Here is a 135,698-nt window from a genome sequence, read left to right as displayed (position 1 = left end):
TTTCTGTATTTTAAAATATAAGTTGCCAACAGAAAGAAAATATTGTTTACCTAATGATTTTTAAGTAATTTGTTACAGTAAAAAATTAAAACATGAAATCTTGTCATGTCATTCTTTCAACTAATAAGTGGAAATTTGAATCTCGTTAAAGATTTATCAGTCTCTACAAAGATCGCAACACTTACAAAGTTGGTTAAATTCAGGCTTCAAAAACTATCATGCAGAGGCAAAATTCACCAAATACTCTTGACAAAATTGAAAAAGACAGTTGCTGAGAAATTGGCAAAAGCAAGACTGTAGAACAATCTGTACTGATGTTAGGTACAAGCATTATTAAATGAAACTTAAGTCAGTTTACACATTCAATGTTTTGTTGAATGTTTTACCTCATGTTAAAGTTTGTAAGATTGTTATATTTTGGAACTGTCTCTTTTATTTAGGGTAAAATGGAGAAAAATGAAGGGAACCATGTGACCTGTCATGAATTCTGTCTGACAACGAGCTTTGGTGGCTTTTTTGTTAAAGGTTGATAGGGGAGACAGGTGGTTGGCTTATTGCGAAGAAGGTGTGAGATATTCATACCTGTAAACAATGACCAAATGAACAGGGCAGCTGTGCTAATGGTCTCCAACTCACAAGAAGGTGTGAGGAATGTCAGATTTTGTAAACCGTTCACTTTAAAATGTCTATTTAATGGCAGGATATAATGGAGTTGGGGGTATAGAGGATGGCTAATTAGTATTTCTACCTGGATTCAAGGCCCATGCCATTCAGGTTGCCATGGAGATGGGCTTTAAGGGAGGAAGAGCCTATAACAAACTGTTGTAGTATCGGGTTACAGAGTTTTTCTTAAAATATCAGGTGAATCTGCAAGAATCTGGGGGGAGAGAGAGCAGAAAGGTAGAGGCAATTAGTCCTGCACACAACCGAGAAAATGCTGGCCCTGTCGGTCACCACACAAAACACAGGTGGAAGCTCAGGCTCAGAGTTTTTTTATTCATTCATGGAATGTGGGCTTCACTGGCTAGGCCAGCACTTATTGCCCATCCCTAATTGCTCATGAGAAGGTGGTGGTCAGCTGCCGCCTTGAATTGCTGCAGTCCCAGTGGTGTAGGTACACCCACAGTGCTGTTAGGGAAGGAGTTCCAAGATTTTGACCCAGCGACAGTGAAGGAATGGTGAGATATTTCCAAGTCAGGATGGTTAGTGGTTTAGAGGGGATCTTCCAGGTGGTGGGGCTCCTATGTATCTGCTGCCCTTGCTCTTCCAGATGGTAGCGGTTGTGGGTTTGGAAAGTCCTGCCTAAGGAGCCTTGGTGAATTTCTGCAGTGTATCTTGTATATGGTACACACTGTTGCCAATGCTCATTGGTGATGGAGGGAGTGAATATTTGTGGAAGGGGAGCCAATCAAGCGGGCTGCTTTGACTTGGATGGTGTTAAGCTTCTTGAGTAGTGCTGAAGCTGCACTTATCCAGGCAAATGGAGAGCATTCCATCACACTCCTGACTTGTGCCTTACAGATAGTGGACAGGCTTGGGGTAGTATAAGTAGCCACAGTATTTATATGATTAGTCCAGTTCAGTTTCTAGTCAATGGTAACACCCAGGATGATGTTCATGGGGGATTCAATTATGGTAATACCATTGAATGTCATGGGGTGATGGTTAGATTCTCTCTTGTTGGAAATGGTCATTGCCTGGCACTTGTGTGGCAAGAATGTTACTTGCCACCTATTAGCCCAAGTTTGGATATTGTCCAGGTCCTGCTGCATTTGGACATGGACTTCTTCAGTATTTGAGGAGTCACACATGGTGCTGAACATTGCGCAATCATCAGCGAACATCCACACTTCTGACCTATGATGGAAGGAAGGTCATTGATGAAGCAGCTGAAGATGGTTGGCCTACAACACCACCCTGAGGAATTCCTGCAATGATGCCCTGGACCTGAGATGATTGACCTCCAACAACCACAACCATCTTCCTTAGTGTTAGGTATGACTCCAGCCAGCAGAGTTTTCCCCCTGATTCCCATTGACTCCAGTTTTGCTAGGGATCCTTGCTGCCACGTGGTGAAATGTTGCCTTGCTGTCAAGAGCAGTCACTCTCACCTCACCTCTTGAGTTCAGCTCTTTTGTCCATGTTTGAACCAAGGCTGTAATGAGGTCAGGAGCTGAGTGACCCTGGCGAAACCCAAACTGAGCATCAGTGAGCAGGTTATTGCTAAGCAAGTGCCGCTTGATAGCACTGTTGATTACTCCGTCCAACACTTTACTGATGATTGAGAGTAAATTGATGGGGCGGTAATTGGCCAGGTTAGATTGATTATACTTTTTGTGTACAAGACATACCTGGGCAATTTTCCACATTGCCAGGTAGATGTCAGTGTTGTAGCTGTACAGCTTGGCTAGGGGCATGGCAAGTTCTGGAGCACAAGTCTTCGGTACTATTGCCGGAATATTGTCAAGGCCCATAGCCTTTGCAGTATCCAGTGCCTTCAACCATTTATTGATATCATGTGGAGTGAATTCAATTGGCCGTGATGCTGGGGACCTTTGGAGGAGGCTGAGATGGATCATCCACTCAGCATCTCTGGCTGAAGATTGTTGCGAATGCCTTATCTTTTGCGATGTGCTGGGCTCCTCCAACATTGAGGATGGGAGTATTTGTGGAGCTGCCTCCTCCAGTGAGTTGTTTAATTGCCCGCCACCAGCCATGACTGGATGTGGCAGGATTGCAGAGCTTAGATCTTATCTGTTGGTTGTGGAATCGCTTAGCTCTGTCTATCACTTGCTGTTTGGCATGCAAGTAGTCCTATGTTTTAGTTTCACCATGTTGACAACTCATTTTTAGGTATGCCTGGTGGCTGCTCCTGGCATGCCCTCCTGCATTCTTCATTGAACCAGGGTTGATTCCTTGGTTTGATGGTAATGGTAGAGGGGGAGATATGCCGGGCCATGAGGTTATAGATTATCGTTGAGTACAATTCTGCTGCTGATGGCCCACAGCACCTCATGGATGCCCAGTCTTGAGTTGCTAGATCTGTTCGAAATCTATCCCATTTAGCACAGTGGTAGTGCCACACAGCACGATGGAGGGTATTCTCAATGGTGGAACTTTCGTTTCCGCAAGGACTGTGCGGTGGTCACTCCTACAGATACTGTCATGAACAGATGCATCTGCAGCAGGCAGGTTTGTGAGGATTTAAACAAGACTGGAAAATTCACCTGCTCTGGGATTAGAAGTTGCCCGGCTAGGAAACGAAAAGAAAGAAAGCAAGAATTACTTTGGACTGGTTTCTGGAGAATGAAGTGTCTACTTAACAGACAGTGTTAAGCATAACCATAATGTGGGATTTTTGTACTCGTGAACAGTTAAATGGGGGAAGTTCTTTTCTGCAGTTTAAAGTACAAGTTGCCTACAAAAATAGTGTTTAGTCAATGTTGATTTTAATTTGTTACTGTAAAAGGTCTTAAAACTTAAGCTTGATGTGATCCTTTCAGTCAGTAACTGAAAGTTCAATTTTCTTTTTAAAAGTTATTGGTCTCTATGCGGATTGTAATACTCCCTCCTTCCAAGCAGTACAGATTTTCATTTCATAAAAACAACCCTTTAACACTGATTTGACACAAGAAAGCCTCGCCTTCTCCTCATGTTTTCCCTGCAGAAGTGATTAAATTAAAAATGTGTTTGTAGAAATAGTCCAGCAAGACAAAGTGTCAACGTTATTTGTCATCACAGGCAAACAATGAAAAGTAAACTTGTTGGAGTCTTTAAAGTATGAGCATAATTCACCCTTTTTATAAGGATTAATGATTGTTGCTGAATAGCAGAGTGATGCTTTATATATTTGTGGCTTGGATACTTATGGTTAACTACACACAATACCCAGAAGATCCCTAAATCTTGTCCAAAGGTAAGCACAACAACCATGCACAGGTTAGAGCCAGTAAAATATTCCTCAAGCTCACCAAAATAGATTTCTGGCATCAACCTATTGTGAAAACCTGGTGAATGTCAGTATTGCTCAGATACACATAAACGTATGCAATAGGAGGCCGTTTGGCCCTTTGAGCCTGCTCTGCCATTCAATATGATCATGGCTGATCTGAATGTGTTTTCATTTCCACATTCCCATCTACCCCCAATAACCTTAGATTCTTGTTAGTGAAGGGAGTCGGTCTCCATCTGCCTTTAAAATATTCAATCACCTTGCTCCACTGCCTTCAGAGACAGAGAGTTCCAAAGTCGCACAACCATCAGAAAAAAATTCTCATCTCTGTCTTAAAAAGGCAACCCTCTTTAAAACAGTGTCCCCTAGTTCTGGACTCACCCTCCAGAGGAAACATCCTTTCCATGCCCACCTTGCCAGTACCTTTCAGGATCTTATATACTTCAATCACATCACCCCTCACTCTTCTAAACTCCAATGGAAACAAGCCCAGTCTGTCCAACCTTTCCTCACAAGACAACCCGCTCTTCCAGGTACCAATCTAGTAAAACTCTTCTGAACCGCCTCCAATACGTTTACATCCTTCCTTAAGTAAGGAGACCAAAACTGCACACACTATTGGAGATGTGGTCTCACCAATGCCCTGTCTAACTGAAGCATAACATCCTTACCTTTATGTTCAAATTCATTTCGTAATGAAGGATAACATTCCACGAGCTGCCTTAATTATTTGCTGTCCCTGCATACTAGCTTTTTGTGACTCATGCACTAGAACTCCTAGATCCCTCTGCACCTGGGAATTCTGCAGCCATTCCCCATTTATGCAATACTCAGCTTTTTTATTATTCCTGCCAAAGCGAACAACTTCACATTTTCCTACATTGTACTCCATCTCCCGGATTTTTGCCCACTTGGTCAACCTATCTATATCCGTCTGCAACCTCCTTATGTCCTCTTTACAACATACTTTCCTACCTATCTTCGTGTCATCTGCAAATTTAGCTACCATTCCTTCACTTTCCTCATCTAAGTCATTGATATAAATTGTAAAATGTCGCGGCCCCAACACATCATCATATCCTGCCAATCAGAAAAATACCCATTTATGCATACTCTGTTTTCTGCCAGCCAGCCAATCTTCTATCCATGCTAATATGTTAACCCCTACATCGTGAGCTTTTATTTTCTGCAATAATCTTTGATGTAGCACCTTATCAAATGCCTTCTAGAAATCCAAGTCTACAGGCTCCCTTTTATCCACAGTGCATGTTACTCCTTCAAAGAACTTAAGTTGGTTAAAGATGATTTCCCTTTCACAAAACCATGCTGACTCTCCCCAATTGAGTTTCCATTCTTTCCATTACAGTATTTTCACAAATGTCTTGTTTTTATTTGGAAATTACAGCACAATTGAAGATGACATGGAACTTGGAAAAATAGTAAGCAATGAGGAGGATGGTGAGACTTTGAGAGGTTTGTGGAATGGGTAGACGTGTAACATGCCATACAGTGCAGAAAAATATGATGTCAAACATTTTGATTGGAAGAATGAGGAGGGACAATACATACTAATCGGTACAATTTTAAAAGAGGAATAAGAAGAGAAAGACCTAGGGGTGTTTGTGCACAAATCTTTGAAGATGACGGGACAGGTTAACAAAACAGCTGATTGGCTAAAGAACCAGAAGCAACACAAGAAAAATCTTTTTTACACAATGAGTGATTAGGATTTGGAATGCACTGCCTTATAGGATTCGTTGGTATAGATTTAATTATAGCTTTCAAAAGGAAATTGGATAGATATTTAAAGGACCAAAGGTTACATGAATATTCCTTTAGTGTCTAATAATCTGTTCAAATACATCTCATAAACACAGTCATTGGTTATGTTAGGTCCTTCTGGCATGGAACAGAAACCTAACCCTGTATATATTTTAAAATGTTATCCTTCTTACTATTTCTTATTTTTAAACTGGACTTTTCTGTTGAACAAAGGCACTTAAGATGGTTGACCGTCTGTTTGGAAATCATCCCCCAGCAGTCTCTAGAACAAAAGAATTCTCTTCAGTTTTGGGAATGTCACACCTTGTTATGCCTAAGGAGCTTCTAACTGACTACCTGGGACTGTACAGACCAATTTCAAATGGAGCTACAAGAATGCCATTTGCATTCGATAAGCCAACCTTGCTAGTGAAGTCCGTGGGTCTGTTGAGACAATGGCTTCCCAATCACCAGACCCTCAACACAAATGGTATCCCTTTCAACCCATGATAGCTGAGACATTATCAGTCCTGAAAACAGCCAAATTCCAGACGGTGGGTAAACATCCTTTGTTGAAATCACTGAAGCAGGAAGGTGACATGACCCAAGACTCTGGCTTTTTGAGCAGCTTAATATTATCTTTCTGAGCTGTGCAGCCAGTCAGCTGTTTAACATCCAACTGACAGGTTACACAGAAGTAAGCTCTGTTCAGGTTGGACCACCAGCCCATCTAACCTGACTGTACTGGAAGATTTTGTATCATTGCCATCAGAACTGATGCCATTTCTGCATGCCACTTCATCTTGCAACATCAATTCCACCTGAAAAAGTGAATGTTTCAACACCAGTCTCTAGCCAGCCAACCATTAAATGCTTATGTGAAAGACTTCCTCATTGCACTCTGACTTTGGGACTCTGGAATTCACGTGAGTTCCAATGTTCATTTTCCTGTGGTCCTTGTACTGTAAATTTCCTTTCCTCTATCTCTCCCTTTCTTTTGTGAATGCAGAGTGGGAAGTTGCAAACACTCCATTTTGTGGATTTTTGAATGTGCAAAATAAACTAACCTTGAGTTAATCCTAACTCAAGTTTACTGTGGGTTTATTAGTAAAATTGGATTACACAAAAACCGAGGCATTTAAAAAATATGCCACTGCTTATTCTTCCAAACAAACTAATTCAAAGCACCTTCTGTTTATGGATAGGTGGTAAGAGAAAAACAGTGCTGTTTAAACTGATCCCCTACTGTCCTTAACAGATGGCAGTAAACATCCTGCCTGACTTCCATTCTGCCCACCCCAACACATGGACATTGAAGTCAATTTAAGTCCTTGCCTTTACCCTGCCTGAAATTGGATAATTCAGCCAAATTAGATTTGAACAATGGCACTTTATGATCTGCATATAACTGTTAAACAACGGGCTATACAGGCAATATCTTTAAGCACTGGACTGGCCAGTAATCCTTGAAACTAACTGTTTATGCCCCTAGAAGCAATGCCAATGGGCCTAACTTCCTCGGAGTGGCGATCAACATCGGATTGCCACTCCATGCTTGCTTACCTATGCCAAATTTCTTCCATGCCTGTCTTGCCCAACCTTCCAACTCAGGCCGGGCAAGATCCAGGAAGATCAGCTGCCTCCGAAGACCAGCACCATTGAATTGAAGGAGGACAAACCCCCTTTTTTAAGGCACAAGTTGCTGTAAAGCAGGTAAGTTTAAAGGTCCCATTGAAATTGACAGGCCAGGGAGAAGGTAAGTGAATAGGATTTGGCAGGTGGGGGTGTTCAGAGGCTGGGTGGGGATGTGGGGAGGGATTGGACATTGGGGGTGGTGTGGGCATTTTGGTCATCCGGAGTGGGTGCAGCGGGCTAGACATTCATGGGGGTGGGGGGGTGTTGGACATTTGGGAAGACTGGCGGGGTCAGACATCTGGAGCAGGTGGACCGGTCCAGACACTCAGTTGGTGGGGGGCTGGGTCAGACATTGGGGGAGCTGGGGGGGGGAGTTGGGGGGGGGAGTTGGGGGGTTCGGACATGGGGTGGTGGCGGGCTGGGGGTGTCGGATGGGGGGGCGAGGAGCTGGGGCGGTCGGACATGGCGGGGGCGAGGGGTTGGGGTGGTGTGGGATAGGGTGAGGTGGGCGGCGGGGGTTTGACATTGGGGAACTGGACATCGGATGGGATGGGGGTTGAGGGCTGTGGAGGTTGGACAGCGGGGGTGGGGGGGGGGTGCATGGTGGGTGTGGGGGAGGTCAGGTCACTAGGGAGGCTGGAATTTCAGTGGGTGTGGGTCAGACGGGTGGGGGAGTTGGGTCAGGGGCTAAGAGTCGGGCCCGTGGATGTGGGCAGTTGTTGGATGAGGAGTCCTGTGCAGGTGGGGGAATCCCATGGGGGGTTGCCGGGTGGGGAATCCCCTGGGGCGGGGGGGGGGATGCGCGGTTAGTCAGGGGTCAGGGAGTCCTGTGGGAGGAGTCCCATCGGAGGGGATCAGTCTGGGTCTTTACAATCATTACCCAGTAGGAAGAAGAGTTTAAAACTCTTCTAACTTTTTTGGGTAGCTTTTGGTGTTACCCCGGCGGAACCATCCAAAGTTTGCAACTTAAACCGCATTTTTGTATGGTTCCCAGCGCAGCGCAGTGCAATTACAGAGGAAGTGTGCACTTCTGGGCAAACCTTACGTGCAAGCCTTACCTAGGAACTTCCCAGCGGGATTTGCCAGCGCATCTTTGGGGCACCTACCAAATCCAACACTGGGGACTCGGAGATTAAGGCCTAATATCTCCAGGTCTGATGTTACCAATGGACTATTTTGGTCACCTAACTTTTCTGTTTTGTCAAATGTGCCTGTAATTGAAGTCATTACACTTCAAATAAAAACTGGAATGTGAAAATGGCAAAATTGGGCTTATTTTACCTGTTATCTCAGAGAAAACTAAGCCAACTTTCATTCTGTAGAATGGAAAATGAAATACTGTTGGGTGCTGGATTGTTTACTGTGGTTAGTCTGCTGCTGTTGACCAGTTTCACCACAACTATTTTCCATACACTTGTTTAAAAAGTCTCTGTACTAAGGGAATGGCAGTACATCCGTGATCTGGCAATGTAACCAAGTTCCCAGTCAGACAGCATAGGACTATTTTAAGCAATTATCTCTAAGATTTGCCAAAGAAATCTAATGCCCAATCAATTAACGGTACAGCATTTCCATTGGGGCATTATGCCACTTTCTTTAAATTTGAGAAACCAAGGTGATGGTTGAAAGCCCATTGTGACTGACACTGTGAAGCTTAAAGAGTCAGAGAGGATAAGGTGAATTACAAATTATTGTTTAGATGATGCCATTCTGGGTTTTAAAATCAAGAATGTTGGTGGAAGACTGAATGAAGATTTCCTGAATTTCGAAGATGAAGAATGAGACAGAGTAAGAGTGTTAGGTTCCTTCATTTCAATTAAACATGAACTGCAATTAAAGTTGCCCAAGCTATCCAGACTTTTAATAACAATGAAATGAAGTTGACCTCAACAGAGTGCCAGGAATACATCTGTAACATCATAGGTGTGTGAATGTGCTTATGGTCTTTCTGATACTTCCTACCTGATCAAGAAGGGAGAGAAATAGTTCTACACACACCACTGTACAGGGGCTTCAGTAAAGTGTGAATTACTTTCGTACTTAAAAAAAAAATCATTTGTGTGATGTATCACCAGTAAGGCCAGCGTTTATTGCTCATCCCTAACTTCTTTTGAGCAAGTGGTGGTGAGCTGTTAAACTGCTACAGTCCATTAGGTACACCCACAGCACTGTTAGCAAGGGAGTTCCAAGACCCAGGGACTACATTGTGTTATGACATGGCAAGCAATGTGTGCAAGGTGGACCAAATTCACAAAGGAAACTTGGCCACACTATCACAATGGTTTCGTAATTTGTATTTATTACAAGAAGATTTAACACTGAATTCAGAAGTACTGAGTCCACTAACACCTTTAGAGATTTTAAAAACTAAATTAAAACATTTATTAGCAAAAGATTTCAGGCACATACATAAGATTAGTTACGTAATATTATAACAAATCCCAAAATTCCTAATTGAACCGACTCCCAACTACACACCCCATTTAAGGCAACAGTCCAAAATAGATTTTTAATTTAAACTGCAAGTATAGTAATTGTAGCTACAGCCACTATGTTCCTTAAAGCTACAATTACTACAGCAACCCAGCACATTTACCACAGCATGCACTCACTCAACAGTGGACTTCAAAAGGATTTTCTCCAACTTTAGTTACTGGACACAAGATTTTTGCAAAAATAGCTGGAGGCTTCCTCAATGCTATTTCACACACACCTGTTAGATCTTATGTGACCCCTGATATAGCCTTTCATTCCTCTTTATATATGTTTCTCTCTCTTTAATCTGTAAATTCCATTGTTTCATATGTCTTTGGAACTTTACTTTTCCCATAATATAAAAATCTTTCATGTTGCCAATATGGTCAGTACCTTTTGGGAAAAATAAACATAATAACTTTGCCCTTTTTATCTTGTTAGTTGTAAACATCCTGCCATCCCTTTGAAATCCAAACAACTCCTTCACTTATCTAAAAATGTAAATTTCCTTCACACCTTACGTGCTAAGACGTCATCCATGTTTACTCATTGGCATTTCAAATGAAATTAATTTTTTTTTGAATTCAAATGAAAAAAAGGATTTTTACCCCTAACCTATTTTGATAATTTCAAGATTGCAGCCTGTCTGATTCTAACTAAATCACAGGCAGAACCATCTACACACACCTCATAAACCTACTTTACAATAAACCATAATAATGTTATGAAAATTATTATAGTTTTGTGACAATTGCCAATATAGTTCTAAGTCAGGATAGTGTGCAACTTGGAGAGGAACTGCAGGTGATGTTCCTATTTGTCTGCTGCCCCTGTCCTTCTAGGTGGTGGAGGTCATGGTTTGGAAGGAGCTGTTGAAGATGTCTTGGCAAGTTGCTGCAGTACATCTTATGCATATTGCACACTGCTGTCACTGTGCACAGGTGATGGAAGAAGTGCATGTTTAAGGTGGTGGACGGGATACTGATCAATGCGGGCTCCTTTGTCCTGGATGGGTTCGAGTGGCACTTATTCAGGGAAGTAGAAATGTGGTTTGGAGATGAGTTACTTGCTGCAGAATTCCCAGCCTCTGACCCACTCTTAGAGTCATAGAGGTGTACAGCACAGAAAAAGGCCCTTTGGCCCGTCGAGTCTGCGCTGGTCAAACAAGTACTAATTTTCGAGCACTAGGCCCATATCCTTGTATGCCATGGCATCGCAAGTGCACATCCAAATACTTCTTAAGTGTTATGAGGGTTTCTGCCTCTACCACCCATTCAAGCAGTGAGTTCCAGATTCCCACCGCCCTCTGAGTGAAAAAATTCTTCCTCACATCCCCTCTAAACCTCCTGCCCCTTACCTTAAATCTATGCTCCCTAGTTATTGATCCCTCCACCAAGGGGAAAAGTTCTTTCCTGTCTACCCTTTCTATGCCTCTCATAATTTTATACACCTCAATCATGTCCCCCCTGTAAATCTCCTCTGCTCCAGGGAAAATAACCCCAGTCTATCCAATCTCTCCTCATAACTAAAACTCTCCAGCCCAGGCAACATCCTGGTAAATCTCCTCTGCACTCGCTCTAGTGCAATCACATCCTTCTTATAATGTGGTTTACAGAACTGCACACAATACTCTAGCTGTGGCCTAACCAGCGTTTTATACAGTTCCAGCATAACCTCCCTGCTCTTATATTCTATGCCTCAGCTAATAAAGGCAAGTATCCTATATGCCTTCTTAACCACCATATCTACCTGTCCCGCTACCTTAAGGGGCCAGTGGACACACACACCAAGATCCCTCTGATCCTTGGTACTTCCCAGGGTCCTACCATTCATTGTGTATTCCAGTGCCTTGTTTGTCCTGCCCAAGTGCATCGCCTCACACTTATCCAGATTAAATTCCATTTGCCACTGATCAGCCCATTTGACCAGCCCGTCAATATCCTCCTGTAATCTAAGGCTATCCTCCTCATTATTTACCACCCCACCAATTTTCATGTCATCCACGAACTTACTGATCAACCCTCCTACATTCAAGTCTAAATCGTTTAGCAAGGGACCCAACACCGATCCCTGTGGAACCCCACTGGACACAGGCATCCAGCCACAAAAACACCCCTCAACCATCACCCTCTGCTTCTTGCCACTCAGCCAATTCTGGATTCAATTTGCCAAATTGCTTTGGATCCCATGGGCTCTTACCTTTGTTATCAGTCTTCAATGCGGAACCTTATCAAAAGCCTTGCTGAAGTCCAAGTAGACTACGTCAAATGCATTGCCCTCATCTACACACCTGGTCACCTCTTTGAAAAATTTAATTAAATTGGTCAGACATGACCCCCCCTTAACAAAACCACATTGACTGTCCTTGATTAATCCCTGCCTCTCCAAGTGTGGATTAATTCTGTCCCTCAGAATTGCTTCCAATAGTTTCCCCACCACTGAAGTTAGACTGACTGGCCTGTAGTTCCCTGGTTTATCCCTTCCTCCCTTCTTGAATAACGGTACCACATTGGCTGTCCTCCAGTCCCCTGGCACCTCTCTTGTAGCCGAAGTATTTGTTTGGCTGTTAAGTTGGCTAGTTAAGTTTCTGCTCAATAGTGACCTCAGGATGTTGATGAAAATCACAGACCTGAAACATTAGTTCTTTTTCTCTCTCCATAAATGCTGCCAGACCTGCAATTTCCAACATCTTCATGTTTTATTTCAGATTTCTAGCATCTGCGGTATTTTGCTTTTGATATTACTGGTCACAGGTAAGGCTAGGACATCCAGCTGGCATTCCACCAAAAAAGTGAATTAATGATAATCTGCTATATTGCCCATTCGCATATTTGTAGGATCTTGCTACAGAATCATAGAATCTAACAGTACGAGGCCATTTGGTTCATCGTGTCTGTACAGTCTCTTTAAAAGAGCTGTCTAATTTTAGTTCTACAACCCATAACCTTGAAATTAGTCCTCTCCAAGTACGTATCCAATTGCCTTTTTAAAGTTACTATGGAATCTGATTTCATCGCCCTTTCAGGTAATGCATTCCAGATCCCAACAAGCCATGATATGAATACATTTCTTTCTTCTCCTCGTTCTTTTGGCAATAACTAATGCTTTGTGCAACATCGATGGTATTTTTCCCTCTACAACATTTTGGGATATTTCTGATGTATGTGATGACTTTATAGGAAGGCCCTTTTCTACTGCTCCAGATTGTTCAGATGAGCAGCAAAAATCCCATTCCACTATTCAAAACAGGGAGCTCTACCAGCCAACATTCTTCTCTTAGCTAACACTATCAAATCGATTAGCCAGTTATAAACCGCGTTGCTGTTTGTGGGATCTTGCTGTACTCAAAAGTGCCTGTCACATTTGTTTATAGAACAGCATTCTTAAGTAATTCGTAAACTGAAGCACGAGATTACATAGACATATACCCTATAAACTTGAACACAAGATTTTAATGATTGAAATTTGAGGTGAGGAATTCAAACTTTTGCCACTTTAAAATGTCCTAAATAAGCCTGCTGCTAACATGAACTTTTTTTTATAAATTAGTTTCCCCCAGGAAATAAGCAAAGTAACATTTCATTATTCAATATTTTTCAGGAAAGTAAGATCCTCCCAATATTTGTGTTTACTCTACAGCCAGACATCTGCTCGTTAAGCCGCCTAGAAAAACTACGTTCCCCTCCATCCCAAAAGTTAAAAGTGGCAGGCTGAGTGAATGCTTATGGTGCAATCCATCGAGGCCTGCTACTGTACTGTGGTTTAGGCTCCTTGAAGTGATGAGGAAGGGCCTGGGCGTAGTTCAGTCTTCCACATACACCCACAAACCTCGGAGCTTGTCTCCTGCTCCCCGTTACCCGCTTTATCTACAGCCTCGAACCACACTTGCTGTCATGCTGGGCGTTGATTGATGGCTGGGGAAGCCATCCGTCTTCCAGATTCCGGCATCAATCAGGTTAAAGTCCCGCCTCCAGTCTCTCCCATCCAATCGCTCAGCCAGCAAGTTAGGTTTCCTCGTTTCACTTTGTGCGTATGTTTTCATCAAAAAGACGATTTTTTTTTTAAATGCCAAAACTTGACAGGCGCCGCAACGTTTCTCCCTCAAGTACAAGTTGATGTATGAATTGCCCAAATTTAAAACGTTTTTTTTGTCACCGTTCAACCGACGGTCGTAACCTTTCACCTCAAAAATCACAAACCCGCGCTTGAAGCGAGCCCCGAGCCGCTGATGGACAGCGGCTTCCATTCAATCACAGGGCCGAGCGGGTTCAAACTGGATGGCGGGCTCCGGCCAGCAGCCAATGGGAGCGCGGGCTGGGCGGGTATTTCCTGCTGGCAGCTCGGGGCTGCGCGGTGGCGGGAGCTGTCGAGCCGCCGGTGAGAAGCGGAGCTGCGGCCCAATCCCGCCATTTTTGAACTCTCCAGCTGAAGCCGGAGTGCGAGGCTCGCGCTTTCCTCTTCGTTTTGGCCGGGGGCTGCCGGAACCGTTGAGAGGCGGATAGTCCTTGACCGGCATCCACCTCCCCTCCCCGGAGCCGGCCGGCCGGCTGGCTGGACCATGGCGCCGCTGCTGGGCAGGAAGCCATTCCCGCTGGTGAAGCCGCTCACAGACCTGTCGGCAGAGGAGACCATCTATGTGATCGAGCACAGCGGCGAGGGATTCCGGAGCAACGAGTATCCTTAGAGCCGAGCCAGGGACTATAGGCGATCGGGGCCCGGCCTTGGGCGAGAGACAGCGTCTCCCTAGGGACAGGGCCTAGGTTTGGGGCAGGAGCCGGCAATTTTCCTGCTGCCTGGGGAGGAGATGCTGTGGGGAAAGAGAGAGGAGCATGAGCGCCCTGTTGTCAAACTGTGTCAGCGCTGTCCTGATCCGCTATCCTCCCGAGTGAATCCAGTCAATGTTTCCAACTCCACAAGTTAGTCATTGTCAGGAGGCCCGACCGTGCCAGCCTGGGCCTACTCTCAGACAGCTTTACAGTGCAATCTTGAAAGAGACTGAATAAAGGGGCCGCCCAGGAGCCAGCTTTCAACCAGCTCACAAACTCAATGTGTGGTTGGCATGATGAGGTTCCATGTTTAGCTCCTTTCACTACTGGACCTACTCAGCAGCTGTCAAAAGACTGGTCCAACGTTTCCCTGTGTATTTCTGATGCTGCTTGTTGCAGCATCAGCCTTTTTGTTTGGGGAGTGAATGGTTTAAGTAATATTTCTGCAATTTGTTGCCCAGATTGATTTTTTAATTACCCTGGATTTGTGTTAAATCAATTAGCTTCATACAGAAACGAAAATTGCAAGTGTTGGATATCTGGACTATAAGCTGAAAATGCTGGAAGTACACAGCAGGCCAGTCAGCATCTGGAACCAGAGGGGTCTGATAACGGATCCCCGTCTGAAGTGTTAACCGACCTATTCCCTTTTTTAAGATGCTATAGACCTGCTTTGTGCTTTGATTATTAGCCAGAGTTAAATGTTCCACTGTATCTTTCCAATATGGACACTACAGTCTTATGTGGAGCATTTAGGAACAATATTTTAATATTGCAACTTTTTCGTATTAAAGTGATTTGAAAATGAATTGGTACAAGAATGCCATGAAGCCGTTAGAAAGATGTAGGAGTTTCTTAAATAGTTGACAGACTTTTTCTTTGCTTTGCGTAGTGTCTTGTATTCTGAACTGGTGTTTTGTTTCTACTTGTGATATGTCTTAAACTACAGGAGTGCTATCTTTTCATTAATGTGACCTTTTATACTTGGCTTGCTGAAGGCACAGTTCAGGCATTTGATTCTAAATACTTTAAAAAGATGCATGAAGAATTTAAGGAGTGTAAGTAGGAAGTAAATTGAATCCCTCAAAGTAGTGTATATTTCAGTTGCAGCAAAAAGACTTCATAAATTTGTTTTTCATTCCTTAGCTCGTTGCTATACCTGTGCCTACCCAGTTTACCCCTCTAGTGGCTCAGGTCTACACATAGGTTTGAACCACATGTCATATGGAACATGTTAAGATTGCATATAAGTTTGGCACATTGGAATAAAGTAACTTCTGTGGTACTAGCAGGGCTATTTAAATGTGTTGGTAAAGATTTATAAGAGAGGAAAGAACTTTATATACAATAAAACTTGCACTTTTAGAGTTGTTACAGGAGTTTGTATAACCTATCCAATTTTAGTTTATTATCTTAGTTTGGAATTTGTGGACTTTAGAACGCACTCTACTTTGATCAATAGCATACTGCTTTCATTGAGGTCTGTAAGGAAAGTACTGCAGTGTTCCTAATATATCCTTCCAGTTCAGTCTTTTAACTTGGGTAAGGTTTTGAACTATGACCTGTCAGCTCCCTGGTCATCAAAATGCTTTGGGTGCAGCAATTCATGTTGGAGAGCCTTAAAAAAAAGTTTTTAAAAATTACTATAGTAAGGTTGTTTTATTTGGTCAGTGCTTGTTTAGAAATGGCACTAGTATATGTGTATTTGAATAAACTCCTTCAACTAGGAGTTGTGGGGTGGCAGGGACTGGAGTGCAGAGAAACTTGGTTGCTGTCTGTTCTTGTGGATGAATAATATTTTACTGGTGCTTTAACTAAAGAGCTTATGTCAAACCTGGAACAAGAGCTTTGTTTGATCAGACCTCATTGCCTGTCAGTAAATCTTTACTTGCAGCACAGTGAGTGGTGTTGGAGCGACTTGAAAAATTGAGAAAACTTCATTCATGTTTTTAAAAAAGGGGGTGGACTCACTAATTATGGTCATAGGATCCTCCTTGCCCCCTGACCTCCATTCAAGTTTGACACCACTGAGAAAGGAGTTATTGAAGTATTTACTTCTGGAGCGGAGTACAAACCAGCTGAGATTTATTGCACTAGATTCAAAATGCAATACATTGCAATTTGCTTGGGATTGTCTAAGTCTCAAGAATTAGTTCAAACTTTGAAAACATAGAGCACCTACTGAGGTCTTGTGGATAAACAAGATCGTCCTAGGTGCATTCCCAATTTGTGCTGAATTACTGAATTCAGCTTGGACAACAGTTGGTTGCGGCCAACCTTAGTGTCCCTGAGCTAGGAGGTGAGCCAGATTTCTCCAGTACTGATTGTGAACAAGTGATCTTCATTGGAAAAGTGTAGGTAAGCACAAGACTGCGATGATGTCCATAGTCTAATCGGCTGTGGATGCTGCTGCTGATGATTTGCATTATAACTGACAGATAATGTACGATGGAAGTTTCTCAGGGCAATGCAGAGATGGCCATGTCTCTTCAGTGCTGACAAAGTCCCAATGTAGGTTGCACTTATGTCTAGAGGTGATGTGAGTGAGCAGCTTTTGAATGGACATGTTCAATCCAGTCACCTGTGAACACAGTAAGAAGGGATTCCGTAGATTTTATACCTTACTCTAAATGTTGTTACAGAATTGTTGTTTTTTGTAATATAACTATCTCCACCAAGAAGTCACGCTGCACTTTTCTCTCTTGACTTGAATCCACTGTCATATTTTTGACAACTGGAAATTGGTGTCTGCTTGGAAATTCTGTTCATATTTTTAAAATAAATCCTACATTTATCTGTAAAACCCTTTCTGTAATAATAGTCTCCTTGAGGACTGGCCCCCAGTCTGGGCAACATGTCACAACACCTATTTAACGTATTAGTACCAGTAGGCTACAGTAAGAACAGTATTTAAACAAATACAGTAAAAAGAGTATCACCTTACTTTATTTTCCTCTAATCAAATTTCCTCCTCTCCCTATCTTTACTAAAGGTGGCATTCCCTATTGTGGAATGATTTGGGCATCATTTGCTCTCTGATACCTCACTGAAGTGGTCGTGGGGATAGTGCAGGGGCACCAGAACTCAGCCCAAACATTTTCATTGGGGTTGCTGGGTAATGATCAACAGGAAACTGACAATGATCTCAAAAGAATTGTATTTGAAACAATACTGTGAGATTCACATCTAGGGGGTAGTGCTCTTAATTTATCACTTCTGGTTGCCCCTGCCATTACCACTACCAGTTACCTACAGCTGAAATGTTCTTTTCATGCAATCCAAGTCTGGAATCTGTAAATGTACTGCTGGATATTTTTCGTTGTGCAAAATTTCATCTGTTTAAAATCATAGTGCCAACACACTTCAGTGATGAAATCTTTTGGTCCCCTTTAGATGCTAGATCATTGTTAACTTCTGTATGTGTTAATTGTAACTTTAATGATACCAGTATTCTGTCAAAGTGGTGTCAGTGCTTGAGTGTGTTTTTAATTAGAAGATGCTACAAGGTGGGTGAAAGTCACAACACTTTCACTAGACATATTTAGTAAATTGGTACCCATTAAGCTTTAAGAACAAAAACTATACCTAAACCATGGGTTATATAATTGATTCAGTACTTCAATTGCTGTGGCCAGAAACATCAATTACTAGTATTTCATCTATCAATTCTAAAGCTCCTAAAACTGAGAGAATGACAGTATTTAGGATCTTAGAAAGTTTACAGCACAGAAAGAGGCCACTTGGCCTATTGTGTCTGTGCCAGCCAAAAAACAAGCCACCCAGCCTAATCCCACTTTCCAGCATTTGCTCTGTAGCCCTGCAGGTTATAGCACTTGAGGTGCATATCCAGCCATGTGTTAAATGAGTTGAGGGTTTCTGCCTTACCACCCTTTCAAGCAGTGAATTCCAGACTCTCAAACCTCTGGGTGAAAAAACCTTTCCTCTAATGTTTCTACCAATCACTTTAAATCTAAACCTCTTAATCACTGACCTCTCTGCTAAAGTAAATAGGCCCTTCTCAACTACTCTATCCAGGCCCCTCACAATTTTATACATCTTAATTAAATCTCCCTTCAGCCTCCTCTGTTCCAAGGAGAACAACCCCAGCCTATCCAATCTTTCCTCACAGCTGCAATTTTCCAGCCCTGGCAATACCCCCCTAAATCTCTGCATGAAATTGACCTGTGTGTTTTTCATTGTGCATATTGCATTTTATTAAAACTCGAATGGCAGCTTTGCAGATTGCCATAATAACGATCATGAATTTTTTTGAAGTATTAACTTTCTAGATTTTCTCTCTACCTTTCCATTCTTGTCTCAAGGTGTTATTCTGTAGGTGGGAATGGCATTAACATGTTCCTGGAAATCTTGTGTGGTCTAGAGAAGCATAAAAATAACTATATTGTCGTCTTATGCTGCTAGGTTTGACTGTGTTGCCATTCTTGGGCTGCATTCATGGAATGACTACCATAATTGGGTGAGGTGCTGATGCTACAACTGTCATCCAGGGGTTTGAGGGATGGGGGCTGCACTTCGAACAACCACTTTTAGATATATGGTTTCAACTTGAATTTGTTCTGTACTGTTAAAATAAAGTCCAGTCTAAGCTCAGAACATTACCTCATTTTTGATTAGACATTTTTCAACAATTTCAGATCATAATCACTGCTTCTACCTTTTAGACAACAGGTGCTGGTAATGGTTCTGCCGTTGCCATTTACAGCTCTTCCAGATCCCATCTTTTATTTCTTTACCTTTGTCATTACTGCCAACGTGTCTTGTATGATCATTTCTTTTGTCATTTGATCACCCCTGACTATTACAGGTATTTCCCTGCCTCTGAATGTCATATCTCTAACCTTCAGTTCTGACTCAAGGCTTTTGATTGGGATGTTAACTCTGTTTCTCTCTACATATGCTGCCTAACTTGCTTGAGTGTTTTCTCTCTTTTAGATTTCCAGCATCAGCAGTATTCTGCTTTCGAGTGTGCCATGTTATCTCTGGCACACAACACTGCAGTTCCAAAGAAACTAATGGCATTTTGATTTGAAGTAGTGAAAATAGATGGCCCTGCTGTACCTTGGAGAAACTTGCAACTTTCACATGCTGTACCAAGCAGGTGCTTTACAGGAGTTTGGAAGACACTGAGCAGGAAGTGAGCTGAGTAACTTGGGTTGTTAGTTATAATAATGCTATTCAAAGACCTGGCAAAATGTAAAGAGGAGAGATAATTTATTTAGCTATACCAGCCAATGTTTGCAATTCCAGTTTATGTGCTCTGCAATAGCAATGATAACCAGGAATGTTAAAACTACAACTTGTGGGTCGAAACGGCATCCAGATCCTGGCAACCTGGCCTACAAAGTCAAGGGAACTACACCCTGTCTATCACGTTTCAATCTTATGGACTTGGCATTATTACCTCATTGGTAGGTAAATCCAAATTCAGTACCTTTAGATCTGCTATTAACGACCAATTGAGATAATTGCAGGTGAATGTGAATATTGATCTAAACATTATATGTGGCCTCAAAAGCTCCATGATGCACAGTTTAGGAGCCCTCAAGGAAGAATGCTTGAATGTTCCTCGCTAAGTATAATGGAGCTTGTGTACCGGGGTAATGAAAAATTGGGGTTATAAAGAATTTCCATAGGCATCTCAGTTTCTCAATCATTCAACTCCAATTACAAATGCAATATTGTGTGCTAATTATTAGAGATGGTGAGGACTTTGCATGGGACATAGCGGCAGCCCTGATAAGATACAACACACTAACTGTAGTCCATCAGTACACAGCACATACTAAAATAGTTTCATGTAAAAGTAATTCTGCAACATAAAAGATTTGATTTTATCGTTATTCTGGAGGATGCCAGCAGAAATTGCAACCACTGGGCTACAAGTAATCTAGTCGGGTAAAGCCAACTTTTCTTAATTGGAATTTATGGTCAGAGTACATGATCATTGTTATCAGAAATGTTGTGTTTGGCATTGGTGGGAATCCTCAGGAAATGTAGTTACTGGCTTCAGATCAGTATTTTCGGTCCCTGACATACTACTGACTAAGTTGCACAGACATCAGCGATAAAGGAGGTGTGTGTCTGTGCTTGCAAACTTTCACAAGCACCTCTGCCAGGCAGTGCAAAGGCATTCATATGACAAAATTGGGTAAGATCTGCTCTTAAACCTCTTTCTAGCCTTTTTACAAATAGAGACTGCAGGCCAATATACCCATGTACTGGTTCTTTGTAATAGTAGTTGGTAAACTCAACTTGACTTGTTCCTCTGCCCTGTGAAGGGAGTCAGTTATCTTCCAGTTCTGAGGCAGTGGTTACAGCCAAAATAATAACTCATCTTTGCTTTTAAATCTAATGGACCCTTTGTTCAAGTTTTCTGTCGTCCGTCCCCCCCCAATCCCCCAAGCACTTCAGCGTTTTTGTTTATTATTGCCACTGGAATATGTAGATGGCAGGTAAAAACAGGATCAAGCATTGCTATGTACTTCCACAGTTGAATTGCCTGCAAACATTCACTTTCTGGCCTCACTTGAATGGCTGCTTGGATGAAAAGCTAGAAGGTGCCTGGGGCACTGCACCCCACAGGAGTTGGTACCTTCAGAACAGCAGAAAAAATTGGGGGAGATTGAAGAAAAATATGAAAGAATTGAGTCAAAATTCTGGCAACGTTGGGTGAATTAGAATGGGGAAAATGGATTCAGTAGTTGGATATAGGGAATCGAAGGCCAAAGGTATGAAACAGTACACGTGGCGCAATAACTTTTTGCGTTTTAAATGGTTTTTGTGTAAAACCTAGATTTCTTTCTTCATTTTCCTGAGCTGATATTCAGAGAATATGAATCCCGATTGTCCAGATATGCAGAGCGAATCTGGACATGTAAAAGCACAGGCAGCAACCAACTCACTCACAAGGAGGCCTGGGAAGAGGAGCAAGAAGTAACAGAACTGTAAGTATATAGCATTGTTAATTACTAAGTACATTTAATAAGTTGGTAACAATTTGTTGCTGTGGTGAATTCCATAAAACTTTGCAAGCATTCAAGTGAAGGAGTATCTAACTGATGTAACACCCTTCTTCTAAGAACTGACTATATCCCACCAAATTAATGGCCACACTGTGGCCCATATTGATACAACATGCCAAACACGTGCACCAGTTTCAGCTTTATAATGTCTATTCAGGGGATAAATCCTATTAGTTGAATGATGGTAACATTAGGTTTCCAGACTCTACTAACATAGGGTTATGCGATATAGGCTTTTTAACTAAAAGGAAAATACTGCAGGTGTTGGAAATCTGAAATAAAGACAGAAATTGCTGGACAAACTCAACAGGTCTGGCAGCATCTGTGGAGAGAAAATCAGTTAACATTTCGAGTCCAATATGACTCTTCTTCGGATTCTTGTATTGAACTTGAAATGTTAACTCTTTCTCTCTCCACAGATTCTGCCAGACCTGCTGAGCCTTTCCAGCATTTTCTGTTTTTATTATAGGTTTTTTAACTCTGCTCCCATTGCAAGACATGTAGCGCCAGGCAGGATGCAGAGGTTCAAATGCATTTCATAATAGTTACAGAACGTTCAATGTCTATCAGTTGGGTAGCTGTGTTGAGATGGGGTTGGGTAAAAGGAGACTGATTCTGAGATGCAGTATTACTGACCTTACGTGAAAGAATATTGGTTCAGAACTAGTGTTAATTTGAGAGCTTTTACCCTGTGAGATGATATGCAAAAGTAATTGACACTTCACTATATTGGAGCTGCAGTAATATATATAAAACTGTTACTTCCTGCCTGACCAAGGAGAGAAAGAAACAGAATGTGAGCATATGCACACACCTGTGTGGCTAGAGATACATTCCTGGCACACCTTTGAGGTCAGTTTCATTTCCCTGTTACTTAAAGTCTGTGTACGTTGGATAACTTTAAGTACAGTTTAAGCTGTATTGCAAGAAAGGGACATTACACTGCTTCCTTCTCTTTCTCATTCTTAGTACCCAAAATGTAGGAATTCTTTTCCGTCTTTCACTGACAACCTTCATAACTTTAAGCCAAGACTTGGTATCACTTAATCACTGATTTCTAATTCACCTCACCCTCTTTGAGACTCTTTTCAAGCTCCATATATCCTGCACTTGTTGGCCTTCAACCATCACCTTGGTTTCTCAAATTTGAGAAAAGTGGCACAATGTCCTCAATAGAATTAATTGGTTGGATTCTAGATTTCAGCTGTTATAAATCTTAGAGATAACCACTTAAAATAGCTGTGTGCTATCCTACTGGGAACTTGGTTATGTTGCCAGATCTACTGATGTCGTCGTCTTTGTCGACTGTTAGTATAGGGACCTTTTAAACAAGTACTCCAGAGTGTGGAAAAATAGCTTGGATGAAATTGGTCAACAGCAGCAGACTAACCTCCGTAAAAGCTCCCATACCTTCATTTTCTATTCTAGAGGATGACAGTTGTCTCAGTTTTGTCTGGGATAACTGGCAATGGGTTGGGCAGAATAAACCCAGGATTTCCAATTTTCCTATCCCAGTTTTTATTTAAAGCCCAGTGACTTCAGTTACAGGCAAGTTCGGCCAAACAGAAAAGCTAGGCAACCAAACTAGTCCATTGGGAACTTCAAAACTGCATCTGTGCAAACTGGAGATGTTAATATTCCTTTGAGAGTTAGTTTTAACAATAATTTGCTGCTCCACTGGTTAAAACTATTACCTTTTTGGTCTGTTGTCTAATACTCAGCTTTATGCAGATCACAAAATGCCATCTTTGATTTCTAGTTTGGTTCAATTACCCAATTTCAGACAGGATTGAGGTTAAGATTCTATAATTGGCCTCAGTCCATGAAATGTATGGGTGTGGGGTAGAGGGGCCGAGATGAAAATCATCCAAGATCTGACTGTCACCCAGAAACTATTTTATGGTAAATATGTATTTGAACCGATTAGCTTCTGTCATACACCCATGGGGCAGTAGTTTGTTGGTCTCGGCTGTCAAATGGGAAGGGTGGCGTTTGGATAAGGTATTGGCGACCAGTAAAAGTGAAGCATCAGCATGATTTGTTCTGGTTGGTTTTGACTTTCGGAAGTGATTGAAAGCAGGCAGTGTGGATCAGCTCTCTGTTGTACACCCGGATCAATTTTCTCCACACTGAAATTAAAGGGATAGAAAATCTGGGAGCCAATTTGCCATGACCCATTTTCCACTCCTGTCTTCAGCAGAGGGGAAATTTATGGTTAATAGTTTATATGCTTTATATTGAGAGGTGGCAGGAGAGAATGCTGCTTAAAAACAGCAGTAGTTATGGAGATGTGTGGAGGCAGTCGGATCTTGGCTGATTTTCATCTCGTCCCCTCTACCCCACACCCATACGTTTCATGGACTGAGGCCAATTATAGAATCCTAACCTAAGCCAACATTTTAAGTTGGGAATTGTGTCTGTAGGAAATAATATGTCTACTATTATGCCATAAAAATGCCATTTATTAGTCAATGTTAATTTGAGATCAGATTTCATAGCATGGGGGGGTTGGGGGAATAAAGTTTTGTTGACAGCAGGCTTATTTAGCATGCTGGTATCAATGCTGTAAGCCAGTGCTCCTTAATGTGTCAATTCAGTACTTATGGAATATTTCTTAATTCATCACTTGAAATTGCTTTTGTTGTTGGCATGCAATTAGTAACGAGTACTTCACCTTATCAAGTAACTTAAAATATTTTCCTCAGACATAAAACCAGTTTGGAAGAATGACCTCTCTGATCCAGTTGTTTTGTAATTTGAGTGAACACATTGAGACGTTCCAACTGTCTAGCCTTTGGCCCTCCATTCACCAGAACATTTTGACAGCTACTGATGTACTCAACTACGCCCTAACCATTATTTTCTCTCACCCTTACCATTCTCACCTGCCCCTCCAGTACAGCCCTCATCTCCACTCACTTAAGTCCAAGGGATGCAGACTTGAAAGGATATGGTGCACAATTGGTTTAGTTGTCCACTAGCAGATCTGGCTGGACTACTTGAAATGCTCAGATCCTGATCTTATCTGCTGAAACTGCTCATTAATCATGGAATACAAAGATAACGCCAGCTTCTTTTCTGTACTGAAAGCTGTCTTCTTAAACCCTTTTCCCCTCTCCCTTCACCTTCACCTTGAACAACATGCAAGGAGCTCATGGATGTTTTTGTCACTAACATTGAGACAATCCAATCAGCTGCCTCTGCCATATCCTTCCCTTCCAGTAGCCAGCCTGGCCAAACTTACTTTAATGCTTGTCCTTGCTCTAGCCCTAAATTTGCATCTTTCTCTAGCTTCTGCCCTATCTCCCCATATGCCCTCTCTGAGCTCATGTTGTCTATGAGACCCATCCCCTGATCCCTTCAAGTGAGCGGAGATGAGGGCGGTACTGGAGGGGTGGGGGGGAATGGTCAGGGTGAGAGAAAGTATTCCCACTAAACTGTTGATCCTCCAACTCCCGGTCCTGATCTCTGTGTTAGGTGATACTGTAAATGATTCCCTCTCAGGCGTTGCCCTCTCTCGTTTAAACCTGCTGTTGTCACCCTTCTCAAAAAACAAAACTTTAATACAGTTGACTGCACCATCCTCCTCCAGCATCTCTCCATTCTTATCCAACTAGGTGGGACTGCTCTCACCTGCTTCCATTTTCATCCATCTAACTGTAGCCAGAGAATTGCTAGCAATGGCTTCTCTTCCTGCTCCTGTACTATTACCTCTGCTGACCCCCAGGGATCGGTCCTTGGCCTCCTCCTATTTCTCATCAACCTGCTGTCCCTTGGTGACATCATCTGAATGATGGCATTAGTTTTCAAATGTACGCTGATGACACACAGCTCTACCTCACCACCACCTATCTCAACTCATCCACTGTTGCTAAATTATCATACCAGCACTGGATGAACAGAAATTTCCTCCAATTAAATATTGGGAAGACTGAAGCCATTGGTTTCGGACCCCCTCCGTTCCCTTGCGACTAACTCCATCCCTCTCCCTGGCAACAATTTGAGATTGAGTCTGTTCGCAACCATAGTGTAACATTTGATTTCGAGATGAGCTTCTGACCTTGTGTTCGTGCCACCTGTAAGACCGCCTGTTTCCACCTCCGTAACATCATTTGACTTTGCCCCTTTCTCGGCTCATCTGCCGCTGAAACCTCACCATGCTTTTGTTACCTCTAGACTCCACTATTCCAACCCACTGCTGGCTGATCTCCTATGTTCTAGCCTTCATAAACTTTAAATCATCTGAAACTCTGCTGCCTGTGTCTTAACTTGCAGCAGGTCCCATTCTCTATCACGCCTGTGCTTGCTGACCTTCATTGGCTCCCGGTCAAGCAACATCTTGATTTTTAAATTTTGCATCCTTGTTTTCAAATTCCTCTATTGCCACACCCCTCCCTATCTCCGTAATCTCCTCCGAGATATCTGCACTCGTCTAATTCTGGCCTGTTGTGCCTCTCCAATCAGAATGATTCCACCAATGGTGACTGTGCCTTTGGTTGCCTAGGCCCCAAGCTCTGAAGTTCTCTCCCTTTGCCTCTCTGCCTCTTTACCTCACTTGCCTCCTTTAAGGCATTTCTTAAAACTTAGCTCTTTGACCAAGTTTTTGGTCATCTGACCTAATGCCTCCGAATTGTGGCTTGGTGTCATATTTTGTTTTGTAATACCCCTGTGCAGCACCTTAAGATGTTACGTTCCGTTAAAGCTGCCAAATAACCATAAGAGGCAGGAAGAATCAGCCAGGGTTCCTGCTTCTGATTACTGTTCACTCACTGATCACTGTTGGAAAAGTGATTGTGTGTATGTACGAGAGTGATGGATAAGGATCAGTTCGGGCTTTATGTGTCCCCCTTTACACCTAAATCCTAATTATAACACTGAGTGTTACTATCAAAATGATCGTATCTAGTGGCAGTTCATAAGGACTGGGGGACGTTTTTGATGCTGTCAAGTTGTGGAAGTGACTTAGAATTTGCACCCTTGGTCTCAGTAAAAGCAACGGAGTCAGCCTGTATTAAAATGTGGCTTGTACAGTTGATTTCATGGCATTTGGAGGTTTTATTACAGCTGATGGTATACTGTGGAATTCGGACGAAATGCACAAGGATGTGGTAACCACTTGGCAGCAGTGCTTTTGAACTAGGCAGGAAGAATCAGCCAGGGTTCCTGCTTCTGATTACTGTTCACTCACTAACCACTGTTGGAAAAGTGATTGTGTGTATGTACGAGCGTGATGGATAAGGATCAGATCAGGTTTTTTTTTAGGACGCCTTCCATGGTCAGATTTTTGACTGGAATTGTAAATGACGAGTAGTTAGTTGAGTGTGATGCCAGTTGATTGTCACAGGACTGCATCCTTTCAAGAAAGGAGGAGGGGGGCGGGCAATAGGTTGGTTACATTTTTTTAAAAAGGGTGCGAAAGCACTGTTTTCAAAAAGAGACTGTTGGTGTGAATCTGATTTGCAATTTCTACTTGTAGGTTACTGAGCACTGTACTTCTACAGTTTGGCACCATCTACTGGCTCAATGAAGTATCAACTGTGCAGTCATGGAGACTTCTTGCATAAAATAATGGAATGTTCATATAGAAAGGGAGAACACTTGACTCTGTCATGGTTGGAGTTTAGGGAAGAGAGATGTTCTTGTTCTCTAATGTGCCACTTTTCCTGTAGCAGCAAGGTTAGATGAGACTCGATTTGGGAAATCTTATTGTTGTGTTGTCGGGCATACATATGTAACTGGTCCTTGAGGATGTCGAGCAGACAAAAGCTGCAGTTGCCTGCTAAGTTTTCATTAGAAGCTCTTTCTCATCCCTATGTCCTCTTTCCATATGTTGAATTGAGTCTTTTCACTTTGTCCTACTCATCCCTAATTCCTCAAACTGGAATCCCTTATCACCCTTTTTTCTACCACTGACAGGCTTTTAAAACCAAAGCTTGGCACAATCTAATCACTACTTTCTTTGGCTAAGCTTCTTTGAATCCTGTCTAAATTGCTGTTACTTGTTAATTTATAACTATGTAGCATTTTTACCTTGTTCTGCTTTGTTGCTCTTTGCAGGCTAAAGGAGGAGTATCCAGTGTGGTTTGAAAAGCCTGTGTTAGAACTAGTCCATCACAATACATTGTCTCTGGACAAACTAGTTGACAAAACATGGATGGAGATCATGACCAAGTTTGCTATTGGAGAACATTGTGAATTCCAGGTCAGTCTTAGAAGAAGTTTTTATAAGCTTGAGAAATATTTCCATGATGGCCTAGTGTGTAACTATATTCCCTGATCTAAGCCATAAATTCCAAGTTTAATCCCTAGGCTTTGGTGCTTTTGCTGATATTCTAGATGGTCCCTGGGCAAGTGGAGGAAATTTGAAGCAGGATCTAAGGTCTTGATGACTGTCCAATGCCTCATTGAAAATGGCACTTCATGGACACCAGAGGTGGGCAGAATATTGCTTGGCATGCCAGCACCACTGAATAAACCTCCATGAAAAACAGCCATTTTGACATAGTGAAGCTGCACCTTGCCATGAGTCACTGCCTCCTATAGTATTTGAAGACAAATACTAGAATTCAGCAAATCAGACCTTGAAAACAATCTTTGGATCATAGGATAACTAATATTAATTATACTGCAATATATTAGTGAAGGAAATTAACTCAATGGCAGAGATGATTATTGCTCTTCCATTTCTGGAACATGGGTTCAAATGCCATTGGATCATCCTTTTCTAAAACAAATTGGTTATATTTGCATTTGATTGTCAGATGTTAATGTTAATAATTCTGCTGTCAACAGCAAAAAGGGATGTCTTCCTTTTATGACATGGATGTGTGTAAATATTGTAAATTTAAAAGTTAGCTCAAATTAATGAATAACTTCTTTCCTGCTAGGTTGGAGAGAACAAAATCCTTCAAGTGGTGGTAGTAAAAGTCCATCCTCTGGAACCAAAGGAAGAATTAACTTCTGAGAAGAAAACTGATGGATCCTGTGACTCGCCTTCCAGTGACAAGGAGAACTCCAGTCAGGTGGCACATGAGAGCCTTGGTATGGAAGTCTGCAGCAAAGTTGAGGAGAGCAAGAGAGACAGCAATACTAGTATGTGTTCAGTCACATCATGTATATATTTGAGTAGGAAAGCATACAGATGTGGTAGGGGGAGATTTGGTAGAATTTTTCCATTAACTTGGGAGCCCCAAGGATCTGTCCTGCCTCTGTCATTGTGTTTCTTTGTATAAATGATCTCCAGCACTTTTTACAAACCCTATCGTGTTTTATCGTTGATTCCATTTAACATACATGAATTTCCTTCAAGTTGCAAAGCCTGCTCACAACCTCCAGCCTTCTGCCAATGGCTTCATCGCTACACCTGAACCTTAATCGCTACACCTGAACCTTAATCGCTACACCTGAACCTTAATCGCTACACCTGAACCTTAATCGCTACACCTGAACCTTAATCGCTACACCTGAACCTCAATCGCTACACCTGAACCTCTCCCCCCAGTGGCTTTGAAAATCTTCTATCTTTGGAAAATTAAAAGAAAACAATTTCTCCACGTCTACTGCAAGTCTATTAACTGCTACCTGTTAACATTTGGTTGCCGCCTCTTCTTCAACCATCAACTACGTCCTTGTCCTCACCATCTCCCCTGATCTCAAATTGAACGCCCACATCTCTATTTTGAAGGCAGATGCAAAGAAATTTTTTTCATGCCGAGCCATTTATTTCCTCAACAACCCAGAAGCAAGCAGAGCATTGACATTTCTGAATTAATAGCTTTAAAAGTATGAAGATCAGTGGAATAAGTTGTATTTATTAAAACAAAAAATCCCATGTTTTATAAATAGTGTATGGAGTATTAAAGCAGAGGTAGTGCTGACCTGGTGCAAATTGTTAGTTTGTCCCTAGTTCAAAAATATTATTCCTAGTTTTGGTTGCTTTTAGGAAGGATGTCATGAGCGTGCAGAAGAGATTTGCTACAGTGATACTGGAGAAGAGGAGCCTTTTCTATGATAGAGAGTAGAGAAACTGGTACTTCTAATTCGAGCAAAGAACTTAATAGCGGTTCTCAAACTTATGGACTTTGAAGTAAATTGGGAAAAGTTTTTCCATTAACTAAGAATTCTGTAACCTGTGAGATAAAAAGGGTGAGCATGGGGGAATATTTTGCACAGATAGCTGTTGGGACGTGGGATACCTTACCAGGATACATGGTGGTGAAAATAATCCACAGTGGCTTTTAAAAAGGAAGTGGATAAATAATTTCAGAAGATAAAAGTGAAAGGGCAGGGGGCTAGAACTAAGTTGGATAGATCTTTCAGAGATCCAGCAGAAACGGAATTTGTCTCTGATACTGCAAAATACAAAGAAAGACAGAGAAAGTTGCAGAGAACATTGGGGGGTAGGGGTGGATGTGGGATCTGTAGGGCAAACGCTGAAGTATTCAGTTACTTTTTGTTAAATTGTTAATTTTGGGTGTTTTAGCATAGTAATCCCTCATCTGAAAACCTTGGCTATTTTAATAATGTTTTTCAATGTTATGGGCACATCACCTGAAAATAAAACCAGTTGGCCCAGGAAGATGGAAGATTTCCTGAATCTTCCAAAGTCTGTGCTAAATTTAAACTTCATTCTTTTCAGTCATCAACTAGATTTTGTGTTTCGCAACTAGGGCTGAAATATGAACCTTTTGATTTTTAAAGCTTGGTGCTTTGGGATTAGCCTCCAGTGGGAATGGTGCTGATTTATGCTTCTGCTTTATGACACATTTGCCGTACAAAATCATGGAGCTGTTCACTTGCAGGTGTAGGCAGCAGGCAGTAAGTTGATAAAAGGTACGTGCAGATAAAAATTGTCATTCTCATACCATTCCAGGCAGCATGGTAGAACCCTACAAATGGGACTATGTAATGCCTTTAAAGCTTTTGGACCAGCTTCCTGTTTTGTTCAGTTTGATTTGGCTTGTTGCATGTAGTAATGCAAGTGGCTGCATTATCACCAGAATCTTGTCTGCACTGAGACAATTGAACAGTCAGAGTTGCAAAATAAATAATGACAGCTATGTTATGCTTATCAGGTGACCGAGCTCGTCGATCTCCACGCAAGTTGCCTACAAGTCTCAAGAAGGAAGAGAAGAAATGGGTTCATCCGAAATTTCTGCCCTACAAATATGATGTGAAGCTGCAAGAAGAGGACAAAGTGAGGAAAAAAACTAACTTTTCAATTTAGCTTCTTAGATTGATCCAAGGTCTGTGATCAGTTAGAGTTTTTTCCATATTTAGTTTGACTAGTTTATACCCAACAGCGATTACAGGCAGATGAAATGACACCTATCAGCTAGGGAGTTTCCTTACCTGATGCATAGGGCATTACAGCTGTATGAGATAGGCTAGATGGACCAACTGGTCTTTTCCTGTCGTGATGTTTTCATTTGTTATTGAAGTCAGTTTATTTTGGATAACAGCAGCTTGTAGTCAGTATGTAGTGTCTCTTTGAAGGATATTGATGCCAGCATTATGACTATCCTGAGTGAATTACTGTGTATGTGCTAGTTTTATTTAATTTTTTTAGGAGGGATGGAATGAGGAAACGTGGGGCATTTTATGCTCATCAAGGTCTGAGGTACTAAAACCATGAATGGAATAATTTTCTGTTCACCTTTGCAGCAGCATTGAACATTCCCGAATCAATTATGGAGTTAGCTGCAAAGTAAAGTTCCCATTACTCTATTTCAAAAATGGATTTTAATTCTAGCCTCAGAAGAGCATCTCCTATTGCAGTAGTGCACAGTTTTTTGACTTCTAAACCAGCCCTTGTTCAGAGTGAGATTTTGCAGTTATAGGCAGCTTTGTGTTTAGGTCCATTCCTGCTAAGAACTCAATTGTCACTGCCTTATTTCATGTTCAACCTCTCAATTCTACTTTTTTTGGACAAAAAAGACTACGCAATGAAACAGTGAAGGGTAGGGTCAGGGGATAGTGTAAAGAAACAGGACAGTTTTCAAAATGTAGATGCATGTGGTATTGGCAACATGATGGAGATTGACAGAAAATTGGTCTGAGACTAGCAAGGTTCATAGGCCCCTCTGCACTGTGTGCACATGGTGTGGGATACTTCACAGGCTGATCTGTATGATAATGTGATTTGGGGCAGACCAAACTTAAAGTGCCATTACTTGATAAATTCAATCCTTTTAAAATTGTAACCTTTTGAACTTACATCGTTCCTTCTTTGCTTTTTCATCCATTCTCGATGGTATCTGCTTTATAGCCTTAATCCCTTCCATATCCCCTCCATGCTGGGTCTGACTTCTGATCTGTTGGAGCTATTTTCTTTGTTACTATTTGTGTAGCATTTTTGGTTGCTAGCTCTTGCCACCCTGTCCTTGAAAATCTGGTATTGTCTGATGGCTGGCACTTTCTTTACACCACTGGCTACATCCTAGGAGAATGTACTCATTAGCATTTTTCATGAACTTGAATCTTTGTGGCTGTAATTATCAATGAGCAAGCTAAATGTGAAATGCAGAATAACCATTTGGGGTGCTCACGGGATTGCTTGCCGTTTTAAAGCTAAATGGGCACCTCTCACTCAAAAAGGCTGTGTCAGAAGGTGAATTTACACAATGGTCAGCTGCCGCCCCCACCCCCACCCCCAGAACTTTTTCTAAGCAGCTAATCTTCATGTGAGTTAGAATTTGAAAGTGTAAGGTATCATGCTAACCATGATCGTGAAACCTAGACAGACTAGTTTTTTTTTGTGTGGGAGGTAATGGGTTGCTTTCAGGAGTTAGCCCATTGCTAACTGCTTCCTACACGCCACCCCTGTCCACCACTACCCGAATCTATCTAGAGCACACCGAGGTGTTGTGGCATTCGAAGTGCTGTATTGAGTGAGATCAAGTTTGGCCCAGGCTCAAGCTGAATTCCTCATCTGCATGGTCTAAGCTTGATTATTCCATTGCTCTTTTGACCAGCCTGCAATCTTTCATTGCCCATAGCTTGAACTCATCCAAAACTCTGCTGCCTGTATCCTAATTCGCACACAATCCTGTTCACCGATCAGCTTCGCGCTTGACATTGGCTCCATGTCTGTAAACGACTCTTATTTTAAGCTCTGAAGAAGAGTCATACAGACTCTAAACGTTAACTCTGTTTCTCTCTCCACAGATGCTGCCGGACCTGCTGAGTTTTTCCAGCATTTTCTGTTTTTATTTCTAGTATAATCACTCACCCTTGTTTTTAAATCTTTCCAGAACCTTGACCTTCCCCATTTCTCGAACTTCCTTCAGCTCTCTGAGATCTCTGCATCCCTCTAATTCTGCTGTCTTGTGCACTCCTGATTTGAATTGCTCCATCATTGATAGCCATGCTTCAACTGCCTGGGTCCTAAGTTCTGGAATCCCTTCGCTAAACTTCTTGACTTCCCTACTCCACTCTCTGCCTTTAAGACACTTCTCAAAACCTACAGCTTGTTTTTGATCGCCTGTCCTAATGTCTCTTTATATGCTGTATCGTCAAATTTGTTTGATACATTCCTGTGGTGTGCCTTGCGATGTTTTACTACATTAAAGGTACTATATAATTACAGGTTGTTGTTATACAATTCAACACACCAGGCTGATTTGATAAAGTAGCTTAATTTGTTCGGTTAGTTCAGCTTGCTGATTCCAGGATTGTTCTGATGCAAATCCTCTGTAAAATCTTCTACTCAGTGTGGTTTGTAGAATATGTAGACTTAAATTTAAAATTTCATTTTTACTAAAGGGGGCCCTTTTCTTGTTAACTTAGATAATTAGTAACGTACCGGTTGAAAGTCTCATCCGCTCGGAGCGGCCGCCAAACAAGGAAATCCTGCGCTATTTTATCAGGCACAACTCGATGCGAATGGGGATGGGAGAAAATGCACCCTGGGTGGTGGAAGATGCACTTGTACAGAAATATTCGCTGCCCAGTAAATTCAGTGACTTTCTGCTCTCTCCATACAAGGTAACTATATTGCATTTCTGAAAAGTAATTGGGTGAATTTTGTACTTGGACTAAAGAGTCTGTTACGAGAAGTGTTAGTTTTGTATGTTTCTAATTCGGATGTGACACAGCTAAATACATAGTAAATCTCTTTCTACTCTTTTTCCCAACAAAGTACCTTAGCTTCAGCTTCCTTGAAGGGCATTCATTGGAGCAATCATCAGCAACAGTATGATGTCTTTCCGCTTCACAATTCGCCCTTGTAGCTTTGAGTGAGATTTAGAGTCCAGTTAGTGGATGTTCAGTGCTGTGGGCTCTTGTATACCGGGAGACTCACTTTAGGTTGATCACTTTTACAGTCAGCAGAGAAGTGAGGTTTCATCTCCTTGATCTGAGCGGGACATGATTCCAGGTACTGCAGGTTACAAAAGGCCCATTGTTATGCAGTCCTATTTGGAGATCCCTAAATGTGTTCGCTCAGTAAATTTGTCCAGTGAGTGAGTCATACAAATGTGAAAGATATGTGGTACGATCCACACTTTGTGCTGTGTTTGCTGATTTCATCCTAGAGTCTTAAAAGATGTGGCTAGTGAGATAGCTGATGCATTGGCTTTAATTTTCCAAAACTCCCTACATTCGAGAAAGATCTCATTAGATTAGAAGATAGCAAATATAACTCCATTATTCAAAAAGGGAGGCAGACAGAAAGCGGGAAACTGCAGGCCAGCTAGCTTAACATAGGGAAAATGTTAGAAGCTATAGCAGGGCACTTGGATAAGCTCAAGGCAATCAGGCAGAGTCAACATGGTTTGGTGAAAGGGAAATCATGTTTAACCAACTTATTGGAGTTCTTTGAGGAAGTAACATGTGCTGTAGATTAAAGGGAACGGTGGATGTACTATACTTATATTTCCAGAAGGCATTTGATTAAGTACCACATCAAAGGTTATTGCGGAAAATAAAGGCTTTTGGTATAGGGGGTAACATATTGACATGGATAAAAGATTGGCTGGCTAACAGGAAGTAGAGAGTAGGCATAAATGGGTCTTTTTCAGATTGGCAAGATGTGACGAGGTGTGCCACAGTGATCAGTGCTGGGACCTTGACTGTTTGCAATGCATATAAATGACTTGGATGAAGGGATGGATGGGGTGATTGCCAAATTTACTGATGACACAAAGATAGGCAGGAAAATAACTTGTGAAGAGGGCAGGCAGTGACTAGTGGGGTACCGCAGGGATCGGTGCTGGGACCGCAGCTATTCACAATATATATTAATGATTTAGATGAGGGAACTAAATGTAATATCTCCAAATTTGCAGATGACACAAAGCTGGGTGGGAAGGTGAGCTGTGAGGAGGATGCAGAGATGTTTCAGTGTGATTTGGACAAGCTGAGTGAGTGGGCAAATGCATGGCAGATGCAGTATAATGTGGATAAATGTGAGGTTATCCACTTTGGTAGCAAAAACAGGAAGGCAAATTATTATCTGAATGGCTATAAATTGAGAGAGGAATGTGCAACGAGACCTGGGTGTCCTCGTACACCAGTCGCTGAAGGTAAGCATGCAGGTGCAGCAGGCGGTAAAGAAGGCAAATGGTACGTTGGCCTTCATAGTAAGAGTATTCATGTACAGGAGCAGCGATGTCAATTTGCTGCAATTATACAGGGCCTTGGTGAGACCACACCTGGAATATTGTGTGCAGTTTTGGTCGTCTTATCTAAGGAAGGATGTTCTTGCTATAGAGGGAGTGCAGTGAAGGTTTACCAAACTGATTCCTGGGATGGCGGGACTGACATATGAGGGGAGATTGAGTTGGTTAGGATTATATTCGCTGGAATTCAGAAGAATGAAGAGGGATCTCACAGAAACCTATAAAATTCTAACAGGACTAGACAGGGTAGATGCAGGAAGGATGTTCCCAATGGTGGGGGAATCCAAAACCAGAGGTCACAGCCTGAGGATACGGGGCAGACAATTTAGGATTGAGATGAGGAAAAATTTCTTCACCCAGAGAGTGGTGAGCCTGTGGAATTCGCTACCACAGAAAGTAGTTGAGGCCAAAACATTGTATGTTTTCAAGAAGGAGTTAGATATAACTCTTGGGGCGAAAGTGATCAAAGGATATGGGGAGAAAGCGGGAGCAGGCTATTGCGTCGGATGATCAGCCATGATCATAATAAATGGCGGAGCAGGCTCGAAGGGCCGAACGGCATACTCCTGCTCTTATTTTCTATGTTTCTATAAGGAGCTACAAAAAGATATAGATAGGTTAAGTAAGTGGGCAAACTTCTGGCAAATTGAGTATAATGTGGGAAAATGTGAAATTGTCCAGTTTGGCAGGAAGAACAAAAGAGAGGCGTATTATCTAAATGATGAGAGATTGCAGAACTCTGAGATTCAGAGGGACCTGAGTGTCTTAGTGCATGAATCACAAAAGGTAGGTATAGCAAGTAATTAGGAAAGCTAATAGAATGTTATCATTTATTGCGAGGGGAATTGAACACAAAGGTAGGGAGGTTATGCTTCAGTTATACAGAGCACTTGTGAGGCTTTTAAAGAAATGTAACTGCATTGGAAGCAATTCAGAGAAGGGTTTACCACACTAATATCTGGAATGGGCGGGTTGTCTTATGAGGAAAGCTTGAACAGGCTAGGCTTGTGTCCACTGGAGTTTAGAACAGTAAGAGGCAACTTGATTGAAATATATCAGATCCTGAGGGGACTTGACAGGGTAGATGTGGAGAGGATGTTTTCTCTTGTCAGAGAATCTAGAACTAGAGGTCACTCATTAAAAATAAGGGGTCGCCCATTTAAAACGGAGATGAGGCGAAATCTTTTCTCTGAGGGTCGTGAGTCTCTGTAACTCTCTTCCTGAAAAGCAGAAGCTTTTTAAGAATACTTTTAAGGCAGAGGTGGATAGATCCTTGATAAGCAAAGGGTGATAGGTTATCGGGGGTAGACAGGATGCAGATTTGAAGTTGCCATCAGATCAGCCATGATGTTATTAAATAGTGGGGCAGGCTCGAGGGGCCGAATGGCCTGCTCCTTGTTCGTATATTCAGTTGGAGTGCTATGGCTTGTCTTACTCCTGGGTTAGGCATGAGAAAATGAGCCAAGTGTTCCCCCTTCTGATTGCAACCAAGTGATATTCTTCTGAATAGGCAGATCTGGACATCAAATAAGGACACAATTGCTCTCTGCTTGAGGTGTGGAGCAGTGGAATTATGGTTTGTAAGCAGTTTCTTTCATTAGGCACATTCCAATCTGAATTCAGCTTCACAAAGAGGTTGGATTTTCCTTTGAGCAAGAGTAGGAAAAGTTGTGATACGCTGGCCTCAAAACATCAATCTTGATTCCACTGACCTTGCAAACTACCGCCCCATCTCCAACCTCCCTTCCTCTCCAAAGTTCTTGAATGTGTTGTCATTTCCCAAATCCATGCCCACATTTCCCAAAACTCTTGGAATCCTTCCAATTGGGTTTCTGCCCCTGCCATTGTATTGAAACAGCTATTATCAGTCAAAAATTACATCCTTTGTAAGAAAGATAAACTAGCCCTCCTAGTCCTTCTCGACCTGCCTACAGCCTTTGACACGGTTGACCACACCACCATCCACCAACAACCCTCCACTGTCGTCCAGCTGAGTGGGACTGCTCTCAACTGTTTCCATTCTTGTCTATTTAATTGTAGCCAGACTATCACCTCCCATGGCTTCTCTTCCTGCTCGTGCGCCATTATCTCTGGTGTCCCCCAAGGATCGATCCTTGGCCCTCTCCTATTTTTCATCTAGATGCTGCCCCTCAAAACATCATTCAAAGGCACAGCATTAGTTTGCATGTGTACGCGGTTGACACCCAGCTCTACCTCACCGTCTACTCTCTCAACTCTTTGACTGTTGTTAAATTATCAAACTGCTTATTAAATTAAATTGCTAGTTAAACATTAAAGCCATTGTTTTTGTTACCCGTTTCCAACCACGTACTCTATTGACTCCATCTCTTTCCCTACAACAGTCTTGAGACTAAACTAGCTTTTTGCTTGGTGTCATATTTGACCGAGATGAGCTTCGGACCACTTATTCACATCATCACTAAGTCCACCTATTTCTACCTCCGAAACTTTGCCGTCGTCTCAGCTCATTTGCTGAAACCCTCTGTGCATGCAAACCTCCATTGGCTCCTGGTCAAGCAATGTCTTGATTTTAAAATTTTCATTTTGTTGTTAAATCCCTCAATGATCCTGCTCATCTTTGTCTTATGAATATCCTCCAGTCCCACAACCCTTTGAGATATTTGTGATCATCTAATTCTGGCCTCTTGTGCATCCCTGATTTTAATTGCTCCACCGTTGGTTACTGTGCCTTCAGTTGCCTATGACTCAAGCTGTGACATTCCCTTCCTACATCTCTTCACCAGCCTACCTCGCTTTCTGCCTTCAAGACACCCCTTAAAACCTACCCATTTGACCAAGCTTTTGGCCATCTGACCTAATATCTCCTAATGTGGCTCAGTGTCATAATTTGTTTTGCAATGCATCTCTGAAGCTCCTTGGGACATTTTTTTATGTTAAAGGCACTATATAAAGATAAAACGCTGTTGCATTCACTGCATAAAATGATATTGTCAGTACGTTGGAGTGTTTCTGTGTATGCTATTAATTAGAGATCAGTGCTGAGTACTCATGCATGGAATGAAAACCAAACTGAATGGCATCCAAGCATCTATAAATGGCTTCACAGTGAAATTTGCATTAGATATGCATGTCGTGTCCTAATAGCTTTAAATTCCACACCTGGAATTCCTCTGTACAACTGCAAGTTTAAACTTATCAGTGATGCTTGGTCAACTGCCATGAAGTAGAAGGCAGCAAGTTTATGTTCAAAATGCCATAAATGACTTGAATATAATATGGCTTTCATGGATACAGTGTGTTAGAGGTGGTTGTAGAGATTTGGGGCAACCATGTTGAGTTTCCTAAACCTGAAATGTAATTATTACTTTGTTGTCAAATGTGCATGAAAATGTCTCGCTCAACATGTTTGGTGTTTGCTAGTACTCTTTAATCTGCCAATATATCCTCTTGAAGGTGATGGCATAGAGTTCCTTTTGCAATAGGTATCCACCAGTACCATTCCCAATTACCCACTCTTCATTTGTGTATCGACAGTTAATATTGACTGATTGTTTGATGGAAGAATTTTTGCATTAAACTTCATCCTGGCAGTGATGTATTTGCAGGTGAACTTTTCAGCAAAGGTCATTGGATAGCAATCAGGAACAGGAGCCCTTGGTCCCTGTTACTTAATATGGGGTACTGAGGACATATGCAATGCCGTACCTTCTGTGACTAAAATCAGCTCTTCATAGACTCTGAATCAAAGTGGAGAGCCTCTGGGCTGTACGATTTCCGTTAGGCGCTAGTTATGCTAGTTAAGCCATTTGTTTTTAATCACCAGGTGGAGGTGAGCGCAAGCGGGTGGGGAGAGGTTTTTTTTTCTATGCTTGGATTGAGGTATTGTAATTTTGCAATCACCGATCTCTCAGACTGATCCCAGCACAGCAGTAGTTGGGATGTTAATGTGAATTTCTTGATAATTAATGCAGCCTCCTAAATGGACTGAAGATGATGAGGTAAGCTGCTACGTCAGCTTGATCTGCATGAGTTATTGTGCTATTAGTGGTGGCTGTGTGTCTGTTCAGAGTATGGCTGTCACCTTTAACTGTTTACCTGTTTAATTTGCCGCTGTCCTCTCATAGATGCTTATCCTTGCCCCAACCCTTCAAGAGTTAATGATGTGTGCCAAGGATTATTTTTGAAGCCAGTGTTGCTTTTAAAGTCTATTGGAAAAATAATAAGGCCTTCTTTTTAACAAGCTAACCCACTGATGTCCCCACTCCAAGAAAATATGTGAGCTTAATGTATCTGTGTATTTAATTATTCTCTGTATTTTCCAATTTGATGTTTTTTTCAATGAACATAACTTTTTTCTGAACAGAAAAAAAAAGACTTTCTGGTATTCATGCTCTAAAATGTTTCAGATAGTTGAAGGATAGCTTATTACCAGAGGTGAAGTTGAAGGATAGCTTGTTACCAGAGGTGAAGTTTTCTCCAGCCTCAAGTAATAAGCAATACTAAAAGCTCTTTTCACAACTTTTCCACTTTTGTGATATAATTACAGAAATTAGCATAGAAAGGGAGGAGGTTCTAAGTGGTCTGGCAGGCTTAAAAGTAGATAAATCTCCAGGCCTGGATGAAATGTATCCCAGGCTGTTGAGTGAGACAAGGGAGGAGATAGCAGGGGCGCTGGCAATTATTTTCAATACCTCTCTGGCCACAGGAGAGGTGCCAGAGGACAGCCAATGTGGTACTGTTATTCAAGAAGGGAGGAAGGGATAAACCAGGGAACTACAGGCCAGCTAGTCTAACCTCAGTGGTGGGGAAACTATTGGAAGCAATTCTGAGGGACAGAATTAATCTACACTTGGAGAGGCAGGTATTAATCAAGGACAGTCAGCATGGTTTTGTTCAGGGGAGGTCATGTCTGACCAATTTGATTGAATTTTTCGAAGAGGTGACCAGGTGTGTAGATGAGGGCAATGCATTTGACATAGTCTACTTGGACTTCAGCAAGGCTTTTGATAAGGTCCCGCATGGGAGACTGATAATGAAGGTAAGAGCCCATGGGATCCAAGGCAATTTGGCAAATTGGATCCAGAATTGGCTGAGTGGCAGGAAGCAGAGGGTGATGGTCGAGGGGTATTGCGTGCAGTTCTGGAATCCGCATTATAGGAAGGATGTGATTGCACTAGAGAGTGCGTGCAGAGGAGATTTACCAGGATGTTGCCTGGGCTTTAGTTATGAGGAGAGATTGGATAGACTGGGGTTATTTTCCTTGGAGCAGAGGAGATTGAGGGGGTACATGATTGAGGTGTATAAAATTATGAGAGGCATAGATAGGGTAGACAGGAAGGAACTTTTCCCCTTGGTGGAGGGATCAATAACCAGGAGGCATAGATTTAAGGTGAGGGGCAGGAGGTTTAGTGGGGATGTGAGGAAGAATTTTTTCATTCAGAGGGCGGTGGGAATCTGGAACTCACTGCTTGAATGGGTGGTAGAGGCAGAATCCCTCATAACATTTAAGTATATGGATGTGCACTTGTGATGCCATGGCATACAAGGCTATGGGCCTAGTACTGGAAAATGGAATTAGGATAGTTAGGGACTTGTTTGACTGGTGCAGACTCGATGGACCGAAGGGCCTTTTTCTATGCTGTAGATCTCTATCATTAGCCATATATGGTCCATGCAAACCATCATTTGGTCCTGTTGAATATGCTTTGGTCTGGCTACATACACCAGGTGTTATCATTTTGGTTTTTGGTCCTTGTTCCCCCCTTCCCATTCACACACCATCCAAACTTGGACATAAACTGTCATTCCTTTGTCATCGTTGATTCAATACACTGGAATTTCTGACCTATGACCTTTGTGGGAGCACCATCAGCGCTGCAGTGGTTCAAGAAGGTCCATTACCTCTTCGGGGACCAGGAATGAGCCCTGAATGCAGCTTTGCCAATTCCCCTCTACTTAGATTGTATTAATGCTGTGTGTTTTGTTACAAATATGTCTCTGCTTTCTCTCTTAACAAATGTCAAGTTTCACTTTGGTTGTAAATTTTCCAACCAATTTAGCTCACAAATTAAATCCAAGCTGCAATTATGAAAAGGAAGGATCCTCACTAGCTGCCTTTGAGGATGTGTCTGCCATCATAAAGTCCTGGAGCTAAACAGGTTAAAAAGATCTCTAGCAGGAAGCATGTGATAAGACCAGCCTTCAAGCATGGAGATTGTGATGGGTGGTCACCTCATATACATATAAACTAGGAGCAGGAGTAGGCTGCTCATAAGAGCATGGCTGATCTGATTGTAACCTGAACCCCACATTCCTGCCTACCCCGATAACCTTTCACCCCCTTGTTAATCAAGAACATATCAAGCTCTGCCTTAAAAATATTCAAAGACTCTTCGTCCACCACATTTTGAGGAAGAGAGTTGTAAAGACTCACGACCCTCAGAAAAAAATTCTCCTCATCTCTGTCTTAAATGAGCGACCCCTTATTTTTAAACAGTGATCCCTAGATCTCGATTCTCCCACAAGAGAGGAAACATCCTCTCCACATCTACCCTGCCATGAACCTTCAGGACCTTAAAGGTTTCGATCAAGTCGCCACTTACTCTTCTAAACTCCTTTAAGACAGGCAGCACGCAAACTTCATGCTGCCTTCTCATCAACATGATTGCAGCATGCAGCCCAGTGCAAAACATGCTGCTGACTGGCTGCACACTCAACACACAACCCAGCAGTGAGTGTGGCTAGCATGATGCACAGCTAGCTTGGACCTCAAAGGCAGCTTGCCCCTCTTAAAGGGAACCTACATGCAGGCTATAGGAGCTGTTGGACCAATCTCAGGAAGACTTTGGTGGAAGGAAAAGGCCTGCAAATGGGACAAAAAAGCCAGAGAGAGGTTGCCTCAGGCTTTCAGATGCAAAGCTGAAAGCCTTAGTGATGGAGGCTGAAAGTCAGAAAGAGGCCATATTCCTACATGGGTTCAAAAGGCCTTTGAGGCAGACCCATGAAGGTAATGGAAGCTTTAACTTGTTTGGAAATATACACAAAGCTATATCCATTATAGTTGATTGTTCACTAACAAGTTTAGTTCAGTTTTGGTTTTTCTATTTTAATCCAAAGCACTTATGTTCTATAATCTGCAAAAAAAAAGGATTTGCATAGCTACAGATGGAGCTGGATGTTTTATTTTTCTCCAGAATTTTTATTCCTGCATTTCTGGCCTGGTCTTTTCCTTTCACGTTTATAAAAAACCTGTTGGAGGTATAATTTTGTCTGTAATAATTCAAGATTTTAAATTAGTTGAGGATGATTTTAGAAAATGACATAAACCAAAAGTATATGTGATTCTTGAAAATATAATAACTTGTTACTCTTCTAATTGAAGAGCATGAAGGGCATAACAGGGTAGATGTAGATAGGATGTTTCTGCTGGCCAGTGAGTCTAGAACCAGGGGACACAATCTCCAAATAAGGGGCAAGCCATTTAAGACTGAGATGAGGGCCCCTCAAAGGGTGGTAAATCTTTGGAATTCTCTACCCCAGAAGGCTGTGGAAACTTAATCACTGAGCATGTTCAAGACAGAAATTGATAGATATCTGGATGCTAATGGTGAATGGCAGAGCAGGCTCAATGGGCCGAATGGCCTGCTCCTGTGTTCCAAATAAAATTTTTATTTGTACCATTCAATTCTAACACACTCATACACATTGCTGCCTTTCCTCTTTGGTCTTGTTGCATATGCTTCAGCTTTATCACCGTTGTGTGCACTGTACCTTAGCAATTAGATGCTGCCAGACCTGCTGAGTTTTTCCAGGTATTTTTATTTTTGAATTAGATACGTGCTTTTGGAAGAGGTAGGGGCACTACTTATTTGCTAACTTAATTACTTTGTCAATCCTTTACCATTGTGTTAAGACCAGAGGAATGACACTTGGGGAAATACGTTGTTTTGTTTTAATCTCACCAACAGTTGAGTAGTGTACAGTTTACAAAGTGGCATTAACAGCCAGTTTTAGTATCAGTATTTTTCTATGTCTAGTATAATAGCAAAGAGATGTATTTATTTGCTTTGATGTTTATTAAGATGAGAAAAAAGTACATCCCCAGTGCTAAGTGATATAAATGGTTTAAAAATAAGGATTGGAAAATGTTCTTAGCCTAGGGTTGAAGGCAATGCTCCTTTTCTGTGTCTCACTGCTCCATTTTTTGCTAGGTCCCTGTGGCCTACACTTTCAAATACAATGCTGAAATAGAGAAGCACTGTAGTTTAGTTTGTAGTTTCAGAATATCTTGATTGTTCTCAATCAGGGTGATTCAGAACTCCGTTACAACTGTACAGGGCATTGGTGAGACTGCATCCAGAGTACTGTGTCAAGTTTTTGTCTCCTTATTTAAGAATTATATACTTGCATTGGAGGCAGTTCAGAAGAGGTTCACCAGGTTGATTCCTGGGATGAAGGCATTGTCTTATGAGGAAAGGTTAAGCAGGTTGGGCCTATATATTGGAGTTTAAAAGAATGAGAGATGATCTTGCTGAAATATCAGATTCCAAGGGGGCTTGACTGAGAAGGTATTTTCTCTTGTGATGGAATCTGGATCAAGGGGACACAGTTTCAAAATAAAGGATCTCCCATTTGAGATGAAGAGGAATTTCTTCTCAGAGGGTCGTTAATCTTTGGAATTCTCTACCTCATTGAGCAATGGAGGCTGCTTCATTGAATATATTCAAGGCTGAGTTAGACAGATTTTCGAGCTACAAGAGAGTCGAGGTTTATGTGGGGCAGGCAGGAAAGTGGAGTTAAGGGCACAATAAGATAAGCCATGATCTTAATGAATGGTGGAGCAGGGCTAAATGTCTTGCTCCTGTTTTTATGTTCTTTTTCATAGAGAAACACAACTGTTGAGTAAGTAATTAGTAGGACAGTTAATTTATCTTTAGTTATGCCCAGAAGTTTGCATTTTCGCTAACCTCTGGAGTTTTATGCAGGATTTTCTGTGGAATATTTCACCTTAAAAGGCCATTGGAATAGATGGCATAGAGAGACAATTGGACTCATTTCTGGAGGGAATGATGCATTGAGAAGGTGGATATAGGGGGAGTTAATCTATGAAAAGTGGGGGTGGGACTACTTGCATCTAATTGTCCTTGCCCTAAAAAGTTCTAATATTTGTTTGGCTCCATAGAATCATAGAATGGTGACAGCACAGAAGAAGGCTGCTTAGCCCATTGTGTCTGTGCTGGCCCTCTGCAAGAACAATTCATCTAGTGCCACTATCCCACCTTATCCCTGTAGCCCTACGTTTTTTTTTTACACTTCAGATCATGATCCAATTCTCTTTCAAAAGCCACAATCGAATCTGTCTCTATCACACTCTCAGGCAGTGCATTCTAAATCCTGCTCGCTTCATTGAAAAGTTTTTCCTCATGTTGCCATTGCTCCTTTTTCCAGTCACTTTGGTTCTCAATCCTTCTACCCCTCATGATTTTGAACATGTCTATCAAGTCTCCTCTCAACCCTCTCTTTAAGGAGAACAACCCCAGCTTCTCCAATCTACCCATATAACTGAAGTTCTTCATCTCTGGAACCATTCTCCCGAATCTTTTCTGCACCTCCCTAATACCTTCACACCCTCCCTGAAATGTAGTGCCCAGAATTGGACATAATACTCCAGTTGAGGTCAAACCGCCGTTTTATGCAGATTTAACATGATTTATTTTGTACTCTGTGTCTCTATTAATAATGTCTAGGATGCTGTATGCCTTATTAACCACTCTCAAACCATCTGCCACCTTCAATGATTTATGCACATATATGTCCATTGCTACCTTACTGACACACCTAGACTGGGGTGAATTAAAAGTCACATTGTGGAAGTACGAGGAGAAAATATATTAACAAATATTGAAGAAAAAGATTGCAAAACGATGGCTTGCTGTAGTTTTAGTTAAAATTTATTATGGACAATAACTGATCTGCTGTGGTGGTGCTTGCTAAGGAAAAATAAGTATTTTCTGTCTTTTATTAACTCTGTCTCCCGTTCTCTAACTGCACTCTGTTTGCTCCCATTCTTTGTTCTTTCTTTTTTGACTCCTTTCCTCCCTCTCTCTGTGTACCTTTCATATACTTATTAAATATATGTGTACTGTCTCATTCTTTCTGTATGTGTCTCCCCTTTTCTCCTCATTCCTTTCATGGTGATTTGGAGCTAAATTCAAGGCTCCTCCTATAGTCGCAGTACGTATCCTGTCTCTCCCTGGGTTGAAGTTCTATCCTCAGGCATTGCTGTAATCCTAAAGCTATTTAAAAAGAATTTGACCAACACAGAAGCACTTAGTGAACCTATGGGCAGGATTTCCCGTTCGGCGTGCAGGGGCGGGACCCACACGCTGACACGTAAAATGACGCAGGATGACATAGGGCGGAACTCCCGTCACCCAGCGTCATTTCAATTTTCAGGTCGGCCAGGGCGCAGCCGAATCAACTGTGCACCCACTGACCTGTCAACGGCCAATTGAGGCCATTTAAAAACTAATTGCAGTAGTTAAAGGATCTGCCTGTCCAAACTTAAGGTTGGCAGGCAGGCCGGGAGCCCTGGTGGGCTTCAGAGAAAGCATGAAACCTCATCCACGGGCGGGATGAGGTTGCATGTAGGTTTTTAAAAATTTAATAAAAGTTTAACTAATAGTGATGGACATGTCCCAACTCATGTGACAGTGTCACATGAAGGGACATGTCAGGGAAATTTTATTTTTCTATTTTTAACATTTTTGAATTTGGCGCCGATTTCCCTGAGGCAGCACTTAGCCTCAGGGAGATGAGTGCTCTCTTTCACGCACATGCGCGAAAGAGCACACTCTTGGCTTAGGGAATCACCCCTCGCCCGCACAGGGAGCGCATAGTGCTTCCTGGTGGATGTCACGCTGGGCGGGCCTTAATTGGCCTGCCCATGTAAAATGGTGGCACGCCCCCAATTGGTGGGAGGGGATTCTGCCCTATAGATCAGACACTCAATCCCATGACAAAATAAAAACAGAATTACCTGGAAAAACTCAGCAAGTCTGGCAGCATCGGCGGAGAAGAAATCAGTCAACGTTTCGAGCCCTCATGGCCCTTCAGCAGAACTGAAGCATAGTTTCAACAAGGGAGAAATATAAATTGGTTTAAGGTGGGTGGGGGGGAAGAGACACATTGAGGGTGTGGTGTGAGCAGATAATCAAAAGATGTCAGAGACAAAAGGGTCAAAGAGGTGTTGAAGGTGGTGGTCTTTGTCTGAGAAAAGTGCTAATTAAGAATGCAAGACAGGATATTCAAAGTACAGCTCTAGTGGGGGTGGGGTGGAAAGACTAAAGGTTTTAGTTTTAGATTTAAAAATAATGGAAATAGGTGGGGAAAGAAGAATCTATATAAATTATTGAAAAAAAAAGGCGGGTGGGGGGGGGAAAGAAACGGGGTGGGGATGGGGGGAGGGGGAGTTTAAGATCTAAAGTTGTTGAATTCAATATTCAGCCCAGAAGGCTGTAAAGTGCCTAGTCGGAAGATGAGGTGCTGTTCCTCCAGTTTGCGTTGGGCTTCACTGGAACAATGCAGCAAGCCAAGGACAGACATGTGGGCAAGAGAACAGGGTGGAGTGTTAAAATGGCAAGCGACAGGGAGGTTTGGGTCTTTCTTGCGGACAGACCGCAGGTGTTCCGCAAAACGGTCGCCCAGTTTGCGTTTGGTCTCTCCAATGTAGAGGAGACCGCATTGGGAGCAACGAATGCAGTAGACTAAGTTAGGGGAAATGCAAGTGAAATGCTGCTTCACTTGAAAGGAGTGTTTGGGCCCTTGGACGGTGAGGAGAGAGGAAGTGAAGGGGCAGGTGTTGCATCTTCTGCGTGGGCATGGGGAGGTGCCATAAGTGGGGGTTGAGGAGTAGGGGGTGATGGAGGAGTGGACCAGGGTGTCCCGGAGGGAACGATCCCTACGGAATGCCGTCAAGGGGGGTGAAGGGAAGATGTGTTTGGTGGTGGCATCATGCTGGAGTTGGCGGAAATGGCGGAGGATGATCCTTTGAATGCGGAGGCTGGTGGGGTGATAAGTGAGGACAAGGGGGACCCTATCATGTTTCTGGGAAGGAGGAGAAGGCGTGAGGGAGGATGCGCGGGATATGGGCCGGACACGGTTGAGGGCCCTGTCAACGACCGTGGATGGAAAACCTCGGTTAAGGAAGAAGGAGGACATGTCCGAGGAGCTGTTTTTGAAGGTAGCGTCATCAGAACAGATGCGACGGAGGCGAAGGAACTGAGAGAATGGGATGGAGTCTTTACAGGAAGCGGGGTGTGAGGAGCTGTAGTCGAGGTAGCTGTGGGAGTCGGTAGGCTTGTAATGGATATTGGTGGACAGTCTATCATCAGAAATTGAGACAGAGAGGTCAAGGAAGGGAAGAGAAGTGTCAGAGATGGACCATGTGAAGATGATGGAGGGGTGGAGATTGGAAGCAAAATTAATAAATTTTTCCAGGTCCCGACGAGAGCATGAAGCAGCACCGAAGTAATCATCGATGTACCGGAGAAAGAGTTGTGGGAGGGGGCCGGAGTAGGACTGGAACAAGGAATGTTCCACATAGCCCATAAAGAGACCATAGCCCATATGTGGAACATTCCTTGTTCCAGTCCTACTCCGGCCCCCTCCCACAACTCTTTCTCCGGTACATCGATGATTACTTCGGTGCTGCTTCATGCTCTCGTCGGGACCTGGAAAAATTTATTAATTTTGCTTCCAATCTCCACCCCTCCATCATCTTCACATGGTCCATCTCTGACACTTCTCTTCCCTTCCTTGACCTCTCTGTCTCAATTTCTGATGATAGACTGTCCACCAATATCCATTACAAGCCTACCGACTCCCACAGCTACCTCGACTACAGCTCCTCACACCCCGCTTCCTGTAAAGACTCCATCCCATTCTCTCAGTTCCTTCGCCTCCGTCGCATCTGTTCTGATGACGCTACCTTCAAAAACAGCTCCTCGGACATGTCCTCCTTCTTCCTTAACCGAGGTTTTCCATCCACGGTCGTTGACAGGGCCCTCAACCGTGTCCGGCCCATATCCCGCGCATCCTCCCTCACGCCTTCTCCTCCTTCCCAGAAACATGATAGGGTCCCCCTTGTCCTCACTTATCACCCCACCAGCCTCCGCATTCAAAGGATCATCCTCCGCCATTTCCGCCAACTCCAGCATGATGCCACCACCAAACACATCTTCCCTTCACCCCCCTTGACGGCATTCCGTAGGGATCGTTCCCTCCGGGACACCCTGGTCCACTCCTCCATCACCCCCTACTCCTCAACCCCCACTTATGGCACCTCCCCATGCCCACGCAGAAGATGCAACACCTGCCCCTTCACTTCCTCTCTCCTCACCGTCCAAGGGCCCAAACACTCCTTTCAAGTGAAGCAGCATTTCACTTGCATTTCCCCTAACTTAGTCTACTGCATTCGTTGCTCCCAATGCGGTCTCCTCTACATTGGAGAGACCAAACGCAAACTGGGCGACCGTTTTGCGGAACACCTGCGGTCTGTCCGCAAGAAAGACCCAAACCTCCCTGTCGCTTGCCATTTTAACACTCCACCCTGTTCTCTTGCCCACATGTCTGTCCTTGGCTTGCTGCATTGTTCCAGTGAAGCCCAACGCAAACTGGAGGAACAGCACCTCATCTTCCGACTAGGCACTTTACAGCCTTCTGGGCTGAATATTGAATTCAACAACTTTAGATCTTAAACTCCCCCTCCCCCCATCCCCACCCCGTTTCTTTCCCCCCCCCACCCGCCTTTTTTTTTCAATAATTTATATAGATTCTTCTTTCCCCACCTATTTCCATTATTTTTAAATCTAAAACTAAAACCTTTAGTCTTTCCACCCCACCCCCACTAGAGCTGTACTTTGAATATCCTGTCTTGCATTCTTAATTAGCACTTTTCTCAGACAAAGACCACCACCTTCAACACCTCTTTGACCCTTTTGTCTCTGACATCTTTTGATTATCTGCTCACACCACACCCTCAATGTGTCTCTTCCCCCCCACCCACCTTAAACCAATTTATATTTCTCCCTTGTTGAAACTATGCTTCAGTTCTGCTGAAGGGCCATGAGGGCTCGAAACGTTGACTGATTTCTTCTCCGCCGATGCTGCCAGACTTGCTGAGTTTTTCCAGGTAATTCTGTTTTTATTTTGTTTTGGATTTCCAGCATCCGCAGTAGCTTTTAGCTTTTTGTTTTTAACTCAATCCCATGACCTTTCCTTGGTGACATTTCCTGATCCATCCTCACACGAGTTGGCTGGTGTATTTTCTTGGGAGCTTGGGAGTCCACTTTGGAGGAGAAGAGCTACTAACTGTCAAAATCCCAGCTTTCACTCCAACTCCAGCATTGAAGATTCTGAGGAAATGGGATAAAAGCAGTATAACTTGTCATGCCTTATTTACTCACCGCAATGTATGTGGATGAGCCAGAAACTATGGAACTGGCTTAGAACAGTGTATGTGGAGAAGGCTCACCTGCTATGAGGCTATGGGAATGAATGGACCTAGACCTGTGTATTACTGAGGTCGATGAGCCACAGAGTGATTATTAATTTTGCTTCCAATCTCCACCCCTCCATCATCTTCACATGGTCCATCTCTGACACTTCTCTTCCCTTCCTTGACCTCTCTGTCTCAATTTCTGATGATAGACTGTCCACCAATATCCATTACAAGCCTACCGACTCCCACAGCTACCTCGACTACAGCTCCTCACGCCCCGCTTCTTGTAAAGACTCCATCCCATTCTCTCAGTTCCTTCGCCTCCGTCGCATCTGTTCTGATGACGCTACCTTCAAAAACAGCTCCTCTGACATGTCCTCCTTCTTCCTTAACCGAGGTTTTCCATCCACGGTCGTTGACAGGGCCCTCAACCGTGTCCGGCCCATATCCCGCGCATCCTCCCTCACGCTTTCTCCTCCTTCCCAGAAACATGATAGGGTCCCCCTTGTCCTCACTTATCACCCCACCAGCCTCCGCATTCAAAGGATCATCCTCCGCCATTTCCGCCAACTCCAGCATGATGCCACCACTAAACACATCTTCCCTTCACCCCCCCTGACGGCATTCCATAGGGATCGTTCCCTCCGGGACACCCTGGTCCACTCCTCCATCACCCCCTACTCCTCAACCCCCACTTATGGCACCTCCCCATGCCCACGCAGAAGATGCAACACCTGCCCCTTCACTTCCTCTCTCCTCACCGTCCAAGGGCCCAAACACTCCTTTCAAGTGAAGCAGCATTTCACTTGCATTTCCCCTAACTTAGTCTACTGCATTCGTTGCTCCCAATGCGGTCTCCTCTACATTGGAGAGACCAAACGCAAACTGGGCGACCGTTTTGCGGAACACCTGCGGTCTGTCCGCAAGAAAGACCCAAACCTCCCTGTCGCTTGCCATTTTAACACTCCACCCTGTTCTCTTGCCCACATGTCTGTCCTTGGCTTGCTGCATTGTTCCAGTGAAGCCCAACGCAAACTGGAGGAACAGCACCTCATCTTCCGACTAGGCACTTTACAGCCTTCCGGGCTGAATATTGAATTCAACAACTTTAGATCTTAAACTCCCCCTCCCCCCATCCCCACCCCGTTTCTTCCCCCCCCCCCCCCCCCCGCCTTTTTTTCAATAATTTATATAGATTCTTCTTTCCCTACCTATTTCCATTATTTTTAAATCTAAAACCAAAACCTTGTTAGCCTTTCCACCCCACCCCCACTAGAGCTGTACTTTGAATATCCTGTCCTCCATTCTTAATTAGCACTTTTCTCAGACAAAACACCTCTTTGACCCTTTTGTCTGTGACATCTTTTGATTATCTGCTCATCTCCACAATCACCACACCACACCCTCAATGTCTCTCTCTCTCCCCCCCCGCCCCCCCCACCCACCTTAAACCAATTTATATTTCTCCCTTCTTCTAACTATGCTTCAGTTCTGCCGAAGGGCCATGAAGGCTCGAAACGTTAACTGATTTCTTCTCCGCCGATGCTGCCAGACCTGCTGAGTTTTTCCAGGTAATTCTGTTTTTGTCACAGAGTGATTTGCTAGGCCGTGGGACGAGATAGTAGCCAACAGATACTCGATCTCACATTTCATTGGCCACTTGTAAGCACATGCCATTGTCGCCAATCTAAAGTGAATTCCTAAAATTTAGACTTGGATGGGATACTTTACCAATCTTTCAGTATGTCATGTTCTGAAACAACACGTTATCTAGGTAAGCTGTTGCTTTGAAAACTTTTCCATGAAAACTAGCATTCGTGTTCATGTGGTCTGATGTTGCACAAGAGTGTAATAATCATACAGCAGGAACAAGCTGATTCTCTCTGGTTTCTGTCATTGGCTGATTGAAACCTGAGCAGCTATTGCATAATTTTTTTGCCTATGACAGAAAGCAGTTTCTGTTTTGCAGTGTAGGCCGTCAGATGGTTAGATGGTTCCAAGATGTTTGCCTTATGTTTCATGATGGCGGACAAACTTGTTGGTGGAATCTCCCCCGCCTTCCGGTTTTCCATTTGCTGTATCAAACTCACTTTCTCATTGATTGACAACACTTTTAACTTCCCCACAAGTTTAGCCATATTCGCAGGCTTTGCACGTCCTTTCACAGGGAGACCTCAAAGTCAAATGATAGCTTGCCCAGTGCTCCATGATTTCATGTTCTTGTGTGGTCTAACTCTGCTCTGGTTGGCACAGTCATATGAGAAACTTGGGCAAGTTCGGCTAATCCAGAGTTACCAGCAAGGAATTTCGGCTTAACACGGGCATTGTTCCAATGGATTTGCTATTTTGCCGGTAGGATTGGTTGATGACTTCGATATAACTGGAATTTCGTGTCATTCGAGTTTGACTAATGGTGATTTCATTGTCTCTCATAAGGGTTAGGTAAGGGGGTTAGGTAAGCATGTTTAGTACTAGGTATTTAATATTGAATACTTTCAGTCTAAATTTTAAATGTAATATTTTCCCCAGCCTGTGGGGGTGCTCTTCCTTACAGATGTGAGGCAGATGGCTAGATCTTTGTTTCCAGCATCTAAATTTAGATTATGGATAGTACGTAAAAGATTTTTCTTTCCAGAGTTTGGCCCTAACTGGAGTGAATGCTAATAATACCCGAGTTTTCCGGATGTGTGTATGAAGCCTGTTCTTGCCCTGAGCGCACTTACCATTTTCTCATATCTGCTATCTGCATACTATAGAATTTGTAGTTTTAAAGTGTTAGACTTTATTATTTATGGAGAGCTTTGATTTTGAAATAATTTTCAGTACCGAATGGTCAAAATAGGAAGAAAAAACAAATTATAATATGCAGGATTGGCTGATCGTCTTTCGGTAATACTGATGTTAAGTTTGAAGGAAGAATCAAACTCTGAAGGCTAAGAAGACAGAAATGTAATGAATGCCACAAAGTTTTATTCTGTTTAGAAGCTCTTAATTGGACTGTGTCAGATAGGTTAATTAATGTTCATAGAGAAAGGTGACTGTGACCAGTGTGCAAATCACTAAACTGCTGGCCTGTAGTGCACCCAGTTGTATGGTCTCAGTTGGGATGATGTTGTGACTGCGCCCTTTGGCTGATGGACTAGAGAGCAGTGAAGTAATTAATTAATTAAGTTTTCTGCCCAGCAACCACTTTGGAAAAAGGCTATGGTGAGGAGCAAAACTACCCTATAAGGTGAAACTGAGATTTTCAATATCCCCCACCCAAGTTGGTACATGTATCTTCTCTGTATTCATATTTTTTGCTTTGTAGAGGAAGAAAATGTGAACAGTCCCAGGTCATATGTCGCAAATACCTTTAAGTCAGCTTTGCCACTTTGAATGATTGTTTGATGAAGGGTGAATGTTTGAATTTTTGTATGCAAAAATGTTGGTTCTGGAAATAACTGTTTCCTCTTCTTCCCCCACCCCCCTGCCAAATGCTTGGCTGACTAGGTGGTGTACCGTGAAAACATACTATTGACTGACCTCAGTTTGGCTGGCAGGAGGGTTGTTGTTATTGGCCTCTTTGCCTGGTGATTAGGGAGGGCAAAGTTTCCATGCAGCAATCTCCTGCTGGAGGTGGATGTGCAAGGACATCAGATGAGGAGGGTATTGGGCTCAGCTCTGATGTCCTTTATGCTTGCTTAGGTGAGCCACTGGAGATTGAATCCAGGAAGGATTGACACCTTCAAGAGGGAAGGAGAAGTGAAAATTGGAAGAAAAATAAAATTATATAACGTGATAGAATATGAGAGTTGGGGACTGCTATGTGCATTTATATTTTTAAAAGAGCCAAAATTTTATATATTGGGTTCTGATGCTCCTACACACCTTAAATAGCTTTGTATGGAAGCAATGACGTTATCAAACTGTGATGACATCATCATCATCTGATTGCGGCCTTGGCTCAATAATTCACTCCCACACGCTCATCCTCCAGCTGCTGGTCTGACAGCAAAATGTGTTTTTAATGTCACATTCATGGAGCCTCCTAGTTTTTCTACTGTAAACCAGTTCCTGACTGCCTTAAAGAGAGTGGAGGTAAGGATTTTAAACTGGAGATTCTAATGGAGGGTGGCAAAAATTGTATGAGATTGGAGTAAATGTGCTTAGCTAAGAGCAGTCAGGAGTTAATTATGGCTTGAGATTCTGCTGCTGAAGAGTGCGTGTTTCTGTACTTAAGTAAGGAGAATATTTGGCCTTGGCTTTGTAGTAGCAATAAAATGTGGCGTCTTCGGTCTGTGGGAGAGCTGTGCTTTGTAGTGGCGTATGTTCCTGGCTGCTTGTTTTTCATATAAATCCCAATGTCTGAATTTAGATCACTTGACATTTTTACCTTCTAGAAATGGGCCTAATAAGCAGGGAAAAATATTGTGGTTCTGGTTTTCTGTGCAGGGCAAATGTTCTGTTAGAGAGGGTAGTGTTTATATCGTCTTCAGTCATCTTTATCCTAACAGCACTTTATTTTGCTCATAGGTTGTCTTCAGTTTAAGAGAAAATTTAGGATTCTCAGTCTGTGTTTCCGCCTTCTATTTGGGAGGCCTTTTTAGCCAATCTTTTACTGCTTGTCCCTCTCCAATTTCTCACCCCAGATAACTATTCATGTGCAAGCTTAGGCATGAATTGTGGTCAACTACTTCATCATAAAGGGCATTGTAGTCAAACTTCAGATAACTCTCTTTTGTAACATTACTCAAGTGAGTTGAAGAGTACAATAGCTTGCATTATAAAGTGCCTCTAATGTAGAAATAGTCCTAAGCTCCTTTACAGAGGCTGGAGAAAAGTTAATTGGGAATATAAAACAGAAAAAATGGGTTCTGATTCATTTAGAGGAGAAATTGTAAGCAATGACGAAAACCTTGGCCAAAGGGATGAATTATAAGATGGTTTTTGAAGTTGATGAGAGAAATAAAAAGATGGAGGAGTTTTGAGAGGGAGAACACTTTAGAGAATGGGAGCAAGGCCACCAAAGTATCAAATTTTGGTAAGTGAGGAGGGATATTGCACCAAAGGCCAGAGTCAGAGTTGGGGATATAAGGCTGAAGGAGGTTGCACAGTTTGGGTAGGATGAAGCTATGGCGGCATTAAGTTGGAGTTTGTGGAGGGTGGAGGCCAGCAAGCATGATACTTGAGAATTAAGGACATGTCAGAAGCTTAGATAAATGTGTCACCTGGTATAGGAGCAGAGATGGACAGTATTGCAGAGATGGAACTAATTGCCTTAGTGCTAAATAGAATGTGGAGTTTGAAGCTCAACTCTGCACCAAAAAAGATGCAAGATTTTGGATGATCTGTCCAGTCTGTTAGAGTGTCTCAGTGAGGGATGGTTTTGATATTCCTGCAAATCAGTTGGAAAGTGTTTTGACTCAGCCATGATTTGTTGTTGCACAGTGGTCAGATGGAGATGGCCAAAAGAACTTTTGAAATCTGATCATAACTGTGGGTGGTTTCGATGAGCAGGTGTTGAGAAAGAGGGCACTGACAACAGATTCTTGGGGAACTCTAAAGATATGAGTGTGAATAATGAAATTGCGCAAGGGCAATCCCATGGGACTGGACAATTGAGAAGTACTGGAGGAGGATGGTTTGGTGAACTGCATCAAATGCTGCAGAAAGGTTTTTTTAAAAAATGTGGAAAGCACATTGTAGCATAGCCATAGACTATGTAATTTGTGACCTGCAATGAGGACACAGGTTATCTAACTTCTGCCCAATTTACAGACATTGCTTAGAACAAAAAAATGTTGGATTATTTCATGTTACCACTCTGCTGTTGGATAGCTTTATTTAAATTTGAAACTTTAAACTTTGGAATTGTATGGATTTGAAAAGGGGAGAAATTCAGCTCATATTGTGCACAATGACATCTTAAGAACTGTTACAGGAAAAAACAATCTCTGCTTCCATCATCTTTGTTGAAGAACTGTTCGCAGCTTATTTGAAAACTCATTTTGGTTTTGAAATCCACGCCAGGATGCATGTGGTATGATTAAATGTCATGCCCAGCAATGTCTGCATCCAGTGCATACTAATTCATTTAAATGTACACTGATCTACTTGTAATTGCTTCTTTTTGGATCTTCAACCTCTGATTGCTGATCATAAGTTTACTCATGCACATGTCCTCTGACAATGGAGACTAATAAGTTTACACATCAGAAGCAAGTAATTCTGTGTTTGTGGATCATGTCTGATATTGCTAATGGAACTTTGTTAATCTCTGAATATAAATATTCCTTTGGATAAAAAAACTGGCTTTTAAAAATGGCTTTTAATCAGTGTTATAAAAGAAGAACGCTCCTCCTGGTTTAAATTCAGTGCATGTTGAGGGAGGCTCAAAAAGGCAGGCAGTAAACAGTTAAAGCATTATAAAAGTTTTAAAAATGCTATTTAAAAATAGAAAGGAAACTAAAAAGTTAAATAGAATGGAATTGGACTGGACAGAGCTATTGCACAAATTTTATTAGGAAACAGTCAAGTTCGAGCATAACGTTTTCATAGATCAATTTTACTTACCTGGCTTTTTATCACACCATTCTCTCACCAGGACTATGGCTAATTTTAGTAAGGCTAACCTTTAGTAAAGCTAGGTGTACCTTTTAAATTCAAATGACTTGAATCTGTGCATAAAAGCTGAAAATGCCCAGGAGCTAAGTTCCCTGCCTTCTAATAGTTAAATTATCTGTTCCCATCTCTAGACAGTTCAGTCTCCATAGTGACTGCATAGTTGATGCCAACATTCTTGTTTACTGTGCAGTCGTCTTAAATTCCCTTGTTAATAGATTTATTAACAAAAAAATAATAATTAAGGGTACTTAGCTATTTCAATTGCACAAGTAATTTGATTTAAAAGACTTCAACAATTGTGCTATGAATCTGTAAAAATAATACCCCATAAGCACCTGACAAGTATGTAAGCCCTATTGATTTTGGTTGTGAGGCAATAATAGTAACAACAATTTGCATTTTTGTAGTGTCTTATAATGCAGAAAGAAATGTTTTGAGTGTTTCAGAGATGCAAGGGGAAAAATGGCACTGAGCCAAAGAAGGAGATATTAAAATTAATGATTGACTAAAATTTGGTCAAAGAGGTAGTTTTTAAAGAAGGAGCCTGAAGGCCTTAAAGGAAGAGAGAGCAGTCATGGGGCGTGCGGAGGGAAGAAGTATCTGCTGTTAGTTGGGTGAGAGTGAAGGAGGATGCATACATTAGAGGTTCCATCCAGAACAAAGAATTCAGAAGAAAGGAATGTAGACATGAAAGTAGTTACCATTAGAAAATGAAGGATTCCATTTTTAAATTTGAGGCTCTGGGGACTAGGAGACAAATTAGGCCAGTGAGGACATGTATTCAGTCAGTGAGAGTTAATGCAGAATAGGATGTGAGCAGAAGATTTTTGAAGGAGTTGAAGTTTAGGAAACTTCATTCATCAAAGAGGATGCTGACGTTGGAACAGTTTGTTTCAGCCACATGCAACCTCTATAGTGGAGGGAATCAGTGGCAAATATATGTTGGGCAGAGATGATGACTTTGGTTTTCTTCAGAGTTTAACTGAAGGCAATTGTGGCTTATCCAGAACTGGATGTTGGGTTAATATTCTGATTACATTGACGATGGAATGGTCGATCTAGATGGTGAAGTGGTAGAGTTGGGGTGTGGCCAACGCACATGTGGAAACTGACCTCACTGAACTGGGCGATGTTGTCAAGGGGCCCTTGGTTCAGGAAGAGGCAAGTGGGGAAAGCATTTATTGACACTCCAATTTAAGAATAGATGGGTAAGAATGTGACAAAGTGATAGCAAACCCACTGAGTTGCACAGCAGAGGCATTGGAGGATGATGGTGTGGTCAAAGGCTGCAGAGAGGTAAAGGAAGGACAGCACTATGGTCATAGCTACAAAGGATGTCAATTGTAACTTTGAATAGTGTTGCTTTTGGAGGGAGAGATTCAGACAGTTGTGGGAAAGATGGGCATGGACTTGGTGAGGACTTTGGAGAGGAAAGCAAGTTTCAAGATTGTTATGAATATCTAATTTATGATTCATATGTTTTAGGTATACAACTTTTAGTTTGGAGGTTGAATTTTTTAAGCACAATATAAATGAAAACCACTTGGCTTGAGAAGCTGTTGAATAAACCTAGAATAATTGCAATTTAAAGTGTGGTCTTTATTTAATACGGTCAGAGTTAGAAGTGGTAAACACTAAATAGTGGCTGACCTCTCTAAGTTTCTTGGTGGAAAGAAGATGTCTACTGTTTTATCAAGGGGTTTAAATTATTTATACGGTTTCCCAGAACAAAAGGGAAGTTTGGGAAATTGAGATACTAGTTTAAATCTGTATGTGGGACATCCCAGATGTGTCACATTGCCATGGGGATAAATTGCAGGGAGGGTTTTTTTTGGTTTTGGGTTTTACCTGTGTAATTTCTCACACAAACAGAGCAGCCTTGAGACAAGTAGAGAAAATCTGCCTGGAGCCGTAGACTGGTAGCAGTGGGCTATCAGACTAAGCGTGTTTTCTGATTTGAAGTCACTAAGTAAGAAGGCAATGAGGCCCATGCTTGAGCTGGGAGTCCACAATTTTGCGGTGTTGAAGGAGAGTTGGAGGGTCATTTAATTGGATGTTAGTGGAAGGACCCCAAGACATTACATACCTTGGAGAATAGCCGGAACAGTGAGGAGACTTGAGGTGAATTCCTGAGAGCTCTAGCACACCTTGGTTTGGTCCCTGGAGAAGTGAAGGAAACCTCAGGATCCTGTAAATTATAGGGGACGTATTGGGTGGAAATAAAAGTGGAACGAGGTGTGTCCTGTTGAGAGTTTTGGATTTAAATTATGTGTTTACGAAATATAGTGTTAAGTTAGTAGTACTTGCTTTGTTTAACTCTTGTACAGTAAAAGTTGTTTAAAACAGGCTTGTCCAACTTGCGGGCTGTATTGCGGTCCCTGAGGCGCCTCTACTAGGCCCCTGAAGCTTGTTGGACATTCAACTGACTTACATTTGAAAAATGCTGTAAAGCTGCTCAGCAAATCACAGGCTGGTTCCTCCCCTCATTAGCTGCTGATAGGCTCACAAGCGGGAGCGGGGCGCAAGGAAGCAAGTGGAGACAGAGAGAGAGTATGAGGGGGAGAGAGGGGGTGTGAGGGGAACCGTGCGCGTAAGTCTGGCTCCCGCCCAGCCTCAGCGTTCTCATTCACACACCAACATGCATGCACATCCACCCTCTCAGTGGGTACAGGTGAGTTGGTGAGCTCACACACACACACACTCTCACCCTCATACTCCTCTTTCTTTATTACTCATTTTTTATTATAGTTCATTGCTTTGATGTTTTTTTTGTTCGATTTCATAACTTTTTTAAAATTCATGTTTAATATTGTGCCAAACTTTACCTTTCTGAAATTTGCTCATTGGCCCCTCGAGTGTGAAAAAATTTGAAATGTGCCCCCCCCCCCCACTCATCCAAGCAAAAAGGTTGAACAAGCCTGATTTAAAATGTGGAATCTTATGATGTAATGCTTTCAGTTAATAATTAGTAGTTCGAATTTCTTCTTTTAAAGTTACTGGTCTCCACCAAGATCATAAGATCAGGCGATAATGTGCCAAGGTGGTCAGGGGAGGGCATTTAAGGGTTTTGTTTGACCAGGGCATTGATGTCTCTATTTTGAAAAGGAGGTGGACATTATCAGGAGAGGAAGCCATTTCCAGAGTGGACTAGCATGAGAACCAGGAAGTGAAGTTTGGGTGGTCAGCAGCTTAGTGGCACTGGGGTCAAAGGATCAGTGTGGTCTTGTGAAGAAGAATGTTTGAGATGGACGGAATGAGGAGAGAAGGGAGAGAAACTAGGGTGCTGGGGGTGGTGACGAGTCTGGGAGAAGTTTTGCCTAGTTGGGAAGTCAGGAGCAAGGAATGGATTCTATCTTTGTAACAAAGAAGCCTATGAGCTTCTCTCAGTTATTGTTTGATAGTGAGTGCAGGGTGCAGGAGAGTGATTTGAAGGAGACAATTGATAGTAGGGAGAAATATGACCCTGGAGTAGTCTTGCAGAAGAGAGTGAGACTCCAGGTCACTTGACGTGGTTCAGCCATATCTGTTGATGGATGACTTACACCAATTGAGGACCAGTTGTACTTGAGTCTGCAGACCTTTTGACTTAACCAAGCAAAGATGAGGGTCATACCAAGGGCAATAACCAAGATGGAATAGAGTAAAGATTATCATGCACTCTTGCCTTTCGGAACTATCCTGGAACAAATAGGGCATTGAAGTGTTTGTTGCAAGTTTGTAATAGACATAATTTGAAGCACTTTTTAGTTGTAACTAGCTGGTGACTTGTTCCTGCAGTGTATTTTGTAAAATTGGTACCAGTTTTGGCCTGTGATAAATACTAATATATTTTTGTATACATTTGTTTCAGTACATGATTCATAATCCTGTTGTGAACTTGGGAAAAAGGAAAAGTACAGTCTCACCAGAGGGTAAACACTCAAAAAAAGCAAAAGGAGATGGAGACCCAAGCAAAGAGAAAAATAAAAAACGGAAATATGGAAGCAAAGAGAAGATTCCTCGGAGCCCACCTTTGAGTCCAACATTATGGGGTCATGTGCATGTGAAAAAGACCATGAATGGGACTGGAATGGCATACAGTCCCAAAAGGTCTCCAGAACAAGAATTGGAAGAAGTAATGAAGATTGTAACACCAACCAAACTAAATACCAACTTCCACATTCCCAAAAAGGGCTCCACTGCTTCTCGGAACCTAAAAAAGCTGCAAGCTAAGGATAAAAGTAACAAAAAAGAGAAATCCAAAAACAAGGCTAAGTTGCTGAATGGGCAGAAGTCTTCAGGGAACAGCAAATCTCCAAAAAAGAGTCTGAAAACTCCAAAGATGAAGATGAAACAAATGACGCTTTTTGAGATGGCAAAATCGAGCACGTCCAAGACAGGAAAAACTCCGAAGAGTGTTGGAGGCGCATCAAGGTCTGTGACCAAACCTCAGAAATACTTGCCACCTTTAGCTTTACAATTCCTTCGATATTACAAAGACAACAAAGGGAAGGAAGAGAAAAAGGGTGCAGTATCTGCATTCATCACCCGGGTGGCCAAAGTGCTTTCTGCTGAAGAACGTGCTCGTCTACCAGAGGAAGTTGGTGATCTTGTGCAGAAACGTTACGAGATACTGGAGCATAAGAGGAAATGGGCATTGATGACACTGGAAGAAAGAGCGGATTATCACAAGAAGAAGCGTGAAGAGCTAAAGGAGAAACTGAAAGAAAAGGCCAAAGAGCGACGAGAGAAGGAGATGCAATTAAAACTGGAAAAACAAAAGCGATTTGAAGATCAGACTCTTGCAGGAAAGAGCTTGCCCGCACTAAAGCTGGTTGACACACCTGAAGGGCTCCCCAATACACTTTTTGGTGATGTTGCTATGGTAGTTGAGTTTCTCAGTTGTTATGCTGGTCTGCTAATGCCAGATGACCAGTATCCAATCACGGCTGTCTCCTTGATGGAAGCATTGACTTCTGAAAAGGGGGGTTTCCTCTATCTGAACAGAGTTCTGTTAATCCTTCTTCAAACTTTGCTCCAAGATGAAATTGCAGAAGACTATAGAGAATTGGGAATGAAGCTTTCAGAAATCCCTCTCACCTTGCACTCTGCTTCAGAGCTGGTTCGGCTCTGCATGCGAAAATCGGACGTACAGAATGAAAGCGAGACGTCAGAAACCAATGATGACAGCAAAGATTCTGTGGGGTTTGAAGATAATGAAGTTGCAGATGAATTCCTGGATAAGTTGGAAACTGCAGAGTTCTTTGAACTGACCCCAGAAGAGAAAGTGAAGATTCTGTCAGCACTCTGCCATCGGATTCTGATGACCTATTCAGTCCAGGATCACATGGAGGACTCACAGCATAAATCTGCAGAGCTGTGGAAAGAGAGGTTGGCCATGCAAAAAGAGGAGAATGACCGGAAAAAGGCAGAAAAACTGAAGAAAAAAGAAATGGAGGCAAAAAAGAAAGAGCCAGAAAACAACAAAATGAGCGATAAGAAAAAGCCAGAGAAGAAGAAAGAATTTGATAAAAAGCTAGAAGTGGACAAAGGTGGAAATGACTTACTTACAGATGTGAACGGCAGTGAAGACCTCATTAGTGCAATTAAAAGTAGACGTTTGATGGCATTGCAGGCAAAAAAGGAGAAAGAAGAGCGGGAAAAGCAGGAAAAAGAGAGGATGGAGAAAGAGGTGGAGGTAGAGAAGATTCGCAAGCACAAAGCAGCAGCCGAGAAGGCTTTCCAGGAGGGAATTGCAAAAGCTAAACTTGTCCTACATCGATCACCGTTGGGCACAGACCGCAACCACAACAGGTATGTGTGGTTTCCCCTTTCCAAAAAAAATGTGTTTTGCCTCTTCCATTTGGCCTCTCTTGGGATCTTGCCCAATCTTTGGATGAAGGGTTTTTGGGTCTCCAAATGTTATGTTAGCTGCAAGGAGGGACATAGTAGAAGCCCTTTCTGTTCAGCCTGACTCTGAACTTTTTGCTGAGTTAGTGAGCAATCGCAAACACAAGTTCATACTCCTACTATATGTTTCTCAATTCTCAGCAAAACGTTAACTCTGGGCATGGGTTGAACAGTTGGGCAGCCAAGCATCTGGCCCACAGCATGAGAGAAAGTTTATTTCTTTGGCCTCGAACATCCTAGAGTCTCCTGCCCAAACCTGGCAGGATGCTGTACCTGGCCAACAGGTGGGAACACAAATCCAAGTGGCGAGAGGCTGTAAATGGGGAATTAAAGGAACGGCCATCGGGTAAATTGTTGGTGAGCTAGGGAGGAAGCCTAACACAGAACAGCAGCACGCCTAGAAACAGAAATAAAAATTTTTGTATTTCTTCTGTTCCAGGATCCAGTTGGTGCCATATTGGTCTGAGAGTAGTCACAACACCATCTCTGATCACGCCCGTGGTTAAAATTACAGACCGGTCCTGATGGACTTTTCAAAGCCTTCAGCTCTAATAGAAAATGTACTGTACAGGAGGAGAGCTCCTTGTAGCTGTTTTTCACATTGGGAACTAGAGTACCCATTGTGGAAAGTAACTAGGTTTTTTCATTAGCTGGGTGAAGTTGAAAGATAAAGGACTGTTCTGGTTTCATTCTTTGATTGTATAGCCAAATTATGTTGTACAGTGGCTGCTGGGATGTTCCTTAATGTCCTGTGCTCTTTTTTTAAAAAGCCATTGTTAATTATTTCAGGCTGATATTTGCTGTAATGGAAACATGTCAAAACAAAATGTTGGATATGGAGTCCTGTAGGGACTTGCCTCTATCTGAACAAGCTCGTGATTTATCTCTTCTGCAGGTTTTGGCTGTTTTCTGATCTGGTGCCTGGTTTGTATGTAGAGAAAGGTTGGGTGCATGACAGCATTGATTACAGCTTTACCCTTCCTGAAGAGTACTGTGAAGAAGACCAGGACTCCAAAAGTAAGACTACAATCCTTTATTTGTTTAAGTTTTGTGTAAAATTAGCTAACTCTGTATTCATTCAGCAGGCATAGAAATTATTGAGAAAAACAATGCAGAAGGACAATGCCCACGACCCCGTGTTTTCTGCATTACAACAGTGACTTTGAGGTGTCTGGTGTCATGAAAGCCTCTTCTTGCGTCTTGCAGGAAGTGCAAGTCTTTCTAAGCCTTTATTTACTGCAGTCAATAGTCAAGAAGCTCTTGCCTTAAAGTGACTATGATTATCAGTTATCCTCATGGCCTAAGTATTATACTCAGTGATACAGACCAAAGGACTTGATGTTCATACTAAAATTAGCCTCAGCAGCCAGATGAGAGAGAAAGTGTAGGTATGGGCATCAGATGAGCACAGGATCATGCTTCTGCAGATGGAGTTTACACAGCAAGAAACTTGAGATATTGGCATTTACAATTCTGTGAACACTACTGTTCTTCACCTGGGGACCAGTATCACTGGCTTGGCACTGCTCCAACATTTATTTCCGAGTCTGCCTTGAATTCCACATGGCTCGGCCAACTTCTGTAAGAAAATAAATAAATTCTGGTCTCTCTCCTCTGCCTCATGATAACTTTTTGCTTTGGTTTCAATGACTTCTAAAGAGATTTTTAAACTCTTAATTCTAAAGGTTGATTTTTATTATTCATGCCTGGTCCTCCAAAATAATCTGCGATCTGTAATCAGTTGGTAGGATCCACCTGTGCTCGTGACTGCAGGAAAATGGTACATTTGGCACCTATGGGATATGAGTGATGTACTTTACATGAGGGAATCACATTTCTTTCAAACCTGTGAACCTCTCTATAAGAGAAGTGCGAGGCATATTTCCCTGTGAATGAGGACACTATGGCTAGGTGTTTTTGTTGCTTCTGGATAGTATCTCCTCACCATCATTGCTAAATAGATGAAACCTGGAAAGTCTGCTTTGCTGAAATTTCTAGATTTAGCCTCTGTCAGCACGTCAGCACAAAGATCATTTGTGAAACATACTGCTAAGGCACTGACACTTTTTTAAAACAAAACTGTTAATTCTATATGTGTAGAAAGAACCTGCCTCATGTTTGCATTATTGTCTTTTAAAAGTCAAAGATTTCCTGCTCTTTACAGAAAAAAAACAAGCTACCAGTTCTAATGGAAAAAATTAAGGAACTCTGTTTTAAATGACTAGATTCTACAGACTCAGTTAGAAGAGCTTCAGTTCACTCACCATTCTCTCACCACCATTGATTGTAAGACTTACTGATGCCAGTATCCACAGGTGGTAGACCAGGGGGCTGGGCTGAACAAGATTTGAGTGTTATTGCATTGAGCATTAGAACACTAGTTTATAGCATGATGGGACAGGCGGAATACAGGATCTGTTGAACTTCTAATTTCAACAGCACAACTAGAGAGCAATGCATGCTAAGGAGCTTATTACTGCCAGGCAGAATGAGGGATAAAAAGTGTTTTCTGGGGCATTTACACACTTCATGGCATCAGGTTGTGTGCAGGAGATCCCCACCCTTGGGAGATCAAGGAGACATGGAAATAGGGCAAGTTGGTGTGTGTGTCCCTGTGGAGTGGTAACATTCCAGGATACTGATGCGATGGGTTTGACTTCTAGGAGCTGAATTCAAACCCAGCACATACTTGTTGGAATCAAAAATCTGCTTTGTCATTTATGTAATCTCAGTCTAATTCTTAGTTTGGTACTGATTGGTAAACTAGTGCTGGGAGGCCAAGGGATGGCTGATGTGTGAAATGGAAAACATCATATGGATGTGATTGGGAGAGTGGAAAGAGCTTTTTTCTGCATCAAACATGCAGCTGAAATGGAAACTTCTGTTCTCCAATGCTGATTTCCTCATGCTGAGTAGCAAAAGCACAAAATAAAGATTTTGCTTTAAAAGAAATAGTTCAACTCTAACAAAACTCCCTTGTGGGGAAAGCCAAGATTGAATCAGTTTATGATAGGCAATGATTTATATCTTGTGTTTGCTTGTCTAATTCTGCTTGGGTTATTTTATCAAAAATGCTGATATTTTGGGACTTGATGTGTCTTGATTAGAACTGATTATGTTAGATAAATATCACTTGAAACTTAATGAAGATGTTTATCTTTTAGGTAATGATGACGACAGCATTGCTGAGAGCAGCTTAAATGACAGTGGCCACCAGGGGTCCTCCCATACTGCAGAAATTTGCATTGAAACCACCGTACCTAAACAAGGACAAAACCTATGGTATCTTCTGCTTTTTACATCTCACTGTATTTACTCCTAACTATTTAGATGCTCAGTAATGTTAGGGCTTCGTAACAGTGAATAGTTTCAGAAACTGCTCAAAATCTGGAAGTTTTAAATCTAAATACTGTCTAGTTTTTCGAAAGACTGGTGTGGTATCACTACATCAGCAATGCTCTTGTGACAAGTGGGAGTGAGTATGCTGACAAGCTGAACATTGCTGGGGCAACAGTTGGCTTGGATACTGAGTGGGACCAAGAACTGCCTTGAATGTGCCATTCTTCCATGGTCAAGTGACATACTGCACTTACTATCTCACCCCTTTTAGCTAGGTACTAGAGGAATGATACCCTAAATCACCATCTTAGGAGCGGAGGAAATTTCTGCCAAAAAAAGCCTTGGTAATTTTGTCGCTCTACTAAATTTGAGCCATATTTCAGAACTGCTTCTGGAGTTTGAAGCTTGGAGTCGTGTTTCAGCATCCCATTTAGAGAAAATGTCTTAAGACATGCTTGTGATGAAGAAAAGCTAAAGGATATTTTTAGACCTTTACACCAGAGGTGGGCTGTTTTTCTAGAAAGAGTGAAGGATGTCCATGAAACTATTTTAAATAAATTTAGCCCCACATTTGAGTTTAGAATGTCTCCATTACCGTTTTATAATTTTTTATTCATCCGCAGAATGTGGGCTTCGCTCACTGGGCTGGCATTTATTGCCCATCCCTAGTTGCCCTTAAGAAGTTGGTAATGAGCTGCCTTCTTGAACCGCTGCAGTCCATGTGGTGTAGGTACACCCACAGTGCTGTTAGGGAGGGAGTTCCAGGACTTTGACCCAGCGACAGTGAAGGAACAGCAATATATTTCCAAGTTAGGATAGTGAGTGACTTAAGGGGAACTTCTAGGTGGTAGTGCTCCCATCTATCTGCTGCACTTGTCCTTCTAGATGGTAGTGGTCGCAGCTTTGGAAAGTGCTGTCGAAGGAGCCTTGGTGAATTCCTGCTGTGCATCTTGTAGATGGTACATACTGCTGCTACTGTGCGTCGGTGGTGGATGGAGTGAATGTTTTTGGATGTGGTGCCAATCAATTGGGCTGCTTTGTCCTGGACGGTGTCAAGCTTCTTGAGTGTTGTGGGAGCTGCACTCATCCAGGCAAGCGGGGAGTATTCCATCACAGTCCTGACTTGTGCCTTGTAGATGGTGGACAGGCTTTGGAGAGTCAGGAGGTGAGTTACTCATCACAGGATTCCTAGCCTCTGACCTGCTCTTGTAGCCACAGTATTTATATGCCTAGTCCAGTTCAATTTCTGGTCAATGGTAACCCCCAGGATGATATTGGGGGATTCAGTGATGGTAATGCCAATGAGCATCAAGGGGTGATGGTTAGATTCTCTCTTGTTGGAAATTGTCATTACTTGACACTTGTGTGGCACGTGTGTTACTTGCCACTTGTCAGTCCAAGCCTGAATGTTGTCCAGGTCTTGCTGCATATGGACATGGACTGCTTCAGTATCTGAGAGTCTCAAATGGTGCTGAACATTGTACAATCATCAACGAGCATCCCCACTTGTGACCTTATGATGGAAGGAAGCAGCTGAAGATGGTTGGGCCAAGGACACTACCCTGAGGAACTCCTGTAGTGATGTCCTGGAGATGAGATGACTGACCTCCAACAGCCACACCCATCTTCCTTTGTGCTAGATATGATTCCAACCAGTGGAGTATTTTCCCCCTGATTCCCATTGACTCCAGTTTTGCTTGAAGGACCCCTTGATGCTACACTTGGTCAAATGCTGCCCAGATGTCAAGGGCAGTCACTCTCACCTCACCTCGGGTGTTCGGCTCTTTTGTCTATGTTCGAACCAAGGCTGTAATGAGGTCTGGAGCTGAATGGCCCTGGCAGAACCCAAACTGGGCGTCAGTGAGCAGATTATTGCTAAGCAAGTGCTGCTTGATAGCACTGTTGATGACCCCTTCCATTACTTTACTGATCATGATCGAGAGTAGATTGATGGGGCGGTAATTGGCCGGGTTGGATTTGACCTTTTTGTGTACAAGACGTACCTGGGCAATTTTCCACATAGCTGGGTAGATGCTAGTGTTGTAGCTGTATAACACCTTACAGACTGTTCCTCAATTGAGATGTATATGTAGGCAGTATGCCACCACTGACCTTTTATTTTCCCTTCCCTGCTCCCCAATCCTTTGACTTGACCGTACCATTTCATGGGGCAGTACTGTAAACTGCTGTGATATCAGATTGCTTGAAATACTTCTCTAAATCAAAACCTTTATTTTGCTGTAGTATTCTAACTACTTTTGGTAGTTTTGGTATGGTTTTTATGGTCATGTCAACAATATGCTAAGAATTTTGAGTATTTCATTATTTTCTGTTCAGGCATTTACTCGCCATATCTAATGTGTAAATGCTTTCTTCTTCTGGAAATATTGGTTGGTAGTGTTATTGATTTTATCCACAGGTTTGTTTGTGACACCCAGAAAGAGCTGGATGAGCTCCTGAACTGTCTTCATCCGCAAGGTGCCAGAGAGAGTGCACTCAAAGAACGCCTTCAGAAAAAGTAAGTCCTCAAAGTTCCATAAAACTAGTTAGTTAAAGGGTAGGCAGAATTCCCTCAAGGGCATAATCAAACTGTATACTTTGCCATTTATGCACCTTCTTCAAACTGAACTGGCATTGCTGACTCACCTGGTTGAGATTTTAAATGGTATTGCTTGCTGACATCTTCCTTTAATGTCATGTGCAGAGGAAAGATAAAGCCCAAACTGGAATATAATAATCTTTTTCATGGCGATACTCCTAGCATCACTGTTTTCCTTACAGCCTCTCTGGAATTTCTGAATATCGGAAGTACCTGTTGTGTCCCTGATTGTAGCTATTGAAAGTTTTTTCATACATATCTTCTACTGATGACACATACCTGATACTAACTTCTGATTCCATGACGTCAAGCACCTTTAAGTACGCCACCAATGTAGCTGTTCTTCAGTTGGAAGCAGTAGTCTATTTGACCAAGGAAAGACATTCATACCAGCTAGGTGCATTCATCTCTTGTCCATTTGTGTTTTACAGTGGGACTGAGTGGGTGGGAAGGGGAATTCTAGTTCATTTTTGCACCCAGGTTTCTTTAATCTAGAGCAGCCACAGCCAATTTTACTATTCAAGCTGACATCGGCTAACTGGACACAGACTTGGAATCACATCTTGGGCCTTCCTGTTCAGTGTATTACACTCTCTTTACCAACCGAGAATGGGGGCAGTTGACTACGTTCCATTAACCAGCAATTTTAAGCTTAAACTACTATGGTATTGTATTACTGTAACTTCTGAATGTAGGACTGTGATTAAATACATACCTTGAGTGGATTTACAGTGTTTTGTCCATGTAAAGTATGTGCTACTATTTGTTCTCAAGAGATCTTGTTTCCATAATTGGCTACCTCAGGCTATTATTGAAATGCTGAAGTAAGATCAGTATTTAAAGCAAAGCTTGACCTTGATGTAATGTTATTTAAAAATATTTGCTGGCCATGCAAGGTAACTCAATATTTCAGGTGTGTTAACTTAGTGAACAGAATCTTTAAGGATGTAGAGTTAAATGTAGTGTACAGTTTATAATTTTAAAAAATCTCTGTATTCATTGTTTGTTGCAAGGGCCAATTATGTTTTGTTCTTTCCCTCCATTAGACTGGTATGTGCCTGGCAACCACCATACTCAGTTTTCCTTAAGTTAACCCTGGTTTAAACATTTGAGTTCAGTAGGATTTAGTTTGCTGGGAGATGAATACTATTTTTTAGTTTTCCATACAAATGATTTAACCCATTTGGAAAGAGGAGCTACTGGGTGACAAACTTTTACTTTCTCAGACTGTACTAAAGTTAGCCTTCCCTGAAGCTCTGGTCTTAGCACAACAACCAGGTCCAAGTACAATTATTTGCAAAGTCAGTATTAGGAAAAGACATTGAATTACTGAAAATATTGTTGTGTTTAAGAACACTGGCATCATTTTGCATCTAACTGCTAAAGGATTTACAAATTAGATCATTAACTGATGGCTAGTTTTAAGTATATTGCCCTGAGTAAGTCTGAGCCATATGAGTCCAAGCTTCAATCCTTAGTCAGTGCTGAGTCAGCCAATTATTTGGGGAATTAACGTTGAAGCCCTGGGGTGTGGAGTGGAAAAATTAGTTGGTTCCTGCACCTGGTAGCTATTCAACACTCACTGGAGGAAGCTTATGCATTGAAGTCAAATGAATATAGGAATAGGATCAGCTGTGTTCAATAGCCACTGATGAGATGTGACTTTTGAGTGTGATGGACGATTGGGTTTAAATTGCTCAATCAAGTCATGATATTGTTGTTTATAAATTCAATTAATTGTTTATAATTGGAGTGGCGGGAGAGCTTAAGTATTCTGTGTTGTTTGACAGTTGCCCCTTTTTATTGTTGAGGACACTAACTGGTGTTGGGAATGTGGTTTCACAAGGCCAGGTGCTTGGTATTACTTTGGACACATGGCCACTCTTGAGCCTACTTATTGAGTATTATTGGTTATTTGGTTATTTTGCAGTGTGGGGGAATGGAGGTAGGGTCATCAGAGCTGAACCCAATCCTGTTCTTGTCTACATGCACACACTTGCCAGAACAAGTCAGTATTCCAAATTGGGGAGGAACTCCAACTTTTAATTTAATTTCTTCCGATTCATAGTAAAAGGAGTTCTGAGAACACTCCAATCCCCCTATAATTTGCCCTGACTACAATCCATTACCCTAGAAAATAAGCTAATGTTTCATATTTAAACTATAAAGTAAAATTGTTCTGTGCATGTAAACATCAACTGTATGTGCTGATTTTGAGTTTAGACTGTGAAACTTTGTCATCTTAATATATGTTGACTCCTTTCTCTTGATCTAGGAATTATTATGGTTTATTGACTGGGAAATATAGTCTTTGTTGCATAATTGGCTAAATAAATGTTACAATTTTTAAAATAGCAACTTCGATTTATAGGTATCAAGATATCCTTCATTCACTCCACTTGGCACGGAAACCAAACCTTGGCCTCAAGTCATGTGATGGCCATCAGGAGCTCCTCAACTACTTGCGAACTGACCTGATTGAAGTGGCAACGCGACTGCAAAAGGGAGGGCTGGGGTACATGGACAAATGTGATGAGTTTGAAGAGAGAGTGAGTAACCATGCAGATATGCCACTGCCCTTTGTAAAGAGGTGCATATATGGCCACCAGTTGTATTATACAGGAGATGTTAGCACAATGTTTCTGTGTTAACAGTCGGTCAGGGTCCATGAATTGGTTCCCAGCAAATCAGAGCTAATAAAATCAGTGTTTCCTTTTCTAGTTTGTCAGAATGGAGGTTTGGCTTAAGCCCATTTGTTTTTTTCTTCATTCCACTAAATGGGGACAGCAAAACTCATGAGTCACAGCCCAGCAAAGCACACTTGTTCCAAACCACTGTTCAGATAAATTTGAATGTGCACTTTTCTTTAAGAACATGTCATCAGGCTTTAGAAGGGCAACTTGTATTTATTTTAAAAAATGCCTTTCTCAACTGAGGTTATAAATTCTTGTTCAACCTCTTGACAGAAATACGTTTTTATCCATCGTCCTCCAAGTATGATGTCAAGAACAAGACTTAGTTAACTAGAAAGAGTGAGGAAGTAAGGGACAGAATTGTAAAAGTTAATGCAGAAGCCAAAGAGAAAATATTAGCAGGCAAAATTAAAATGAGCTCTAAAACATTTCATAAAGTTAAGCAGTTAGCTGGGAAAAGATTTGGGCCTATTTAAAACCTAAAGGAAAATCTTCATGTAGAGACAAAGGGCATTGCTAAAGGAAATTATGGACAGGACAGTAATAGCTAAAGAAGACTTACTAAAAAATATTAGCATTACTGAAAGTTGGTAAGTCACCTAGTCCAGATGGAATGCATCCTAGGTTGCTGAAAGGAGCAAAGATAAAATAGAAGAGGCATTGTTCACAATCTTTATAGAGTAAAGAGAAAAAAGTTATTCCCTCTGGTCAGTTGCCAATAACTAGAAATCATAGATTTAAAATCATTGGCAAAAAATCTAAAGGGAAAGGTGAGGAGAATTTTTTTCACTTAATTTGTTGGGATCTGGAACGCTTTACTTATAAAGGTGATGGAATCTGTTTCCATCAGTCATCTTAAAAGGAAGATGGATAGGTCCTTGAGGCTGAAGAACTTGCATGGTTAAGGATAAAATGTGGGGATGTGGAACTAAGCATGACTGCTCTTTTAGAGAGCCAGCACAGGAACAATAGACCAAATGGCCTCCTACTATGTTGTAAGTTTCAATGACACATTCTGGAATGTTATATGTACAGCTGGCTGGGATAGGATCAACCTTGGATCAAATTCCCCATATTGGAATAGTCTCAACACTCAGTGCAAAGGGTCACATGAAGATGGCCACACGGATGAAGTGCCAGATAGTTAGTGCACGTGGAATTTTCAATTCTGCAATTGGATGATGTTTTGGGAGCATGTGAAGAAAGAAAGAAAAATAAAATCATCTTATCAGTGGTTCAGCAAATTTAATCGGTAAGGAAAAAAGATGTATTGATGTTAGCTTTCGTTTTCTCATTAACCCAAGCACATTTGTGCCAACGAATTACTTCTGAGACTTGATCACTGGTTTGCAATTCCCTAGAAAACCAAAGACTAGTTCTAATTCATCTGTTTCTAATGGTGTTGGTTAAGGCTGAAGGCAGAACACTTGTTGCTCTTCCTTCACTGGTGCATAGGGTCTTTTAGTTGAGCCATACAGGCAGACTTGGACTTTTAAAAAATTTACTTGTTCATGGGACATGAGTGTCGCTGGCTAGGCCAGCATTTACTACCCATCCCTAATTGCCCTTGAGAAGGTGGTGGTGAGCTACCTTCTTGAACCACTGCAGGGCAGCAGATAAATGGGAGCGCCACCACCTGCAAGTTCCCCTCCAAGTCACTCACCATCCTGACTTGGAAATATATCGCCGTTCCTTCACTGTCGCTGGGTCAATATCATGGAACTCCCTCCCTAACAGCACTGTGGGTGTACCTACACCACATGGACTGCAGCGGCTTAAGAAGGCAGCTCACCACCGCCTTCTCAAGGGCAACTAGGTATGGGCAATAAATGCTGGCCCAGCCAGCGAAGCCCACATTCTGTAAATGAATCTTTAAAAAAAAAAGGCCCATGTGATATAGGTACACCCATTGTGCTGTTGGTTAAATTTGCTATGTTGGCCCTCCCGCTCTCCATTTTAGCACCGCTAATCGATGGATTCATGTCCGCTAACATTTGTAATCGAAGTTCATGCGTGAAATAAAATAAGATGATTTTATTTTTCTTTCCTTCCTCACATACTCCCAAAACATCATCCAATTGCAGAATTGAAAATTCCACGTGCACTATCTGGCACTTCATCCGTGTGGCCATCTTCATGTGACCCTTTGCACTGAGTGTTGAGACTATTCCAATATGGGGAATTTGATCCAAGGTTGATGTACAGGACAATGTACTTGAGCAAACCTAATGCCTGTGGATCCATACCCCAATAAAGAGCCAAGGAGAGGAAAATAATTTAAACATACAAATTAGGAACAGGAGTAGGCCACTTGGCCTATTGTTAGAAAAATCGCTGCTAGCTAATGTTCTGCTTTTACTCTCTGCCAGGTACGCTCGCTGGAGAGTCTGAAAGATTTGGGTGAGTGTGTGATCACACTACAAGAGTGTATAATAAAGAAATTCCTGCAAGGTTTTATGGCCCCCAAGCAAAAGAAGAAGAAGGCAGGAGAGGAAACAAAAGTAGAGGAAATAGATGAGGAGAAGAAAATAGCTGAAGAAGCTAAGGTTAGTTTTGGAATTTCACTCTGATGGCTGAGAAGGGGTTTGATTAAGGCATAGCTGGGCTAAGCATTCTATTTAACTGAAGTCTAGCAGATGTAGAAATGTGCTTTGCCTGCAGCCCTGGAATGTGTATTCCACCACCACTTCCTTCACTCCACCGCTTGTGGCTCGTCAAAGCCCTGTACTCTGGACTTCCCTCCATAAACCTCTTTTGTTACTGCTTCCGTTTCCTTCAAGATGTTCCTTAAAACCCACTTGGTCCAAACTTTTGGTCACCAAGCCTAGCGTCTCCTTTGGCTCAGTGTCAGTTTTAATCTGATTATGCTCCTGTGAATCAACTTGGGACATCTTACTGCATTAAAGGCACTATAAAAATGCAAGTTATTTGCTTTTAATGTAACCCAACTCTCAACGGTGGAATGAAAGAAGCAGTTCATTGGAGTGTGGCCACCGGGCTTTCGTTTAACAGTGCCAATACATTAAAGGGAAAATCATGTTTGAACCAATGTACTTTAACATTGCATGATAAGCTGCTCGTACATATCTTTCATCACCTCACATGGCCCCCCCCTACCACTGCTTCTTCCTAGTTTCAAAATGCTGTTCCCAGTTTTGGGAATAAATATACTGTGCATTTTATGAACATTCCACATTCTCCATTAAAATTTTCTGAAATCAGTGCGAGTGTTGTACTGTTCACTGTTATGTTCATCTATGTGGGATAGAATGATGGGTAGAAAACTGTCTGTTATTCGGTATGCTTTCAATGTTACCATATGGCTGAATGTAGCTGTATTTCATTGTGTGGAAGGGAACAACAGGGGGCAGTATGAGTTAGTGTAACTTACCAGGATAGTTATTTACTTTATGTAATTCTGGAGAGGGATAACATTGAGAACAGGCAGTAATTGATTACTCATTTTTATGATGTAGGTTATTATGCTACTAGTTTTTACTTAAGTTTTACTGGTTCTATTGCTGAATAAACACCTTGATTTAATGTAGCCCTGTGTGATGAGTATTGATTGTTATTATCCACTTGACTAGCCAGTGGCAGCAAGAACAGATAGTTTGATTCAGTTTACAATCAGGAGAAGCTCTCATGTACCTTGGAGAATAACAGATGGCCAGGAGTGATTTTAGTGTTATTTTAATTGCTGGTTCCTAAAATGCTGTTGTTAGATTTTCCTTCTCAGTGCAGATTTGGGAGTCCTGCGCTATGTGTCTGCCATTCGCCTTAGTTTATCAATTTAAAAAAAAGTGTCCAAATAACTGTTCTGATGGTTTGCACATTTAATGCAGTACTTTAGGTAGTTCACTTGGTAAGCCAGTGTGTCACTGAGCTTGTAGACCAAAAGGTGTGAGGTTCAATTGCCAGCCCATGTTCTATTAACTGTCTTCAGTTAACATGACAAGGTAAGTGAGAACTATGATTGGCCTTGTTGCACCTGAGCTAGGGAGGAGACAATCATTGGGAGTTCACTCCTGCTGTCTGTTGGCCTTTGTTAGGAAGTGCTTAGCTAGTAAGATTATGATTGGAATTTGAGGTTCTCAGCGTAGAAGAGCTCACTGCCCAACTTTACAGTTGAATATTAGCCATTTGTGCTTTGTAGAATTGGTTGTAGGAATGAGAACACCTATTTTGGAGGAATTGGTGATGGCAGTTTCCAAATATTTTTATTTGCATTGGGTTAAAGGTGAAGAAAATGCCTAGAAGAGAACATTTCAGTATAAAGCATTTTATTTCTCTAATTCTTAAATGCATCTGATTTTTGAGGTGTTCATTTCTCCTACCTATATGATGGCATACATAAGGAGTATGACAACCGTTGTGATCAAAATGATTGTCCTTTTTTCACACTAGTGTTTCATTCTCTTCAAAGGTAGAAAATATTTGATAAGCTGAGGCCAGATATGAATCATTAAACTGCTTTATTTCATAGTGAATAGCCTTAGAGTAACAGCCGTTGAATTTGCTTACAGAGCAGCCTGCCTTTCTGTAGTAATGCTAACTGATGCTTCTCCATGTCAATGGATTGTCTTAACTTGAACAAGTTAACTTCCATCCACTCTTTATGTTTCTCTGAGCTTGGTCAAAGCTTGCCCCTGTAGCATTCCGTTTGAAGATTTAACTGGCTTTGTACCTTTATTGGATCTCCCTGTCTGTCTGTGGCTTTGTTTATTTATCACCTGCATTTGCACCCAGAAAGGACCAGAGGCTTTTCCTGGTTCTAAACTTTCTTATTGTGTAATTGTCTCTTCCCTAACTTGCGACAGGTTGCTTCTGCCCTGGAGCTATGGAAATGTGCTATCCAAGAGGCTCAGACCTTCTCTCGTATGCATGTGTTGTTGGGAATGTTGGACGCCTGTATCAAATGGGATATGTCGACAGAAAATGCCCGGTGTAAAGTGTGCCGTAAGAAGGGTAAGCTTTGCAGCTCAGCTACTGGACTGTCCTCCATGAATTGATTTTTAAATTCTAGGTGTTGGGAACCAGTCAATAGAAAATGCTATCAGATGTGCTTCAATGGTCATTTCCACAAGTATAGATTAATAAGAAGATACAAAGCTGGTCAACTTTCTTCTGAAGAAGAAAACCTAGCTTAATGATGTGGTTTAACACTACTGATGATTTTAAGGAAGATTTTCAACCAGGAGTATTGTCTCCCTTTCTGTTGTCAGATGCTGACAGACCTGCTTTGTGTTCTTGGCATTTTTGAGATTTTTCTGCCCAAATGCTATGTTTTGAACATTGTCTCATTCATGGAACACCAACAACGCCTCACAAACGTAATACTGTTCTACCGTTTGTTTTCCTCTGCTTTTGTGTTCATATCAAATAAAAATGAATTTGAAAGGGGTTGGGAAGTCTAATGGAAATGCCTTATTTGTTCCACATGACCCTCCTGTTATTGGAAAAAGCACTGCTTTTGAGATTTTTACACACAGCATCAATTTTATTGATGCCATGTTGATCCTTGTAGGGGGTTCCCTCCCTGCTAGGCTGCTCCTGTGAAGTCAGCACTAGAGCAACTCTATTGCAAGCAGCAGGAGGGAGGCCACCATTTCAAATGAAGCTGAGAGCTACTTAGAGGGCTGCCCATCCAATGCAAATAGTTGTGAAGGAAATTTAAGGTATTTCATTCCATGTTGGAAAGGGTAATACGTGAATAAAGGCTACTTCCTCTTGCCTTTTCTTCTGCTTTATTTTTTAAATTGGTCTAATAGTTGTTATAACAAGATCAAGGCTGCAGCTTTTGAGGTTAGGACTGAAATCATTAGTGTATTAGGTCGCTGTTGGTGTAACAAACACAATCAGCATTTTTACTTTCAAAACTTTGATTTATGAAGTTGTTAACAATGCTGAATAATTCTGCTGATTACTTTCAGTTAAACCACCCACAAACTGGACGGTACTACTTTCTACATCCCCTCGTTTTCTATTCCACTGACTCCTTTCTCCTGTTGTTTCACCACACCATTCACGACCATCTGGCATCAACTCTCTGGAGTTCCCTTCCTGAAACACTCTGCCTCTTCATCTTCTCTTTCTTAAATACCTCTATTTTTTGTCAAGGTTTTGGGCACCTCATTTAGGAAGTGACTTGGAATACTTCTCTATATAAAACATCTTTTAATTAATGCAGGTTCTTTTGTGTTAGGTTAGTGGTGTGAAAAATGTTTGTGGATGGGATCTTAAAGCAAGCAATGTGGTGTTTGATTGTCTTTGATCAGTTCAAAGTACTTGATCTGCTTTTCACCAGACTTCCCTATGTGATGGTTACCCATCTTATACAATTTCTGAAACAATTTTAAGTGGAGTCTCTTTGATCAAATGGGATGAAGTTCAGCAATGTGCATACCTGAAAGCAATCTGTCCCTTCAAATTCACCATTGCTGCTTCACTTATTTATCAAATTATTTGGACATCTTAGGAAGATTGATGCAGTGGTAGCATTACTCATGAACTCTCCAGTAAATCAAGGACTCGTCCAAAATGTGACTAGAGTATTTCATCAGACTTTTTTTCCGCTGTAAACAGGAGCTGGATAGCTTTGTTAATGTGATGCTCTGAAATTAGTTGGAACTGAGGAAAAGAGAATTTTGTTCCCAATTAATTTTTTTACAAGTGTGGGATGTTCTGGTTTGGGTTTCACTGAGCCAAGGTCAACAACTTGTACCTTTTTTTTTCATGTTGTGGTGTGCACCTACATCTAATAGCAACATTATTTAGAAATGTATTGGAATTGTCTGGGAAGCCAAGGAGAATTTACTTGATTGTTTTTACATTTTATTGCTATATATCCTGAAAACGTATTTGTATTTAATCCTATTTCAAAAACAGATCCAACTCTTAAGATCTTTATACATTTCCCACGGCCTGCAAACCCACATGTGTTTGGCTGACTTTTTGTTTTCTTGTTCTCCAGGTGAAGATGACAAGCTGATCCTGTGTGATGAATGTAATAAGGCTTTTCACTTGTTCTGTTTGAGACCAGCCCTCTATGTGATACCAGATGGAGAGTGGCTATGTCCAGCCTGTCAGCCAGCCACGGCCAGGCGTGGCACACGTGATAGGTAACCAAACAACTCGCTTACCACTGCAGCATGTGTTGTCTTCTGATTTGCTATATTCCTTTACACCAGAGTTATGCTGCTACTGAAATGGATTCCAACTGATCTAATGGTTGAAAAGCTTTAAAAGAATTTTGGCCTATGCTTTCTATTGGTGTACAGAGTCATGTTAGACCAACTCACTGGGTTGTTTTGGATTGAGTTCCTGTATAATCAACTTGTAGGGCAGTACTCCTGACAGTAATTCACTTCAGTTAAAGCCAGACCTACTTTAAAGCAGTTCAGTTTTTGTAAATAAAGACTGCTCTTTTACTTGTGCCTGCTGTCTCATGCTGTATCTTGCCTGCCTTTTTTCTCTCAAGTCCACCTCTGTCCAGAGTGCAAAACTGGAAAGCTGTGGCTTGAGGCACAGAGACCCATAATAGAACCAGGGGATCAACCCTGGTTCAATGAAGAGCGCAGGAGGGCATGCCTGGAGCAGCACCAGGCATACCTAAAAATGAGGTGTCAACCTGGTGAATCTAGAACACAGGAATACTTGTATGCCAAACAGCATAAGAAGCAAGTGATAGACAGAGCTAAGCAATCCCACAAGCAACAGATCAGATCTAAATTCTACAGTGCTGCCACATCAAGTTGTGAATGGTGGTGGACAATTAAACAGCTCACTGGAGGAGATGGCTCCACAAATATCCCCATCCTCAATGATGGGCGAGCCCAGCACATCAGTGCAAAAGATAAGGCTGAAGCATTTGCAACAATCTTCAGCCGGAAGTGTTGAGTTGATGATCCATCTCGGCCTCCTCCGGAAACCCCCAGCAACACAAGTGCCAATCTTTAACCAATTCGATTCACTCCATGTGATATCAAGCAATGGCTGAAGGCACTGGATACCGCAAAGGCTATGGTTCCTGACAATATTCCAGCAATAGTACTGAAGACTTGTGCTCCAGAACTTGCTGTGCCCCTAGCCAAGCTGTCCAGTATAGCTACAACGTTGGCATCTACCCAGCTATGTGGAAAATTGCCCAGGTATGTCCTGTACACAAAAAGCAGGACAAATCCAACCCAGTCAATTACCACCCCATCAGTTTACTCTCGATCATCGGTAAAATAATGGAATGGATCATCAACAGTGCTATCAAGCGGCATAGCAATAACCTGCTCACTGATGCCCAGTTTGGGTTCTGCCTTAGTCACTCAGCTCCTGACCTCATTATAGCCTTGGTTGAAACATGGACAGAGGAGCTGAATTCCCGAGGTGAGGTGAGAGTGACTGCCCTTGACATCAAGGCCGCATTTGACCAAATGTGGCATCAAGGAGCCCTAGCAAAACTGGAGTCAATGGTAATCAGGGGGAACTCTCCGCTGGTTGGAGTCGTACCTAGCACAAAGGAAGATGGTTGTGGCTGTTGGACGTCAGTCATCTCAGCTCCAGGACATCACCTCAGGAACTCCTCAGGGTAGTGTCCTCGGCCCAACCATCTTCAGCTGCCTCATTGATGACCTTCCATCATAAGGTCTCAAGTGGGGATGTTCGCTGATGATTGCACAATGTTCACCATTCGCGACTCTTCAGATACTGAAGCAATCCATGTCCATATGCAGCAAGACAACATTCAGGCTTGGGCGGACAAATGGCAAGTAACATTCGAACCACACAAGTGTCAGGCAATGACCATCTCCAGCAAGAGAGAATCCAGCCATCACCCCATGATGTTCATTGGCATTACCATCACTGAATCCCCCACTATCAATATCCTGGGGGCTAACATTGACCAGAAACTGAACTGGACTAAGCATATAAATACTGTGACTACAAGAGCAGGTCACAGGCTCAGAATCATGTGACGAGTAACCCACCTCCGGACTCCCCAAAGCCTGTCCACCATCTACAAGACACAAGTCAGGAATGTGATGGAATACTCTCCACTTGCCTGGATGAGTGCAGTTCAATAATCAAAAGGCTTGACACCACCCAGGACAAAGCAGCCCACTTGATTGGCACCACATCTACAAACATTCACTCCCACTGCCACCAACACAGTAGCAGCAGTGTGTACCATTTACAAGATGCACTGCAGGAATTCACCAAGGCTCCTTCGGCAGCACCTTCCAAACCCATGACCGCTACCATCTAGAAGGACAAGGGCAGCAGACACATGGGAACACCACCACCTGGAAGTTTCCCTCCAAGCCACTCACCATACTGACTTGGAAATATATCACCTTTCCTTCACTGTCGCTGGGTCAAAATCCTGGAACTCCCTTCCTAACAGCACTGTGGGTGTACCTACAGCACATGGACTGCAGTGGTTCAAGAAGGCAGCTCACCACCAGCACCTCTAGGGCAATTAGGGATGGGCAGTAACTGCTGGCTCAGCCAGCGAAGCCCACTTTCCATGAATGAATTTTTTTTTAAAAGTTGAGGCTTGGACGATTTTTGAGCAAGGCTACTTTTGGATAGTTCCGCCAGAGATTCTGCTGTTCCATATAGTGACAACACATTGACCAAGACTGTGTAAAATCATTTGATTGTGTGATTGGTACAAAGACTGTGCTTTCTCTGTCAAGATATTTTAAAATGAGGTTTTATTTTTAACATGAACCTTTGAAATTGCATTATAGCACATTTAAGAATTCAGGACACAAAATGTTTACTTAGGAGCAGGGAATTTACATTGTTTTTTTTGTGCAATAAATTGAGTTGTTCCTCTCCATTCTTCATTAATGGGTAGGAACAGATGGAAGGATGGATGTTTTTCTAAGTATTGCCAGAACACAAAGATGCAACAACAAGAAGTTATATTTATGTACTGTCCTTAACATAATAAAACAGGCACTTTACAGGGGAATTATAAAACAAAATATGACACCAAGGCACATAATGAGAAAATAGGTCAGGTGACCAAAAGCTTGGTCGATGAGAGAGATTTTAGAGAGTGTCTTAAAGGAGGAAAGTGAGGTAGAGAGGCCGAGAGGTGTAGGGAGGGTATTTCAGAGCTTGGGGCCTAGGCAACTGAAGGCACAGCCACCAATGGTAGAGCAACTAAAGTGGATGTTCGAGGCCAGAATTAGAGGCCGCTAAAATAAAAGCAAAATACTGCGGATGCTGGAAATCTGAAGTAAAACAGAAAGTGCTGCCAATAAAGAAGAGTCATATTGGACTCGAAGTGTTAACTCTGTTTCTCTCTCCACAGATGCTGCCAGACCCCCTGAGTTTTTCTAGCACTTCCTGTTTTTATTTTAGAATTAGAGGAGCATAGATATCTCAGAGGGTTGTGAGGTTGGAGGAGATTACAGCGATAGGGAGGGGCAAGGCCATGGAGGGAGTTGAAATCGAGGATGAAAATTTTAAAATCAAGGTGTTGCTGGAGCAGGATCCGGTGTAGGTCAATGAACACAGGGTTGACAGGTGATTGGGACTCAGTACATAAATCTATATTTCTGTTTAAAAACTGAATTCGCCAATTGAAATGTCCGATTGTGCCTAAAATCATCCTTTTAAGTAAAAATAAATCCACCTGCTATCACTGCCTTTTTAGAAATTATGCTGAGGAGGAAGATGAAGAGAATGAGGAGGAGGAAGAGGAAGAAGAAGAGGTGGAAGAGGAGGAAGAGGAAGAAGAAGAGGAATACTATGAGGAGCGAGGAGGGCCCAGACTTAGATGTAAGTTGTGAACTTAGTTGCCTGCTGCTAGGAAATAATTTTAAATGCTTAATGGATTGGATTTTGAATTTGGAGTGACCTTTTTTTGTTTGACTGGAACCTACTTCCCTGTTTTAGGGTTCCGGCCCCTTCACTGCCTCCCTGCCTCCCCAACATAATTTTATGTAAGCTACTAAGTGATATGATTCAGATCTGGACTGTTGAAGGGAATTACTATAAACTTTGTCAAACTTAAAAGAATTTTTTTATTTTACAAATTAATCAAATCAGCACTTGACAATTATTTATCTCCAATAGCACTTTTAAATTCAAAGTTATTATATGTTCTACATCACTGTAATTCCCAAAGTACATATTTTTCCATCTGTAGAAATCTGAAGATTACAGGTACATTTGCACATTTTTTATAAAATGTGAAATTTTCTTTGATTTTTACCTATTTTGCTTTAGATTGTCTGCCTGCAGCTTTACAGAACAGCTGGGCTGACTCCCTCTAGTGTGATTATTTGGAAATTTATGTGGGGGGACTTTATTATCTTAACTGTGCATCAAGTATATCAACATTAGATAATGTGTGTTGGAGCTGCAAAGTATTGCCCTACCCATGACCTGTGCTAAGTTTAATTTAAAGATATTAATTACAGTTTTCTCGCATGGGATGCAATGTTGTCATAATGAATGGAATTCAATAAGTAATATGGAGTTAACCAGGAAATGCTTAATCGCAAGTCTTGATTATCACCCTGTGACTGCGTGTATTTTGGATGTTTTTTACGAGGATTTTTTAAAAGAAAAAGACAATATATAGTGCTTTTTTTTCTGGCTGGGTTTTAATAAACTGTAATCTTATTAAGATAATGGGGGATTGCTAGCCAGCCGTAATACACAACTTGCATTCCACCTAAATGGAATGTAAAGGGAACAAACGCTCAAACTCCCATCCAAGTAGTGTGGAAGACCACTTCCCCTGTTGGCTTTCACAATATCTTGAAACTCGCCGAAGGTTTCTGAGATGAGACCTCATAAATGCAATTACCTGCGCTACAACACAATGACTACAGCAGACGTGGTAATCAAATTCCTCTGAAATATACAGCCAGCAAGGCTTTTTAAGAACTGTTTGCCAAGCCAGAGATCAGAGATTGGAAGGTTATACTGAAGGACTGCCAAGAGCTGTGTCCCTCTCTCTGGGAAGTATTATGCAGGGATATTGCAGAGTAACCATCCCAAGAAGGGAAAATCTACTGCAAATCAAGACCTTTCAGGAGTAAAACCTGGAAATCCGCTTGGTACAGCTACATCCAGGAAGACAACTGAACAAAACAGCTGCAACGTGGAAACATTGCATTGAAACCAGCCAAAGGACAGTTAATCATATATTTCTTTGTTTTTCATGAACTGTAAAAAATCTTTAAGTCTGTCCTCGTGTTCTATCATCAGGTGTACTAGTGCTTTTGAGAAGCTGAAAGCTGTTCTAGCAAACGAACCGGTGTTAGCAGCTCCAGACTTTAATAAAGCGTTAAAAGTAGCTATTGATACTAGTGACCTTGGGGTAGGGGCTCGCCTACTGTAAGAGGATGAATCAGGCATAGAGAGACTAATCCGGTATTTCTCCAAGAAATTGAACAAACGCCAGAAAAGCAATTCCACTGTGGAGAAGGTAACCTTAGGATTATTACTAGCTCTCAAACACTTGAGATATATGCTTGAAATGGCTACACAGAGACCACAGTCTATACAGACCACAATTCCTTAACCTTTGTAGAAAAATTCAAAACCAAAAATGTGATACTATTTTGTTGGAGTTTGTTTCTCCAACCATATCACTTAAAGATTACCCACATTGCCTGCTTGTCCCCTCCCCAGCTGTGCTACTGCTTTGACATGTTGACATGAAACAGCTGCTGTTTTTTCCTACAGGCTGGGGTGTTGACTAAATAGTTTACGTCCCCAGTTCTCTTTCCTACCCTATGCGTGCCACTGAACTGGGCTTTCAGAGGTTCACCCTGTATTGGTAGGAGCACTAGCACATAGTCTCCTGGCTGAAGGGTTTGGGCTTTGGCTTGTTTGCCTGCCTGTTTTTTCATAGCTGTTTGGGAGGTTTTTAAGTGCTCCTGAGCCACGGGCTCTCGAGAGCCGCTCACACAACACAAATATATAGTCTAACATGGAGACCTCTTTCTCCTGGGGCCCAAGGAATTTGTGTGAAGTATGAACGAGGGTTACGATTTACATAGTTTTTTTAAATTTGAGAAATAGGGTCAAAAAACTTACCTCGTACTTCAATTTGAACTCAGAAAACCTGCCTGATTATTTTTTTATTAACTGAAAGCATATATAGTGGGACTCTTGGAGTATTGGCAAAGCATATCCTCGCTAAATTCACAACTAAACCCTGTTACAGGCAGACCTGGAGTGGTAAACTAGGGGAGGCAATACCCCTCACGTGGTTTTAACAGTTCGAACAGCTTCTAGTTAAGCTGTTTATTTGTTCAGCGCAAGGTACTGGATGCCTGGGCGGGATTCGTGGAGCTATATGAACTTGAGGCCTCATTTTGAGTGGAGAAAATTGTCGGGGAATTTTATTTAAAAACTGAAGTTTCTATTTTAACACATGAGTTTTGGTATAATCCTGCTTTTATTTTAATTTTGGTATTGGAGGGAGAAGTATGGCAGGATGAAAAGGTTGGTAGTGTGCAGCTTCAAATCAAACAAAAGCTCTGCCTGTTGGTATGCCACTTGAGTGGCAAGCATGAAAGGATCTGTGTGGCAGTGTAGTGATCACACACGAATCTTGCTCTTTACAGCGAGACCCAGGAAAGCTGCCAAAGGAAAATCAGCCCCTCAGACCCGTCCTCAGAGGCAGGCCAAACAGCCGGGGAAGAAACAGTCCCTACACGGTCACAACAGAAACACTCGACATAAGACATCACCTGTCAATGGTGTGGACATTGATGAGCTGGTGAGTACCAAGTGCCAACATTTCAGGGCTGGCAACAAGAGAGTTATAAAATGAACAGGTGCTTTCCTGCAAATGCTTTAATCTTGTATTGTGTACTGCAATCCAGACTCAAGATAACAGATATCAACTCCATGGAGACAGACCGAACTAGTCTGTAGCTTCTTGAGCAATGCCTCAAGGAAGACATTAAGTAGTTGTATTTTGAACAAAAACTTGTATGTATTTTCTACTTTCTTATCACTAGTTCATTTTTCCTATTTCTGTTATTCAAGATTGTAACATATCTAAATAATGCAAGATACATGTTAACCTTGGAGAGGCATCAATTGGGGAGGGAAGTGATTGTCTATCCTGATGAGCAAATGGTACTAGCCCCTAAAACCCGCTTCCATAAGTAAGCACCTTCAGCAGGGGGAGTGATTATGTATTAATGTTTCTGATATTGGAGATATAATTTTTCAGACTAATATCTGTAAAACAATACAAAGTGTGTGCAGCATTTCATACTTAACAGTAACAGTGAACACCCCCTTCTCACCACACCTCTCCCCAATCCTGGTGACTGAGTGGTTGAGCTGTACAAGCCAGAAAAGCCTCCAACCTTGCTGATCTTACTGGGCTGGTGGAGATGGTCTCAGCTGACCTGGATTTGGGAGGAGAAAATTGCCTCAGGTAACATCTTGGTTTTGCAGTACCCTCCGGGAAGTGTTGTGTGATCATAATTTGAGGACTGGGTGAGTATTCATTGTTGAGGTTTACACATGTAAATGATAATGTGGTAAGTTACTGGCAGGCAACCTTCACCCACAGAAATCTACCTCTGCAAAGAATCAAAAGCTTTCACACGGGTAAAATTACTAAGGGAGAAAATGCATAAAACCACATGCATGAACTATTGTTTACTGTGGAAAAACTTTGATTTACCTGACCAGTTATATACAGTAGAAATTAATCCAGTTTAAGTGGGTATGAGTAGACTAAGTTGCCAAATAGCAAGGAGGTCCATAGCAAATAGGTTTTTGTTTGCATTGTGATTGGGAGATCTTTGCAAAAACTGCCTTTAAGTGTATTTTAGATTCTTTGTTTAGTCCATTGCAAGACTATTATCACAACCATTCTAAGTTCCATCAGGCTTATCAGCGTATGCACATACTTCAACACAGCAAACTGGATGAAGGACCATTGAGGCAAGTGTAGAACAGACCCAAATCAGGCCATGTCCAAAATAATGCAAGATACATGTTGGCCTCAATGGCATGCTATCAATCCAGGGAAGGATCATATCCTGACTGATAAGTGGTACAGATTTCCAGTATCTGATTCCAGCTACATGTGGAATCCAGCACAGAATTGTCTGCCAGCTGCAGGTGACACCAGTTTAACTTTTTATATGATAGATTTTATTTAATAAAAACTTAGCAATATTTTAATCCAGCATTTTTATTGCATTGCCAGGACTTGGGGTGGGAACATGACATTATATTTCCAAATACTGGTTTCTATTACTCTCGAGGTGCTTGAAGGTGGTGAACAGCGCTTAAGGCTCTCTAAAGATTAGAGGATCAGTCATACTCCTCGTGATGAGATGTAATGAGGACAGGTATTCTAACAGAAATCTTGTGTATTCACCTTTGATTTTTCAGTCAGTTTGTTCTCTAAACTTTGAAGTGCAAGATCTGATTTGGAGTGAATTTATCAAGTAGAAAATTATTACAGGTTGCTTCCTCTCCCTCTGAAAATAGTAATCAAGCTCAGTTATTATGGGAGGTTTTTTTTTTAGTTACCTTGCTTGCTAGCTGTTGACGCATTATATCTCATGGACTACATTATGTTCACTCTCTGCAGCCTTGCTTTATTAAAAAATATTTCCAAGGATTAATTGTTGATATTTCACTTGTAGAAATATTTTTCTGCGAACTGCAAAGATCTGTGAAACTATGACAGGTAGAATACACTGTCTACCCAGACAGAGTTTTTAAAATTACAATGTTTACAGTATAAACTGGCTGGTATCCAGCCCAGCATGTATAGCATTTGTGCCCCAAAAAATTTCAGCTATATCCCAAAATTCCTCCTTCCAAGTAACTCATTAAACGGGAAAAGGGGAAAATGTAGAGAAAATGCTGGTGACAAAGAAAGACATGTTTATATAGAGACTTTCGTGACCATAGGGCGCCCCAAAGCACTTCACAGCCAATTAAGTATTTTTGAGGTGCAGTTGTAATGTAGGAAATGTGACAGCCAATTTGTGCACAGCAAGCTCCCACAAACTGCAATGTGATAACAATGAGATCAGCTGTTTTTGTGATGTTGATTGGGGGATAAATATTAGCCTGGACTTTAGGGATAACTACCATGCTCTTCTTTGAAATAATGCCATGGAATCTTTTTTTCTCCCCAAGTGAGAGGACAGACAGGGCCTTGGTCTAAGATCTTCACTGAAAGGTGGCATCTTCCACAGTGCAGCACTCCCTCAGCACTGCACTGGAGTTTAAGCCTTGATTTTTGTGCCGAAGACCTGTAGTGGGACTTGAACCCACAACCTTCTGACTCAGGTGGGAGTGCTACAGTTGAGCCAGAACTGACTCTATGGACAGACCTTGTAGTATCCGATGTGGATGGACACAGAATTTTGATTTCCCTAGCTCCATTCTGCCCCCGGGCCATTTTCCAGTGGCAGAATGGCAGAGGAGCAACGGCGGACTGTCGGTTGACCCTGTTTATAGCTTATTAAGATTTTTTTTGGAATCCTCAAAGACATTGGGGAACAGGGTAGCTGCCAGAGGCAGCCTCCTGGCAGTAGACCGGGGATGCATGTGCTGCAGGCATGCTTAGAGGTTTTTTATTCATTTATGGGATGTGGGTGTCACTGGCTAGGCCAGCAATTATTGCCCATCCCTGATTGCCCTTGAGAAGTTGGTGGTGGTAAGCTGCCTTCTTGAGCTGCTGCAATCCAACCTCCCTTCCTGCCTGACTTCAGCTGCAGCCGCAGGCCATGCTGTGGAGAGGCTTCCTCCACAATGGTGGTCTGGCTGCAAAGGGCTTTTTGTTATTTTTAAGTTAAAAATGTTGGAAAGAACCTCTTTCTCACTTACTTTGAAAGTCCAGCCTCTGCTTCTCCAGTGCTGGAGGACTTCTACTGGCCATCCAGTTTAGAGAATTCTCTGCTGTCCTTAATTAGACGGTGAACTAGCCCTCTCCACTAATTAGACAATTTGCAGAAAATCACAGGTGAGTATCTGTTCCCCACAGTGTGGGAATTTGAGCCTGACGGCTGGGTCCTAAAGCCCATGGGGAATTCCTACCCTTTGTGTCTGCTTATTGTATAATGGCCCTGTTAGTGCCTAAAGTCTTGTCCATGGGCTTAATTTGAGCAGATCGATTGAAGGGTCTGTTTGTATTCCTTTTAAAACTTTTATGGGCCAGCTGTGTACTTCTGATATGCTCTTGCTTTTTCAAATAGACTGAGTGATCTCTTGTGTACACTTAAATTTGTTTTTGTCTATCTGCCTCCTTCCCACTGTCGTTGGTATCTCAGTTTTGCTTTTCCCAACAGCTCTCTCTTCATCTTACTGTCTCCCATTTCCTCTCTGTCTTTATCTCTCCATATTTTTCTGTGGAGACCAGAAGTAAGGCTCCAGACCATATGGCTCTTCTCTTGGGCATCAAAAGAATCCCGAACTTCCCTTCTGAAGAGTGTAATGAACATAGAAATATATAGGTTAGCACCCTGCTCCCATTACAAACTGTCTATTAATTTTTCTTTGTAAAATTGTGAGCTATGTTTGCGAGAGCTGGGTGATGGTGTGGGGGAAATTCAGCTGATGTCTATCCTGCCTCTGCTCTGGATCCCAGACCCAATGCTGCTTTCTCTGGATCACTTCACAGCAACTTACGTAGTTAAAAAGTGCAATTGTGAGCAATAGTTGTGGAGTGTCTGCTATTCACTGCAGGATCCACAGGTAAGGGAGAAACATGAAAGAATCTGGTCTTGCAGGAACAGATAGGGACTTGGAAACAGGCAGGCTTGGGCACAGTGGAGGGGGAAAGAGAGCCTGGTAGCAGAACACCAGGCCACAGGGAGACTTAGCAAATATCGGAAACCGAATGTTGGACCTAGTCCCTGCTGAGTATATGCTTAACACCAACCAAGGTAGAAGAAGGCACCTGTGATCAATTAGAGCTCAAAATTGTAGATGAGTGTTACCAATAGATTATTCAGGTCCCAGAAAATAGTTATTCAGTTATGGACAATTTAGCATCCATGAGCATTATTGTTTGCTGTATTCTTCCCCTGCCCTGCCTCCCAAAAATGTTCCTTCTGATCCAGGGTCATTAAATTCTTGCCTTTGAGAAATCACTGTTGGCATCTCAGCTATGCTGTCGGGCCTTTTCTTCTCCTCCGACTTGGAGTAGGTCAAGCAGGAGACGCCAGGAAATTATTCTGGGCTCGACAAAGGGAATGAGAAATCAGCAAAAGATTTCTGACAAATATCTCAGTAGAGATGCTCTTGAACCCTTACACTTTGTGGATTATTGAGAGATGATTCATAGGTTGTTAAGAGGGTTTAAAATAGGACTCAATGTATCTGTAGGCTGGGAGGTCCAATTAGTATCAGAATCCCAATAATGCAGCCGTAGGCTCGCACTGTTTGTACTCCTGACAGTTGTTGGTGGCCTGCTGGGGTTGGTGAGAGTCGCAGCACTCTTGACAGCTGTCTTGTTGTACTTCAGCCAAACAGAAGTGGGGTCGTCTTTCATGGGCGGCAATTATCAGGAGACCAAATAAACAGTATGTTCAGACCCGACCTGATAATCCAACCTCACTTATCACAGACAGATGCTAGAGGATAAACCAGTGCAGAGTGCATTAGGGACGTATGTGCATCTATACTCATATGCACTTGTGCTTAAGGGGGCAGTATATGGAAAACCATGCTATTCCTGTTAATAGGATTTCAATAAGATGCAGTGAGCTTGTAAGATTCTTTTACTTGATTTGAACTGTGGAAGATCACTCAGTGTCATCATATATATTTCTTCCTAAGCATTTGGAGCTGGCCTGCTGATTACAGCTCTTATTACTGATCATAGTCATGGTAAAATACTGAAAACAGAACATTTCACAAGGATGTTTACAAATTAAAGAATAATGACTGAAGTGTGATAATGTATTGAAACTAGTACGCTCAAACCTTGTGATTGAGAATTGCTTTGATGCTCGTGTTTCAATGTTTATCAATTTGACTTCGGATTCCAGAAGTGTGTTAATGATTGCTTTATTGAACTGTAGGATTTTAAAATATTCAGGACCTTTTTTGGTTAAGTAGGTATCTCTTGCAAGCTGAAACCTGCCACCGTGAATGAATTTCTTACCCCCATGAGTTTCTTATTAGTTTGGTTAATATTTCAATGAGCTGTCATGGAGTCCATGATTCCTTGACATCCCACATATTCAAGTGCAGAACTAGGCTGTGCAGGGTCCTGGTCTGAGAATCCCCAAGTCTACAGGAGTACACTGCTTTTGTTTAATCATAAAAGGCATGCATTTATGGAGCATTTTCCATAATCATCAGACACCTAAAAGCACTTCACAGCCGAAGCCTAGTCACTGTTGTAATGTAGGAAATGTGGTAACCAGTTTGCGCATAGCAAGCTCCCACCGACAACAATGTAGTAATGACCAGATAGCCTTTTTATTGTGATGTTCATTGAGGGTTAAATATTGGCAAGGTCTCTGGGGGTAACTATCTGCTCATCTTCGAAATAGTGCCAAGGGATCTTTTACATCCACCCGAGCAGGTAGATGGGGCCTTGAGCAAAGGATGAGACCCCTAACAGTGCAAGACCCCCTCAGTACTACAATGAAGTGTCGGCCTTGATTTTTGTTCTCCAGTCCTGGAGTGAGACACAAACCTGGAACCTTGTGACTCAGGCAAGTTTGCTACCAACTGAGCCATGACTGACATTCAACCAGCTAAAACCATGCTGCTTATTAACACCATGGACTAGTTAGCTTCCTAGTTCTGCCCAGCCAGAACCACCAAAACCATTAGCCATTGTTTTGCATGGGTATTGGGGACCAGGTGGGAAGAATCTCCACTGCCAGTGACTGGTCTACCCATCTGGATCCTATTAATGAGACAGGATGGATGATCCGAGACAACGATGGCTTTTTACTGTTTATTGAAGCCGAGCCCATTAATAAAGGTTTTCTGCCTGTCAAAAAAAGTGTGTTGAACACTACATCTTCTGTTGCCAATGTGCTGTGTTGGAGCAAAGTCAGCCTCAAAGAAGTTCTGCTTACCATGAATCAGCCTCCTCTATTAGATGCTGTTGAGTATATGGGTTTGAACACTTGGTAGGTGTAAAGCAGGTGCTAGAAACTTGCAATGAGCTGCTTGGTGTCCAGCAAAATGTGACTGCATTCTCAGTTTTGTCCTGACCACAGTGCAGAAACAAAGGAAATAAACTTCTGGGGGGCTAAAGCTGTTAAATTTCATAACATTAATTTAAATGAAATGTAATAATGTTTAATACATTCCTTTAACTGAAATGCATTTGTTTCAAATTTGAGTCTGCTGTCGATATCTGCTTGGGTTCAGTGGCATCACTCACTCCCAGCCTGAGTGCCTTCTATAGGAGTTGACTTGCACTGTGTCCTGTAAATACCAGTACAATAGCATAACCACAGAATGTAGGAGCAGACCCCCTTGTGATCTGGACCGGTATATGTGTAGAATTGAATGGTTATTTCTTCAATCTCTCTAAAAGTAGACTGTGTGAACATTGGATAAGATAAGACTTCATGGAAATAAACGGCTTAATGATTCACATCAAGTGAAAATATGTTTACTGGTAATATAATTTATCTTTTATGCAACCTAACCCAGAAGTTTATCTTAAGCTAGGCCATGGAATCATAGAATGGTCACAGAAGGCCATTTGGCTCAACATGTCTGTGCTGGCTCTTTGCAAGAGTAATTTAGCTAATATTTAGCTACATAGAACCATAGAAAAGTTACAGTACAGAAGTATCTTGTCCATGCCAGCCTGAGGACACCCAGGTGCCCTTTCTAATCCCACCTTCCTGCACCCTGCCCATAGCCCTGCATCTTACAGCACTTTAGGTGCAGATCCAGGTACTTTTTAAGAGTTTAGAGTTTCTGCCTCTACCACCAACTTGGGCAGTGAATTCCAGACACCCACTACCCTCTGCGTAAAAAAGTTCTTCCTCATGTCCCCCCTATACCTTCTGCCACATATGTTGAATAAATGCCCCCTGTTTCTAGAATTCTCCACCAAGGGAAACAATTTTATTCTGTCTACTCTATCTATTCCCTTCATAATTTTGTACGCCTCAAATCAAGTCACCTCTCAGCCTTCTTTGTTCTAAGGAAAATAACCCCAACCTATCCAATCTCTCCTCGTAGCTACACTTTTCTAACCCTGGCAACATTCTTGTTAACCTCCTCTGCACTCTCTCCAGAGCTATTACGTCCTTCCTGTAATTTGCTGACCAGAACTGCGCACAATACTCCAGTTGTGGCCTCATCAGTGTTTTATAGAATTCCATCATTATATCCTTACTTTTATATTCTATACCTCTGCCAGTGAAGGAGAGCATTCCATATGCCTTCTTTACAACCTTGTCTACTTGAACTGCTGCCTTCAGGGACCTATCTACTTGCACACCAAGATCTCTCACTTCATCTACCCCTCTTAGTATATTCCCATTCATTGTATAATCCCTATAACTGTTTGACCTCCCTAAATGTATGACCTCACACTTCTCTATGTTATAATCCATCTGCCACTTTACTGCCCACTCCACCAACCCATCTATATCGTTTTGGAGATTATGACTATCCACTACTTGGCCAATCTTTGTGTCATCTGAAAATTTCCCAATCGTTAATATATAACACAAACAGCAAGGGTCCCAACACCGAGCCCTGTGGAACACCACTTGAGACAACTTTCTATTCACAAGGGCATCCATTGACCATTACCCTTTGTTTCCTATTTCAAAGCCAACCTTTTATCCAGTTTGCCACATTACCCTGAATCCCATGGGCTTTTACTTTCCTGACTAATCTGCCATGTGGGACCTTGCCAAATGCCTTGCTAAAATCCATGTACACAACATTCAGTGCACTACCTTCATCAACACTTCTTGTCACTTCCTCAAAGAATTCAATCAAATTTGTGAGGCAAGACCTTCCTTTAACAAATCCATGCTGACCATCCCTGACTAGTCCATGCCTTTCCACATGACAGTTAATCCTATCTCTCAGGATTGATTCTACTAATTTGCTCACCACCGATGTAAGACTAACTGGCCTATAATTGTTTGGCATTTCCTTTTATCCTTTTTTAAACAATGGAACTACGTTTGCATTTCTCCAGTCCTCCGGTACCTCCCCTGTATCTAGTGAAGATTGGAAAATCATCCTCAGAGCATCTGCTATCTCCTCCTTGACTTCCTTCAGCAGCCTCGGAAACAATCCATCTGGCTCTGGTGACTTAACAACTTTCAAGGATTTCAACCCTTCGAGTACTTCCTCTCTCTTTATGACTATCCCGTCCAATATCTCACAGTGTTCCTCCTGGACGACTATATCTACATCCTCCCTTTCCTTTGTAAACACGGAGACAAAATATTCATTCAAAACCCTTCCCACAGCCTCTGCATCTACACACAATTTCCATCTTCATCTCGGATAGGGTCCAACTTTTTCCTTAACTAACCTTTTAGCATTAATGTATTGGTAAAACATCTTTGGGTTATCTTTAACTTTACTTGCTAATCTTTTTTCATGCCCTCTCTTTGATTTCCTTATTTCCTTTTTTACTTCGTCCCTGCACTTCCTATATTCGTCTAGGCTATCTGCAGTGCTTAGTTCTTTGTGCCTATCGTACACTTTCTTTTTCTGTTTGATCTTCCCTTGTATTCCTCTAGACAACCAGGGGGAGTCTAGATTTGGCAGTACCACTCTTATTTTTGTAGGGGACATGTCTACTTTGTACAATTAGGATCTCGCTTTTTAGTGCTTCCCACTGGTTTTCCACTGTTTTATCCTCCAGCAGTGTTGTCCAGTCCACCTCAGCCAAGTCCCTTCTCATTTCTGCAAAATTTGCCTTCCCCCAGTTCAAGACTTTTACTCCTGCCTTATCTCTGTCCTTTTCCATAATAATGCTAAATCTAACTGAATTGTGATCACTGTCCCCGAAATGGTCGCCAACTGTCATTTCACCCACTTGCCCTTCTTCGTTCCCCAAGACTAGGTCTAGAATTGCATCTCCTCTCATTGGGTTTGTCACTAATTGGTTGCTCAGCATCACGGATGCTCCACAATGAGTCCACCCGCAGCTCCAGCTCCGAAATCCGGTTAGCTAGAAGCTGCATTTGGACACACCTTCCGCACACATGGTCACCAGGGACGCTAGAAGCGTCCCTCATTTCCCACATCCTGCAGGAGGAGCATTTCACGGGTCTGAGTTCTCCTGCCATGACGTCCCTCTCGATTAAGCTAGTTACTCCCTTGAAAAATACGCTAGCTCAGGGCCTTATTTATGTTAGCTAGGAACCTTGTTTCTTGACTAATTATACTTGTACAGTACTACTCTATACTTTTCTTTAGCTCCTACCTCAGTATTAAGCAATGAATTACTTTATTAGATTGAAAAAAAAACTCACCAAGATTTAGTCACCAATCAGCTGCTTTTTTAAAAATCCACTTTCAGAGGAGTGTCCCTCGCAGGTCTGGTGCACTCCTGAAGGTACTGCCTCTCCCTTTTTTTTTGGTTTGAGGAGGAGGGAGGGATGGAAACACTACAGCAATGTAATGTTTGGGGCTATTCCGTTCTTTGACAGTGGGTCCTCCTCAATCCCCTTCTGAGTTGCGGTGACTGCACTGACTTCTCCCAGAATGCTTCTCAGTCACTTCTCACTACCGCCATCTGTAATCACTTCTCACTACCGCCCGTACTCACATCCTTCCCTTCCTTTTCTCCATAGCCCTACAAATATTTTCTCTTCAGATACTTACCCAATTCTCTGAAAGCCATGATTGAATCTGCCTCCACTATCCTCATGCAGTACATTCTTGATCCTAACAACTCGCTGTTTAAAAAGAAAATTTTTCCTCATGCCACCTTTTGGTTCTTCTACCATTCACCTTAAATCACTGTTCTCTGGTTCTCAGCAGTTCTGCCAACAGGAACAATTTCTAGCTACTCTGGACCCCTTGTGATTTTGAACAGCACTGAAATCTCCTGTTAACATTCTCTTCTCTAAGGAGAACATCTCCAGCTTCTCTTATCTATCCATGTAACCAAAGTCAGCTGTAAATTTAGGAATTATGCCCTGTACACCCAAGTCTAAGTCATTAATATACATCAGGAAAAGCAGTGGCCCTAGTACAGATCCCCAAGGAGGTCCATTATATAATCTTCCTCTAGTCTGAAAAATAACCATTTCCTGTAATTCAGTCTACTTTGTATCCAGCCTGTCACTGTCCCTTTTATTTCATAGGCTCAAACAAGTTATGTGGCACTTCATCAAATGCTTTTTGGAAGTCCATAAAGACCACATCAACCGCATTGTCTACATAAACCCTCTCTTTCACCTCTTCAAAAACTCCCATCAAGTTGGTTAAACACTATTTGTCTTTAACAAACCTGTGCTGGTTTTCCTTCATTAATCTAGATTTAGCTAAGTGACTATTAATTTTGTCCTAGGTTATCATTTCTAAAAGCCTTCCCACCTATAGTTAATGGCTTTATCCTTAACCTCCCCCTTTTTTTTTGAACAAGGGTGCAGTGTTTGCAATTCTCCAATCCTCTGGCACAACCTCATTTCTAAGGAGGATTGGAAGATTATGGCCAGTACTGTCATAATTTCCGCACTCACTTCCCCCAGCATCCTCAGATACATCCCATCTGATCTTGGTGATTTATCAACTTTTAGCTAGAGCCAGCCTTCTAATACCTCCCCATTATCAACTTTTAACTCATCCAGTAACTCAGTTGCCCCCTCATTCACTTTGATTCCAGCAGCAGCTTCTTTGGAAAAGACAGATTCAAAGTACTCATTTCGTGCATCAACGATGTCTTCTGCTTCCATGCATAGAACCCCTTATTGGTCCATATTTGGCTCGACCCATCAACCTTTTACAAAGCATATGTCTGTGGATGGCTTTTAGATTCCTTTTCATGTTAACTGCCAGTCTCATACTCTCTCTTTGCCCTTCTTATTTACTCTATCCCTCTGAATTTTCTACATTCAGCCTGGTGCTCTCCAGTATTATCAGAGTGACACCTGTCATATGCACCCTTTTTCTTTCTCATTTTACACTCTATCTCTTCTGTCATCCAGGGAGCTCTGGCTTTGTTTGCCGTACCTTTGCCCTTCATGGGATTGTAGCTTGACTGCACCTGAACCATCGCCTCTCTAAAGGTAGCCCATTGTTCTTTTACAATTTTGTCTACCAATCTTTTATTCCAACTTAACTGGGCAATTCTGTTCTCACCCCATTGAAATTGGCCGTCCTCCAATTAAGTAATTTTATTCTAGATTGCTGCTTCTCCTTTCCCATAGCTAGCCTAAACCTTATATGATGATCCCTGTTCCCTATATGTTCCCCACATGACACTTGCTCACAGCATTTACCAGAATCAGATCCAGCAATGCCTCATCCTGTGTTCTGATGAAAGGCTATCGATCTGAAACATTAACTCTTTTTCTATCCACAGATGCTACCTGACCTGCTGAGTTTTTCCAGCATTTTTTACTCTTATTTCAAGATTTTCAGCATCCGTAGTATTTTGCTTTTCGTTGCCTTATCTTTCTTGGGCCAGAAATGTACTAGTCAAAAAAAAATTTCTCCTGAGTGCACTTCAGAAATTATTCTCCCTCTCTTGCCCTTCATTTATGACCCCAGTCTATATTAGGATAATTAAAGCCCCCCATTATCACAACTTTATAGTTCTTGCATCTCTCTAATTTCCTTGTAAATTTGTTCCTCTAAACTTTCCCACTAGTTAATACTCTTTAGAATATACACAGTATCGTAATGTCACCTCCAATGTTTCCTAACTTGAACCAAATAATTATGTTCATGACCCCTCTAGGGCATCCTCTCCCTCTGCACTGTAATATTCTCCTTAATCAGTCTTGTCGCTTTTTGTTCCTCCCCTATCTTTCCTGAACATCTTGTATCCAGGAGTATTTAATACTCAGTCCTGCATCTTTATTGAACCAAGTCTCTGTTATCACCACATCATGTGCCCATGTGCCTGTTTGCACTTGCAGCTCACCAGCCTTATTTCTCAGGCTGCGTACCTTTGTGTACATGCACTGTAAACCTGAATTAGATCATACTGTATTCCCTTTTACCTTGACCTCATGTAATACCTTACTATTTCTTTCTCTCGTGCTACCTGTCTCTTCCAATTCTTTGTGCACCTTTGTTTCTTTTTTTCTAACACTACATCCTGGTTCCCATCCCCTTGCTAAATTAGTTTATGCCCTCCCACAGTATCTGACATTTTTCTCTCTATCCAATCTTTCTCAGACACCATTTGCTGTCTGACTGCCTCTACTGATGCAGTTCTCTTTGTTCAAAAGCTGACTTAAAACAGCTTTTAATCACCCCACCCCAAGTGAATCCACCAGCCTAACTTGGTGATGACTCCTGCTTAGTTCAAATGAATAGTTGATTGATGCAGCGTTAGTGAATGTGACTGATACTGGAATGTCAAACTATCATTGTCTCCGGCACACTGTTTCAACTGCCCCATTTGAAATTAATTGATACCAGTCTTGCTATTTTGAGAATTTGACTCCTTGAGACCAAGTTTATTTCAATGTTGCATTCATTGTCTGAAATCTTGCAATGTAACAACAGTTGTGCAAGTTAGTGGAGATCAGTACATGAAGCATTGAACAATAAAATTCAGTTCTTTCTGCAGACTGTACAGTCTCCCCTTTCATGATCTCTGGCCAACGCATTAATCTCTGGAAGGAACATGTGAATAAATAATCCCTGTTCCCCCATGTTAATAGAGATGTCAAGAATATTTGTCAGTTTTCACATTTCCTCCATTCTACCCGTACCTGATACATTTCCAGGATAACATTGAGACTTTACCCTGGTTTCGAACAACAGAGGAGCCAGTGTGGACAATCACAGTTCCTCAACTCGTGTTTACATTATCAGTCATGTTATAAAATTTACTTACAACTTTTAAACTAATTTACAGCAATCTCAAATTATGTCCCTTTAGAGTCTTGCATTCAAAGGTCAACAGTCTGAGAAACTGAGCTTCACAGTGTATTCCACAGTTGTACCAAATACCGTCACGTGTATTTTACTCATGGAATAGTCAAAGTTCAGCCGTTACAAAGTGTAAAACCAAGGATTACAGTTGGTGAGCTGTGGTATTATATGAAATGTTAGCGATTGTGACCTGTATCAGTAGGAATATGATCTGTGATCATCTGTTCCCTCCAATTGCTCAGTGAGCTTAATCATTGAGTAGCCAAACCTGAGGTAGCGGTGCAGGATTTAATCCCGTCTGTGCTGAGTTAACTGATCTCGTTTGAGGCAGAAGAAGCGATTCTGTAGTTGGCCTGAATAATCTTGGGCTAAGGAGAAAATGAACCACGATTCCTGTCACTGATTACTTACTAGCCAGCGACCCCTACTGAAAGAGTGCCGTATGGATATGGGTGACGACGGGATCTGACACAACTGATATGCTTGCTGTGGAGATTAACACATGAATAATAGGGTGAGGTATCAGGAAAAGAAAAACAAAGTAAAATATGCTTTTTTGATTACTTGAATGATTTTTTTCTTTGTGGGAAAGGAAAATATTGAAACACAGTTGGATTCCTAATCACTGATTTCTTTACCTGTAGGTGCAACAAAGAACAAAATATAGGTCTCGGAGACTAAATCTGGAGCTGGCAAAGTGTGAAGAAATCCTGAACAAATTGATCAGATCCAGATATAGCTGGCCCTTCAGGTAAGGAGAATAAAATTTCCCACTTTGAAGAATGATTCCCAAGTCCTTGTGGGGGTCTTTATTCTTCATATGGAATGGGCAAATCAAATTGGCAAAAGCAGCTCAGAAACAAGTTCATGGAATGCATTTGAAGCAGTTTTCTAGAACAATATCTCAAAGAACATGGGGAGTTGTTTTAGGTGTAATATTGTGTAATGAGATAGGGTTAATTAATAATCTTATAGTTAAAAATTCTCTCAAAGGGTGATCCTAATATGATAGAATTTCATTTGAGTTTGAAATTCTCAAACTCAGACAAGGATTTTTAATTTAAACAAAGGCAGTGATGTAGGTATGAGGGGAAAATTCACAAAGTTAAATTGGGAAATTAGATTAAAAGATTTGGTGGTCGAATGGTGAACGTTTAAGATGTAATTTGTAATTCTCAAGAAATGTGCATTTCATTGAGAAATAAAAATGTCACAGAAAAAGTGGTCCAACCGTGGCTAACTGGAGAAATTAAGGATAGTATTAAATTAAGAGAGGCTTATGCTGCCAGAAAGGGTAGTAGGTCTGAAGATTGAGGATTTAAAAAAAACAGCAAAGGATGGTCAAAAAATTGATAAGAGGGAGAAAATAGAATGAGATTAAACCAGCAAGAAGTATAAAAATAGATTGTTAAAGCTTCAACAAGTAGATAAATAGAAAGGGAGTACCAAAAGTAACTGCGTGCTATGTAGAGGCAAAGACAGGAAAAATTATTATAATAGGAATAAGGAAATGGAAGAGATGTTAAACAGATATTTTGTCATCTTTGGTAGAAGACTTAAAGATAGCTGAAATAGTGGAGCACCAGAAGCCTAATGAGATTGAGCAACTTAAAGCAATAATATTAAAGAAGAAAATTGCTGGAAAAATTAATAGAACATTATACCTACATCCTAGGATTTTAAAAGAGATGGCTGATCTGATTGTGGCCTCAATTCCACTTCCCTGTCTCTCCCTGTACCCTTTGACTCCCTTGTCAATCTATATAACTCAGCCTTAAAAATATTCAATGACCTTTCTTTGGGTAAGAGAGTTCCACAGACTAATGACCCTCTTAATGAACAAACTTCTCCTCACTTCCATCTTAAATGGGTGATCCCTTATTTTTAAGCTATATCCCCTAGTTCTAGACTCCCCCACAAGGACAAACATCATTTCAGAATCCATCCTGTCAAGTCCCCTCAAGATCTTGTATGTTTCAGTAAAATCACCCCTCATTCTTCTAAATTCTAATAGATACATACTTAACCTTTCCTCATAAGATAACCCCCTTCATCGTAGGAATCAGTCAAGTGAACCTTCACTGAACTGCTTCTAATGCAAATATTGTCCATTCTTAAATAAGAACACTGAAACTGTACGCAGTACTCCAAATGTGGTCTCACCAACACCTTTTACAATTGTAGCAAAACTTTCCTCCTTTTATATTCCATTCCCCTTGCAATAAATGATATTCCATTTGCTTTCCTAATCACTTACTGTACCTGCCTATTAACTTTGTGTGATTCATGTATCAGGACACCCATATCCCTCTGTACCACAGAGCTCTGCAATCTCTCTCCATTTAACTAATATGCTGCTTTTCTATTCTTCCTGTCAAAGTGGACAAATTCACATTTTCCCCCATTATACTTCATCTGCCAAATGTTTGCCCACTCATTTAACCTATCCATATCTCTGCAGATTCATGTCGTCTTCACAACGTTCTCTCCTTCCTATCTTTTGTAATCAGCAAATTTAGAACCATACATTCAGCCCCCTTGATCCAAGTCATTGATATAGATTGTAAATAGTTGACGGCTCAGCACTGATCCCTGTGGCACTCCACATCTTGTCAACCCAAAAGTGACCCATTTATCCCCATTCCCTGCTTCCTGTTAGCTAACCAATCCTCTGTCCATGCTGGCATGTTACCCTCAACCCTGTGGACTCTTATTTTGTGTAGTAACCTTTGATGTGGCACTTTTGCCTTTTGGATCTACAGATTCCCCTTTATCCATGTTGCTTGTTACGTCCTCAAAGAACTCTAATAAATTAGTCAAACATGATTTCCCTTTCACAAAACTATATTGACTCTGTCTGATTGCATTATGATTTTTTATGTACCCTGTTATAACCTTGTTAATAATCATAGCATTTTCCCTATGACAGATGTCAGGCTAACTGGCCTATAATTTCATACTTTCTGTCTTCCCTTTTTTCAACAGAGGAGTTACATTTGCTATTTTCTAATCTGATGGACCTTTCTAGAATCTAGGGTAGTTTGTAAAATTGCACCCAATGCATCTACTATTTCTGCAGCTACTTCTTTTAAGAACCTCTGATGAAGTCCATCAGGTCCTGGGGACTTGTCAGTCTTTAGTTCTAATAACTTTCTCAATATCCTTTCCCTGGTGATTGTAATTGTTTTAGGTTCCTCCCTCCCATTCACCTCTGAATTTACAACTATTTCAGGGATGTTATTTGTGTCTTCTACAGTGAAGGCAGGGACAAAACATCTGTTCAACACTTCCACCATTTCCTTATTTCCCATGATTAATTCCCCAGACTCAGTCTAGAAGACCCACTCTTTTTCCTTTTTTAAATACTTATCGACACTCTTACTTTCTGTTTTTATATTTCTACCTAGCTTTCTCTCATACTCTCATTCTTTGTTGGTGTTTAAATTTTGCCGATTCTTCTGACCTACCACTAATCTTTTCAGAATTGTGCGCTTTTTCTTTAATTTGATATTATCTTTAACTTCCTTAGTTAGCAACGGATGGTGCATCCTTTTCCTAGAGTCTGTCTTTCTCACAGGAATTTATCTTTGCAGAGCCATTGTATCTCTACTGACCTACCCCTTAATCTAATTTCCTAGTTCACTTCAGCCAGCTCTTTCATCATACCCTTGTAATGGCCTATTATTTAAGTTTAAAACATTAGTCTTAGACCCACTCTTCTCTCCCTCAAACTGAATGCAAAATTCTTTCATGTTATGATCACTGCTACCTAGAAGCTCCTTTACTATGAGGTTATTAATTAATCCTGCCTCTTTGCACATTACCAAGTCTAGAATAGCTTGCTCTCGGGTTGGCTCTAGAACATGCTGCTTTAAGAAATGGCCCCGAAAACACTCTTATGAAGTCATTTTCCAGGCCACCTTTGCCAATCTGATTTGTCCAATCTATGTTTAGATTAAAATTGTCCTTGAATATTGCTGTAGCTTTCTTACAAGCCCCCATTATTTCCTCCTGTATCAAGTCCTACAGTGTAGTTACTTTTGGGGGACTATAAACTACCCCCACAGGTGGCTTCTTACCTTTGCTATTTCTTATCTCTACCCCGAACTAAAGGTCACCCCTCATTATTGTGCTAATTTCATCCTTAATTAACAGAGCTACCCCACCACTTTTTCCTAGCCTCCTCTCTTTCCAATATCTCAAATACCTTTCAGTATTTGGGTCCCCGGCTTGGTCACCTTGCACACCCAGTAATGGTTATCAGGTTATACATATTTACTTCTAATGAGTTGACAATTCATCTGTTTTGTTACGAATGCTACGGGCATTCAGATACAGAGCCTTTAGTTCTGCCTTTTCATTATTTTTGCAAACTCTGGCCTTATCTGCTGGTGTCGTCTTAAGTCTGTACATTCTGTCCCTACCTGCCACGCCCTGATTACCATTACTCTTAATGTGACCTTGCTCTCTTGCCTTGCCCTTTCCCTTTAATTGACCACATATTCCCTCATGAGATCCCCTGCCCCTGCTATTCAGTTTAAAGCCGCTTTTACCGCCCTAGTTATATGACTCGCCAGAACGCCGGCCCCAACACAGCTCAGGTGAAGACTGTCCCAATGGTACAACTCCTACTTTCTCCAGTACAAGTGCCAGTGCCCCATGAATCGAAACCCATTTCTCCCACACTAATCAATGCTTATGGCTCACATAATACCTTTGAGGTTCTGCTTTTTAATTTAGCCCCTAGCTGCTCATACTTTCTAGACAGAACCTTTTTCCTAGTCCCATCTATATTGTTTGTACCCTTGTAGACTATAACAACTGGATCCTCCCCTCTCCCACTGCACGTTCCTCTTCAGCCCGGAGCAGATGTCCTGAACCTTGGCACCGGGCAGGCAACGCTGCTTTCTGGACTCTTGCAGTTGGCTACAGAGAACTGTGTCTATCCTAGTGACTATACTGTCCCCCACGACTGCTGCATTCCCCCTCCCGCTGCAACGCAATGTCTGAAGCTCAGCCTCTAGCTCATTGACTCTGAGTCAAAGTTCCTCGAGCCGCAGACACTTAACTGTGTTTGCCTTGGATCACGTTGGTGTGCACCAGCAACCACATACTGCAGCCGCAACATATTACCTGCCCAGCCATCTTTATTGTGTCTTAACTAACCAATTAATTAATTTTCTTAATTAAATGCCTGTAGCCTTGCTTGTGCTTATATTTTTATTATTTCAATTTATTTGTTCTATTTGCCCAGATTGAAATTCTCTAGTTTAAGTAAGATAAATAGGAAATATTCATCAGCCAATTTCTTAACTGCCTCCCTGCGATGCCCCACCTGAATTTTTGTTCCTGAACGTGGGCTCTGAGCGTATGGACTAGTTACAGGCTAGCTCTTTGCAGTCCCGATGTCTCACTCTGTGCTCTCGCGCTTTGCAGCCCCGAAGTCGCGCTCTGCGCTCTCACCCTTTGGGGCCCCAGAAGTTGCGCCCCATGCCCTTTGGGGCCTCAGAAGCCGTGCCCTGTGGTCTCTTTGTTGTGCTATAGCCTCAGGGTAAGGGTTCAACCATTTAGGACCGAGACAAGTGGAAATCTCTTTACTCAAAGATTTGTGAATATTTGGAATTCTCTATCCCAGAGGAATGTGGATGCTCAGTCATCGAGTATATTCAAGACTGAGGATTGATATATATTTTTGGGGGGAGTGCTCAAGGGATGTTAGGGATAAGATGGAAAAATGGAGTTGAGTTAGAAGATTAGCCGTGACCCTCTTGATGACAGAGCAAGCTCGAGGGGACATATGGCCTGCTCCTATTTCTAATTGTTAAGAATAGTCTTAATGTTTGTGAGCTGAGCTGTCTATATAATAGTTGGGTGCTACGGTTGGCCACTGCACCTCTAAGCCAGGAGGTGAAAAGTTCCCTGATTTTGATTATTCTGTGAATCTCTTGCTGGAGAGTGATTGAACATAGATTTTTACAGAGGGCAAGATCAAGCTTGGCTATGATGCCCTTTGTAATTAAACGAGGACTACTTGGATAGAACACTAGAAGACTGCTGACACCTGTGAATTGTGTCCTGGCAAGAGTCAGTGTGCTTAGGAGGTACCTTAAGCTACATTTACTCTCAAAACGAGCAAGCTTTGCTTTCTAACCACACACTTGTCACCAGGCCCAACCTGCCAAAGAAGTCTACACTCAAGATGGTAGCAGGTGATTAGGTTGCATTGTGTCAGTCCAGTAGTTACAATGATAAAAATATGGTTGAGCAAAGGGGTGGCAATTCCAGAGGATTGTAATCTATTGTATGATCAGTCCGACATAGAATTTACACTGAAACTAAGTGAATTTGATGTAACTAGTAGTTATCCTTTTTCATTATGGAGCTAAAGTTTATAAATTGCTTTTCCCCTTTTCCAGAGAGCCTGTGACAACTGATGAAGCAGAAGATTATTTTGAAATAATCACTAAACCTATGGACTTGCAGACCATGCAGAGCAAATGTTTGTGCAGCACCTACAAAACTATTGAAGAATTTCTTGAGGACATTAAACTGGTGTTTAACAACGCAGAACTGTATAATCAAGAGGGTAGCCAGGTCCTTACCTGTGTGGAAAAAACAGAACGTTGTTTCATTGACATGTTGCGAAAACATCTTCCCAACTACAGCTACAAACGAGGCAAACCACGAAAGAGTATCCAGAAACGGAAAAGACTGGTGCAGGTAGAGCTAGAGGAGGAGGAAGAAGAGGTGGTGGTGGAAGAGGAGGAGGAGGAAGATGACGATGATGAGTATGATGACAGTGAGGCAGAATCAAGTGAACATTCCATCCCACCGCGCAAGCGCCGGAAGTGAATTGGGTCTGAATAATGGATGTAGTAATTATTTTGGAAACTGCAGACACATTTGTACTTTAAATGTTTACGTTGACTGATTTAAAATACTGGATCAAATACAAAGCTTCAACCTTACCTGGACATTTTCATAGGAATATAAAAAGGTTGAAATCAAAAGCTCTTGCAGATTTTTAAAAAAATCTCTTGTTGGGTTGGGAGAACCTGTGGGACTGGCGGCTGAAAGTTCGTTATGTTAAAAATGGTTGTGAAATTAAGATCACAGGCTAGGAGCTCTGTAATTCTGATTTATCACCACAGTGCAGAACTCTCACAAATATTTCTGTCCCTTGATATCAGCTTTCAGCGTAGACTCTTTCTTATTTGTTCATCTTTGCTGTAGAGATGATCAATACAGGGAATTAGACAGGCCCCTAGATGGTCAGCCCTTGGCCCATTGTAATAATGCTGATTTGCTGGAGAGAGTGTACAATGAATGGAAATTCCAGCTGATTTGCAGGCCAAGGCATTTCACAGAGTGCCAGATGACACACACATTGCATCACCAGCATCTGTTTTATCCAGCTGTGTTTTTGATTTGACCATATGATTGAATATGTGCAAAATGATCTCGCATTAATCACAACAATATTGTAAATGTACAGTTGTTCTTTATTATAATAGAGGTCCTTCCAGCCACTTTGGGAAGAATCCCTGCCCTCAAATGTTTTGCCATCTGAAGCAGTCAATTGAGTTTTTCATATGAACCACCAGCCATCTTGGTAATCTATGTCACCTGTGTGATTGACTGTGGTCTATTACATGTCTGATCTGGCGGGAGATATTTAGTTCTGAGTCAACTGACTTTCAAAACTGAAGTGTGATCAGTTCTGACTGCAATGAGCAATGGTGGCTGGTTTATACTCTTAGACCATCTACCCTGGATTATCTGAGGGTCCAACCAAATGGATACTTAATCCATTGTACATTGGGTGTCTCTAGTTACTGACAAAAAAAATTCTACTTTGCCCCACAACCTAATTGGTTCAGGGTAACAGCACCCAGGCTTAAGAAAGATGTTCTACCACGTCTCATGCTTGTTGGCTGCCAACAATTCTGCATTTGACATGTAAGGTTCTCATTTGGTCTGCCCATTCCTCTTGACCAAATAGTTCTCATGAGACACCATTGGACTTTTAAACTGAAAAATTGTAAAATACTCCTTTTTTGTGCGGAGGTTTGTACAGCGCATACAGATATGTAGATCTAACCAGATTAAGATTCTTGTGCTTCAAGTTGTCAGAAAAAAATTACGTGGCACAACTTGAATTTGTTTCCATCTGCCTCTTTGTTACTGTAGTTTGTATAAATAACTCTTATTATTTGAGTATTTGTGAGCAGCAAGTCCTTTAAAGTCCTTTTCACATATGCCATTTTTTCTTGGGAGGGAGGGGGAAGGAAAGCACTGATCTAAAATTTTCTTTCTTTTTATGTGGGGTTCCCCCTCTTTCCATTGGCATTTTATCACCTTCCCAGTCACTCTCAGTTGTGTAGGTAAGTGATGTAGAATAAAACAGTGAAATTTTGACATTGTATATTTTCCCAAGTGTCTGTGGTAGTTGTTTGGGGAGGGCTATGCTTGTATTAAAAACATTTTTGGACTTTTAAATAAAAGCAATTATGTTTAAAACTTTGCAAAAAACAAAAGGGTTATCTGTTCCCTATAATATTGTCGAGTATTCATTTCGGTGCTTGGACAATTTTTTAATGAGTCACTGGCCGAAAACTGGAGCTGTTTTTGTTGACGGGTTTGAATATTGTCTGGCTTTTCTAGATAAGCTCAAGACAGATGGAGTCAATCTTGCAAGTGTACCTCTGTGTGACTGCTTCTGTCGTTAAATATATCTCTGGTGAGTTTTCTAGGCTTGCTTACTCACTGCCTGGGCTCACTTTTCTGGAGCTCACCCTGTGTCGTCTTCTAATGCTTGCTCTCTTCTCTCTAGCATGTGCTTTCACGTATGTGTTCTGTCTGTCTTGCACACATGCACTCTTGTGATTTTCTTGTTTTCTTCTTGGGATGTGGTGTGTTTCTGTCATGGTGTGCATCTGTCCCTCTCTGTCAATTGTGTGTGCGCATGAGAGTGCCTTGTTATGGGACAATACATTTCACGATCCATTTGTCTGCGTTTACCTATCCCTCTGTGTTTGTATCCAAGCCCCCATACGCATTGTCTGTAATGAGAGTGCCCCAAAAAGGCCACCTGCTCTCTGTCCCCTTTTTCCCCTTTACCCCTGTTGAATATGGCACCTGTGATTAGACTTAGATAATTGAGTTCTTCTGCATTGCAACAGTGAGTATACTTTGGAAGTACCTCAGTGTATTCAGTGCTATAGCAATACCTATTTTTTTAATAAGAAAATTATTTCCTTAAAGTAGAATGCAGATTTATGCTCAATTCTTAACAGGGAATTGAAGCCATGCTCAGCAATGGGAGGTAGCCAGAAGAGGATAGACTTCCATTACGCCAGTCCCTCTGGCTCTACATCACCAACTCTTGTCATTTGATCTCTTCTACTACCTTCCACTCTATCATGGACCTTCCCTTTTTATTCTTTCCCCGCCTTCCCTCTTACACATGCTTAAAACCTATCATATCTCTGACTTTTCCCAGTTCCAATGAAAGGCCATGAATATGAAATATTAACTGTTCCTCTCTGCTTCCTGGCCTGCTGGGTATTTATGTTCTGTTTTCAGATTTTCAGCATCTGTAGTATTTTGCTTTGGCATTTCAATGAACTTGGTTCTGAGGGATCTGTCTCATGTAATGTCAATGAACCCTTCTAATAGCTTTGATGGGACAGAGGCTGGTAGTTTAGCCTCAATATTTTCATTTGGAGCCCCACAGGTGTTAAGCAGATTGTTCTGTCATAAATTCTGGAAATAAAGTATTAAGTTTGTTGCTTAGTGCATCTTTTCTGGTTTATCAGCTGTGGCCAGATTACATTATCTTTTTCTCTGGAACGAAAGAATGTGAGAGGTCAAAACATCGTAGTTCTCCCCTGCCCCCGCCAGTCAAGAAATCTCCAGACTTGCAACTTCCTTTTGACTGTCTCAATTCTTTCACACTAGATGAAATAGCTTTTCCACCTTTTATAGTTTTATTCAGCTTATTTATTTATCAGCCAGGAAAATATGTACCTCTTCCTTGAGATGAAATATACAGGTAAGCTTTCTGTCTCGAAATAACCATTTAACCTCTATCCATGAGCATGGAATTGTGCTCTGTACCCACTTCCTCACTTAGTGCAGCAAAACACCTAGAGTTTGTTCCATTGGATTTAATAACATTAATGAGTGTTACTCCTGTGTTGAGAACACTGTCAATCTCAGCATGGTGGTGGAAGCTAGCGCCTCGTATTAACCACACTACTATTGGTGGAGGCAAATGAAACGAGAGAAGTGGAGAAAATAAATGGGGGCCTTGAGCATCTTTACCTACCTGATCTCATTGCCATAAATCCTTTAGTGAAAAGGGCAGCTCCCCTCTTTCTGCCTCCCCCACCCCTTCACAAATAGCTGGCCTTATCAAAGGTCCATCAGATGACCACAGGCCAAGAATATAAAACTCCCAAGGCTGAGATATGAGAAAAATCATCTTAACAGTTTAAGCTATTTTATAACTCTGGCTGAAGACATTGAAAGAGAAAATCACACTGAATCCTGATTATAACAGTCTTGTCACAGGCCCAGAGGCTGGAAAGCTATCTGCACTGCCCATCTCCCCACAAGGCCACATGTGTGCACGTTCTCTCCCTTGATGCCGCCCCTTCCCCATCTCAAGCAGCAATTTAATTGGGAAAGAAATGGTCCTTCCAAACTTGTGATCTCTACTACCTAGAAGGACAAGGGCAGCAGATGCATGGGAACACCACCCACCTGCAGGTTCCCCACCAAGCCACACACCATTCTGACTTGGAACTGTATTACTGTTTCTTCACTGTTACTGGGCCAAAATCCTGGAATTCCCTTCCTAACAGCAGTGTGGGTGTACCTACACCAAATGGTCTGCAGTGGTTCAAGAAGGCAGCTCATCACCATCTCTCAAGGGTAATTAGGAATGGGAAATAAATGCTAGTCTTGCCAGCGAAGCTCACACCCAAAGGACAAAGAAAAAAAAATTCTGCAGATCTAACTTCAAAGTTGGTGAAACGCGAAGTCAAATGTCCCAATAAGAACTTGCACATGCACTGTCTGCATCACTTAGATGATTCTACTCATTTCAAAATGCAGGAGGATCTGCCGATGGAACAAACCAACTCTCAAACTACCTGAACTCATCATGTGGACCCTAAAGGGCTGCTGACCCTTGGTTGAGAACCTCTGACATAAACAATTTGGCCTCTAGAATCAGAAGTACAATTTCAAAATTTGCATAAGATGTAAAATTGGGTAGCTAATGCAGAGGAAGACTGGCAAAATATGGGAAGGCATTAATGAAGTGGTAAGATGGGAGTGTAGGGAGTGTAATTGTTAGCTAAACTTTAATGAAGATAGAGTGGATGGGAAGGCCCTATTTAGCAGTTGCCCTCCACTCCTATGCCTCTGGCTCCTTCCAGGGCTCGGTGGGTGATCTTTGCAGTATCTCCCAATCAGCTGCCCACACTTGTGTCAAGCAGGTTACAGACGCTCCGTTCAGGTGTGCATTGACTTTCATCCACTTCCGCTGTGACCTGGCAAGCCAGGCACAGTGAGCCAGAGGCTTCGCAGCCATTGCTGGCTTCCCCCGTGTCCAGGGTGCTATAGACTGCACACATGTGGCCATCAAGGCGCCAGCAGGTGAGCCCGGTGCCTTTGCCAACAGGAAGGGCTTCCACTCCATGAACGTGCAGACAGTGTGTGATCACAGAATGCAGATTCTGCAAGTTTGTGTAAGGTACCCAGGTGGCTATCACGATGCCTACATCCTCCCAGACACTTCCAGGTGCCAGGGCTCTTCAGTGATCCACTTCAGCTGGATGGATGGGTGACAGGGGCTATCCCCTCAGAAGGTGGCTCATGACACCTCTCCGCCATCCAAGAACAGAAGCTGAGCAGCGATACAATAGGAGCCAGGGCATCACAAGGGCTGTGGTGCAGAGAGCCATTGGTCTTTTCAAGGTGTACCACCGATGCCTGGACCACTCAGGGGGCGCACTCCAGTACCCCCAGATCGTGTCTCGGTGATAGTGGTTGCATGCTGCGCCCTGCACAATCTTGCACTGGAAAGAGGGGACGCAGTGGACGATGAAGACCTTGACGCAGTGGATGCGGCTGCACACGACTCCAGCAGTGGTTTGGAGGATGAGGAAGCACAGGAATGGTGAGGGGCTGAACGCCGACCGCAGCTACACCAAGGAGGCAAGGACATCCGGGAGACCTTAATCCAACGAACCTTCAGCTAGCTCCACACAAATGGATCTGCAGGACTAGCATTGCCTGGCGCATCCATACGCGGCACTTAGATGCTACATCTTCCACTTCATCAGCTGCAACTAAGGGCTTTGTACATAAATCTCAATGCTCAATGTCCACTCAAACACTCATGGTATGTCTGTGAAACATACAAATGCCGCGCAAAGGAAACACCCTCAGCCATGGTAACACATGTGGATTTTATTTCCATCCATCAGATGGTGCAACAAAATCAAATCAAAACATTGTTCCAACGTTTAAAAAAATATAAATTCCCTAATCTAGGGCCAACAGAAAAGCACCAGTGAGAAACCCGTGGTGTGCCGAACGTGCCTTATGCTTACGCTTGCGGGTGCTATATCTGGGTGCCGCCTCATCGCTCGGAGTGGCTTGTGAGACAGTCTGCTGTCCTGTTGACCTTGATGACCTTGGCGGTCATCCTCTGGCCCGTGGAACCTGTGCTGGCCCCGCCTGGGAGGGAGTGGCCAGTTCCACAGCTGGCACTTCCCCAGGTGTTGCAGCCTCAACAGATGCAACGGTCACTGGCAGAGGGGCAGAGGAGCTGCTGCCCTCATCCGGAGCGCCCTGAGAGGAGCTCGCAGCGACGACAGGCAGCTGCTGTACCAACGTGAGGTCACTTTGGACCTCCCTGCTCACCGTAAATGGATGGGCACCAAGTTGGGACAGTTGGTGCACAGGACATCTCCCACATTGCCAATGACCACCTGTGGCCAGTAGCGCTGTGAGGGCTTGCAGGTCCGAGCGTAACCCAATCAGAAGCTGATTATTCTGTTGGAAGCCCCTCTCCATGAGAGTCGCCAATCTTTCCATGGAGGAAGCCTGACGCTCTGACATGAGGTTCATGCCATCACTGACACTCTGCCTGGATTCCTCCATCACACAGACCAAGTGAAGCACACCCTCATGCAACCCTGCCAGATGCTCCCGCGCACCCTGCCGCTTGTCCTGCAGCTGCTGCATTGGTGACATCTCCAGAGGCACATCATCACTGCCTGACTCAGCATATGCCTGGTCCCCTGCAGTCCTCCGGCTACTGGTGCCATCGGCACTCTTTGTCCGTGCCATCTCCTCCAGCAATTGTGAAGTGCCCTCTCCACTGTGTCCTGGGGCACTAGCCGACGTCATAATCCCCACCGATGTGTTTGTCGCTGTGCTGGTGCCTGGCTCGCTGAAATGATGTGACGCTCATGACAATTGATGCTCCCCAGGTGTGGAAGGGGGACTCTGGACGTCCTCCTGGTGGCCATGCGGTGGTGATGCTCAAATTAACAACAAGGACAGTGCATCAGTTAGCATTCACTCTAACACAATTCATCCCTTTCCCCCCAGGCTCATAATGCGCTCAACCTTCAAGAACTAAGGAGACAAACATTGGTGGGTGGTAAATAGTCAAGAGGGGGCCCAAACATTACACGCACATACAGACAGGCTGGTCAGATGGCCTAAGGAATGCCACATGGAATGTTATGTGGCTAAGTGTGAGGTTATGCACTTGGGCAAGACAAACAAGTTACGGGAATACAGGAGAAATGGTGGGACTGTGGAAAGTAAGGACGATTACATGGACCTTGCTGGGCAGACCCGTTAAGGTAGCGGAACAGGAACATAAGGCGTTTAACAAGGTAAAAGCCAGACTTGCCTTTATTAGCCGAGGAATAGAATGTAGGAAAAGGGAGGTCATGTTGCAAGTGCAGAAAACGCTGTCGAGGCCACAGCTACACTTCTGCGTTCAGTTTTGACTGTGCTTCATGGGAGGAATGGCATTGGAGTGGAGAGAGTGCAGAGGTTCCTGATCAGGATGCATGCTGGCCTGGAGAGTTGGAGTTATGAGGAAACATTGCATCAACTTGTGACATTTGCCGTGGAGCACAGGAGATTGACAGGTCACGTTATTGACCTTCATACCATTATGAGAGGCATAGACCGGGTGGACAGAAGGCAACATTTCCCCTTGGCGGAGGGATGACTAACGTGGTGGCATTTATTTAAGGTGAGGGGCATGAGGGTGACAGGTGAGGTGATGAGGACCTTTTGGACAGAGTAATGTGGGACGCACTGGCTGAAAGGGTGGTGGAGGAGGTACAAACCCTCCTAAGATGCAATAAGTATTTGGATGTGAAGTGGCGATGCCATGGCATGTTAGGCCATGGGGATAGTAGTCAGAAATGGGATAAGGCGACTTTGGAAGGTGCTAGAGACGCACATCCTCAAGGGGCCGAGGGACCTTTGTGTATGACCCACACGTCTGACTGTATCAGTCTGTGAATAAGCAGTGTTGTTGCATTAATGATTGCAGCAATCATCAGTGCTTTGGATGGTGGGCAGACAGGGTGGATGGGACTGTGGGTCTCAAATACCTGGCCACTGCACCCCAGCCTTGCCGACACCTGTCGACCTGGGTGCATGGCGGGTTTCTAAGTCCAGGGCCTGCTCTTCGAAACGGCTCAGGATGACAAGCTGGGCCTGGCCACCTCCAGTGCGCAAACGTTCATGCACGTTGTGTGCATTTATCTCCTGCAGAACAGAGAACACCATTTATTGGGGATGATGACTCATGTACTCTGCACGCACACACTGCACCCCAACCACAGTGGCTCATCTGAGGCCTCCAGCACCTCCTCTCCATGCTACTGGTGATTGGTCATCAAAAGATAGTACGGTTGCTCCCAACCCCCCCACCCCACGCCCAACCCACCACCTTGGACACATTTGGCGTCCATCACTTTCAACAACCCGTGGGACTTAGCGCCCATGGCAAGGAGGCGCAACTAGGTGTGGCACCAAGGCCACCAGATGGCTCTTGGCCACGACACCTTGAGGCTCTCCTTCCACTATCTCATCACCGTGAATAGGACATGTGTTGGAGTTCTGAGTATGTGTCTAGCTGCCTCCCCTGCAGGTTGCCCCCAGACTACTCAAGTGCGACGAAGACCAACACATGGGGGAGAATCCATCTTCTCATGAACCACTGAGGCTGATGTAAGCATGGTGACTATCTGCTTGACCACCCAGCATGCAACAAATGCCCAACATGAGCCAATGCAGTAACGACAGTAAGACGGGGAGGTGGGTGCGGGGAGCCCTCAAAGGCTAAGACTACCTGCTGGGTTAAATGACCAAGGCCAACATGGCACTCACCCTTCCAGAGCGCAACAAATCATTGAAGTGCTTGAGACACTGGACCCACATTCGGCGCACCACATCCCGGGAACTGACCACCTCCGCCAACTCCTCCCAGCCCTGCTTCGACAAATGTGGGGCCCTCCTCCTCCCATCCTGGGGAAACAGGACCTCTTGCCATGCTGCCACCCCCTCGAGAAGGGCAGCAAGGCAGGCATCAGAGAAGCGAAGGGCTCCCCGCTGGCCTACCCTGCAGCCTGCCCTGCTCCTGGCCCACACCCTACAGCCTGCCCTCCTCCTCTGGCCTTCCCTCTACAATGGCCTGCTGTGCAGACCCCCTGTGGTGCCATCTGTAGCTGGCCATGGCGATCAGCTTAAAGGAGGCTGCCTGGCCTTTTATATACAGACTGCTGGGTCCCCTGTACACGCCCGCTGCAAATTTAAAAGTCCCTCTCTCCACGGGAGTGTGAAATGAGCTGGATGGACCTTAATTGACCCGCCCGCGCAAAATGGCAGCGCAGCCTGCGATAGCTTCAGCTCCGCCTGCCCGCTGAACGGAAAATTTAGCCCTATGATTCTATAAGTGTGAGGTGGCACATTTTGATAGAGAATAAAGACGCAGATACTTTTTGGAAAATAAGTGTCTAAATGTGGTAGAGTTGTTGTGGAACCTGGGAACACAGATGATTGAATCACTTAAAGTTGTTAAGGAGGTTAATAAGGCCATAAAAAAAACCAAAGAATTCGGTTTGACCTTTAGATGGATTGAATGAAAAAGACAGAAGTTATGTTAAATTTGTCTAGTACCTTGGTTAGACCACACATGCAAACCTACAAACAGTTCTGGTCTCCATATTCTAAAGAGAAGGTAGGGGAATTGGAGAAGGTGCAAAAGAGATTTACGACAATCATAACATAGTTCAGCACAATCCGAGGCCATTTGGTCCATCCAGTCTGTGCTGGCAATACAGTTAGAGCTGCCTTAAATCTGTGCCCTTTTTGTTACTGACCTTTCAGCCTTTGGAAACAATGCTTCTTTATTTACTCTATCTAAACCCTTGATGATTTCAAAGACCTAAATCAAATCTCCTGCTAACCTCCTCTGCTCCAAAGGAAATAACCCCCAGCTTCTTCAACCTATCCATGTAACTATAATCCTTCATCCCTGGAACTACTCAAATAAATCTCCTCTGTACCCTCTCCAGAGCCTTCCACACTTCCCTAAAGTGTGGTGCCCAGAATTAGACACAATATTCCAGCTGGGGCTGAACTAAAGTTTTATGTAGGTTCGTATAACATCCAGGTTTTTGTACTGTATGACTCTATTCAGAAAACCCAGAAACCCATAAACTTTATTATCTGCTTTGTTAACCTGTTCTGCATGAGCATCCCCAGGTAGTTCTGTTCTTTCACCCCATTTAAAATTGTACCATTTCACTTTAATTGTCTCTCCTCATTCTTCGTACCAAAATACATCACTTCACACTTTTCATCTGCCATGTGTCCACCGGCCATTCCATGTCCTCTTGAAGTCTGTTAATATCTTCTTCAATGTCTGCAAAACTTCTAAGTTTCAAGTCATCTTCAGGTTTTGAAATTGTGCTCTGCAGCTCCAAGTCTAATCATTGTGTATATCACAAACAAGTGATCCTAGTACCAAACCTTGAGGAACTTCACTGTATACCTCCCTCTAGCCTGAAAAATTATCATTCGCCACAAGTTTCTGTCTTCTATCCCTTAACCAATTCTGTGTCCATGTTGTACTGCCCCTTTTATCCCATGGACTTCAATTTCGGTAATAAGCTTTTTCTGTTTTATTTTATCAAATGCCTTTTGAAAGTTCATATGCACAACGTTAATTGTACTTTCCTCATCCACCCTTTCTGTTACCTCATCAAATAACTCAATCAATTTAGTCAATTAGAATTTGCCCTTAACAAACCTGTGCTGGCCCTCCTTTATTAATTCATGCTTGTCCAAGTGACTGCTAATTTTCTCCCTGATTATTATTTCTAAAAGCTACCCCACCACTGGCATTAAACTGACTTGCCTAATTGTCAGGTTTGTGTTTCTCCCCATTTTTGAATCACTTGCAATCCTCCAGTTCTCTAGCATCTGCCCTCTTTGTAAAGAGGTTTGTGGCCAGCAGTTCCACAATTTTAGCCTTAATTCTCTCAGCAATCTAAGATGCATCCCATCCAGAGTAGGTAACTTATCCACTTTAATATTGCCTGACTTTCTAGTACCTCCTCTTTAACCATTTTTATCTCATCCAGTATCCCAACAACCTCCTTGTTTACCATAGCTTTGGTAAAATCAGCTTCTATGCTAAACACAGATGCAAATTACTCACTTGGTTCGTCAGCCATGCCTTCTGCCTCCGCCAATAGATCTCCATTTTGGGGCCTAACTGGCTCCACCATTGACAACTCAATATTAATAGGTCTATTGAAGATCTTTACCTGCCCTTTTAGGTCAGCTGCTGATGTATTCTGGTACTGTCTCTTCGCCCCTCTTATTTCCTTTTTACTTCACCTCTCTTCTTCAATATTCAGCCTGATTCTCCCTTTTATTTTCAAGCTGGCATCTGTCATACACTTCCACTTTCTGCTTCAGCCTTTTCTCTAAGCTCTTCAGCATCCAAGGAGCTCTGGTTTTAGTTACCATCCTTTTCCCCTTTGTGGGAATGTACCTAGGCTGTACCAAAATATCACCTCTTTTAAGACTGTCTATTACTCCTTTATATTTTTGCTTTCCATTCTTTCATTCCCATTTATTTGGGACAGATCTCTCCTCAATTTATTGAAATTAGCCCTCCTCCTGTTAACCTAGAATAAATACTAGGTTGCTCCTTATCCTTCTCGCTAACTGATTAATCGTTATGATACCAAGATCACTATTCTCGAGGTGCAAGATGCCCCTCCCACTGTGACGTCCTCCACTTGATCCACTGCAAAGGTCAGAATAACATTGAGAAGTTATACCTCGTGGGAAAAAATTGAACAGCCTGGGGCTCTTTTCTATAGGAAAGATAAGACTGAAGAGCGACTTAATAAAGCTGTTTAAGATTATGAAAGGGTTTGATAGGATAGACATAGAGAAGATGTTTCCACTTGTGAGCAAAACTAAGGGCCATAAATAAAAGAGTCACTAATAACCCAATAGTACATTAAGTGAAGAGACACAATACATTGCGTGGATGGGTTCAGAAAGTTACGAGGGGACATAGACAATCTAATTGAATGGGCAAAATTATAAAAGATGGATTTCATCATGGTGAAGTGTAAGGTCATCCATTTTAGATTTGAGAAAGGCAAATTGGAACATCTTCTGAATGGTGAGAGCTGTGAAGGAGAAAACGGAATTAGGCACCCATGTACCCAAATCATTAAAAGTTAATGCACAGGCACAAATAGTAATTTAAAAAGGCTCATGGAATGTTGGCTAAACTTATTGGGCCCATTTTATGGTTGTCTGTCAAAAACAAACATTAGGCCCAGCTACAAGGTATATTATTAACAACATATGGCCGCCCATCTCACTCTTCCTCTCTACTGAATACTTTCTATAATATTCTTGTGTTCCAACCTATCCATGAGTTTTTCCTATCAGAAATGGTGTTCTGTCTTAATTTTTTTAAATAGTGGACACAGGATTGTAGATATGGCAATGTGAACAGCTTTGCATGCTGGCTTGTGTCTCTAAAATAGCCATAACCTGTCTTACTGGTCTTTGGGTTGATATTATGTGTGACTTTAGTGGGTGCTTTGGACACGGACCAAACCTGGGAAGAGCCCCATCTAGCTTCCGCTAATCTATCTGAAATGGAGCTTTTTAACTAGCTCAAGGTATATCAGTGTGGATAACTGACAGGAGCCATACAAACTTTCAACAATTCTTTTCAATGCAGCAAGCATGCCCTGCATCACAAATTAGAAGTCACACGTTTCTGGGATAAGTGCAGTATCGGGAGGCAAGATAAACATTTGCAGTAACAAGCAGAAGACCCATGGCACTGGCTTGAATTCGGACATCGGAATTTCCAAGGCAAACCAACCAGTGGAATTTCTGACTTAGCAGTAGTATAAAGGGTTAACAGATGGGATATGCTAATGTATGATGTAGATGATGGTGTACTACTGACATCAGTCAGTCATATGTTAGACTCTAGAGAAGGAGGTTGGAATCATGCTTGAGAGCAACATGCCTATTCTGTGACCTGTTTAGATGTAGTACTAATAAACAAGTGTTAAGCAGATACCAGAGTATGTCTACAGTCTGTTTACTAACCAAGCACCATGTCTGGGGTCCAAGATAGAAGGGCCATCTCAAAACATTAACAATCAAAAAGCAACTATGACTCCCCCATTCCAAGGTTGCAAGCTGGTTTTATTTTCATTCATGGCATGTGGGTGTCACTGGTAAGGCCAACATTTATTGCCCATTCCTTTTTTTTTGCAAAAATATACTTTATTCATAAAATATCTTCAACCACATTCCAAACCATTTCAAAAACACCATTACAAGGGTACAATCCGGTTCAACTTTTACAAAATGTATCACCAGGTGCATCAGTACAAACAATATTACAATCATTTACAGCCTTTCATTTTGAGCTGTACAGCCCGAGGGGGTTTTAAACAGTTCCCAGCCCCTCGATGCACTGTAGCAGAAAGGTCTTAGACAGCGACCCTTCCCCATTGCGCCTTTGCGGCAGCTGCCCCAAGCTTTAGTGCGTCCCTCAGCACATAGTCCTGGACTTTGGATTGTGCCAGTCTGCAACACTCGGTTGGGGACAACTCTTTGTGCTGGAAGATCAACAAGTTTCGGGCAGACCAAAGCGCGTCTTTCACCGAGTTGATGATCCTCCAGCTGCAGTTGATGTTTGTCTCGGTGTGTGTCCCTGGGAACAGCCCATAGAGCACAGAGTCCTGTGTCACAGAACTGCTCGGGATGAACCTCGACAGCAACCACTGCATCTTTCTCCAGACCTTCTTTGCAAAGGCACAATCCACAAGGAGGTGAACAACGGTCTCTTCCCCACCACAGCCACCTCGAGGGCAACGTGCAGAGGGGGTGAGACTCCTGACGTGTAGGAAGGATCTGACGGGGAGGGCCTTTCTCACCACCAGCCAAGCTACATCTTGGTGCTTGTTGAAAAGTTCTGGCGATGAGGCATTCTGCCAAATGACTTTGACAGTCTGCTCGGGGAACCATCCCACAGGGTCCACCCTCTCCTTTTCCCTCAGGGCCTCTAAGACGTTACGTGCTGACCACTGCCTGATGGACTTGTGGTCAAAGGTGTTTCTCTGCATAAATTTTTCCACGAGGGACAGGTGGTATGGCACGGTCCAACTACTTGGAGCGTTCCGCGGCAGCGTGGCCAGACCCATCCTTCGCAACACCGGGGACAGGTAGAACCTCAGCACATAGTGACACTTGGTGTTTGCGTACTGAGGTTCTACGCACCGCTTGATGCAGCCACACACAAAGGTGGCCATCAGTATGAGGGCGATGTTGGGCACGTTTTTTCCCCCTTTATCTAGAGGCTTGTACATTGCGTCCCTGTGGACACGATCCATTGTTGACCTCCAGATAAAGTGGAAGATGGATTGAGTGATCGCCACTGCGCAGGAGTCTGGAATGGGCCAGACCTGCGCCACGTACAGCAACAGCGAGAGTGCCTCACACCTGATGACCAGGTTCTTGCCCGCAATGGAGAGGGAGCGTCGCTCCCACATGCCCAGTTTCCTTTTCACCATAGACACTCGCTCCTTCCAGTTTCTAACGCATGCCCTGGTCCCTCCGAACCATATCCCCAGCACCTTCAGGCCGTCAGCCCTGACAGTGAAGGGGACAAAGGATCGGTCAGACCAGTTCCCAAAGAACATGGCCTCGCTCTTCCCACGATTTACCTTGGCTCCCGAGGCCAGTTCGAACTGGTCGCAGATGTGGATCAGTCTGCGCACCGACAGCGGATCCAAGCAGAAGACGGCGACATCGTCCATGTACAGGGAGGCTTTTACCTGAGTGCCTCCACTGCCTGGGATCGTCACTCCTCTTATGCCCAGATCCTTCCTGATGGACCCGGCAAAGGGTTCTACGCAACACACGAAAAGAACAGGCGAGAGAGGACAGCCCTGCTTGACTCCAGATTTAATCAGAAAGCTATCTGTTTCCCACCCATTGATTGAGACTGCGCTACTGATGTTAGTGTAGAGCAGTTGGATCCAATTTCGAATTCCCTCCCCAAACCCCATTTTGGAGAGCACATCCACTATGTAGGTGTGTGATATTCTGTCAAAGGCCTTCTCCTGATCCAAGCTGATGAGGCAGGTATCCACACCCCTGTCCTGTACATAGGCAATCGTAGCCCTGAGCAGCGCGAGGCTGTCAGAGATCTTCCTGCCTGGCACAGTGCAGGTCTGGTCAGGGTGAATCACCAATTCCAGAGTGGATTTGACCCGATTAGCGATGACCTTGGACAGAATCTTATAGTCCACATTCAACAGTGAAATGGGTCGCCAATTTCTAATCTCCTCCCTTTCCTCCTTGTGCTTGTAGATGAGGGTGATAATGCCTTTCCTCATGGATTCTGACATGCTGCCAGCCAGAAGCATACTCTCGTACACTTCTAGCAGGTCTGGGCCGATCCAGTCCCACAGAGCCGAATACAACTCCGCCGGCAAGCCGTCGCTTCTGAGAGTTTTACTCTTCTCGAAGGACTCAAGGGCCTTAGTCAGTTCATCAGGAGTTAGCGGTTTGTCCAGGCTCTCCCGCGTACTGTCGTCTAAGACCTCCGTGATAGAGGACAGGAAGGACTGGGAGGCCGTGCTGTCCGTGGGCTTCACGTCATACAATCCGGCATAAAAGGATTTGCTGATCCTCAAAATGTCAGACTGCGATGACTTTACTGAGCCGTCTTCTTCCTTCAGGCTGCTGATCACAGAGCTCTCTCTGTGTACCTTTTGGAAGAAGAAACGTGAGCACGTCTCATCCTGCTCCACGGAGCGGAATCTGGAATGGAAGATGATCTTGGAGGCCTCCGAGGCAAAGTGCGAGGCTTGCTGGCTCTTCACCTCTTGGAGTTCCTCCTTGACATCGACCCCCATCAACCGCAGCCGGAGCAGATTCTGCATGTTTTTCTGGAGTCGAGACATTTCCCTCTGTTCCTTTCTAGCTTTCTGGGTGCCTTTGAGGATAAAAAGCCTCTTGATGTTTCCCTTGATCGCTTCCCACCAGTGTGTCAGGGACTCAAAGAGGGGTTTCACGGTTCTCCAACCTTTGTAATCCCTCTTGAGCTCCTCAATGTTCTCTGGGGTCAGCAGTTGCACATTTAGCTTCCATGCCCCCTGCCCACCCTCTGGTCCTTCTCTAAGTGGCAGTCCATCAGTAGGAGGCAGTGGTCAGAGAAAAACACTGGCTTGACGTCAGTGGATCTGACTGTGAATGCACGGGACACAAACAGGAAGTCTATCCTGGAACGAATGGGCCCGTCTGGCCGCGACCAGGTGTATCTACGCTGCGCTCCATCTGCAGGGTTGCTGAAGACGTCGTGCAGCTTGGCATCCTTAACTGTTTCCATCAGGGATCTGGACGTAGCGTCCAATCTGCTGTCGGCCCTGCTGGATCGCCCAGCCGCATCGATGATGCAGTTGAAGTCACCGCCCAGAATGACCGGTCTGGAGGTCGCCAGCAGCAGTGGGAGCTGCTGAAAAACCTCCAGCCGCTCGGCCCCTTGTGACGGGCCATACACGTTAATTAACCGGAGTGGAGCATTCTTGTACATACGTCTGCTACGAGGAGGCGCCCGCCCACCACCTCCTTAACCTCGGAGACGGTGAAGTTGCCTCCCTGCAGCAGAGTAACCAGGCCGGAGGAACGAGAGTCGTTTCCGCCCGACCAGATCGATGGCCCATGGGACCACCATCGTGACCATTGCCTGTAGGAGCTGAGGTGCGGTATCGCACACTCCTGCAGAAACAACAGGTCAGCTTTGACCTTGGCAAGGTAGTCCAAGGTCGCAGCACATCGGGGAGTAGATTTAATGCTACGCACATTTATGGATACAATCTTTAAACCCATTTTAAAGCATTTATTCTCCTACCAAACCTGTTGTCTCTGAGAGTCCCAGACCTTTAGTCTGCTCCTTCATACCCGTAGTGAGCTCAAATTTCTTCACTTTGGATGGGCTGAGGAAGTTCTGCTTGGCAGTGTTCTGCTCAGGTGGCATCTGGGGGTTCGCGTAGATAGCGGGTTTTGAGATGACCTTTGCTGGAGAAGCTTCTCCAAAACTCACCCCCTCTGGGATGTTGCTGTTCCCAGAGCTGGGGTGCGATGATTGCCTCACTGCTCCCAGATTCCTGGGGCTGTGGTGCACTGGCCTCCTCAGGTTGCAGGCAAAGTTGGGGTGCGCTGGTCTCCTTGTTGTCTCCAATGTTCCCATTCCTACTGGCCTTCAAAAGGTATTGGTGAACCACCCTCTTGAATACAGCTGAGTGGCTTGCTAGGCCATTCCAGAGGGCAATTAAGAGTCAACCACATTACTGTGGGTCTGGAATCATATATAGGTCAGAATAGGTAGGGACAGCAGATTTCTTTCCCTGAAAGGAAGTGAAGCAGATAGATCCTTGTGACAATCCAGTACATTCATCGTCACAGCCAATGATACTAGTTTTTTTAAATTCCAGATTTATTTAAATAAATTTAAATTCCCAAGCTCTAATGGTTGGATTTGAACCAATTTTTCCAGCTTATTAGCCCAGGCCACTGAATTACTAGTCTAGTAACATACTCACTTTGTTATTATACCCTTAGACAAATCTGTCTTTGAAGAGCTGAGATGTGGAGAACAGCGTCCAGTGGCACACACCGTGGCCCAGTGTGAGCCCACATCTACTCTGTACCCAACACATTGGAAAATCAAAACAAATCGCACTTTGACAGTTCGTGTGCTTGGTCCCATGGCCATCGTTGACAGTTTTTCCAATGATGCAATCTGTACTTTCCATAGCAACAGAAGCGTGTTTATCTGGGAAGGGGATCCTGACTGGCATTTCTTCTTTTCTCTCGATAGGTTTTGCTATAGTTTCTTTTCTGTTTTTGCTTTTGGCTGGAAGTTTTGGTCTGTACTCCAGTCAATATGATATTTAATTTGGACACCTGCAGGGTTTAGTTACAGTGCTGAACAAGTCCAATACCGAACAAAAACAAAACTTTAGGGGATGAAACAAAAATAAACAAGTGCCTAAATTTATTAGCATAACAAGTGTTCTGCCAGTGTGAACTATGAAAACAGTAGTCTGGGCTCTGTTCAAAGGCTGTCAAAGTGACATGATCTGATACCAAATGTCACATAAACCAGGACAAATCAGATGCTATCTTAACGAAAGGCCTGTTTTACGGGTTTATCCTCGCCTCGGATTTGAAGTGAAGCCTTCATGCACCTGTGACTGGTTGAGTTATCTGTTAATTGCAGAACAAACGCAGCCACCTCAATAACACGAGAAAATAATGGATTTGGGGGAAGGGCTGACATGTTGACTCGGCCTCAGCAGGTGAGCACTTTCCTTTATGGCCTGACTTTCACTAAGCCTGTTTTAGCTGCAGGCTTTACCTGTGGAAACCTGCAGCTGCTTCCATTCAGTGAACAGGCATGAACATTCACTATTAAAAAGGTGAGAAGGAGAGGGCTCTGCTTAATTGGCTGGAGTTAGCTCGCAGCTCAGATACCTAACTGTTACTATCCTGCCACTTCTCAATGACGGGAAGCAGTTTTACTGCCTTGTGATTGTTGCATTATGGTGCCATTGCTGAGCACCATGTTGCATTATGGGTTCGTTTGATGCTTCAAAGATGGGTTCTTAAGACTTGTATGTCTAAACATGAACCATTTATTGTTAATCTTTAACTATGTACAGATCTCAGTTAGTGTCATGCATGGTGCTGCTGCCATGCACGTAGGCTGCTTCTAGAGTGTTTTACCAGTCTATTACCATGTGACTCTATACATCATACTGCGAGTGGTGCTCTGCTCCAGTCCCACATTAACCCTTGCTCAACGAGGGCCTTTACATTACAATGGCATGCAGGCACATACATCATATAACAGTGGTATGAGCTGAGGTCTTGCACTGATGCGGCTTCATACCAGGCACAATATGGGTAAGTTCACCAATCCTTGTTGTGTGTGCTTGCATTCCATTTAATGTAAAGGTGCTCGGCAGGTCAAGGGTTAACGTGGGACTGGAGAATAGCGCCACCCATAGAATGTATAGAGTCACATGATAATAGACTCAAATAATAGTCTAGAAGGAACCTGCATGAGAGCACCACCATGTGTGGCAATAACTGTGATCTGTACATAGTTAAGGATTACCAATAAATGGTTCATGTTTAAACGTACGAGTCTCAAGATCTCATCAGTGAGACACCAAACGAACCCGCAATACAACACAACACAACAATCCTGTACAGGGGGGCATGTTCAAAAGGGGAGTTGCCTTATCTCCAACCTGTGCATGGGATCACAGAATCAGGGAATAAATCCTTCTTTCCCTGACCTCTGCGTGCAGGCTGTCCAGTTGGCTTCTTTTAAATTTCTGAATAATTTTGCGTCTGGGAGCCCATCTCTTGACATCAAATAGTAACTGACTGGTACATAGAACACAGTGTGCATATGCAGACTTCTTTGTTGCTGAGTTCAGTGAAAGGCACAGCTGCTGGTGTAACTCAGCTGTGCATCATGACAGCTGTGCATCACACTCTAAGCATTGGTCTAAGACTCATTTCTGTAGAATAATGCCATCCTCAAACAAGGACAAATAAGAACGATTTTATCACATAAACAATAAATAATTCACTTGGAGTCCTGAACACTAAAAGCCATTATACACGTTAGCCATGTCTCAGTGGTAAGCCTGTTGTTTCTATTATCATATTGCTGTGTTATGATAATGACCAGACAATCTGTGTTAGTAATGTTGGTTGAGGGATAAATATTGACCAGGACACTGAAGAGAACTCCCTTGCTCTTCTTTGAAATAATTATGTGGAATATTTTACATCTAGTTGATGGAGCAGGTGGGACATAAATTTAGCATCTCATCCAAAAGACAGAACTTCTAACAGTACAGCACCAAGGGGAACCAGTAGATGCGACATGTTTGGATTTCCAAAAGGCGTTCGATAAGGTACCGCACATAAGGCTACTTAATAAGATAAGAGCCCATTGTATTGAGGGTAATATATTAGCATGGATAGAGGATTGGCTAACTAATAGAAGACAGAGAGTTGGGATAAGGGGGGCATTTTCAGGATGGCAAACTGATACTATTGGGGTGCCACAAGGATCAGTCTGGGGCCACAATTATTTACAATATATATTAATGACTTGGATGAGGGAAATGAATGTAATATTGCCAAGTTTGCAGATGACACAAGAATAGGTGGGAAGGCAAGTGGTGAGGATGACATAAAAGAAGCTACAGAGGGATATAGACAGGTTAAGTGAGTGCATTATGGTGCCATTGCTGAGCACCATGTTACGTTATGGGTTTGTTTGATGCCTCAGAGATGGGATCTTAAGACTTGTATGTCTAAACGTGAACCATTTATTGTTAATCTTTAACTATGTACAGATCCCAGTTACTTGACAGATGGAATATAATGTAGGAAAATGTGAGGTTATGCACTTTGGCAGGAAGAATAGAGGAGCTGAATATTATTTTAATGGAGAAAGGCTGTACAAAGCTGCAGCACAGAGGGATTTGGGGGTCCTCGTGCATGAATCCCAAAAAGCTAGCATACAAGTTCAGCAGGTAATAGGAAAGGCAAATGGAATGTTGGCCTTTATTTCAAAGGGAATGGAGTATAAAAACAGGGAAGGCTTGTTAAAACTATACTGGGCACTAGTTAGACCACACCTAGAATACTGTGAACAGTTTTGGTCCCCTTATCTAAAGTAAGATATACTGGCATTGGAGGCAGTCCAGAGAAGGTTAACTAAATTGATCCTGGTTATGGAGGGATTTTCTTTTGAAGAAAGTCGGAGTAGGTTGGAGTTTAGAAGAATGAGAGGCAACCTTATTGAGACATATAATATTCTTAGGGGGCTTGACAGGGTAGATGCTGAGAGGTTGTTTCCCCTAGTGGGAGAGTTTAGGACCAGAAGGCATAATCTCAGAGTAAGGGGTCACCCATTTAAGACAGAGATGAGGAGGAATTTCTTTTCTCAGAGGGTAGAGAATCTGTGGAATTCTTTACCACAGAGGGCTGTAGAAACTGGGTGTTTAAGTGTATTCAAGGCTGAGATAGATTTTTAATCAGTAAAGGAATCAAGGGTTATGGGGAAAGAGCAGGAAAGTGGAATTGAGGATTATCAGATCAGCCATGGTCTCATTGAATGGCGGAGCACACTTGATGGGCTGAATGGCCTACTTCTACTCCTATATCTTATGGTCTTTGGTTGTAAAGTGTTTGGGACTTCCTGAGGCCATGAAAGGTGCTATGGAAATACAAGACTATTCTTTTATATGCAATACTCTATATTGAAAAGCAAGGAAATTATGATGAAATTGTACTAGATGTTAATTAGATCACACCATGTGTAGTTTAGATCATCCCATTATAGATAGGAAATTAGGGCTATGGAAAAGGTGCAAAATAAATTCATTATAGAAGACATGAGAGAATCTATAATTGTAATGAAACAACTGGAACTGTAATCACTGGAATAGAGAAGGCTAAGAGGATCTAATCAAATATTTGAAAGTTTTCATAGGGTTTCAGAATATTATTGGTGAAGGATTCCTTACAAGTTGCTGAATCAATAACAAAGGGGGCACAAATTTGGGATTAATGCTAGAAGTTTAGAAGGACTTTTTCATGCAAATGGTTTACAGGGTATGAGATAGATTACAGTAAGTGACTATTGAAGTTAAGTCAATCATGACTTTAAAAGGGAATTAGATAAACACTTGAAGGGAAAAAAAATTAAAATGATACAGGGAAGTGGGATTAGCATGACCTGTTCTGATGTTGAACTCACTAAATGGCCTCCTACTGCTCAGAAATTTCAGTGATTCTGTGTCAGCTTCAGTTTGAAGCAGTTCAGCATGATGTAAACTTGCTGTAAAATTATTGTGCTTTCAGGAGCATTATCAATTTGCATGCAGGTATGTGGCAAAGGCTTTGTTCTGAGCAGTGCCCTTTGTTCCTTGCTTCAGTTGTTGGCAGCAGCTCCCGAGTATGTTACCAGGATGGTTGCTGCGTCAGTAGCAGCATTCCTGCAGCAGAAATTGCTCTGGATTTTTACTGGCTCTCAAATGTAGTTTGGTCTACAGCATTCTTGTGCTGCTGTTTAAAAAGAGTCCCTGCCATCTTGAGCATGGGCCGTTGTGACTTCAGGTACTTTGCCCAATTCTGCTTGATTCTACCTGGGCCACCAGTCAAACAGTTGTAAGATTTTGTTAAGGACCTTAGATTAGTAACTGGTTTTCATGTTATCTGTTTTCACTGTTTTAAGTTTCTAATCCTCGTTTTCAAATCCCTCCATGGCCTCGCCCCTTCCTTTCTCGGTAACTGCCCCCAGCCTTACAACTCTCCAAAAACATATTTCTGGCTTCTTGCTCATCCCCGATTTCCTTTGCCTCACCATTGATGGCTGTGCTTTCAGGCCCTAAGTTTTACAGTCCCCTCTCGAAACCTCTCTGCCTCCCTAACTCTCTCTCCCCCCTTAAGACACTCCTCAAAACCTATCTCTATGCCCAAGCTTTTCATTACCTACTCTAATGTCTCCTTATGTAGCTCAGTATCAAAGATTGCCTGCTATCACTCCTATGAAGCACTTTGGGACCCTTTGCTGTATTTTAATGTGCTAGGTCGTTCAACTTGTTGTTGTGATTTTCTGCCAGAAGTGTGCTCCAAACACTGGACGAGGACTCTGCAGCCAACATAGTCCACGAAGATGATCTTAAATGCAAAGAAGTTTGAAGTCAACATTCGACAGAAGTTCTAATGAAAATGAAAGCAGGGAGTATTCGCAAAATTACATCTACGAGTCATACTATGATTGAGTGACGCTGCGCTCTGATTGATCCGATGGTGGGAATGATGTCAAAGGCCTTGAGGCTAACACATCTTCCTTGAGTAGCAATGGCCCAAACTATAGTTTTTCCTCTAGTCTAAGGTAACTCCGCTTGAATGACTCTAGTTTTCAAGGCTCTAGTAAGTGCTTGTGCTGTTTCAACGTGGAGGGGTGGAGGGTAATCATGCAGCTAGTTAAGCATGGGTCTTTTGATAATCTAAACTCCACTCTGGTGAGGATGCTCCTATGTGAAATGAGTTTGAACAGTCTCAATTTTCTCATGGTCATGATGAGTCACTCTAATCCAGCACAGAATTGCCAGGTACAGCTGGGAAGGTCATGATATGAGTGAGAAGTAGATAAGTGTTTCAGTGATCCTTTTATCAGGGTTGGTCTGAAGCACTATGTTAGGGCAAAATAGCAGGAGTTTTATTATGAAGTGACTTGTGCTTGAAATGGGGAGATCTTCCATTCTGTCACTCTGATTCACACATAACTTACAGTAAGAAAGCAATAAATATGTTTACACAGCTGCGTTGTATAGCTCTACTATCACATTATGTAATAATATTGAGAATGACACATGAGAATGTGGATAGAAGATTGGCTGTCTGGCAGGAGGCAGTGAGTGGAGATAAGGGGGTCCTTCTCAGGATGGCGGCCGGTGACTAGTGGAGTTCCTCAAGGGTCAGTGTTGGGACCACAGCTTTTCACTTTATACATTAATGATCTAGATGAAGGAACTGAGGGCATTCTGGCTAAGTTTGTAGATGATACAAAGATAGGTGGAGGGACAGGTAGTATTGAGGAGGCGGGGAGGCTGCAGAAGGATTTAGACAGGTTAGGAGAATGGGCAAAGAAGTTGCAGATGGAATACAATGTGGGGAAGTGTGAGGTCATGCACTTTGGTAGGAAGAATAGAGGCATAGACTATTTTCTAAATGGGGAGAGAATTCAGAAATCTGGAGTGCAAAGGGACTTGGGAGTCCTAGTCCAGGATTCTCTTAAGATTAACTTGCAGGTTGAGTCGGTAGTTAGGAAGGCAAATGCAATGTTGGCATTTATTTCAAGAGGACTAGAATATAAAAGCAGGGATGTGCTGCTGAGACTTTATAAGGCTCTGGTCAGACCACATTTAGAATATTGTGAGCAATTTTGGGCCCCGTATTTCAGGAGGGATGTTCTGGCCCTGGAGAGGGTCCAGAGGAGGTTCAGGAGAACGATCCCAGGAATGAAAGGCTTAACATATGAGGAACGTTTGAGGACTCTGGGTCTATACTCGATGGAGTTTAGAAGGATGAGGGGGGATCTGATTGAAACTTACAGAATACTGAAAGGCCTGGATAGAGTGGACGTGGGGAAGATGTTTCCATTAGTAGGAGAGACTAGGACCTGAGGGCACAGCCTCAGAATAAAGGGAAGACCGTTTAGAACAGAGATGAGGAGAAACTTCTTTAGCCAGAGAGTGGTGAATCTATGGAATTCATTGCCACAGAAGGCTGTGGAGGCCAGGTCATTGAGTGTATTTAAGACCGAGATAGGTTCTTGATTGGTAAGGGGATCAAAGGTTACGGGGAGAAGGCGGGAGAATGGGGTTGAGAAACTTATCAGCCATGATTGAATGGCGGAGCAGACTCGATGGGCCGAATGGCCTAATTTCTGCTCCTATGTCTTATGGTCTTATGGTCTTATGACACAACTGCTTAATTTTGATTGCTGTCATAAACCTGTCATTTTTAGGTGCTTTACAACATATGCGTCCAGCTCAAAGAAAATAAAGAAGGACTTGGAATTATTTGGCACTTTCACAACCCCAAACCCCTTTACAGCCTCAGATACCTTCTTGGGCTCAGTGGTATTAGATACACTCCTATTTGAGGATCCCATGCCTCTTACAGGCTGGAGTTGACCCCCAATGGCCAATATCTATTCATATCACAGCGTAACTCCTTGTGACCTCAACTGGACATTGTGGCTTTCATGTGTGCCTGCACATATACTTCTTCAATCCTGGGGGTGGCTTGAGGAAACATATGGTGAAATGAAGTGAGAAACAAAGCTGATTTCTTTCACAGCATGTAAACATGCAGATCACCAAGGATGACTGGAATCACTTAGTTAATCATACAAATAATCTACCTATTATAATGCAGAAATAATAAACACTTGTGGATCATTTTACTCAACTGAAACAAAATATTTCCTACCTGGTGCCCTCCGTTTCTCCATTGGGTTTTGCTCAGGTTTACATAGAGAAACACAGTCAGTGCCCCTGTTCCAGTCTGTGAGGGTCATTTTAATCTCCAGAAATGCAAAGGATCAGGATCAGGTGAAAAATGAAAATTTAGAAAAATTTCAAACCCGTACAGGCCACTTCCAGTTATAATGGTTGTGGGTCAGGGACTGGCAACCAAACCGCTCTCAGGAGGTGGGTCAGTTGGTAAAACCTTCTGAGGAGGCAGCATGCATCCATTTTAACAACCTTTTTATCTTTAACTCATGTTGGCCAGACTTTTCTTTCAAAGAAAGGGTAAGTTTATTAGTTGCTAAACCCAAGAAAAAATAACAGAAGATGTGACGACACATGCACACAGATCTCAGGAGTAAGAAAAGTTAAAATCCAAATAAAAGTTAAAAGAATATACGATTAAGTCCTTTGCTTGTCCTTGAGGTATAGATTGTCGAATGTTGCGGCCATTTGCAGTTAACTGGTTTCCTTTAAAATCTTGAAGTTGGATTGAAGTTCAGGTAACTGCACTTTGCTGCAGACAATCTTAGCTTCTGAGCGAGAGAGAGCGAGAGAGAGAGAGAGATTCGTTACTGCTTCCTCCAGCAGTTTTTCCAGATGACTCCAGTGACTTCTTTATCTGTGCCTGGCTTTGCAAACCCACTTCTTAAACTCCTGTCTGTATATTCAAAAAAAAGGAATTTGATTAACGTGTCTTGCAGTCATTGTTGTAGAACAAGTAATCGTATACTTTGAACTTTCATCTCAGAAACTTTTGACACATTTCAAGATAGTAGAAACTGACAGGACATGGGGTTATTTTGTCCTCCCTAGAAGGTTTTGGGAGCCTGTTAGGTGTACCTGGCTGGTTAGCAGTTCCCATTGTCTTTACTAGTAATTAAAACTCAACACTTTGCATTTTTACTGCCTTCCTTTCAAGAGTCCAATTTTTGAAGTGGACTTTGACAACTCCCTGCCTCACCAGGTGTGCAATTCTATGCAACAGGTCTCGCCCCTCCATATCTCAGTAATTTCCACCAGCCCAAAACTCCTCTCTGTGCTCCTTCAATTCTGGCTTCTTACACATCACCCATTTTAATCGCTTCCATCATTGGCGCTGTGCTTTCAGTTGCCAAGTCCTTAAGCTTTGGAATTCCCTCCCTAAACCTCCTTGTCTCTCCTCTCTCTCCTCAGTTAAGCCAGTCCTTAAAACCTACCTCTTTGCCCAAGCTTTTGGTTATCGGTCCAAATATCTCCTTATGTGACTCCGTGTCAAATTTTGTTTGCTAAAGTTCCTGTGAAGCACCTTGGGGATCTTCGCTACATTAAAAGTTGTTGTTTTTGTTCAGTTTAGTTTCAGTTCCCAGTTGGTTTGTTAGCCATTCTGAGCTGGGGCATGTTGGTTGCTCTCTTAAGACAAGGAAGGCTTGTGGGTGGGGTCTTGGAGGGCTGCTGCCACCCCTGAAAATCCCACACACTAAGACATGACAGGAAGGGGTAAGGCTCTGAATGGAGACCCAGAAACTTACGGTGCAATAAATAAACTACAGTTGAAGGAAAGGTGGGATGCTTCTTGACATGACCTGGCTTACAGCGAGGGTATTTGAGGGGAGAAGACAGGTAGCTTTGTATAAGTAAGATCAATGGTGCAGCCAATCATGGGCATGTGGAGATGCCTTACACCCTAAGTAATGGCCACAATGATTCTTCTCCCGAGACTACACCATAACTCTAATCTATCCATCTAAAACATACTGATGACGTTTGAGGAGGTGCGACTAACTGTCCGTGTGCTAGAACCAGAATGTACTAAACACCTTAAAGGAAAGTTTCTTTGAGATATGAAGGAATCAGGGTGATCTTTATAAATGTGATTTTTTACAGTGCAAACAGATCTTTAAGATGGGATTGAGTAGAGTGTAAACAAATTCCTTCAATGAGATTGGATTATAGTATGAGTAAATCTCAACAATGGGATCTCTGATAGTGTGAATAGATCTCTACAACAGAATTACCTGCAATATGAACAGATTGATACAATGGGAACTCTTACAGTGAGAGCAAATCGCATTAATAGGATCATTTATGGTGCAAACAAAATATGTGATTGCTTATAATATAGGAACAGAACCTCCAATGGAATCTCTTAGTGTGAACAATTGCCTACAACCCAATCACTTAAATATCTGTACAGATCAGATCTCTTTTGATTGTCGCTCATTATTACTCTGGGGTCCCGAGGTTACAGATATACCCCTTGGTTGGGGTCGTGAGGTCATAGCTGAACCCCTCGGCCGGGTAAAGAAATAATTGGCGAGGGGTCCAGTTCCTCATCATTTTCCCTGGTGAATACCCTGTGTGTGAACATGATTAGGATTGCTTTAAATATTGAGCCAACACTCACTATATAGGCTAGCTGAAGACCTGATGATTGGGTGATGTTTTGAAGGGCTGTGAACACCTTGGAATCAAACAACAGAATGCGTCAGGCAAGGTGGGGTGAAAACTGGTAAATAAAAGAAATGATAGTAAGTAAGGGGCATTTCGCTAATTCAACCTGTTGTTACTGTGAGCCTTCTTAAGCCCTGGACTCCTCATTTGATAAAGAGTCTCTCTCAGTGTTTTGCACTTGCTGAGCACCATGCCCCTAATGAAAGCCATGTGAGGCAGCATGTGGTAAGCATTAAATGGCAACTGTAAATCCGGAACATTCCCACCAGATCTCCAGCTTCTAATAAAGCATTATTCAGGTTCCCCCTGCCCCACAACCCCATACGCTCTCTTGAAGTGAATGGCTGCACAGGCACAGTCTGTGTGATTTATTACTGTGTGTCACTACTCTCTGTTCATTTCAACACACCGCAGATTTAAAAAAAATAAAACAAGTGTTTTTTTTCCAGGCACTGGGAACAGGTGGTAGTAGCCTGTAAATCCCAGTGTCAGTATGTGGGGATGTTGTAACCCGACAGACAATGGTCATCTTTACACACCAAAGGTCAAGGGTTAAAAGGACAGTCTCATCCTTTAATGCACAGCAGGTTATAGAGCCACACCTGTTCCTTTATTCAGCAACATATGGCCACGTACAACATGCAGATCAATTAACATCGGCAGACAGCCTTACTCATTAATTATTGGGATCAGATTGTATGTTTACAAAATACTTGTGGTTTCAGTGGTTTCAGGAGCACTGCATTAATAAAAATCTGTTCTGGGCCTAGCCACATGCAGACCAAAGTTCTCTCTAAGCTGTGTGGGTGTGTGGCCTTGCAGCAACCTGGGGTACTGTGCAATGCAAACACAGGCCACTCACCACCTATGTTCACTTTAAGATGTCCAGTTGCAAGGACACACAACAATCTTAAAGGGTCTGCACAGTGCAACAAACAGGCCATGTTTAACAAAGAAAGATTAGAGGGAACATTGGTGTAGATGAGGTAAGTTGTTAACCTGTCCTCTTGGATCCAGCGTCTCCTATCCTGCTGGCCTCTGAGTACTTCATGCTCTGACTGAACATGGTCAAAATTACTCTTTCATGTTGCAATTTTTGTCCAACTCTATCCTAACCCAGGTTCTTTGCCAAAGAATCAAAAGTCAGTTTTAAGCAACAAAGGTTAGGATCAATTAATTTGCAAACTCTTCCTCTTAGGCAGTCCCTCGGGATTGAGGGTGGCCTGCTTCCAATCCATTTCGATGGGTTCTGAGGTTGCTATAAGTCCAATGTGTGATCTGCAGACTCTGCCACATGTGGGGTAGGTGGTGCTTTGGTCAGGTAGATGAGTTGTTTGGCGGTTTGTGAGCTTTCTCCAATACAATGTTCAGCACCATTCGCGACTCCTCAGATACTGAAGCAGTCCATGTCCAAATGCAGCAAGATGTGGACACTATCTAGGTTGGGCTGACAAGTGGCAAGTAACATTCACGCCACACAAGTGCCAGGCAATGACCATCTCCAACAAGAGAGAATCTAACCATCGCCCCTTGACATTCAATAGCATTGCCATCACTGAATACCCCACTGTCAAGATCCTGGAGGTTATCATTGACCAGAAACTGAACTGGGCGAACCATATAAACATTATGGCTACAACAGCAGGTCAGAGGCTAGGAATCCTGCAGCGAGTAACTCTCCTCCTGACTCCCCAAAGCCTGTTCACCATCTACAAGGCACAAGTCAGGAGTGTGATGGAATACTGTCCGCTTGCCTGGATGAGTGCAGCTCCAACAACACCCAAGAAGCTTGACACCATCCAGGACAAAGCAGCCCACTTGATTGGCGCCTCTTCCACAAACATTCACTCCCTCCACCACCGACAAACTGTGGCAGCAGTGTGTACCATCTACAAGATGGACTGCACCGTAGGAACTCACCAAAGCTCCTTAAGCATGCACTTCTCTTCCCAGATGATGGTTATGAGGTTGTGCAGACATGCCAGGAATGTATCTCTGCCGTGATTCAGATTTTCAGCAGGGATTCTATCTGCTCCAGAGGCTTTGTTGTTTTTCAGCTGTTGAATGGCTTTTTTGATGTTGTTCTGGACCAGGGTGGTGAGCTGGCTGGGGTACTAAGGAATGGAATTGAGGGTATTCAAGGATTGAGTTTTAGTTGAGGAGTTCTTCGGAATGTTCTCTCCAGGAACACTGGGTACCTCCCCATCGTTGAGGGGATCTCCTCCGTGCTTGGCTCTCAGTTGTGTGGACCCCTGAGCATCTGGACCATAGATCACCTGGACAGCACTGAAGAACCCATGCATGTTGTTGGTGTCTGTGAATTGTTGGATCTCCCGCGCTCTTTCCACCCGCCACTTGTTCTTTATGTTGCAGGTTTTAGGCTGTACTGCTGCTTGTAGGACTGCTGCTTTTCTCTTGAGGTATGGTGAAGCTTCCTGTTGGTGGAAGCTTTGCGCTTACACTCAATTAGGTCCTGTATCTCTTGGTTACCAGTCACACTGTTTCCTGGTAAAGCTTATGGTGGAGCTTAGGGTCGACCCCGGCACCATAGGTACACTGTAGCTCCTGGTGGCTGGAGGTTGAGAGATAGGCAGTGAGGTTCTGACTGAGAAGGCTACACTTGAGACCTTCAATGTCAATTTTCTTGCAGGAAACAACTCAGCTACCTTAACTACAGCTCCTCACACCCTGCTTCCTATACCAGCATTCTGTTATCTCTGTTGTTTAGAGGCCAAGCTGATGGAGATGATAGATCAGGTAAGGCAGTGATTGGTTCAGCAGTTGTCAGTACCTGTCATGCTGGGGGTGATGTGTACATCTCTGCAGTTCCTTGAACAATAATGTATTCAAGGAGGTGCCAGTGTTAGGCCTTCTTTGCACTAGGGCGATATGCACCTGAGTGTGATCACCCATAGACCGTGCTAATGTTTCACAGCAGATCCTGGCCTCCAATTGCCTTGGGAGCCCCTTGCCGTTGGACCAAGACCTCGCTCTGTCAATGACCACCGCGCTTTAAAAGAAATCATGCCCAGGCATCCTCCACCTGTCAAAATGAAGTCTGGGACCCGGAGCATCAGGACCCTCATGGACAATCCCTACGGTGACCCACCCTAGCTGGGGAACTCAGGCACCTCAACATAGACATTGCTGCCCTAAGTGAGACACAACATGGAGGAGAAGGCCAACTGAAGGAACAAGGTGGTGGGCGCTTTAGTTTTCTGTGTGCAAATTGGCTGCTGTATTTCCTTCACTACAACAGTAACTATACTTTAAAAGTACTTCATCGGCTGTAAAGTGCATTATAAGGTTGTCAAAGGTGCTATATAAATGCAAATCATTCTTTCAATTGGCTGAAAGAAATTTAGGCTCGGAAATGGATTTTCAGCCAATGAAAACATTCCTTTTAGAGAAAAAAAACTCCTCTCTCTCCTTCCGAAACAACATGGGGAACCAGGAGGGAAAAGAAACAGTGAATGATTCTAAAGATATTTTTCAATGGAAAATAATGAACATGGGTTATATTTGATTAAATAAGAAAAATAAAATTGAAGTTAAAGAAATGAATCAGTTAGAGGTAATGGGGAGATTTGAAGCTGTGGTGGATTCACAGCAGAAGTGC

At 42.6% G+C, this 135,698-nt stretch overlaps 1 protein-coding gene across 1 annotated transcript; it reads left to right on the top strand.

The window, feature by feature from the left end:
• The first annotated feature begins 14,128 nt into the window (after window positions 1-14,128).
• On the top strand, window positions 14,129-106,412 carry baz1b (bromodomain adjacent to zinc finger domain, 1B). The gene is made up of 18 exons (XM_078548467.1): window positions 14,129-14,497; window positions 21,438-21,554; window positions 27,690-27,834; window positions 28,520-28,724; window positions 30,707-30,828; window positions 33,420-33,617; window positions 60,190-62,132; window positions 63,124-63,245; window positions 65,393-65,510; window positions 67,987-68,085; window positions 70,538-70,715; window positions 73,229-73,405; window positions 75,680-75,827; window positions 77,833-77,980; window positions 81,523-81,647; window positions 84,455-84,609; window positions 98,537-98,643; window positions 104,309-106,412. The coding sequence occupies exons 1-18, from the start codon at window positions 14,382-14,384 to the stop codon at window positions 104,742-104,744; spliced, it is 4,659 nt and encodes a 1,552-aa protein (XP_078404593.1). The 5' UTR covers window positions 14,129-14,381; the 3' UTR covers window positions 104,745-106,412.
• The last annotated feature ends 29,286 nt before the right edge of the window (window positions 106,413-135,698 follow it).

Source organism: Cetorhinus maximus, chromosome 9, assembly GCF_964194155.1.
Source record: "Cetorhinus maximus chromosome 9, sCetMax3.hap1.1, whole genome shotgun sequence".
Lineage (NCBI taxonomy): Eukaryota > Metazoa > Chordata > Chondrichthyes > Lamniformes > Cetorhinidae > Cetorhinus > Cetorhinus maximus.
This window is presented reverse-complemented; position numbering and strand designations above follow the sequence as displayed.

What these genes read in the sequence shown, in the direction of transcription:
- baz1b (XM_078548467.1), top strand. Translation starts at nt 14,382, where the DNA reads ATGGCGCCGCTGCTGGGCAGGAAGCCATTCCCGCTGGTGAAGCCGCTC. An exon ending in GTGATGAGTTTGAAGAGAGA is followed by an intron (nt 70,716 to 73,228) that starts GTGAGTAACCAT and finishes ACTCTCTGCCAG; the next exon opens with GTACGCTCGCTGGAGAGTCT. An exon ending in AGGAGGGCCCAGACTTAGAT is followed by an intron (nt 81,648 to 84,454) that starts GTAAGTTGTGAA and finishes TGCTCTTTACAG; the next exon opens with CGAGACCCAGGAAAGCTGCC.